Genomic DNA, 144179 nt, shown 5'->3' with positions numbered 1-144179 from the left:
TGTCAAAGTCCCTCAAATCCTTACGCTTGCCCATTTTTTTTTCCTGCTTCAGGGATAACTTGTTCACTTGCTGCGTAATATAACCCACCCACTTTTAGATGTCATTGTAACAGCGCTGGGTTTCTCAACCTGGGGTATGTGCAACCTATAATCAAGGGCAGTGGGTACGCCGAGTGCTGTCACTGCTCTCTCCCACCTCCTGCACAGTTGCCATCCTCGGTGGCTGTTTGCATGGTACTGTGCTAACAAAGGGGAAGCAGTCCGCCCCGTGCATGTGTGTGGTGGGTGGTGTCAGGCCGGCGGCAGCTGCCTGTCAATGTACTGGAGCCAATAATTGCGGCGCTCTGCCTGGAAGATGTTTCCACGGCCAAGGGGACTGACCGCCGTCGGTGGGAGGCTCCATGTTCTCCTGGCTTCTCCCCCTCTCTAGCGTGCCCAGAATGCAACGAATGCCTGCCATGTGAGAAGACAATGCCTCCTATGACCCTGATCTCCACTCCACTCTGCAATCCACATAGCCAGCTACTGCAGACAGGAAAAAGTCCTGCCTACACGGAAATTACACATGCCGGCATGCCCAGTCATCAGTGCCTATCAGTGACCCCTATCAGTACAGACTTATCATTGCCCATCAGTGCCGTGTGTGTGTGTGTGTGTGTGTGTGTGTGTGTATGTATGTATGTATGTATGTATGTGTGTATATATATATATATATATATATATAATATGTGTGTGCGTGTGTATATATATGTATGTGTGTGTGTGTGTATATATATATATATATATATATATATATATATATATATATATATATATATATATATATATATAAAATATATTTCTGTCATTGCAGCATGTACACACATATAATGATATCGCATGCAAACACACATAGAAATCATCACAAACACATACTGAATATATATATATATATATATAACACCCAAACAATATAAAGTACCTTTCCCGAGACGGGTGATTAGGAATTATTTTTTTTTTTTTTTTTTTTTTTTTTAGACCGTAAAAGGTTAAACACTGATCTAGCATATGTGGTTTGCTAAGTAAAAAATTTAGCTTAGCTTATATTTCTCTTCCTTTCCTGTATCAGTGGCACAAACCGGACATGAGGGGCTCAGTGGGGACAACCATGAAAACCTGACCATATCTTTCCAAAAAGCCTTTTGTTTCTGTTGCACTTTAAAGAGATCACTTATGAATGTTCATTTTGTGTGCTTTTTGTCTTTCAGTCAACAGCTCCAAGCCATTCAGTGGGAGCAAATGTGCAACATGTTCTGCATCTCATGAAACAGCACAATAAGGTCCTATGTAATGATCGTGTGGTCAGTGATCAGCCTATAGACAGGAAAATGTATGGAGTAAAATGGAAGAACGATACAGATTCCAGAGCCTATCAGGACCTCTCTGAACTTTTACTCACTCTGGAAGATGAGTTTGGTCAGATGAGTTTGTGAGTAAAAGATGATCTGGATAAATATGGCATTATAAACACTTCTGCCTAAAAATTTAATACAGGCATATAGTAAAAAAAAAAAAAAAAAAAAAAGCAATAAAAACACAATTTAGCCAAATTATGTATACACAAAAATAAAAGGGGAAAAAAATCAAAACCTTCTTTTGGATAGAATAGAGAATGGTTAAAAAGCCACAGAGTCCCATGGGGGGGGGGGGTTAGAGAGAGATTTCTAATATTGTCCTGTCCACACAGAAGGAAGTGAGGGAAATCCCCCTCTTAGGCTCAGTTCACAACTTTTTCAAAACATGGCCTGCAGGAAAATCACATGGGCATTTTAACCTAACCATTTTCCCTGCGGTTCCTGTACTTGCAGGCGCGCTGTGTCTTTTTTATATGCATGGGGTGCCATTCAGAATGAATGGCAGCCCTGTGTGTTTTCACTGCGAGTAGTTTGTGGGAATCGCAGCGATTCCTGCAGCCACCTGCATAGGTGTGAACCAAGCCTAGTATTTTTCCATCATACTTGCCTGTAAAATCCTTTTCTTTTAAGTACATCATGGGACACAGAATTAGGCTAATATTCATTACCTACTGGGTTATATCCAATCTCTATGGGCAATGGTAGACAAAGTCTTAGACCGGACGTGATACCCCATATAACCCCTCCCATACAGGAAGTACTTCAGTTTTTGTAGCTTTGCGAGGCTCTGAGTGCGCACAACGCCTATGGCGAGGTTGCGCGCACCATGGCCGCCAAACTAACTGCTGAGCACCGCAGCGCTCTTGTGAATGCACGCGCGCCATGGCGAACTAAGGCAAAATGGAGCGCCATTGTACAGGTAAAAAACAGCCAGACATAAGCAACAAAGGTACGCTTTGCCCCCACAGCTAGCCCAAAACTCCCTCGTATGGTCACCGCACACAAGTGTCCAGCCTATAGCTAGCTTGACTGATTGTTACAATTGCTAGGACACCCCACAATAAGTAAATAAGGGGGTTTCACTTACCCATCCAGGCGCAGGGCAGATTAGAAACTAAGAGCTCAAACTTCGCCCATCATGGCAGGTTCCTGTCCTTGAGGACCTTCAAGGACTGGGTACCCTTTTCTTGTTTAGGGTCCACTCCCTTGGATCTGTAGAGCACCCTGCAGGAATGCCTTGGTGCTGTGGTGTCCAGGATTCCACTTTGCGGGGTCCAGCGCCAGGGGGTCGCATTACAGGCAAAACCTCACAGGATCTTGTGTCGTCTTTGCGAGGCTCAGGTACCATTTATCTAAGCATATAGAGCCTGTATCAAATGGATCTGTCAATCCCTTGATTTGTTTAAGAACCGTTTGTGGGACTAGAGACCTGGAGCTCGGAGAGCTCAAACGTGCCCATATACCTTACAGATACTGGTAAAAAAAACTGAAGTACTTCCTATATGGGAGGGGTTATATAGGGGAACACTTCCTGCCTAAGACTGTCTACCAGTGTCCATTCACCTAGAGATGGCATATAACCCAGTAGGTAATGAATATTGGCCTAACTCTGTGTCCCAGCTGGTCCGATTTTCAGATCGTGTGTACGGGCCATTAGGCCTGGTTCATACCAATGCAGGTTACAGTCGATGTGTTTTGCATTTTTGGGAGGTGTCTGTTGCCTTGCAGGAGAAACCAGCACAAACGCAAACACTGCATTTTCATTGAAGCTAACAAAACACCCTACTGTGGGGGGAAAAAGTCCCTGACCCTTTCCAAAACAACGCAGTGTTGGAAAATGCACAGATGTGAACATGACAAATAGGAATGAAAACGCACTAAAAAACGCATTGATGTGAACCAGGCCCTAGACAGCTTTTACCATAAGCATCCCCATCATCTCTTCCTGTTCTGGGGACAGCTTTAAATGTATTAATTTCCCATCCTTTTTATCACTGCTCCCAATGTCCAGAAGAACAAATAGTGAGTCCACCAGCACAGACTCTGGGGGCAATAGAAAAAAAAAGTTTTCACTTTTTATATATGCTTTAGATCTGAACGGTAGAGTGGGGAAGTGTTGGAACCTCTGGCACTGTCTGTGTCCCTATTAGGTCAATACACTTTCCTCCAGAGCTACACCTGTCACATGGATAGGAAGTGAGGGGAAATCTCCTTTTAACCACTGCCCACCCTATAGGGAAATGACAGCTGGGGGGTGGTTCTGCTGTTCCATATGATGACGTCCCGCTCGCGGGCGTATGAGTGTCGCAATCGGCGGCGCATTGTGTCCCTGGGACATGGTGCATCCGTGATCTCGGTAAAGAGCCGATTACTCAGCTCTTTACACATGTGATCAGCTGTGTCCAATCACAGCTGATCACATGTAAACAAGGAAATACCGGTTATCAGCTTTTCTCTCCTCACACTAGCAGAGTTTGAAGTGAAGAGAACTGATCAGGGACATTTCCTCACGGGGGGGGGGGGGAGACTGTACAGATAATCAGGGCACTGATCAGCACTACATTCCCAACAGTGCCCATCAGTGATGTCAATCGGTACTGCCTTTCAATGTCTGCTCATCAGTGTCACCTATCAGTGCTGCAAATCAGTGAAGGAGAAAAATTACAAAATGTTCTACCAGAAACTACTTTTTTTTTTCAAAATATTTGAATTTTTTTTTTATTTATTTATTTGTCTTTTTAGCAAAAAATAAAAAACCCAGTGTCGATTGAATACCACCAAAAGAAAGCTCTCTGTTTAAAAAAAAAAAGACAAATTTTGTTTGGGTACAGTGTTGTATGACCGCGCAAATATAATTGAAAGTGTGACAGCGCTGAAAGGTGAAAATTGGCCTGGGCAGGAAGGGGGTAAAAGTGCCCGATTAGTGAAGCGATTAAAAAGACACTACTAAAGGAAGGATTTATTTTTGCCTATGTATGTTTTTGAATGTGGCATCAAAGCTTCCCCTTGCTTTTCATTTTGTTTGACACACTAACCAAATTTAAGGCGAAGCTTTGATGCTACCCGGTGCCCCTGATTTGTACAGCCTGTCATTTAGACAGAGCAGGTATGTGCACCTTTTAGGGCTCTGCTCTTCATATCTGCAGCTTGCAGGGTGAGTGTGTGTGTTTTCTCTTTCTTTGCTGTGTCCATTTAAATTGTTGATGTGCTGCTTGTTATTTGCAATAGGATTGTTTTCACTTTTGCTTTCTTTGTCTACACCAGTAGTTCTTGACCTCAAGTACCCCCAACATTAGGGGTGCAACGGATCAAAAAACTCATGAATCGGATCGTTCCTCGGATCAAAGTCACGGATCGGATCATTTTTCGGATCAGCAAATAATTGAATTTGCAAAAACCTGTGAAAATTCCACTACCATATAGTCCCCACTGTAATATCCACAATCTCCCCACTGTAGTATTGGCTGAGCATGGCTGGGTATTGGCAGAGTATGGAGGGATGGCTGGGACTAAAATTGTCAGAGTAGCGCTGTGGGCACTACAGATCCAACCCACAGTGCTGCTGCCATCCGATCTCTCCCCTCCGCTGTACAGATCTGTACACAGATGGGAGAGAGGAACCGGCGTCATGACATGACGCCAGGTGTATTTACAAGTGATCGTCATTTGACAGAGCAATAACATTGTAAAAGGCCGCCGGGTGTACCAAGATGGCCGCCGCTCTGGAGCTAGGCCAAAGCCGCGGCCTTTTCAGAGGCCGTGGATCGCGGTGCGTGGCGATCCGAACAGGGGGACCCGTTCGGATCATGGATCGATGACAATCCGTTGCACCCCTACCCAACAGGCCATGTTTGCAGGTTTTCCTTGATCTTGCACAGGTGCTTTAAATCCGAGTCAATGGCTTGTTATTTTGGACAACTATTATCTAAGAGAAATTCCCAAAACATGTCTTGTTGGGGGTATTTGAGGACAGGGTTGAAAACCACTAGTGTAGAGGATGCAGATAAGAACCATCTCTGTTTTTTATAAGATAAATGACATTGATTTTTTTTTTTTTTTTTTTCAGTGACCACCAGGAGCTGCTGAAGCAGATTCATAAAGCAAATTCCGACCACCTGAAAACGGATCTTGAATATGAATTGGCAGCTGTAGTGAGGAGAATGGAAGCAAAAGCTGACCAGATAACCAAAGTACGCAAACACCAAGCAAGGGTGGGTTACACTCTTTGTACAATCAATAACAAATTCTATATATACCTACTAAGGGTGGACCAAAAGACGGAACTATTCTGATGCAAAAAAAATGCTTTGAGGAGAATTTTAAAGTGTTCGATTCCCTCTCAGGTTAGTTCTCTAGATGATCCACTAGAGGGCCCTTCAGGCCAGTTTTATGTTGACAGCTGCTGTGCTTGGCTCCTGGACATTACTAAAGCCGTCCAACAGCACCAAACTTGCAAAACACTGATTATGCTTGTAAGCCTAAAAAGACCTAAATATACGCATGGTTAGAGCAACACTTTTCTGTCTTGATGGACAAATCTTGTCAGTGTTATGCTTTAGTGATTCTAAAGGCAAAAGTTTCACTTACCCGTCTGTGTGATCTTTGATCAGCTTCCACTTCATTTATAAAATTAATATTTGAAATGCTAGAAAAATTCGAAAGGTCAGCAGTTGTGTTCACATAGATATAATGCCACATCCAGTAATTGTGAACCAAAAGAATGGGTACCCCTAATGCCGCGTAACAATCGTATTGGCTTTGGCTGACTTTTTGTTCCCAAAAGTCCGGCGGATTTAGAACTCTTGACTCAAAATTGTCCGCCGGAGTAAAGTCTGTTAATTTTGAACGTGACTCCAGGTACACGGGACTAGCGAAGGAAGTTAATGTCACAGCCTCCATTGGCGAGATTGAAACCTTGCGAGCCCCGTCACCTGGTATGCATTTAAAGGGGAACCCCTACGCCCAAAAAACGGCGTGGGAGCCCCCCCCCAAGTCCATAGCAGACCCTTATCGGAGCACACAGCCCAGCTGATCAGGAAAGGCGGTGGAGACGAGTGAGCGCGCCCCCCCCCCCCCCCCCCGAGTCGTGCCAGGCCGTGTGCCCTCAACATGGGGGGTGCTTTGGGGAAGGTAAGGACCCCCCACCCCAAAGCACCTTGTCCCCATGTTGATGACCAGGGCCTCTTCCCGACAACCCTGGCCATTGGTTGTCGGGGTCTGCGGGGGGCTTATCGGAATCCGGGAGCCCCCTTTTAATAAGAGGGCCCACATATTCCGGCCCCTCACCCTATGTGAATGAGTATGGGGTACGATGTACCCCTACCCCTTCACCTGGGGGGAAAAAAGTGTTAATAAAAAAAACACAGATTTTTAAAATACTTTATTAGACAGCTCTGGGGGTCTTCTTTCCGGACTCCTCCTCTATCGTCTGCTCTTTTACCGCTAGCTCTTTTACTAGCGGAGGAGCCCGACTTTCTCCTTCGCCGCCATCCGGGGGTCTTCTTCTGATTTTTGGGGGTCTTGTCCCTCTCTTCGGTTCCTCTTGCCGGGCCTCCGCCATCTTCTTACAGCTCTTTTACTAGCGTTGGCCTGGTCTTGTCGCTATCATCTTCTTCCTTCTTCCGATGTTGACACTACGCGCTCTCTCCGGCCGTAATGGCAGGGACACATTGTGCAGCAACTTATATAGGGATAAGGGGCGGGGTCACTGGGTGATATATAAGTCGCCGCACAACGCGTCCCTGCCATTACGGCCGGAGAGAGCGTTGTGTCAAAAGAAGACCGGGCCAACGCTAGTAAGAGCTGTAAGAAGATGGCAGAGGCCTGGTAATAAGAACCGAAGAGCGGAACAAGACCCCCGGGCGGGGACTAAGGAGGAAGCCTGGCTCCTCTGCTAGTAAAAGAGCAGAAGATAGTGGAGGAGTCTGATAAGCCCCCCTGGCCGTTGGTTGTCGGGAAGAGGCCCTTGTCCTCATCAACATGGGGACAAGGTGCTTTGGGGTGGGAGGGCTGCGGGGCCCCCCTTCCCCAAAGCACCCCCCATGTTGAGGGCATGCGGCCTGGTATGGCTGGGGGGGGGGCACTCGCTCGTCCCCACCCCCTTTCCTGACCGGCAGGGATAAGGGTCTGGTATGGACTTTGGGGGGACCCCACGCCGTTTTTTCAGTGTAGGGGTTCCCCTTTAAATCCATACCAGGTGACGGGGCTAGCAAGGTGTCAATCTCGCCGATGGAGGCGGCGACATTGACTTCCTTTGCTAGTTCCGTCTACCTGGAGCCACGTTCAAAATGAATGGACTTTACTCCGTGTGTGGGTAAGTCCGTTCGATTCAAAAATCCGGCGGACCCCCACCATAGTACGGCGGATTGTCCTCTGGAAAAGTCTGGTCGTGTGTGGGCAAGTCCGCTCGTTCGGAAAGTCCGGTGGACCTCCACTGCAAAGTCCGGCGGGTTGTCTGCTGGACTAAGTTTGCCGGATAGTCTGATCGTGTGTACGCAGCATAAGTGGACTTTTAAGGCATTAATATCTAAACAAAAGTTTTGAGAAGTGTTTGAATGTTACAAATTGGAAATGCTGTTCACTCACACAAATTTACCCCTAAACAGCTTACAAAATTACTGAGGGAATCGAGACCAAAAAGAGAGCCATCGACTCAAGCCTTGAAGTCTCACCAGCAGGGAAAGGATAAACCGCCAGCAAAGATCCGTCAGGGCAGAGGCAGTCCAGGAGAGAAGAGCAAGAAGAACCTCCAGTTATTACGAGACATGCAGACTTTACAGAGTTCTCTACAACGGGAGGACCTGCACTGGAGCTAATTGACTCCCTCCAAACTGTTACATCTCAGGGACAGCTTTCTTCCAGAATATGCTCCCCACCCTACCGCATATGGCTGACTTTAATCCATACCTAGTGATTGATGTGAGGGTGCAGCTCACCAGGCATTCGCTCAGCCATTTTGTTTGGGTTTTAGGTAATTTCAGGGAGAGGACCAACTAAGCACCGATTTTCTATGAATGTATTTATTTTTACTTGTGCATACAAATACAGAATCCACTATCCGGTACTTTTATCTGCTCTTCATTAGGGAGGTATTTATGTGCTGAAACCATTCTCTGTTACACGTCTATTCATAATACTACAGTGAGGTGCGTTCAGTTTAAAAAAAAGTGCATTACAGCCATATCCTGGCACAACCGTGGAATCATGGAGCCGAAATAAAAATATCTCTATGGCAGCTTGTGAAGAAAAGTCTTCTGTTTCCCGGTGTGTCAGGGAGCATATCCACCACTTGGTGTTGTGGTTCCTCTTGCTGGCCACTACTGTGACACGTATGCCTCGTACATGGACAGGTGAGGCCATACAACAGGTGTATTTTTGCACCCGAGAGACATATTTGTAGCATGCAGCTGCCCATAATAATGCATTCTAGTTGTACGCAGGTATACACCATATTTACACACAAGTTATTTATACTCATTTGTGGGTTTTACTTAGGTACAGTGTATAGCCATTCATTACTATAGTTGTGTCCCTGGGATGGAAATACTCCCGTATTTTATGTTGTATGGCCTCACAGTAGTGATGTATTGGCCAGTGAGAGAACCCATCACGCCAAGTGGTAGATATGCTCACAGAGACACCTGGAAACATCCAATAACAGTGGATCATTAGGTGCATGAGGCTTAAAGTATATCTTCAACCAAAACGTTCACTTTAAGGGAGTAGGAAGGATTAAATATTGAATCATGCTTGCTGCATTTTTGGTGCGGTAAAAAAAAAGCGCACACACCAAAAACGCATCTCTCCCTTTAAAATAAATGGAAACCACATCAAAAATGCACTAGTGGTTGCGGGGTTTTTCTGGTGCGTTTTTTTTTTTTTTTTTTCCTCCCACAGGTGCAAAACGCTCTGGAAAGGTGGCAAAGATGCATATGCGTTTTTGCAGAGGGGAGAGAAATTAACTCATAAATCTGATGTTTTCGTCTCTCACTGTTCAGTCACAGGCTGGGGGAGGGACGATATGATGTTTAACTGCAGCGGAAAATGAATGTGTCCGTGCCCCCCCCAAACAGGGCAGTGTTGCGTGGCCGAGCTTTGTAAATCTCAGGACTGGATTGACAAACATCCTTGAGGTGGAGCCACTGCCTTATATGTATTTCTATTGTATATTTAGCTCTTCATGGAAGTCGGCTTTAAAGACCCCTCATCCACCTGAGTGTAGCTGGCCTTGTTAACTCCTTCTTGTCACTTCCTCCTGGCCCTTTAAGAGCTTCTAAATACCAGGAGGAAGGCATTGGGGTCATGTGACCGCTCTGATTGGCTGTCACAAGTGGTCACATAATCAGAAAGCTCCCAATCGCTAGTATGCATCGGGAGCGTTCCGTTCCCTGCTGGTGTCTGTGCTGAAAAGTGTTTGAGGGCCACATATATGCGTCCTCTCTGCGATAAAGCCCACTTGCCAAGAGGCCGCATATATGGGCCACGTTGGTGGGAAGAGGTTAAGTACTAATCTTTATCGTTCCAAACAAAATGTTTTTTGGTGTTAAAAAGATTTGTAAAGGATAATACCTTCTCTTTGATTTTTTTTTTTTTTTTTTTTTTTTTTTAATTGGTGTCTGTGTCCAAAAAGAAGAGGTAATGAGGAGAAACCCAAACTTTGACAACTGGCATGAGAATGGGTGACCCCAGCCAGAGATTTCTCATCTTTATTCTGTTTTGATGACAACTATAAAATATTTAAATTCTCATTTTCTTTCCAGATGAGGATGGTCAACAAGTCAAATGGAGGGCATTCTCTCCGATGGAGGCACAGGCAGCAATGAAAGTGTGATTGAAAATACTTGTAAAGTAGTGTGTGTGTGTGTGTGTGTGTGTGTGTGTGTGTGTGTGTGTGTGTGTGTGTGTGTGTGTGTGTGTGTGTTTGTTTTTATATATATATATATATATATATAATATACCACCTCTGAGCAGTGGTTTTGCACAGAGCAGCCCTGATCCTCCTCTTCTCGGGTACCTCTTCTGTACTCCTGGCCCTTCCGTCCTGTCAAGTGCCCCCACAGCAAGCAGTTTGCTATGGGGGCACCTGAGCCGAGTCGCATCTCTGTGTATCCATTTAGATACGGAGACCTGGCCCCGCCCTCTCTTCTGATTGGCTAATTGGCTTTGATAGCCACGGGAGCCAACTGTGCCACTTCTGTGTCTCAGCCAATCAGGAGGAGAGTCCCAGACAGCTAAGACACTCATAAACCTCGCTGGAGAGAGATGGGGCTCAGGTCAGTATTAGGGGGCTGAGGGAGGATGCTACACACAGAAAGTTTTTATCCTAATGCATAGAAAGATAAAAAACCTGACTGTACAACTCCTTGAAGTCGGAACCTTCCCAAATCCATCTACAGTTTCAGAGAAAAAGGATTGAGTTCCATTTGACCTTTTTATTAAATGGTGAAGGCTCTGATACCTGTAATTCCAAGTGATTTTATTCCTCTAGGAATGGCCTTTGAATGGTAGAATGTAAGAGTAAGTTAAAGCACTTTAAGTCACCCATACAAGGATCGCAATTCAGCAGACACATTCCGATCCATGTATGGACAGGCTGGTTGAACTATTGATCCACTTGTGTACAACCAGCCTGTTGGAAATTTTTCTCTTAATCAGTGTATTCTGACGGTTGGGGATTCTCTCCACTGTCAGAATACAAAGGCTCAATGGGAGGGATTCCTCCATCCACCAAGTGTGCGGATGGGGGAATCGAGAAATTTTCTTTCATTCAACCCACTGATTGGAAAAAATAAAATAAAACACGTATGGCTAAAAATTAGGATTTGTATCTAATTCATCCCCAGATTCCGAGGTCACTGGTGGCACAGAAGCAGTTTTTATAATAAAGCACAGCAGGTATGTCCTGAAACCTTGGAGCTGTGCTGGAAAGGACATCCACACTTATGTAAAAAATGAATGTATCTCACAAGAAGGGAATCATTAGATGGGTGACCAAAGGATTGTCATTCAGATACATATCAAAGTACACCTACCTGGACATAAGTCCATGTTTTGCCTTAAGATTTTCTGTGATTATTGCTGCATTTTCTGTGTTATGGTTTACATATTTTTATGCCTTCCAGTCCTATGAGAGGAATCATGTATATGTTGGGAAGGGCGGCTCTTATTTTAGCAATTTAAATGAATGGATTTAAACCGTATAGAGTAAAATATAAGTTCTGTTTATTCAGCACTATGGGGTTACTGCTGTTTATTGCTCTGTATGTTGTTTACAAAGTCTTTATGTATATGAAATATATTTTCTCACCATTTAACAGACATTGTTAATATATTGCTATTTATTTATTTAGATATTCACAGAACCTTCTGTTATGTAAGTTGCTTGGCTGTAAGATATAAAAAGCTATATGTTCTGCTAGCATCTACTGTGTAAAACGGACTCCTATTTTATAGATCCCCTATTCTTACCTTTCTAATAAATGTCAATGCTTTTCTCAGTTTATTGCTAAACTACTTAGAGAATCTTCACCCTGGGAACAAAAAATAATATAATAAAATTAAAGACAGCAGCTACGACTACATTAACTGCTGCCTTTTTAAAAAGGGACACTTGCCTGTCTAGGGATCCAGTGCTTTCCTATCCCGAGCCGGTTCTTCACCGGTCTTCGGGTCACTAGGGTCTGCCTTTTTAGTGTGGGAATCAGGCTGTGACTCCTTGTGGTTTCACAGCCAGCTTCCCACTGCACATGTGCGAGCCATGCTGCACTTAGTCAATGAGCCCGCAGCATTCTGGGACTTGTGATGTGACTCAGGAGGCTGCAGGCAATGGGGGGGGGGTTCCCTACTACTGCCCTTTGGATGAAGTTTCGTTTTAAGAGAAACCACCATCAAAAATATATAGAGGCTGTAATTGTTGATCCTTCCTTCTAAGGCCTCATGTACGCTGCTGCTGGTACACGGACGTTCAGAGGCAGTTGGACGCTTTTTTCAACTGCCCCTGAACTCATCCAATGTTATCCTATGTGTACATGTACACCGGTTCGTTTAATCACATAGTTACATAGTCAGGTTGAAAAAAGACACAAGTCCATCCAGTTCAACTACAAAAAAATGTAATAATATCATACAATCCCATATACCAATTCTATACCCACAGTTGATCCAGAGGAAGGTAAAAAAAACCCCAGCAGAGCATGATCCAATTTGCTAAAGCAGGGGAAAAAATTCCTTCCTGATCCCCCGAGAGGCAATCGAATTTTCCCCGGATCAACTTTACCTATAAATGTTACCCAGTTATATTATGTACACTTAGGAAGTAATCCAGGCCTTTCTTAAAGCAATCCACTGAGCTAACCAGAACCACCTCTGCAGGGAGACTATTCCACATTTTCACAGCTCTTACTGTGAAGAAACCTTTCCGTATTTGGAGATGAAATCTCTTTTCCTCTAGACGTAAAGAGTGCCCCCTTGTCCTCTGTGTTGACTGTAACGTGAATAACTCGACACCAAGTTCACTATATGGACCCCTTATATATATGCCTGGATAGGGGCTCTTCCATAAGAGAAATGCCATCATGGCCATCGAAACTCAGCAGCCTGGCAGAGCGAAATGTTCACAAGTCAGGACTCCCTTGTGAATGGACAAGGCCGGAGGCTGCTATTTTCTGTAACATTTCATCTGTTAAGTAAAATTTTAATATTTGTTCTTTTTAGGGGTTTTGCACTGGTACTGTGTTGAGACCTATATTGCATATTTATTACGTTTCCTTTGGTTCATTGAAGACACTTTTTAAGGTAAACGGAAGATCTTGGCAAGATCTGATCACTGAAAAAGAGTCCCGGGCAATACTGATGTTGAGGTGAGCGTTGATGAGCACCCAGTACAAAATGACAGTTCAGAAGTTTAGTCCAAATGTTTTGTTATTGGCAAAGATCATCAGGAGAATCCAACATGTTTTGTGAAGAATACCGCCCCACTTCTGTGCAGAAAAAGGAAACCATATTTAATACCTTACAAGTTTATGTGAAAATTACATCGGCATGATATAAGATTAAAAAAAAAAAATTGAAATAAACATAAAAATACTATTGCCTTTGGTGGTACATAATTAAAGAGTTTCTAAAGCCTAGACTACTTTTACTTTAATGCATTCCCTGCCTTAAAAAAAGTTCCAGTAGCTGTACCGCTCACTTGATCCATCGCTGTTCCCGTCTATTGGCTCCCGATGCTGTCAGTCAAATCCTGTGATGGAGAGTGGGGCCCGAGCCGCGCTGTCGTTATCTATGGACACATACAGAATCCTGTTCATGTGCCCCCTGATGACATCAGGTATGACAAAACTTTTAGGGCGGAGCTTAGCATACACTGACACCATCTTGGTTACAGGCTGGTACTAAGGATTGTATAGAGCAGTGGTTCTCAACTCCTGTCCTCAGGACCCACTAACAGGTCAGAGTTTATATATTTCCTTGGGAAGATGCAGACTAGAATACTGGAATCACTGAGCAGAAAATTATATCACCTGTGATGTATTTCAGTTATCTTGCAAACATGGCCTGTTAGTGGGCGCTGAGGACAGGAGTTGAGAACCACTGAGAGCAAGATTTCTTATTTGTTCTATAGAGCTCTTTTATTCATAATTCCATGTCAGCGTTTTTAAATAAAATTGACTATATTTTACTACACTACTGGTTTGTTTTCTGCGTTGTCCATACACTTGGCACACTACCTGGAAAGTGGAGGAGATCTCGTTTGGAGCGCTGGGCTGATTGTTTGGCATGACCTAGGTGCATGTCTTCCTTATCTTATTATTCCCAATTAACCACTCATAGCCCGAGGATCAACATTCCCTGGAAAGCTGCAGAGTGTTTTAATGTGGGTGTATAGCACAGGCGGTCATTTTCCTAGCTGAAGTCAAAAAAATTTCTTTCATTCCGCACAAATACCAACTGGAAAATCTTTTTCTCCTGAAATCTGATTACACCTTTTGCTGGATTCTTCTCCTGGAGAATTATGTTTGCATTTCTACTACAATATTTAACCCCTTGGCGCCAGCGTCTCCCCATCCTTTTAAAGATTTTCAGATGTTGGGAGGTGGGGTAGGGTTTATGATCATGTGACCACCATGATTGGCGGTCACATGATTGGAAAGCCACTGGTAACTGTGCCGGGGCGTATGCTCACGCCACAGCTGTGTTTGCAATGTGGTACGCAAATACAGTGGCACCTTGGATTACAAGCATAATCAGTTCCAGAAGAATGCTTGTGTAATCCAAAGCACTCGCATATGGGAGTTTCCCCATAGAAGTCAATGGAAAACTAAGATAATGTGTTCCACGTTGACTTCTATGGCATTCAATACTGCGTGTGGCCAGAGGTGGGGGGCACCGGAGAGACTCGGAATTACTCGGAGACCGCTCGGCTGCACTCGGGAATGGAGTATTTCTAAGTGTTTCCGAACAGCTCCGAGTGTCAGAGGCAGCCCCCGCACCTCTGGCTAAATGTGGTACTGCACACGGCAGAGGCTTGAATCCTACTCTTTTTGTGTGACAACATTCGCAAAGCGAGTCAGGATTAAAAAAATAAATAGTATTGCGAAATGCTTCTTAACCGCGTTACTCGCAATGCAAGGTTCCACTGTACGCAGTGGCTCACCGCCAAGGTCTAACCACTGAGAGGCTGCATATGTGCATGCCATCGGCCCCAAGAGTTTAACCTGCTATGGTCTGTCTGGGTGGTTGGTGCACATATGTTTTTTACATGATTAATTTTTTATATTGTGAGAGTATTACAGTGCATTTCCTTATGTACAGTATGTTTGTTGCAAATCATCACTGGATTGGGTGTTTCACAGTTTTTGTCTGAATTATTGCTACACTTTTTTTTATTTATTTATTTATTTTTTTTCCTTATCATGATGCGATTATAGATCTCTGCTTTGATATTTCTTATATGGATCCTATATTGTTTTTCTTTTCATAATAATACTACGATTATCTTTGTATAGGATATAAGAAGTACAATTTAGGGTTTATGTTACTTTCTTATAGATATTCTTTTTTTATTATTATTTTTTCATTATGTACCACCATAGGCATCAGGATTTTTTAAGTTCTTTTTATTTTATTTTAAATTTTTTATTCTTTATTTCATTCTGATGTAGATTTCACAAAACTTTGTAAGTTATTTATATTGTTTCATTTTTCTGCACATTAGCCCTGATGAAAGGGGATGCTGTTCCCCTAAAACACATTGGCTTCTGCTGATGCTTTTATTTTCCAATAACCAAATGGGCTAAACTTCTGAAGTGACATGAACCTTTGTTCTGGGCTCTCCTCAACACCCACCCCTATATGCCCCCTTGGAGTCTATGGGTGAATTCACTAACGTTTATGCAATAATGTAGTCACGTGGCATTTAATGCAAAATGAAAATTGTGCCCGTAAACATCATTTAAAAACCATGCGGTAAGCTCTTAAATCCAATTCACTAATGGAACAGAAAGTAAAAAAAAAGTGCGATATTTATCACCAGCATTTTACTGGGGGTATCACATACGCTGTTTGGCAAAAGAACCATACCAGGCCACATGTCCTCAACATGGGGCAGTGCTTTGGGGGGGGGGGGGGGGGGGGGGAGAGAATCTGCCTTAATGGTACGCATGGGGGGGGGCAGGGTAGGAACAACATTTATTTAAAGGGAATGAAGGACTGAGGGGTAGAAGCATCTGATATGGGTAAAGAATGGGGAAAACAGGAAAATTGTATCTTCTGCTGTCCCCCGCCCCTCCCCCCCCACTGCTCAAGTCTAGATAGATTTCAATGCTAGTGAGCCAACCCAGGGTTCCCCAGAACGCAGAGTGTAAGCTCTTGCATGCGTCTTCACCAGGGCCTCTGATTGTGAGGATGGACTTGCAGCAAGCTGGAACCAGGTCACGGCCCCCCTGAGCTGAACAATAAATAACTTGCATTGTGTACTGGGATTAAGTCCCCTTCCCCCCCATCTTCTCCGCCCTCTTCTTTCTGCATTCTTCTATGAGAGCTCCTCCATCTCCTTTCTGTGCACATCCACCAACTTCTTTCCGACTTCCTCAATCCTCTTGGAGTACTTCTCCATCTCCTTTCTGTGTTGCTCCTCTCTCTGCTTTATGTACTCCTCCATGCACTTTCTCTGCACCCCCTGTCCTTTGTTACTGCACTTCTCCATCATCGCTGAGTACTCCGCCATCTTCTGTGTTCCTCCTCCTTATTCTTTGTGTCCTCCTTCAGAACATGCCCTAGCTACAGAGGGAGGTAGGGACACAATTATTTTAAGGGGGCTAAGGATTGGGGAGTAGAAGCATCTGCTAGGGTTAAGGAATGGGGGAAACAGTGAAAACCCCCCTCTCACCATTCCTAACCCCCTCATCAGATGCTGTTGCCTCTCTCCTCTGTGATGGCTCAGTCCTTTGGACTCAGCTGATCACATATCAGGGTAAAGGGCCAATCACAGTGGCCCTTTACCACGTGTCCAATCACAGATGTAAACACAAGCCGGTTATCGGCTTTTCTTTCCTCACGCTGACACCACGAGGGAGAAGAGAGCTGACAACCCGCTTGTGTTAATGGGACATCAACACTGATAATCAGGACACCGATTATCAGTGTCCTGATTATCATTACAGTCCCAACAGTGTCCATCAGTGCAACCTCATCAGCACACATCAGTGAAGGAGAAAAATTACCTGTTTGCAATGATTTAAAACAATTTGAAAAATAAAAACCCAGTGGTGACTAAATACCGTCAATCAAACAGTTACATTCATGGCACGTGCAGGGAATGTCAGTATATTATATGGTCATAGATTTACGGTACCGTGACCCAATCTGAGAATTTTGTGGGCCGGTCAGTTGTGAGGGCCAAGTTTTCCTGCATGAGGACGCACAGATGTTCATGCATCCCCTCACAGGCAATTAGGATGCAGCGGCTCCACGCACACAGCCACTGCTCTCGAGTTGACAACCATGTAGGTGCCACACTGCTGTGCGATTGGGAGCAGGGACTGTGTCCCAACTGACATGAATGGGACTGCCTGCGTGGGAACGGAACATCTGTGCATCCCCGTGCGGGAGTACACTTTTTTTTTTTATGTATCACTTGCAGAGGCGGCTCTAGGCTTTGTGAGGCCTTAGGCAAAACCTAGGCATGAAGCCCAAACACGCCCATAATGGGAAAAATAATTCAAGCGATAAAAAAAGTTAACTGTATAAATTGCATTAATTAAGAACTTTAAAGTGCTGGTGTCTGTGAGGGAGGTATCAGCGGAGAAGCCAATCAGCAGGCAATGCCAGTGCAGGATGAATAGCACCCGGCCCACCATGGCTGAGGATCAGCACTGGGGTGGGGTGGGACATCCCGGCCCTGCAGTGGAGCCCTGCATAGGTGGGGGTAAGGGCAGGGTGGAGAGAGGGGTCAGGGGCTGTCAATCATAGGTTGGCACACTGGCACAGGACTGAGTTGCCTTGACTGTGGCACCGATTATCAGGAGGAGGGGATGGGACAGGGGTGGAAATAATGGCAAGTAGCTGTGGCTGAGGAATGCTGGAGGAGCGGGGATGAGGGATTGGCTCTCTCTGATGATAGTGGTGGCTGGCTGCAGAAGGGGTTGTGGCATGGTAGATGTGCCTCTCCTTGCAGCTGGAGCCCCAAATCCCGCTGTACTCCCGCACTGATTGACAGCCCCAGAGAGGGGCGGCCTGAACACCTCTTATCTCCTCCCTCCCCCTTCCATTGGCTCCAATACAGCCCTGGTGAGGCTTAATCCTCTCCCCCTCTGCTTACCAGTCAGGCGCTGGATGACTCCACCAGGTGTGCCGGCATAACTCAGTGGAGCACTGCAGTGGGGGGTGTCTCCCCCAAGACACAGCCACAGCTCCATCTTATCTCTCCACAGAGCTCACAGGCAGCTCTGCTGGCCGAGTGGCCGGAGCACAGCGCCACCACAGCGGCATTGTCAGCAGAGGTGGCTCTGTAATTAGGCGATTGCGAGGCCCCTGTGAGTGCGGGGCCCTAGGCCACTGCCTAATTTGCCTAAATAGAGAGCCGCCTCTGATCACTTGGGTATTAGTGATGCTAAAGTTAAGCCTAGTACACACTATCAGTTTTTATTGTTCAACCGGGCAGGTTGAATGAAAAAAACAAAAAACGGACAACTCAAGTCAGAGCCGCCTATAAACCAAGAAAGCTTTTACATGATGTGCATGAACAGTCAACAGCCTGGAAGGGGACATTTAGACAATCACAGGCCAATTCCCCGATTTTCCATCGGAAAAAACTTGGATGGTTTTTCTGATGGAATTCTGCTCAAGCTTGGCTTGCATACACACGGTCACACAAAAGTTCCCTGAACTTTCGACCATCAAGAACGTGGTGACGTACAACACTACGACGAACCGAGAAAATTAAGTTCAATGCTTCAGAGCATGTGTCGATTGGTTTCCGACCGTGCATCGGAATGTGTACAGACAGACAATCGGAATTTCCAATCTGAACTTTTTCCGAACGAAAAATAGAGAACCTGCTCTCAATCTTTTGCCGGCTGGAATTCTGCCAGCAAAAGTCCGATGGAGCGTACACACGGTCAGAATTTCTGACCAAAAGCTCACATATGACTTTTGCTGCCAGAATTTCTGATAGTGTGTATGGGGCTTAAGATGTAGATTTGGGTCAGTGATCAAAATTTGACCAGTTCAGCAGAGACTGCCTCTATTTCTATCAGTGTGTGGCCATCCCTGCTCAACAGAAGTCGATAGTTTGATCAACTCCTGTTGAAGGGACATGCTGGAAAACTTTTATCGATCAGCAGCAGCTGCTGATCGCTGTATTCTTATAACTAAGAAGTGTGTGTGTGTGTGTGTAACCAGTAACATGAACAGTGTATGGCCAGCTCCACACTACTGACTGTTCACCTTTCATCCACTGATCACTGCCCACAGCTAGTTTCATGATGATCATATATGTAAACATACATGCATACTGTACATACATACAAGCAAAAATGATTCAGTCAACACAGAAAGAAATATACTTTTTAGAAATAATCAGTTGTAAATGGTTTTATTCTGGTAGTTTTTCCATTTTAAAAATCAACATTTCTGCTATATTAAAAATATATCATTCGTACATTATAAAAGTAATTACAGTATTTTTAGTTAATGTAATTACTACAGTACATTGTACAGTGCTATTTCATAAACATTCACTTTAGTGCTTTTATAAATACAGAACAATTACCTTAAAGTCCAATTGAACATTTTTATTACTGTAATCCACCTGATCTTTTTTTTACTCTTTTGTATAACAGGTAGCCCGTTGTAGTACACCTATAGGAAGGCTGTGTTTACTCACAAGTGGATGCACAGGTGTTGCATGCAACGCATTGCAGGCGATCCCATTCAAGTCAATTAGGATGCAGCAGCAGGATGAACACACCGCTGCCTACAATATGACAGCCATGTGGGTTCAGGTGTATGGCCCCAAACACACATCTGCATTTAGGACCATGAACACACACAGATATTAAATTGGAAGCAGCGGATGCGTCTATGCAGCGGCTACACCCCAACTGATATGAATGGGACTGCCTGCTCAAGGATGCACGCAACATCCATGCATCTAGGTGTGGGAAAACACAGCTCTCACACGGGTCTACACTGTAGTATGCCCATGTTAATGAGGCCATAAATGCTGCAGTAATCTGGAGTCAGGCCGCCCAGCTCTCCTGCTATCCAATGTTCCCCACCCCCTCCCCGAATGGTGTACTATTTAACAACACTGATCAGGTAGTAAGAGGGGTTTGGTATGGGGCTTCTGTTGCATTGTAGGAACGCAGGGCTGTTGCTTTGTGTCAGAGAGCCGAGGTCTGACACTTAAAATAGCAGCACTTTCCAATTAAGTAAAGAGTAAAAAAAAAATAGTAACTGTATTTGCAGCTTGTCTGACTTACAGTAATAAATCGTGATCATTTCAATAGAGATTTACAGTGTACATATGGCCAAATATTTGAAAGTTTTGGATGGAGTAGGGAAGGGTTGTAAACCTAATTTTTTCTGTATTTTGGCAACAAATGTCACCAGTCATACCCAAAACAACGGTCCACATTGGAAGTTTTCCACTTAATTTTCATTATGTAATAACTCAAAATGTATTTTACTCCCAATGATAATGGGGACACAGACCACAATAAAAACCTGACCGAGGGTCCAACACTTCACTATTCCATCAATATATATATATATATATATATATATATATATATATACACACACGTCTCTAAATAAGTGTCATTTTTCTTGCAGTGTAAGGCACGTAGAGAATAAAAAACAAAGCATGCAGCTTTCTGTATCTTCTTTTAATTTGTTTTGAAAAACTTGCCACCACCCTCTGGCAGTTAAGTTTGAGCCCCTTTTCACACAGGCTTTCCGATCAGTTTTTCAGGCGGATCTGATTGGAGCCTCCATTCACTCCTATGGAGTGGCGCAAGTCAGCGGTGACATGCCCGCTGACACCTGCTGCTATCTGATCCTGTCTGTGAAATCCAGACAGATGGAGACCCTATTTTCAATCCGTGAGATCGAATAAAAACGGACAGGCGGTTCATATTCATCTGATCTCCCCATAGAGGAGAGAGGGACTCTGACAGGTCTGTCTCTGCACAGTGAGCGGAGACGGACCTGTCATCCACCTGCCCAGTGGGGGGGGGGGAATCATCGGAGTGATCCCATGCTGAGCAAGCGGAGTCTGCTGGACGGACCGCTCGTGTGAGAGGACCCTAACTGAACAAAGCTCATACTTCCTATAAGGCATAAAGATTCTGAAAGAACTGTCAAACCTCTTAACAACAAATCAGCTTCCAATGCTTCTGACAAATGTGAATGGAATCCAATTTGTTGATTAGTCCAGCACTGACAGTTGTTCTTTCATACACTGATAAATAAGGCCTATAACGGGTACCTCCCTGCATATTCATTCTTATATCAAACATACCATACCACTGTACATACTGGCAATTATAAGACATCTAACATTAAAGGATAAGTGCAATTTAATACAAAATGCATTTATCCTTTTTGCCCTGAATTAACCAACCCTCCCCATCCGCAGATGCATACTAACCTGACAGCCATAATGCCGCTGTTTGTTTACAACCAACGTCACAAGTTTTCAGTGTCCTGGCCTCGCATTACAGCCCCATTGACTTCTATAGGACTGTGAGGATGGAGATGAAGGGAGATGGAAGGAAACAGCCCTGAAGAAGTCTATGGGGCTGTAATGCATAGGTGTGGCCAGGATGTAAACAAACACCAGCAACCAAGGCTGTCAGATCCAAGTATGAAGAAGAGTTCGTTTACGTCAGGGCAAAGAGGAGGGGGTGCTCATAAAAGGTTTTAAATGCAGAAAATGCATTAAGGCAAAATAAATACCTTTAGCCTTTACAACCACTTAAGGATAGCCCCATGCAGATATATTGTGGCAGGGCGGCCCTCCTGCGTGAAATCACGTACGATCAGGTCCGGTGACCTGCTCCCCCTGTGATTGGACACGGTGGGTGCCAATCAGCGGGCCACCCACAAACGTTCACAGAAGAGGCAGAACAGTGATCTGTGAGGGAGAAAGAGATCTTGTATTTCTGCTAAGCAAAGACACGGATCTCTGTTCCTCCAGTCAAACTCCCCCCCCCCCCCAGTTAAATGCACTCCCTAGGAGCACACTTAACCCTTTGATTGCCCCTGATGTTAACCCCTTCCCTACCAGTGTCATTACTACAGTTACAGTGCATATTATTTAGCACTGATCACTGTATTAGTGTCACTGGTCTCCAAAAAGTGTCAGTTAGGTGTCCGTTCTGTCCGCCACAATCCCGCTTAAAAAAAAAAAAAAAAAAAAAGGGACGATCTCTGCCATTACTAGTAATAAATAAAATGAAAATTCCACAAACATATCCTATAGTTTGCAGACGCTATAAACTTTGCGCAAACCAATCAATATACGCTTATTGGGATTTGTTTTTTTGTTTTGTTTTTTACCAAAAATATGTAGCAGAATACATATTGGCCTAAACTAATGAAGAAATTAGATTTTTTACATTTATTTTTGGACATGTTTTATAGCAGAAAGTAAAAAATATAATTTTTTTTTTCCCAAAATTGTCGGTCTTTTTTTTTGTTTATAGCGCAAAAAATAAAAACTGCAGAGGTGATCAAATACCACCAAAAGAAAGCTCTATTTGAGGGGAAAAAGGACATCGATTTTATTTGGGTACAGCGTCGCACCACTACGCAATTGTCAGTTAAAGTAACACAGTGCAGTGTTGCAAAAAATGGCCTGGTCATGAAGGTGGGTAAACCTTCTGGGGGGCTAAAGTGGTTCAGGTAAATGATTAATGTGTCTGAGATTATTTTTAGTCTCACGGATGGTTTCACATTCACTACAAGAAGTGAAGGCACAGGGAAACAGAATATAGACCGAGTTCACTAAAACCTGTTATTTCAGCTCTGGGAAGGCACTGGTAGGTTCAAATTTAATATTCCTTGCTATTGCACCTCAGTAGTTTACAGTTATGCATCTTTCCAAATGGCAGGAATCTCTTCTGCAGCTGGATTTCCCAACCGCTTTATTCTATGTAATGAGAATCCACCAGAGGACAGTAACACCCTCTTTTCACTTTGTTATAGTGTTGGAGTTAGGATTGTCTATTCATAAGAGTCCATGAAAGATGCACTAGAATGTCAAAAGTATGTGGACACCCTTTCAAATTATTGAGCCCAGGTGTTTAATGTGAACAGTACCTGATACGGCATACAAATACATTTTAGACAATCGTGCATTTCCAACCTTGTGATAACAATTGGGAGGAGGTCATTTTCTGTTCCAGCATGACTGTGCCCCTGTGCACAAAGCCAGATCCATAAAGACGTGGTCTGAGGAGCTTGGTGTGAAGGCACTTAAAGCGGTTGTATTTTTTTTTTTTTTACTTTTACCTACAGGTAAGCCTATAATAAGGCTTACCTGTAGGTAAAAAAAATGATCTCCTAAACCTGTACGGTTTAGGAGATATTCCCCTGGCAATGAGCCGCTGACTGCAGCGGCGCATGCGCACAGGGGATTTTTGTCTGAAAGCCCAGCAGACGCCAGACCCTGCCAGAAAGAAATCTCCCGTGAGCATGCGCGGAAGTGATGGTATCACGGCTCCGGCCACTCACAGCGCTGGAGCTGCGATACCCGGAAGAAACGCTGAAGAAACATGTCAACATGTCGGTGTGGATCGTCAGAGATGTCGGGGCCTCGTTCTAAGGTAAGTATTTCATAATGAGCTAGTATGTGGTGCATACTAGCTCATTATGCCTTTTCCCTTGCAGGTCTGAAAAAAAAAATATTTTGGCCTAAAGCAGAGCCCTGATGAGCAGGAACACCAATTCTGAGGAAATTAGTACCAAATTGAATGAATTCACACAGACACACTATAAAAGCATGGAGTGGAGGCTGTTACAGCCACAAAGGTAAAGTGCGGTATCTTCATATTAATGCCTATGGTAGAGTTTTGGAAGTGTTGGGGTTTAACAAGGTCATTAAAGTGGTTCTAAAGGCAGAAGGTTTTTTTTTTTTTTTATCTTAAAACATCCTATGCATTAGATAAAAAACATTATGTATGCAGCAATCCCCCCACAGCCTTCCTAATACTTACTTGAGCCTCCTCCAATCCAGCGATGTTGCACAAGAGACTTGGCTCTCCCTCCTGATTTGCTGAGACAGCAGCAGAGCGTTGTCAGTGAGCCAATGAGGAAAGAGTGGGAGCCGGGCTGCAGTTCTATGCCTAAATGGACACAGAGCAGCGGCTCAGCTCGGATGCCCCCATAGCCAGCTGCTTGCTGTGGGGGCACTCAGCAGGGGGGAGGTGCCAGATGTGCCAAAGAGGGACCCAAGAAGAAGAGGATCTGGGCTGCTCTGTGCAAAACCACTGCACAAAGCAGGTAAGTATTATTTAAAAAATGAAAACAAAAAATGTTACAAAACAAGACTTTAGTATCACTTTAAGTGTAATAGTAAGCTGTTCCCAAATGTGTGGCCATATAGGGAGCCAAGCCTATGGTTCAACTTGCCAGCAATCATTTAGAACTGAAACATGTTTTGTGGAAGTTGGTTTTTTTAAGTGTTACCCTTTACAATTACAAAGAAAATAATTTAAAACACACAGAAAATTAGCAAACATTTTGGTAACTTTAAACTAGTAACTTCAAGTAGTTCGAATATTTTAGTAATAAAATAAAACCACTCATTTGAGTCAAAGCAATTAAAGATAAAGCTCCAATAACCAAAAACACAATATGTAAGGAGCAGCAGTGCTAAACAATTATTGCTCTTGTGCTAAAATGAAGGCTTCTCTCAATATTACTGGTAAGTGATCCCAAGCAAGGTGACTGACAAAGCACCTTTGAACATTAAGACCTTTAGTGCTACTATGAAACAGTCTAGCTTGATATACATGTCAATGCAATGATAGCCTCAGCACATTACAGCTGTAATCAGAAAGGCACATTTAAAAGTAGGAAAGGTATAGAATACCAGCACAGGTACGGAGGTCTCCAATTTACACACAGTAACGTGGTTGCAGCAAAGGCCCAGTCTGGCCTTCTCACCTCCTGCTCATGTCAACTACACGCAATGATGTCAAAACATTTTAAAAGCACATTTAAACTCTGTTACTAAAATCTCATATAAGATTTTACTAGTGTACTTGGTGTAATTTAAAAAAATTGTCCATAATATAAAATGTATATCCTATCAAAAAGGGCCTTGTGCAGCCACTCCCTGTATAGGAGGGGCAACGTTCTGTCTCTCAGTTTTATTTCTCATTTGTCACATGCACATGCTGAATTAAAATAAATGCATGTAGACGAGAAGTTATTGAAAAAAGCTGCAGGAAATCTGCAGCGCTGAGATGCAAAAAATAAAAATAAAAAAATAAAAAGGAAGGATGGCAGTTGTTTAGGATATAGTGTACACTGAGCAAATTATATGGCATCTAGTTGTCTCCTTTAGCCTCCTCACACTACAGCAATGCAGGAACCAGATCGATTCCACTGCCATCTGCGAACCGCTGCGGGTGTCAATACAAAGCTAATGACACCCCCAGATTGGTTCAGAGATCGCAGTGCGAACTGTGGATTCGGACAGTAAATCAGATCAGATGGGGGTGAACACCCATGTCATCCGATACCAGTGGGGGAAAAAAAAAAGTCCCTGCACCATTTTTTGTGCGAAACCAATGCGAGTTCAGCTATACAAACTGTATGGCTGAACTCGCATTGTACAGACATCGCATGTGATCGGCACAGCAATGTGGGTGCGAATCGCATGTGATGTCTGTGTTCGCATATGTGTGAACCCGGGCTTAGGGATGAATAAATATAAGTACTCAACATAAAATCCTTTCCTTAAGAGTCTACTGAGGGACAGAGAAAGTCTTACATCTTTGGGTTATACTTCCACCCAAATAAAGATTAACTAAAAAACTGTAGCCAAGCCCAGGGTATTATCTCTTCTACTACTGGCGTGCCTTCGTTTTGTAGGAAAACAGTACATGATCTTAAAACACGGAGGGATAAAACCTGTGTCCCTTAATGGACTCAAAGAAATGGATTTTACACAGAAAGTTTTAAACCTTTGTGATGTCCGAAATCAGTCCAAATGTGGGCTGAGCAAAGACAAACAATCTCAGGCCCAACGTAATGATAAGAACTAGGGCCTATCTGCAACTCAAACAGTAAATGATGAGGCAGAAAGGCCCACCTGGTTGAACTTATGGAACGTGTGAACAGAAGACCAGGTGGCAGCCTTGCAGGTCTGGGAAACGGGCTTGAAAAGTCCAAAAGTGAGTGCTTATCCCACCAGTAGAATATTTAATGAGAACATCTACAACAAGAGGTGATGTCCTTGAAGGCCAGGCAGTTCAAATGCTTCTTACAAGGCAGTTCCACAGTCCAGAACTTTAGCCAAAGTGCCCTATGCATATGTACTGACATGAGACATATGCAAAAAATAAGCCAAGAGGCTTTCAGTAAGCCATCACAACTGAAATGAACTCCACAGTCATCTGCTCCATGCGTCGAACGAGCAGAGGATTCAGCAACCAATGAAAATGAAAAAATTCCTGGTGCTGAGCCCAACCAGTGTACTCACACAGGGCAAGCCCTGAGGCAAAGCCAGCAGCTCTGTGCCCGGAAAGCAGTCCACAGTTAAAGCGGACCTTTAGTCATTTTTTTCAACTTTCCATCTATTAAATCTTTTGCCCTTGTTGTTTTAACTTTGGATAGTAAAACATTTTTTTTTCTGCCAGTAAATCCCTTATGCAGCCCATTTCCTGTTTCTTGTCTGGTAAAAAGCCTAGGCTTATGACATCATGCACAGCTCTCTCTCTTACTCTCTGAGAGTATGAGTCATAAGAGGGCCAATGAGAGATGCATGGCTGCAGATCTGGAGCTGTGTCTGTGTAAATCCAGGAAGTGAACAGGCAGCAGCTTCAGTTGCCCACAGTTAAAATGGTTGCACAGCCAGACTTAGTGGAGGGAGATTTATGCAGCATATTTGGCAAGTACAGAATCACAGTATATATAAAATAATAGGCAAAGTGGTTGGAGGGAAGCTTCATAATGGCAAAGATGTTTTTATTACAAATTAGACTGCAGTGCCTCTTTAATTTAACTAGTCTGGAAAACACCCCACATGGAGCCCAGTGACTAAAAGTCATTTCTAGGCTAGCCCCACAACATCCAGTCCAATGTGGTCTGTATGCAGTATGGTCCAAAAGCCAGGCTGAGGACAACCATGTTGGAAAGCTGAAATTTGGAGGTAAAACCTCCAGCAGCAGTGAAAAAAAAAAAGCATACATTTGTAGAAAAATGACAAGTATTTAATACAACAGAGCTTATGAAAAGATGCCGGTCCTCCTAAGACACTAGCAAAAACGGAGGTGAACTGGCAGTTGAAGGGGTAATACTCTGGGCTAAACTAAATTTTTTTTGTTTGTCAGTGTCCAATCCTCCTGTAGGCGGCAGCATAATTCCAAAGTTAAAGAGGTTGTATAGTCAATTTTGGGACTTTTACCTACAGGTGAGCCTATAAAGGTAAAAAAAATATCTCCAAAACCTGTATGGTTTAGGAGATATTTCCCTAGCAATGTGCCACTGACTGCAGCGGCGCATGCACACAGGGGATTCTCTGCTGAAAGTCCAGCAGACGCTGGACCCTGCCTGGAAGAAATCTCCCGCGCGCATGCACGGGAGTGACGATATCGCGGCTCCGGCCACTCACAGCACCGGAGCCGCGATACCCGGAAGAAACGCAGAGGGAACATGTCAGCTCCCTCAGCATGGATTGGGCCAGATGTCGGGGCCTTGTTCCAAGGTAAGTATTTCATAATGAGCTAGTATGCAGTGAATACTAGCTCATTATGCCTTTTCCTTTGCAGGTGAGTAAAAAAAATAAAAAATTCAGCGGGTATACAACCGCTTTAAGACTTCTTATGTCCTTCAATGGACAAGAAAAAAAATGGTTGCATACCAACAGTGCTTTGAGAAGAAAGTGGTTGAGTGTTATATAGAGTGATTAGTGTAGAAATAACAGTACATTTATACATGTCTTCAAAAAGAGTAGAGCACAGGTAGGCTCCATTCCAAACAGTACATACAGCATCAACCTAATGCCTAGACATGTTTCATGCTGCTACACTTAGTCAAAAAAGCCTTGCAAAACTGGAGAGCGGGCAATCAAAATAGTGTAGTTGCATGTGGCAGCGATATTTGTGTCTCAGTTCTAGAAATAATAGTAACTTCTACCTTTAGGCATTCTATTAAAAGTGTTGGTGCTGAGTGAATGACATCCTCTGGCCAGCAGGAAGAGGTAAGCCATTTGCACAGAACCTGAGGATCTGGAAGACCACAGCTATCAATGTAGTAGCACCTACTAGTACAAATGATTTCCAGCTTCCCCGACTGTCCATCAGTTATGAGATTTGCATTTTTTACAATGTGCCAAGATGGACCAAAGTAAGTATGCAATACATATAATGGAGCTGAGCTTTAAGCAGCTTAGGTTCTCCTTCTTACCTGATATTTGCTGATGGGCACACTGTCTGAAAGAGAATAATCAGTAGGCAGTGGAAAGAAGCTGCAAAATCTCTCTTTAAGCAACGATTAACTGATTCCCTGCCTCAAGCCCAGCACACAGGTCAGTTATATTTTTTCAGTCTGCTGGGTTGAACGGAAAAAAAACCTGAGGAGCACGAGAGGATCTTGCTTTACTTACTATCCGATAGTAGTACAGAGATCTTCCCACTGAGTTATTGTATTCTGACATGGGGATTGCGCCCCCCCACCCCCCACCAGAACACCCCGGTCAGTGCTCAAAGCTATTGGCTGCCAGCACAGATTAGATGCCAATCGGATGCTGGTTTTCCAGCATGCCCGTTTATCTGGCTACTGTCGTACAGGCTGAGTGTCAGCCGGTTTCTTTTGAACCAGCCGATATTTGCCCCGTGTGTACCAGGCTTTAGGCTGCTACCTCCTGTTCCTGGAGATCTCTATCAGCCATTCTGTAGACTGGTCTGCAGATTGCCTGGTGCCAAACATACAGGAAATGGGCACAGGCTAGACTTGCACTTACTGTACTGCACTGAAGTCCCAAATTCAGTTTTCAGCACACACACACTATTAGCATTGTTTGCAAGTTTTCCCTATGTTTGTGAGGGTTTACTCTGGCTTCCTTCTGCAACCAAGGGAGAGAGGAGAGATAGACAGAGTACATTATTATAGGGACATTTGACTGTAAGCTCCTTTCAGAGAAGGCTGAAGTAAATGGTCCATGTACTCTGTAAATCAGGATATAAATACTGAAAGTGATAACATTAGTTAACTTGCAAATCATTTGCATTAGGAAGTTTCAAAACTAGCATTAATCTGATTGGAAAATTTAAGGATATCTAAAGTGATATCTTCTTTGTAGGTTCAGACAGGAGTAGGGAGGGGTAAAACCACTTATGTTTTTGTTTTTTTTCCTTTTTCTTGTGTCACATTGGGGAGATTCCCTTTCACTCCCATAGACACAACAGAAACAGCAAGACAGCTGTAACCACAACAAAATGTCCCAATTGAAAGACTCATCCCCCCCCTTCTTGTTCGGTTGACAACTTAAAATTTGGAATTTTCCCTCACTTTATGTCTCAATAACAGTGGCTATAGGGAAACATTGGGAGGGCGAGAATCCCCAGTGGGGACACAGACAGCAGTACAAATTTGGCAGAGGTTCTAACCCCTCTATCCAATTAAAAATAAGTTGAGGCTTTATATATACTTAAGTTTTTCAGAACATCTTGAAATATCATTTAGTGAAAGACAGCTGGAACTGCAGACTGTAAAGCTCACAACACATGTTACAATCTGACTATATAATCTCCTTTAAACCTACCAACAACTCTGTAGTGTAAGGGCCTGCCTGGCTGATACAAATTGAATAGTTTAGGTAGGTGCTCATATAACATGCTTCAGGTAAATATAAAAGGAAACTGTGCAGTCAGATTGTGACATGTATGAGAATAAAAATCAGAACCCCGGGTATGGATTTTATTGTATAGTTATATTGGTCCAGCTTGGACTAATGTAAGCATACATAGTCTACACCTGTGGGACTGCTGTTGCTGTGGAAGTTGGGAATCACTGTAGTAGTTGCCACTGTCTTCCAGATCCCATGCCGAGTGGCTGCCCTGCTGCGTAATAACCACAGGGGGTCACTTGCTTGGCACAGTCTCCATTCGCAACAGAGAAGACATTATACTAATTGATAAAAATGCAAGGCATTCTGTGAACAAACGAACGACCGCCTGTAGTTACTATGCAGCCACTCAGCACAGGACCCGGAAAACAGCGGTGATCACAGTAAAGCGGCTACTAGTGGTTTTCAGCTTTCACAGTGGTCCCGCAGGTATGGTAAATGGATACCTACATTAGTCAACAATGTACCAATGTAGCTATGCAATAAACTCTATACCCGGAGTTCAGCTGAAAGATTACCAGCTAATTCATACTTAAAGCCAACAGAACAACATATTTCCATTGAAGTCAATAGCTGATCATTAGTGTACACACAGTAATAATGGGGTGATCACCTCAAGATCTGAATTGCTACCCTTCATGTTAAACTGAAAAGATAAAGTCCACTGCAATTCCAGACATGCAGTCTAATCAGTGCATATAGAACTATTTTGGAGCACAGGTCCCTACAGACAATGGTGAGCCACCTAACCACCAAATGCATGAGGAGCTCTTAAGACACAAGGTTATTATTAGTTCCAGATGAATAGAACAGGTTAAACGACGGTCTGGGTGACAGAATGCACAGACCCTCCGCGGTCAGAGGACAGAGAGCGGTTACTCATCTCCTGCTTGAGCTCTTCCAATTTCTTCTGTAGCTCCGCTCGCTTGACAAGCAAGTCCTTACACTGACTCTTGACAGCATCCTACAAGAGATAACCAGGTGCTCAGTGGCTGGGCTTCCAAGAAATATAGTATAAGGTGATAACAAAACCTATATATACATGCAGTAAACCAACCAAAACAAAGGCTAATGCACCGTTATTATTTGGTGTATTTTATAGAATGGAAAAAATAATCCATATAAGAAGCATGTGTAATACTGTATTAAGGGCACCCTGTCTGCATTTAGCATTTTGACCTATTTGTAGAAAGTCGGCAACCAGTCTTTCTATTCTGACTCTAAAAGTGTTTTTCCTTTGCAGAATGTTCCTAGTTCAGAAATAGGGTCAGGATATCTAGCAAACACTACATTTCTGACATCTTTCTACACATGTTAAAAAACAAAAAAAAGTATATATATATATATATATATATATATATATATATATATATATATATATATATATATATATATATCTATATATATATATATATATCTATATCCACTTTTTTAATTTCCACCATGACTTCGCCAATGCACAAGGCCAGGTTCATAAAGATATGGTTTGGTGTGGAGGAACTCAAGTGGCCTACACAGATTCCAAATCTCAACCTTACTGAACACCTTTGGGATGCATTGGAATGGCTATCGTGAGTTAGGTCTTCATTAGTACCAAACCTCAACAAATAATTTTTTGGGCTGACCGCCATCACACACTAAAATCTTCTGGAATACATTCACAAAAAAGTGGAGGCTGCTGTAGGTACAAAAGGAGGCCAACTCCATATTAATGCCTGTAGCTTTAGAATGGGATGTTTAAAGAGGAAGTAAACCCCTTCAAACCACTTTGACCTACAGGTAAGCCTAGATTAAGGCTTACCTGTAGGCCCAAGCAATATCTCCTAAACCTATATGGTTTAGGAGATATTTGCCCGAAAATGGGCACCGTTGTCTACGGCGCATGCGCCGTAGACAGCGGCGCGCAGGCGCACTAAATGCGGCAAGTCCAAGAATGGATTTGCCTAATTTGTCGACTCCCGTGCGCATGCGCGGGAGTGACGACATCGCGGCTTCGCCGAATGGCAGCGGCGGAGCTGCGAGACGCGACTCCCGTGCGCATGCGCGGGAGTGACGTCATCGCGGCTTCGCCGCTGTCATTGGTCGGAGCTGCGAGACGCCACCAGCAAGATGGATGCGGCGGACTACAGGGATCAGCGGCGACTTCGCTGGCTCCTGTGTCAGGTAAGTGACACATAATGAGCTACTATGCGATGCATAGTAGTCCATTATGCTTTACCTTTGCAGGGAAAAAAAGAGGAAGTAAACCCATCAGGGTTTACTTCCTCTTTAATAAGTTCATAGGACCAGGCATCCACAAACTTTTAAGGAAAATCTGATTTTTTTTCATCATACTTACCTGTAAAATCCTTTTCTTTGAATAGATCACGGCACATGGTTAATATTTATTACCTACTGGGTTATATGCCATCTCTAGGTGAATGGACACTGGTAGACACTCTTAGACTGGAAGCCCCCCCCTATATAAAGCCCTCCCATACAGGAAGTACTTCAGTTTTGTAGCAAGCATTGAATCCTCAAAAGAGGGGAGGGACCTCTGTGTCCCGTGATGTATTCAAAGAAAAGGATTTTACAGGTAAGCATGATGAAAAAAAATACTATTTTCTTTATCATACATCACGGGACACTGAGTTAGGCTAATATTCATTACCTACTGGGACATGGCAGCGCAATAGCCTTGAGGGGAGGGAGACACCCTGCCAAACAAAAATAGCCATCGGATTTTAAACGGCAGCCTGTAGTACACTATGGCCAAAAGCCGAATCTTTGCCTGCTAACATCTACCTGATAAAATCTTGTGAATGTATGCACTGAAGACCAGGTAGCAGCCTTACTAATCTGAGCCACAGATACCCGATGCTGAAAAAGGCCCAGGAGATTCCTACACCCCCTGGTAGAATGAGCTCTCATCCTAAAGGGAAGATGTTTCAAAGGCCTGAATGACGAACTGGCGGACCCAATTGCCAATGGAAGTTTTGGAAGCTGCCTGTCCCTTCTTGGGTCCTTCTGGTAAAACAAAAAAAGGAGTCTGATCCTCGGATTTCTGCAGATCTAGATAATTAAACTCTGACTGTCCAAACAACGTCCAAGGAATGCAGTTGTCTCTCATCTGCTGAACGAGGCCGAGAGAAAAAAGGAAGGCAAAACAATGTCCCGATTTAAATAAAAGGCCGACACTACCTTTGGCAAGAAGGATGGAATAGGATGCAACACCACCTTGTCGTGGTGAAGAATTAGGTATGGTTTCCTACATGAAAGGGCCGTCAATTCCGACACCCTTCTAGCCGAGGTGATGGCCATCAGGAAGGCTAGCTTGCGTGACAGCAAGGCTAATGGAATTTCCTTGATAGGCTCAAATGGTTGTTTCTGTAACACAGAAAGCACCAAATTCAAGTCCCAAGGACACATAGGTGACCTAAGGGGGGAAAGAAAACAAGTTGCCCCCTGCATAAAGGTTCGGAGCAGTGAATGGGAGGCTAAAGGCCTTTGGAAAAATACTGACGGCCCAAATCTGACCTCTGATTGTACTCAAGGCCAATCTGATTTACACAGCCAACTGTAGAAAAGGGAATTCTCCCAATCACGTATTTCCGAGGATGCCATTTTCTGGCTTCACACTAAGCCTCCCAGACCTTATAATAGATCTTCCTAGTGACCACTTTGCTAGCATTCACTAGGGTAGACACCACTAGTCCCAAGATGCCCTGATCCTTCAGCACCCTGGTTTCAATAGCCATGCTGTCAAATTTAGAGACTGTAAATTGGGATGGAATATAGGACCTTGACACAGTAGATCAGGGCGGTGCGGAAGCGTCCATGGCCCAATTGTTGCCAATCTCACAATCTCCGGGAACAACTGGAACCCCCTCTCACTGAATCCTGCACAACAAAATGTGGAAGGAGAGGGATCAGGGGAAAGCAAAAACCAGGGAGTACTGGCTCCATTGAGCTACCAGAGCATCTTTTCCGATTGCCAGGGAATCCCATGTTGGGGACACAAACTGATGTAGCTTGTTGTTGAACCTAGATGCCAATAGATCGACATCTGGCCATCCCCAACACTGGCAAATTTCCTGGAACACCCTCCGGTGTAGGGACCATTCCCCCGGGCAGATCTGCTGGCGGCTGAGATAATCCGCCTTGCAGTTCTCTATCCCCGAGACACGAACCGCCGACAGAACCGGCACATGTCCCTCTGCCCAGGCTAGTATGTGATTTACCTCTTTCTGATCTGAACGATTCCCGATACCGCCATGGTGGTTTATATAGCCCACTGCAGTGGCATTGTCAGACTGAACCCTGATAGGGCAGTCCTGAAGCTCCAACATCCAGGACCATAGGGCCAGACATACTTCCCGCAACTCCAGGATGTCGGTGAGCAGGTTCTGTTCTTCCCTTAACCGTCTCCCATGAGCTGTGAGCCCCTCTAGGGTCGCTACCTTGCCCGAGAGACTGGCGTCTGTGGGCAGTACTCTCTAAGACACCAGGAGGAAGGATCTTCCCTTTCGCAGGTTCTGATCCTGCAACCACCAGCTTAGGCTTAAGCATGCCCGAGGAAATAAGAACATGGGGTAATCCAGGGCTTGTCCTCTCCTGTTTCAAGCCGACAAGATGTCTTTTTATATAGGCCTGGAATAGAACTGGGCATAGGGCACTGCCTCGAAGGAGGACACCATCCTTCCTAGAAGACTCATACAGAGCCCAATGGAGGGTTGTCTGGTGCCTCTTATCGTACACACCTGATCCTTCAGGGGACAGATCCTTACAGTTGTCAAAAATACCCTTGCCTGAACCGTATTTAGGATTAGAACTAAATACTTCATACTGGTCTCAAGGCTGATTTTCCAGTATTTATGACCCAGCCCAGGTTTTCTAAATGCTGCGCTGTGCAGGCTATGATCTGTTTTAGAGCCTCTAGTGAGTGATCTCTGAGCAGGTGGTCACCCAGGCATCCTAGCACCAAGATTCCCTGGGCCCTTAAAAGACCCAGTACTGGTGCTAGGACCTTTGTAAACACCCGGGGTGCTGTGGCAAGCCTGAAGGGCAGAGCCACAAACTGGAAATTATGGTCCTCTACTGCAGGGACCTCTGATGAGGTTGAAAGATAGGTATGTGTAAATACATGTCCTTGATATCGATGGAGGCTAGATAGCCTTCCATCTGGAGCGAGGCTACTACTGAACAGAGACAGGATGTTCCCAATCAGCATACACCAACTGTTCCAATAGTGGGTGCAAGGGGAAAGCCTGTGCAGCCTGAGGAGGCCTCAAGGACCCCAAAGAGGACCAGGGGGGCTCAGAAATCTCTGCAGGAGGCAACTTAAAGGCAGAACGAACCATCTCGGCAAGAGTCTGGATCAAAAGCCTCTGCGACTGAGAGGCTGATACCAACTGGACATCTTCTGGCCCAGATTGCTCAGAAGCAGACTCATCTGCCAGGGCCCTTCACCAAGATAGGAGGCTCAGGGAAGGGGATCTGTCATGCTTCTTACCACCCTGAGAGATAGAGACAATCATGACAGCAATCCTGTCCTCTAACCCAGCTATGGCTGAGGACAGATCATCCATGGTGATAAAGGCTGAATCTGCAACATTAACCGTAGGCACAATACCAGACAGGCGCATCGGCTCAGATTGCCCGAAAGCCTCTAGTCTTTCAGGGCATACAACACTAGGGTTTCGACTAGGCTCCTCAGGAGCTACTGACGACATAGATGTGCCCTTCCCTGTAGTGTTGGTCACACTCCTCTTTTTTGAAGACATTGCAAACCACAAAAAGAGGAGTATCTGGGTTTAGTATTTACACACCCCAGAAGGGAGACCCTTTAAAGCGGAGTTCCACCCAAAAATGGAACTTCTGCTTTTCGGATTCCTCCCCCTTTCCGGTGTCACATTTGGCACCTTTCAGGGGGGAGCATATACCTGTATAATACAGGTAATTGCTTCCACTTCCAGGCATAGATCACGGCAGGCTCCTTGGTGATCTACACCATGTCCGGCCCCTCCTCCGCTGTCTTCTGGGAGACACACAGGTCCCAGAAGACAGCAGTGCAGTACGGAACCAGGCTGTGAAGCTGCAAGGCTTCACTTCCTGGTTCCCTTAACAAAGATGGTGGCACCTCCACCGGAGAACCGAGAGACAGATCGACTTCGGGTGAGGACATCATAGGCACCCTGGACAGGTAAGTGTCCATGTTTTAAGTCAGAATCTGCAGTATTTGAGGCTGTTGACTTAAAAAAATAAAAATCCTGCGTAACTCTGCTTTAATGGGCTCACCAAGCCCCTAAGCAACAATCTCACTAAGCACCTTAGTCTTCCAAGCAACATCTGGTGACTCACATGACCCGGGTAAGGAGAAAATAACCACTGAAAAATGACTGGTTCAAAGCCTGCTCTGTGTCCCACAGCTGTCCCCTGGAAGTACCCCTTGTCTGCCATACTCAGCTTAAATAAGCTGGCTGTGCACCGGGACATTCTGCGCATATGTGCGTGGTCCTGGCAAACCGGCGCGGCAGTATTCGAATATGACGCAAATCTGAGCATCAATATTAGGCTAAATCGCTTGCGCAGCTTCATGTGCACACAACTAACTCTGTGTTCCATGATGTATGATAAAGAAATAGTATACACTGTGCTAATCTTATCAAGAAACACTACAAATGTTTTGTTAGATTGTTTGTTAAATGGTTTCAATGATAACAAAGCCACCTAAACATGCAATTTGACAGGCGTTTTCTAAACTTTACATAAGCCAAAAAACAAAACAAAAAAAACAATAGCACATACGTACATGCGGCTTAGTCCTTGGGTTCCATCTTATGTAATATTCTGCCCAGAGCTGCAGCTGCCTAGTGCTGGTCACCGGGTACAAGACGTGGTCAGAGTAATCCACAAACAGTGGATTAGTAAAGTCTTCAAGTTGGCTGTTAATGTATGACCACAAGGAGACGGTCTCTTCTAGAACGGACTAAATTCAGACACAACGAAAGAAAATCAAGATGAATAACTGAGGTCCACATTTTAAACTTTAACACTGAACTCTAGGCAAGCAGCTAAATACTTAACTAAAACCATTAAACTGTATGTATTTCAGCTAGAAAAGGATTTGTACAGGCAAGCACAGTGACTAAGTGGGTAGCACTTCTACTCCTAGTAGCAGTACTAGGGTTGTCAGTTCGAATCCCAACCATGTCACTACCTGCCTGGAGTTTGCATGTTTTCCCTCCGGGAACTCCAGTTTATTGGCTCCTGTCTAAATTAGCCCTAGTATGTGTATGTAAAGTATCTCACAAAAGTGATTACACCCCTCACATTTTTTAAAATATTTTATTATATCTTTTCATGTGACAACACTGAAGAAATTACACTTTGCTACGATGTAAAGTAGTGAATGTATAGCTTGTATAACAGTGTAAATTTGCTGCCCCCTCAAAATAACAACACACAGCCATTAATGTCTAAACCGCTGGCAACAAACGTGAGTACACTCCTAAGTGAAAATGTCCAAATTGAGCCCAATTAGCCATTTTCCCTCCCCGGTGTCATGTGACTCGTTAGTGTTACAAGGTCTTAGGTGTCAATGGGGAGCAGGTGTGTTAAATTTGGTGTCATCGATCTCACTCTCGTATTCTGGTTACTGGAAGTTCCACATGGCACCTCATGGCAAAGAACTCTCTGAGGATCTGAAAAAAAGAATTGTTACTCTACAGAAAGATGGTCTAGGCCAATGATGGCGAACCTTGGCACCCCAGATGTTTTGGAACTACATTTCCCATGATGCTCAACTACACAGCAGAGTGCATGAGCATCATGGGAAATGTAGTTCCAAAACATCTGGGGTGCCAAGGTTCACCATCACTGGTCTAGGCTATAAGAAGATTGCCAAGACCTTGAAACTGAGCTGCAGCACGGTGACCAAGATCATATAGCAGTTTAACATGACAGGTTCCACTCAGAACAGGCCCTGCCATTGTCACAAAAAGAAGTTGCGCGCATGTGCTCAGCGTCATATCCAAAGGTTGTCTTTGGAAATAGACATATGAGTGCTGCCAGCATTGCTGCAGAGGTTGAAGGGGTGGGGGGTCAGCCTATCAGTGCTCAGACCATACGCTGCACACTGCATCAAATTGGTCTGCATGGCTGTCCTCCCAGAAGGAAGCCTCTTTTAAAGTGGTTGTAAACCCTTACAACACACTTTGACCTACAGGTAAGCCTAGATTAACCACTTCCCGACCAGCGCACGACGATGTACGTCGACAGAATGGCACGGGCAGGCATATTGGCGCACAGGTACGTCCAATATTCAATGCCGCCCTGCCATCGGGAGCGTGCTGCCGGCGGCGCGCTCCCACGCTGGTCGGGACTCCCGTGAGTCCGGTCGCGGGACCAGCGTACTCGATCGCCGCGGGCATCCCCGCGATCGTCTCACGGAGCGGCCGAATGGAGGAAATGCCGAGTAAACAGCATTTCTCCATTCTGCCTAGCAACTAGTGACGCTGATCTCTGCTCCATGTGATTGGAGCAGAGATCAGTGTTCACTAAATGAAAGCCCAACCCCCCCACAGTTAGTAACACACCCCTAGGAACACTTAACCCCTACACTGCCACCCACTGGTTAACCCCTTCACTGCCAGTGTCATTTACACAGGAATCACTGCATTTATATAGCAGTGACTACTGTATAAAATGACAATGGTCCCAAAAATGTGTCAAAAATGTCCGATGGGTCCCCCACAATGTCGCAGTCACAATAAAAATCGCTGATCACCGCCATTACTGGTAAAAAAAATAATAATAAAAAATTATTAATAAAAATGCTATAAAACTATCCCTATTTTGTAAACGCTATAACTTTTGCGCAAACCAATCAATAATCGCTTATTGCGATTTTTTTTTACCAAAAATATGTAGAAGAATACGTATCGGCCTAAACTGAGGGAAAAATATGTTTTTTATATATTTTTGGGGGATATTTATTATAACAAAAAGTAAAAAATAATGTGTTTTTTTCAAAATTGTCGCTCTATTTTTGTTTATAGCGCAAAAAATAAAAACCGCAGGGGTGATCAAATACCACCAAAAGAAAGCTCTATTTGTGGGAAAAAAAGGACGTAAATTTTGTTTGGGAGCCACGTCGCACGACCGCGCAATTGTCAGTTAAAGCGACGCAGTGCCGAATCGCAAAAAGTGGTCTGGTCTTTGACCAGCAAAATGGTCCGGTCTGCAAGTGGTTAAGGAATTTCAAAAACCATCTATTGTCTAACATTTTTGACACTTTTTTGTGAAATGGGAGGGGTACATTTGTACCCCATTACCAATTCACACAGGGTTGTGAGGATGAGGCCATTCTGGGCAAGGTGCTTTGAGGGCATGTGGCCTGGTATGATTCAGGAGGGGGCACTCTCTCGCCCCCCCTCTTTTCCTGCGGCCTGCCAGGTTACGTGCTAGGATAAGGTCTGGTATGGCTTTTTGGGGGGTCCCCCACTCCATTTTTTTTTTAAAATTTGGCACAGGGTTCCCCTTAAAATCCATACTAGACCTGAAGGGCCTGGTATGGAATTTGGAGGGACCCCCACAATTTCTTTTTAAATTTTGGTTCGGGGTTCCCCTGTGGGAAAATCCTATGCCGTTTTTATCAATGAACTTTTATGTACATTGCTGGGACAGACAATTATAGCCACGAGTAGTTTTAAATTACTTTTTTTCCTTTAGAAATGTAATTTTGCTGTTCAAACTGTGTCAAACTGTTCTAAACACTGGAAATATGCGCCACTTTACAGGCATACTATAGACACCCCCCGGGTACGAAATTTAGAGGAATATTACACTTTTATTGTTTCACTAAAGGCATTATTAAAATCACTGCTCCCGTAAAAACAGGACCCAGGTCCCCAAACATTTTTATGACAATAACTTGCATATTAACCTTTAAAATTAGCACTTACAGCCCGGAAAAAATGTCAGGGTGAAGGGACCATTCCACTTGGAATAACCGCTGGCGACTCAAATATTCCTCCTGCAAATTCTCTACTCCCGGAATGAAGACTGCCAATAGGCACGGAACATTCCTCTCTGCCCAAGTTAGAATATGGTTCACCTCTCTCTGCGCTAAGAGACTCTTGGTGCCCCCTTAGTGATTAAAAGAGGCCACAGCTGTGGAATTGTCGGATTGGATCCTGACAGGACAATCCCATAACCTGAGTGTTCAGGCCTTCAAAAGCCAGATGCACTGCCTGAATCTCTAGGATGTTGATGGGCAAGGCTCTTTTGGTTCTTGACCACTGTCCCTGGACAGTTGTCTTTTCTAGCACTGCTCCCCAGCCTGAAAGGCTGGCATCTGTCGTTACCAACTTCCAGATAACTGGTCTGAAGAATTTTCCTTTCAGCAGATGCTGGGTTAGTAACCACCAACTGAGGCTTTGGGACACCCTTGGGGAGAGCCACATTGGCAAGTCTAAAACTTGAATCGTTTTGTTCCAAGCAGACAGCATACTGTTTTGCAACAGTCTCGAATGGAACTAGGCATAGGGGACCTCTTCAAATGAAGCCACCATCTTTTCTAACAACCTCATGCAAAGGCGAATGGAGGGGTCTCCTTTTGACCTGACCATCCGCACCAGCTCTCTTACGGAATTGATCTTTGCCTGAGGCAAGAACACCCTTTTCTGGGCTGTGTCTATGATCAGACCCAAGTATTCCCACCTTTTTAGCAGTTTTAAGGAAGACTTCTCTAGGTTGAGAATCCAACCTAGACTTTCCAGGTAACTGGTTGTAATGAGTACATTTTTCTCCAAGCGAGCCACCGACTGGTCTATATAGCAATAGATCGTCTAAGTAAACCAAGACTGTTATGCCCTGTGCCCTTAACCTGGCTAGAGGTGGGGCCAGGACTTTTGCAAAAACACCTGGGGTGCTGTAGCTAGCCCAAAGGGCAAGGCTACAAACTGGAAATGCTGCTGTTCTACCTCGAACTACAGAAATCTTTGGTGAGCGGGAAATATAGGAACATGCAGATATGCATCCCTGATGTTGATAGATGCCAGAAGTTCTCCTCCTTGTAGGATAGAAACCACTGACCTGATTGACTCCATGCAAAAGGAGCGGATCTTCAGGAACTGATTTAGATATAGAAAGGGTCTGACATCTCCATTTGGTTTTTGTCACGTAAAGAGGTTTGAATAAAACCCCAAACCTTGCTATTTTGTGGGGATTTGTATGATCACCCCCTGAGCCATTAATTGGTCTAGTGCCCAAAACAGAGATTGCCTTTTCCCAGGATCTTTGGAAACGTTTGACCTCAGGAAACGAGGTGGTGGAAAGTTCCAAAATTCCAGTTTGTACCGCAGAGTTACCGTGGAGATGGCCCATCTGTCCTGAATTTCCTTTTTCCAAAATTCCGAGGGGGGGGGGGGGGGCGACTCTTTATAATGAGGCTTTAGAATTCTGTTTTGCAGGTTTCCAGCCCCAGGACTTCTTTTGAGTGTGGGCCTGACCCTGAAGTTTTCCTCTAGAGTCTGACGGCGGAGGTCATCGCCACTGCCTAGAGGCGTAAGCCCCTGGCGCAGGAGAAAGGGCCCACTTAAATAAAGGGCGTTTATACTTTCTTTTGACTGGCAAGAGAGTACTTTTCCCACTAGAAATTGTTTGGATGTATTTGTCCAAAGCATCCCCAAATAGCCGATCCACATGAAAAGGAAAACCAGTCAGGAGCTTTTTGCATGGTGCTTCGGCTGACCAATTTCTTAACCACAGGATTCTACGCATGTGTACTAGCACAAGCGCAAGGCGGGATGCCTGGTGAATAGCATCTTTAATGGCGTCTATGGCAAAACAATGTTTTTGGTAGTTCGGCCAAATCTCTGGCTTGTTGTACAGGAACCTCTTAAAGGGCCTGTCTAAATTGGTCCTTTAGGGATTGACAGATGCCTATTACAGCGACTGCAGACTGAGTAACGGCACCTGCCAAAAAAAAAAGAAAAAAAAAAAGGAGGATTTTAACCGGAATTCCAACCTTTTATCTGTTGGATACTTAAGCATTTGTGCATTGTCTACTGGACAAGTTAGACTTTTATTCACACTGGAAATCACAGCGTCAACTGCTGGTAATTCCTTTTTTGGTGAATTTCTCCTCCATGGGATAGAGAACTAAAAATCTCTTTGGAGGGAGAAAATGCTTATCCGGGTGATCTAATTCAGCATAAATAAGCTTTTCTAGTAATGCATGGACAGGGAATGCATGCAAAGGCTGTGAAAGTTTTAAGGAACCCAAGGAAGAAATCAAACTTTCAGCAGACTCCGTTAGGGGTAGCGTGAAAGTAGAATGAACCATCTCCATAAGAGATTGTATCAGCAACTTCTCAGACTGAGGCTGAAAAGGGTTCATCTACCATTATTTCCTCCACAGAGAAGTCATCGGTTTGTCTTTCCTCCTTATCGCCTGAGGGTAACACCTCATCCTGTGCTCACTGTTCCCCTTGCAAAGGGTCTAAGGTGGGGCGCTTACTATCCATTCGGATGGAGGATGCGATTAAAGCCGCTGATCTTCCTTCTAGGCCCTGCATGGCGGAGGAAAAGGCAACTTCAGTCACGTATACAGGGGCTGAGATCAGAGAAGCAGCTGCACCACCAATTTGTTCCAATGACTCACCCTGGCTTGCCATATCTGGTATATCAGGCGAGCATGACAGTGTGGAGGCACGACTGGAGTTCCTAGCACCTGGGGGTGAAATCTTTGGTACCTTTTTTGTCTTTGTGGTGTCTATTTTGGTACACATAGTCGTAAGCACAAAAGCAGAGGCACCATTTAAATGCACTAATTGCTGAACATAGTCTGACAGTGTAATGCCGCCATACAAGTTCAGCCTAGTGCTGGGACACTTTCAGTAATATAGCATGACCTGGGTCCCGGAGTCCAGCCCTGCAAAGAGGCCTGGGTACCATCCACCTTGGCCTCAGTGGCACTTTGGATGGATCCAGTCTGTGAAGGCTATTTAAATCCAGCAAGGATCCATCCTGGAGCTCCTCAAAACACAACACCTTAGACACAGGCGAAAAAACTGATGTGCTCCTGGAAGGAGGAGGGGTTATAAAGGGAGTAAACTTCCTGTACTGGGTATACCAGCATCCATCACCTGAAGGTGCCTATATACCACATAGTGATTATTTGGTGCTGTGTGTCCCGTGACATACGATAAAGAAAATTCTATAGATTAAGAATGCTTAAATAGAAATAGAAGTGTTAATAGTTTATGTTCATGAATTCACAAAATGGAAAGTAAATTAACAGAAAAGAAATCCAAATCAAATCAATATTTGGTGTGACCACCCTTTGTCTTCAAAACAGCATAAATTCTTCTAGGTAAGATGCACCGCTGAAAATTATCAGCCGAAAATAGACTTATTAGCATTTTAACGAAAAAGGTGCTAATAGCACAGAAAACACACGCGATTTTTCAGCGATTTTACCGTGTTTATGGTGTGGTTTTCATAGGTTCACGCAACTCAAAAACTGCAACAAACGTAGCACAGGTGCGTTATTGATGCACTAATGTATTGATGCATTGGTGTGTTTTTTTTTTTTAACTGACCAAAAATGCAGCAAGCAAGATTTTTAACACCACAACAGAAGTGCAATGCGGACCAGTGTGAAGACATACATAGAATTTAGAGGGATGCATTTTTCTTGAGCTTGGATGGAAGGTGCAGATAATGACCATCAGTAAATTCATATTCATTTAAATTCATTATATTATTTAAAAAGTCAAAATATAATACAATTATATTATAAAAATATATATATATTTTAAAACTGTCATTTTTAGTTTCGGCCAAGTGAATCCTGAACTTTCATTTCGGTGCACCTTTACTTCTAGGTACACATACACAGTTTTTGAAGAAACTCGGCAAGGTAGGTTGTTCCAAAAATCTTGGAGAACTAACCAGAGATCTTCTGTGGATGTAGGCTGCCTCAGATCCTTCTATCTCTTAATGTAATTTCAGACAGGGCTCTGTGGGCGCCAAACCATCACTTCTAGGACTCCTTGTTCTTCTTTACACTGAAGATAGTTCTTAATGACATTAGCTGTACGTTTAGGGTCATTGTCCTGCTGCAGAATACATTTGGGCCAATTACATGCCTCTCCGATGGTATGGCATGATGGATAAGTATCTGCCTGTGTTTCTCATCATTGAGGACATCATTTATCCTGACCAAATCTCCAACTCCATTTGCAGAAATGAAGCCCCAAACTTGCAAGGTACCTTAACCATGCTTGACTGTTGCCTGCAGATACTCATTATTGTACCGCTCTCCAGCCCTTCTGCTAACAAAATGGCTCCTGCTACAGCCAAATATGTCAACATTTTTACTTATCAGTCCACAGCACCTGCTGCCATTTTTCTGCACCCCAGTTGCTATGTTTTCATGCATAGTTGAGTCACTTAGCCTTGTTTCCATGTCCGATGCATGAAAACATAGGAACTGGGGTGCAGAAAAATAGCAAAAAATGTTTCACACCTGCCTAAGACTTTTGCACAGTAGTGTATATTGGGGATAATTTCTGAGAAAAAACTTTATCTCCACTTGAGCACAACCAATCATCTGCTAAATGTTCATTTTCCAAGCTGTGTGTAAAAAAATTAAGATAGAAACTAATTGGGCACTATGGGTAATAAAATCAGTTGGGTTCAATTGAACCCCCCCCCCCCCCTTTCCATTATATGAGTATATCATTTCACTAATAAATCATACATAAAACCAACCAGAGGAAGTAATGTCTTAAGCATATCTTACAAAAAACAGAAATTCAATATTTGCTATCATTCGGCCTGTTAAATATGTAATTGAAAATGTTTTGTTATATCTGTTTGAAAAGTTTAAAGTTGATCCTGCCAGAAATGTTTTAAGCTGAGCGTTGGCTTGCTAGGACAGGGAGGGGGTTACTGCCAAGATCATCAGGTGAAATTTTTTTTTTTTTTAATCTGAATAGGAAACTATTGCAGCAACCACATTTAAGGACTGGTAAGCTGCAATATAGAACTTTTTTGTTTTTGGGTTTAGATACACTAACTACCTAAAAGCACAATGTATTTCCTAGAAAATAATAATATCCCAACCAGGACACTATCTGCATGTAGTATGCATGTTGTTTCTGTGCCTGCGCGAGTTTCCTCTGGGTACTCTGGTTTCCTCCTATACTTTAAAGATATACTTGTAAATTCATTTACTCCTGTCTAATTTGGCCCGATTATGTATAGGAGATAAGGACTATAGATTGTAAGCTCCTTGAGGGCAGGGACAGATGTGAATGTACAGAAAGTACAGCACAGAGTAAATTGTCAGGGCTATATAACTACCTGTTTTAAAGGTACATACATTTTAGCCATCATGAAATAATACCTACTTTAATAAAGTTAGGAAACAATTTCATCTATATAACTATAGTCAGAGAGGACAGTCTTAGGGGTTTTACCTCCTGTAGTCTTTGCTGCTCGCTGTCACACAGGAATGTTCCAAACAAGCAGCTGTAAAGGTGATCCAGAATAGTCAGCAGAAAATGTTCATTGAATTCAAATGCATGAGGAAACTGTGGAGAATATCAGCACAAATTACTTATAAATTTCACAAGGAAAAAGACCAAAGTGCAACAATCTAGAGGAATACGTTTAACGTTTTTACCCGTACAAAGAATTAAATGAACTTAGAACAATATATCACAAGCAATTTAACTTTTTCCTTTTTTTTTTTTTTATTGTGGCAGGAATATTGATTTCTGTCTTTTTTGCCCTTCTTTGTCCAAATTTTGGGGCATTCCAGTGGCAGTCGCTCCATACAGGGAGCAGGGGTCCCGCCCCCATGCGCCCGACCCCGAGAGCTGTTATTGCGCAGACCAAGACCTAACACCTAAAATAGAAAAATAAAAAATAAAAAAGTTGTTTGCCTCTTTCAACTACATCAGGCTGATATACAGCAGAATGCAGAAAGAGCCCGATCCATCATGGGAGTTTTTTCTAAAATAATATTGGGGATGTGTCATTATGCCATATAAGAAATACTGTACAATATATAGCATATTCTAACATTAATGTATTTTGCGTTTCTAATCCAAAACAAGCATACCTACAAAGGATGCTAACCTGTTGATTGTGGGGAACGTGAAGGAAGGATCACGTCCCATCCTTGCCGACCCCTGGGACCTAGACAGGAGCATTGGCATTTACTGGAACCAATTCCCTGTATTTTCCTTCTGCATAAAGGCGGCTTCTCCTGCTCTATCTTTCACCAGCATTCAGCTGCTGCAGGAGTAAATTACAGGGAACTGGTTCCAGTAAATGCTGCCCCCACCTCCCCTTCTGTCCGGGATCCCTCCCCCAAGTGATCCCCAGATCCCCTCCCCTCGCAGCACTACCAGTTGCCCCCCTTTTCCCTCTCGTCAGCTGTTGCGGGGGATCGAGGGAAGGGGCCATTACTGGCCCCCTCCTTTTCTGAATGAACACAGTAAATGGTCGGTAACAGTTACTGACACGATCCTCTGCCCTACAGACACCATCCACACACAGCTCACTGCCATACTGACACTGTCCATTGCTTTACTGACTGACACTACTCTTAGGTAGGATACGTTTATATTATTACAGTGACATTTGTTTTATTACGATTTTCTAAATTTTCCTTACTATTTAGTTAGGCCATGCCAATTTCCTAAATAAATAAAAAAAGTGCTGAACCCTCTTTGATCTCTTTAAAGTTGTTTATGTAGATCTCTCACAGGTTGCCTACACTGACCTAGAGTCTCTATCAGTTTCATCAAATGGACCCTAAAGCCATACAATATAGCATAGTTTTGTAAAAAGAAATGCCCCAAAAGAGGCCGCAGAGTATTTGTCCTACATGGACAAAAAGGCACAGGTAAAAGTGATTTGTTCCATAAAATAAACAGACCTTTTGGATCTCTCCACAAACACTGAATAAAAAGTCAGAACACTACTAACATTTCATATTACTGGAGCTCTAGAATGTAATTAAAAAAACTAAATTTTTTGGTTTGATAGAGTTCGGTTTTTAGTACTGTCTGTGTCCCCAATGTCCTAGTGACCATTGTTCTGATAGTGAAAGGAAAATAAAATAGTTTTAAAGCAGTAGTAAATCACAGTTTTGTTTTTTTAAATCCTGCAAGGTAAAGCCATAATTTGCTAATATGCATTGCATACTAGCACATTATGTGAAACTTGCCTTAGAACAAAGCCAGCCAGCCATCGGTGCACTGTCACCACTTCCAGCTTCACCCGCTCTTCCTTCTGGGTTCGCGGACTCCGGCTGTGTGAGTGGCCAAAGCCGCAATGACGTCACTACTGTGCATGCGTGGCGGGAGCTGCCGTTCATGGCACAGGACTCTGAAGGAATAGCACAGTATGCCGTTCCTTCAAAAGCGAATGTGTGGGTGATGTCACTGGCTAAAATAAAAATGAAATATCTCTTAAACAGTGCACATTTAGGAGATATTTACTGTACCTATATGTAAGGCTTACCTATAGATAAAAGTCATGCATGGGAATTTCCCCCTATTTTGAGAGATTCCCTTTCACTCCCTGCTGTGTCTACTGCACAAAAAAAAAAAAAAAAAGAGGGAATGCCCCAGTGGTGGCTGATGCTCAATATTTAGGTGGGGGGGGGGGGGGACGTTGAGCAAACCTGCCTCAACCTCACTCACACCACCATCAGTGACGCCACCTGCCGGTGTCCTATCATATAGCGTCCCCCATCGGATAGTGTCACATTCCGAAAATCTCCGAAGATGAACGGCGCCTGCGCCGTGAGTCCAGGTTCTATCCCCACCATCCAAGTGGGCATAGAGTTGGAATATAAAAGAGCCGAGCGCAGCGAGGCCGTGCCCGAAGCGTGGCGAGCAAAGCGAGCCCGCGAGGGGCCCTCTAATTTTCCCAGCCCTATGTCCGCTTGGATGGTGGGGCTACCACCTCCACTCACGGAGCAGGCGCCGTTCATCTTCGGAGATGTTCCGAAGCTTCGTCTGCTCCGTACTGCGCATGCGCAGTACGGGCGGACACTATATGATGGCAGGACACTATCTGCCAGAACACCGGGCTTCTGACTGGGAGGGCCCGTTCCAACAGGCGTTGCTTGTCTTTCCAGCTCAATGTCTGATTGGCCAGGAGAGAAGCAGGAAAACATCAGCGAATATTATTTTACTAATGTCACACAAGTGGGTGGGCTCGGGTGCAGTGCTCTGCACCCCAAGCCCACTCTTTTTTTTAAGCCAATTAGACTAAAGCCGCGTACACACGGGCGGACTGTCTGGCCAACTAAGTCCGTCAGACAATCCGACGGACAGTCCATCCTACTTTCGAATGAACGGACTTGACCACACACGATGAACAAACAGTCCGCTGAAAGCTTGCGCGATGACGTGTACAGCACGTACGACGGGACTAGAAATCGGAAGTCCAATACACAGCAATGCAACCTTTCGCCGTGTAAATCCTTTCTGAGCATGCGCCATACTTAGTCCGTCCAACTAGCCTACTCACGAGCGGACTGTCCGCTGAAACCAAAGTTGGACGGACAATATTACGGAAATTCCGAAAGACTTAGTCCGCCAGACTGTCCGCTGAAAAAGTCCGCTGAAGCCCACACACGAGCGGACTGTCCGCTGAAATGTGTTTCAGCGGACTAAGTTGGACTGACAGTCCGCCCGTGTGTACGCGGCCTAAGACTCCAATCATGTGCTTCAAAAAAATTAATTAAAAAAACATTGAAATCCAGAACCCTGTATGTAGATTAGGAGCTGGGTGCATGGGGGCAGGACCCCTGCTCCCCGTATGGAGCGACCACCACTGGAATGGCCCGAAATTTGAACAAAAAAAAACAAAAAAATGCATTTATTCCCTATATGAAAACCAAAACAACATACAGAAATCAATCCTTCTGTCACAATAAAAAAAAAAAAAAAAAAGGAAAAGTTAAATTGCTTGTGATATATTATTCTAAGCTCATTTAATTCTTTGTACGGGTAAGTAAATCGGAAGGACACCCAAACATCAGGGTACTATAATCCAGAACAAATTCCGTGCATGACCTGTCTGGTCATTGAATGCCAATTGTTGACACAGACAGACAGGGGCCCTTGACACTTCTTGAAAGATCTTTCAATCACAGCTTAAGCCCCATACACACTATCAGATTTTCTGCTGATTTTATCCTTCCGATTTAACAAAACCATATAATATGAGGTCAAACCTTAGGAGTTTCAATGTGTATGCAATCAGGCAGGCCCTTGCACTACATGGTTTTGGTAAATCTGAAGGAAAAAAAATCAGCAGAAAATCTGATAGTGTGTATGGGGCTTAAGTCTTTTTTCTTGTATCTCATTCATTCAGATCAATGTACACGTTGACATTCTTTGGCCCAGTCAATTTCCTGTTCCCACACTGCTAAAAAGGTACCCCTGTATACATCATCCAACATTACAGGTGGTACTCAACATGTAACCCTAAAACTTGAGCCTTCTGTTTTAGCAGAACAACTTACCTGCTTCGTCATTTGCCAAACACAGTCAATAAACTGCAGGAACACCGGGGACCTGTCAGCGTCTGCGTGGTTCTTGTTACCATGGCCAACTCTCTTCAGTGGGAAAAGGAAAAAAAAAAAAAAAAGTCTTTAGGATTGTGATGCAACTAATATCAATACTAAATAAAAAAAATTTATGGGTGCTGTACTGAAATTCTCTGAAATCAATCTTAAATGACCCACAGTGAAAAAAAAATGAAAAAATGAAATCTACACTGTATTCTGATCCGATCAATAATATGAATAATGTACCAAATCCATACCTGTAATGAAAAAAAAAAAAAAAAAAACGAAAATTCTCACCACTCCAATCAGCTGTGGATACTGCCACAGAACTAATACAGCTTTCTTCCAACTCCGGCAGGTCTGTTCCTAATCTAAATCCTACCTTTACCCTTAACATAAAAAATCTAAAAGATGTGGAATCTCTTCAGCAAGGAAAGGCATAAATGCTTTATTCAGGTGTAATTGCAGCCTGAAACATCTTCCTTCTGCTTTACTCACTTCTCATTCATGCCTTCGGAGCTCTCCCAGTTTGCTCGGTTTTGTCTGGGACTTCCTTCCACATGCCATTAGGTTTGTGCACACCATTTAAAGCATATTTAAAACCCCAAAACAGAAACTTCAACATAATGCAGCTTACAAATCCTTAGATGTGGTGGCTGCATTAGTTTTATTTTTTAAGCTTTTTTTCTCTTTATTTTCACCTTGTGATCAGTCCAGTAACACACATCATTTCCTAAGGTGGCTACACTAACTCTTTCACTGTATCTATGGAAGAGAAAAATAGCCGCATTGGCAAGCTATGGAAAAGGTAGTGTTAGATGGACTTGTAGATTTAGATATATGGTACATACGTGACTAACATACTAAAGCCCAACTCCACCTAATACTCTTTAAGCAGTTACAGAACATTTTTTTTTCTATTAAGGTTTTACGTATGTGAAGAAAAACCGACCATTGTAAGCCTAATTGGGCAAGTCCTTAATGTCCTTGGCTCTCAGAAAGTGGGTTAAACAATGCTGGGTGTCAGGGGCGGACTGACCATTAGGGCACTCGGGCATTGCCCGAGGCCAGTAGGGGACCCTATGAGAGTACCTCTGTTCCAAGGTATCTGTGTTTATCCCAGAGCCCAGTACTGGAACAAGTTCCAGCACTGAGCTCCGGTAACTGGCCGACAGGGGCACGCTAGTGTCGGACATTCAGAACACCTTCCCCGCATCTCCTGCGGGGTGCCCGGGCTGCCTCACACAGTGATTGCCCCTCTGTGGCAGCCGACACACTGGCTTCTCTCCCACATGAACCTGCACAGCACACAGATCTCACTGAGGATCCTCCTCCTCGGCTCCGATGTACACAGACAGGAGGAGGAAGAGCCAGGGAGGAAAGATCACACACTGCAAGAGCCACGCTGATCTCTCTGCTATCTGAGGTCTGCAAATAGTTAATGGATATCCCAGCCCCCCCTGTCCTCATCCCAGGGGTCCCCCCATCTGTCCTCATCCCAGGGGTCCCCCCATCTGTCCTCATCCCAGGGGTCCCCCCATCTGTCCTCATCCCAGGGGTCCCCCTCTCCTACTTAAATGGGTCGCAATCACCCACCAAAAGCAACAGGTCATATAATTCTTGCTGAAACAAATGTACATCCTCAACTGCTGTCTCTGCAGCTAAAGGGGTTAGGGACGAACATATGCAATGTGGGGAGTGTGGCAGGGACACATGAGGGCCCCCGTGATCTCCTATTGCCCAGGGGCCCCAAGAGTTGTCAGTCTGCCCCTGCTGGGTGTCATTCAATCTAGTAGAGGATTCGTCCTGACACCTGTAGCGTTGAATCTTCCCAGAGAAGGATGAGATTTGCAGTGAAAACTGCCTTTATTATTTTTATTATTTTATTTTTTTTAAATGTAGCAAACAGGTGGCGTCAGGCTTTAACAGACTATAGATCAAAATTAACACTCTTACTGCCACCAACATATGGCATACGACAGTGGCAGAAGAGGTGCTGTGGCAGCCTGGAGTGTATGTATCTCTTAGCTTTCAGATGTCAGCAACTAAGCAGCTATATAGCAGCCCTATCATTTTCACGAACGCCTGGAAGTGCGACAGCCACCTACCACTATTTTATTCTCCAGGGTCTCAGCTTTCAGAAAATTATTGTTTTGGGGTTTTAACTTATCTTCAGGCCTAAAATTATTTTTTAAACGTGTGTAAAAAAGCCACACACATGTCAGTGAAAGGGTTAAACCTTCATTATCCTAAGCTGGAAAGCACTTACATTATTCACATTTTATGCCAAGTCATGGGGGAACTATTGCACATATTTACAAATATCATTTGTCAAACTTTTATAAAAAAATAACATAATGGCTAGGATTACTGGCATGACTGAGCTTTGCTTGACAAGCTGGTTTCTAAATTTGCCACGTACTTAGTGAAATGTATGGTATCCTGGGCAATGACATAAACTTACAAGATAGAACCTGTGCCCAAAGCTGAGCCATTCTTTTTCTACAAGCACTTCAAAGCCGTGAATGGTGCGGTAGTAACCATCCAGCATCAGCATTGCAAGAGAGGTGAGCTGCGCAGTGCGGTCCCAGCCATCGCTGCAATGAACAACCGCTGAGGTCTTTCCAGATTCCACTTTGTCAGCAATCCGCAAGGCACCAGCCAGAATGGACTACAGGAAAAAGAAAAAGAGAAAAAAAAAAAAGAAAAAGAGTGTAATGATAATTTATGATTGGTACAGATGCCTGTTTAAAACATGCTGCTATCCTTTATTTAGTTTACTCTCTAAAAGGCGACATAGGAATTTAAAGTCAACCTCAAAATCAAAAAGTCAAGATTTTTCATGTTATAGGGCAAGGGTGGACAATTCATTTTTCCAAGGAACCGCGTGAGAAACTGGGACTGATGTGGAGGGCTCAACCTAAAGCGGACCTTAAGTCATTTTTTTCAACTTTTCGTCTATTAAATCTTTTGCCCTTGTTGTTTTAACTTTGGATAGTAAAAATTATTTTTTTTCTGTCAGTAAATACCTTATACAGCCCATTTCCTGTTTCTTGTCTGGTCATTAGCCTAGGCATCATACACAGCTTTCTCTCTCACTGATGAAATAGGTCATGAAATAGGTCTCCTTAAGACAAGCAGTTTGGAGGGGTGGTATAAAAGGGCAACTGAGCCTTTTGTCTAGAATTTCTCCTGAAAAATAGCAGTAAACTTCCCGGTATGCGAGGGTGGCTAGGCACTCCTGTGCCTACAGTCTTATAGCTGTATAATTGTGACGCGAGATCTAAGGGAGTCTGATACTTTTGCTCTTTGAAGCTACAATTTTTACTCTATGGAGTCTCAGTACTACCTACTGAAAGAGGTTTAATCACTTCAGCCCCGGACGTTTTTTTTTTTTTACTCCTTTCATGATCAGGCCATTTTTTGCGATACAACACTACGTTACTTTAACTGACAATTGCAGGCTGTACCCAAATAAAAAAATTGCACAAATCCCACAAATAGAGCTTTCTTTTGGTGGTATTTGATCACCTCTGCGTTTTTTATTTTTTGCACTATAAACAAAAAAAGAGTGACAATTTAGAAAAAATTATTATTTACTTTCTGCTATTAAACATATCCAATAAAAAATGAATCGCATACTAGCCCATTATGTGGCACATAACTGCAAGCGAAGCCCTCTTCCTTCCGGGGCTGCGGGCTCTGGCTCTGTGACTGGCCGGAGTCACGTGACATCATGCCTGCTATGTGCGCAGGAGCCGTCAGTCACGGCACTTGCTAGTAAAGAAATGGCACGGAGGGACGTTTATTCACAGTGCATGCGCCGATGACATCAGCACAACCGTATATATGGTAAATATCTCCTAAACTATGCAGGTTTATGAGATATTTACAGTACCTACAGGTAAGCCTTATTATAGGCTTACTTGTAGGTACAAGTGGTGTAACTAGGTTTACAACCACTTTAAGGGCAATTTTAATTCTGATGCGGCCCATAATGACATTGAGTTTGACACCCTTGGTCTACTGCCTGAACCCCACCTACTGTATGGTTGTCAACAGTTCATTTTTAATTCTGACCACATAAACACAAGCCACCTAACACCTGTGAGTCCAAAAAAACAAAACAAAACAGAAGATCCTTAAGCAGAGCTCAAACTCTGGCCACTTCTCCATTTCCTGTGAGCCCAGAGCATCAAGAATACAGATTGGACTCACAAGAGTGATGCATAGCACAGCATTCACTATATAAGCATCATTCTCTACATTGTTCAGGACTGTCCACAGTCGATGCAGAAAGAAGAGAAAGAGCACCCCAGAACATCACATGATGGGACCGAAGAGAACTCCAACAAAAGTAAACCTAGAATTGGGCTTTAGGCGAACTGAAAAACAAGATGAAGGTGATATATACTTACATGCATTCTGACATTTTCACAAACCATGTCTAGCATATAAAACTGACCTTAATGTGCTCCAGCCAGTGTGTGGACTCCAGATTAGACAGCCAGTGTGACTCCTGAATGATAGGATAGGAGATCTCCTTCAGTTTTCTTAGAGATTCCCTCATAACATGAATATTGTGGATGTCCAGAAAGATCAGCTCTGCGTTTTGGTATGCATCCTCACTTTCAAATCCTCCTCCTTTAGACTGTAACACCAAAAAGGAAATTGGTTAAATCGGTGACAGTGGATGACGTGAACACAGAAATCATCTGTGTAACAAACACCACTCTGAGTTCACACAGGACATTATCTGAATGGCAGGTAATGTATAGAGAAGCCAAACTAAAGACTACTACAAACTAATTTTCTATGACCAAACTGAAGATGAAAGTGATTGCATGGGTTTGAAAATTCATTATTTTGCCAATAAACATTTGATACTAAACATTAATATATTGATACTGCCTAATTGCCTTGCGTGGTACACAGAATGATCATTTAAAAACATTGATTACAAAAGAGGAATGGATCAAACAGTTCATTGTGTGAAAAATTGATCTGTGTATGGACAGCATCATTTTTTTTAAAGAAAAATTTAGCATAATATTGTTAAATGTTGCTAATAATAATTGGGGATTGGGGGGCGTGACCAGATGTGATCGCGGCTGGACGTGTCTTCCTAGAGTTCTGTCTCACTCCTGTAAAATATCCGTTCCTAGTGTGGTTATCTTTGCCCATTTCATCTCCTAAGCAGTGATCTGTGCTCCTAGCACCCTAGATATGCCCACTAGTTATTTCAAGCAGAAGGGGAAAGCGCAGTTAGATCAGTGACAGTCCCGCTATACACAAGCCATGAGCTTAGGCTCCGACTTCGCCATCTTGCTTCCTGTGACAACCTCTTCTCACGCCAAGGCATCAGCTGCAGTGATGGAGAGCGAGGGAGCAGCGGCGGCAAAACGCCCTGGTGTGCCATTCGTGGATCCTGGGGTGGATGAAAATGATGTGGGAGCTATAACTAAACCCATCCTGGAGGAGTTGGCTGCCTGCAAAACCGAATTGCTGGTCCACATAGGTCACCTCACAAGTGAGTGCACCGTCATCAGGCATGACTTGGATAAAATCCAGGGCAGATTAACAATGGCTGAGGGTCGTATATCTGAGGTGGAGGATGCTGCTCACACTCATGGCTCCCAGCTCTCTGAACTGCAGTATTGGGTAAGGTCGCTCCAAAATAGAGCTGATGACGCAGAGCATAGACAGCGGCGGAATAATGTGTGGGTGTTGGAGCTGCCAGCGGGATCTGAAAGCACCAAACCTGTTCTCTTTGCAGAGCAATTTTTTAAACAGCTCTTATCGCTTAGAAATTTGCCCCCAACTCATGTGGTTGAGAGAGCTCACCGTGTCCCCACAGGAAATTGCCCTCCAAGTGCTCCTCCCAGGCCCTTTCTTGTCTGGTTTCTAAATTATAAAGACAGGTATATGATCCTGGCTGAAGCAAGAAAACACCAAAGACCTTTGTAATGAAAATGCTAAAATAATGCTATTCCCTGATTTTTCGAGTGAAACTCAGATAAGACCCTGTTCCTTTAATGATATCAGAAAAGGGCTCAGGGACAAAAGATATCCAGTACAGCATGCTGTACAGCAGCAGACTCCGGGTTCAACACAACGGATCGGGCAAGTTCTTTGACACACCACAGGAGGCCTGTGATTGGCTGGATAGAGATCCCTGAAAGCTTCTCAACTGCATCTACAAGGCATTTACAAGGTGCCTTGTTCCACTCTGTTGTTGCGTGTATGGTTAGACCTGAAGTGCCTTTTTGACTGCTATGGGGCCCAATAGAAATGTTTTGATTCTGCCACATTTTGCCCTATCTTGGCTTTTCAGATCAGTTATGATACATTTTGATGATCGCATGACTCATTGGTTCATTAGTGGGTAGATTGGTACGGAACCTCACTGCTGTTACTCCTGCTTTGCAGAGTTTCTCGCAGTGACACAGAAGAGTCAACTTGAGATGCTGAACTTTCATGATCAGAGGTTGGACCTCATAAGTTTTCCTTTTTGGTTTGGGAATAAGCTGCCAGATTTTTTTTTTCAGTTTTTTTGTTCTAGGTTCTGGTATAATGGCAGGGTTATTTGTGCCACTAGCTCATTAACTCTCATATGATTATTGCATCATCTTCCATATCTTCAGAGTAAATGTGAGGTTTCTGAATCGTTCTGGACTGTATACTGCCTTCTGTTGGGTATTTTTTAATGGGATTATACAATGGCTAACGCAGTTAGAATAGTTTCATGGACTGTATGGGGGATGAATGACAAATATAAAAGGGCTGCTGTATTTCAGTATCTCAAGCTGCTAAAGCCACATATCGTCCTCCTGCAGGAAACACACTTGGATGGTAGCAGGGTGTTGGCGTTACGCAGGCCTTGGCTGCAGAGGGCTCTGCATGCTACCCACTCTACTTTTGCCAGAGGGGTCTCAAGCCTCATAAGTAAGAATGTCCCATGCTCCGTTTATCAGGTGATTTCTGATCCGGAGGGTCGGTATGTGGTTGTAGTGTTGGATATCTGTCAAAGTACCTACCTCCACCATTTCACCCCCACCTAATGTTTGATCTGCTAGTTAAACTGGCTCCTTTTGTACATCTTCCTATGGGGGATTTTAATACTATTCTTGATGCTGCCTTGGACACCTCCAACCCAAATAGGTTGGGTTCTACTGATCTTCTTTCCTGGGCCTCAACAGCTGGGCTTTCCGAGTTGTGGCACTGGGAACATCCAATGACTAAAAGTTACTCCCATCTCTCTAGAGTGCACCGCACAGCGGCCAGAATTTATCTTGCTTTTGGTAACGCTCCTCTATTAACATTATTGCAAGAGGCTGAATACTTAGCCGGGGGTCTGTCTGATCACAACCCGTTGGCCTTACATTAGCTTTCTCCTTAGAAACAAAGAGAGGATCCTGGAGGTCATCTTCAGGCTGGCTGCAAGTAGACCAGATATCCTCCCACCTCCAAACATCTATAGCCTTATATTGGTCAAATAACCCAGACTCTGAGCCTTCTGTAGGGTGGGATGCGTTCAAAGCAGGGGGGAATGAATTTCTTCAATCAAATCGGCCGTAAGGACCATAGATGAGCTGAGATGACTACACTACAAGCTAGGGAGGAGGATCGTGCTGAGAAACACGCTGAGACTCCCTCAGATGAGTAATTTACATCTTTATTGGAGGTGCAGCATCTTCTCTCTTTACACTACTCTGATCTGGCCCATACTGAATCTGGACATAGGGCAGAGTCTTTATTTTCCCAAGGAGATAAAAATGGCAAGCTTTTGGCCATGTTAGTGGCAGATCATGTACCTCCTCCAAATACTCCTACTATTAGAAAGTTAGGGGGTGAGTGTTACAGATCCTTCAGCTATAATGGCAGAATTTATCCAGTATTTTTCCCCTACTCTATGCACCTATCTAGCCCTACGATACAGCAGGCTTGGATCAGTTGCTGGGAGAATTGTCCCTCCCGATCCTCTCAGATGAGGATAGGGAAACCTTAGATGCTAGAAACACACATCTGGAGATTGAAGCAGCTATTTTTGCCCCCCCCCCATAAGGTCCCTGGGCCTGATGGCTTTTCCACAGATTTTTATAGGTCTTATGCTGAGCCATTGGTCCCTAGACTTTGTGCCTTGTTTGAGTATTGCTTAGATCAACAGATCCTCCCAAATTCTATGCACGAGGCTTATGTGATCCTCCTTCTCAAGAAGGGCAAGGATCCCATGGAATGCTCCTCTTATCATCCAATTACTTTATTAACGACTTCAGCCCCAGAAGGATTTGCCTCCTTAATGACCAGGCCATTTTTTGCAATACGGCACTGAGTCTCTTTAACTGACAATTGCGCAATGCTGTACCCAAACAAAATTGGCGTTCTTTTTTTCCCACTGATACTAAGCATCTACAAAATACGCGATAGATTTATGGCATTTTTATTTTATTTTTTACAAGTAATGGCAGCGATCTGTGATTTTTAGCGGTACTGCGACATTGCGGCAGACAGGTCGGACATTTTTTTGAAATCACTGACATTTATATAGGGATCAGTGCTATAAATAGCCAGTGAATACTGTGTAAATGTCACTGGCAGGGAAGGGGTTAACACTAGGGGACGATCAAGGGGTTAAGTGTGTTCTAACTGTAGGGGGGGAGGATGGGCTACCAGGGACATGACAGAGATCACTGTTCCCGATCACTGGGAACAGTAGATCCCGGTCATGTCCCCTGTCAGAACAGGGAATTGCCTAGTTTACAAAAGGCAGTTATGTGCAATACGCGATCGAGTCCACCCAACCCACGGGCGCGCTCTTGCAGCGTGCAGCAGGAGCGAGAGAGCACTGTGCGCCCGTCGTCTCGCCGACGTACAGCTACATCGTTTTGTGCAGGAGAGCCGACCGAAGTATAACGACGGCGGCTGGTCGGCAAGCGGTTAAACATGGACCTTCAAATCCTTATTATTTCCTCATTAGTGCATATAGACCAAATTAGTTTTTTGCCTGTTAAGTCAACTGATACAAATTTGCATAGAGTATTCACCCATCTCTAAATTCCTAATGCTGGCATGTCACCCAGGGTGATAGTGTCAATCGATATAGAAAAAGCCTTCGACTCAGTTGATTGGCAATTTATGTATAAGGTCCTGGAGCTAATGAGATTTGGGCCAAATTTTAGACGTTGCATTGCTTTATAGTACTCCCTGAGTGGCAATTAGATTGGATCTTGCTGGTTCTCCCTTTTTTAACATAGGAAGGGGCACCAGACAGGGCTGCCCATGGTCCCCCTTTCTTTTCGCTCTTATTATGGAGCCTTTGGCCCTTAGAGCATCAAAACCACCCAGGGCCATTTGAGTGGCATCCATTAGTGAATGTCTCACATTATATGCTGATGACTTAATTTTATTTTCTAAAAGACCCAGGACCATCACTTCAAATGTCATTAAAAATGTAAAACAAGTTTGCTTCCATTTCTGGCCTTAGGGTAAATTGGGGCAAGTCATCTATTTTACCCCTGGACGACAAGGCCAAGGAAGTGTCCAACCCTGACCTTCTGTTGCGCTGGGTCACGTCCCTCACTAACCTTGGCTTTCAGATCACAGCAAATGTTCATGACTATATGGCCCTAAATCTAGCCCCACTAGTGACACAATTTAAACAGAGTCCAGGCTTGGAAAAAGCTTCCGTTGTCATTAATAGGTGGCCAGGTAAGAGTCCTTATATTAAAAGTCAGCAGCTGCAGTATTTAGGAGCTGCTGATATTTAGTTTTTTTTTTTTTAGGCGGACCTCCAAAGCAAGACATGACCTCCCTATTTCCCATTTCTTGCATTTCCTTCAACTTCGCCATGTCTTTCAGGTTCAATTTCATAATGCGGTGGTAGAGACTCTGCCTTCTGATCTTGTCAACCGAATGGTCCCAATTTACAGAGCAACCTATCTTTACAGAGGGTGTGAATTTTTTTTATAACGTCTGGCATACCTGATTATCAACAACTTCCAATGCAGGATTAATTAGTGTGGCATGATATTGGGTGATCCGCGTGTTCAGGAATATATATCTATGCTCCTGAGCAAGTTCCGGGTCTAGGCATATTGTTCCTCTTAGTTTGAATATGAAGGTTTTATGTCTCAATGTCACTGCGTTAGTCCCGATGGTTGTACCATATTATAAGAAAGGTTATCACATTAAACAAGGATAGGTGAAGCACTCCTTATCCTACCACTCACGTCTTGGGTTGCCAGTTGAGCTAGTGTCTGGAAGGGGTGGGGGGTGTGAGACTATTGAGTTGTTGTATTATGTGTTAGAAGGTCTTTGTTAGATAGCAATCTTGTATGTGTTATGTTGGCCCTGTGCGGCCTCTTTGGTGGCACTGTCATAACACAGTGTCACTATGTTTTGTATTCCTTTATTGAAAATCGAAATAAAAAGAATTTATAAAAAAAAAAAAAAAAATGGGGATTTACTTGTAATATAATTAAGGGTGCCTAGCCATGCATCTCGGGCAGGGTAACTTTGTGTGTAAATAAATAATACTACCTTATTAGCCACAGCATTGGCACTAGCCCTAGCATCAAAAATGAAGATTTTGTGGGATTGCGCATTGGCATCCATGATGGATTGGAGGTACTTCTCATCTTCTTTACACCTCTTCCCAGTGACCCCTGGTGTGGGCTGACTGCACCGTATGATAGTAGCCTGAGTTTCAGGATGAATCCATGAGAGGACCTGTAAAAAAAATAAAAAATAAAAAAACAGTTTAGTGAACCAAATCATAACAAACAGCTCCAACACATTAGAATTGAATTGAATTTGGGGGTCCCTTCATATCTCAAGGAACTGTGGACAATGCAGCACCAGAGTTACACTGGGACAAAAGGACAAACCTTTTTATTTGAAAGGGAATGCGAGAATGCTAGTTTACTTGCTGTCATTCTGACGCTCTGACTCTGCCAGAGTCGCTGAATGAGGGAACAAGTATAGAATTAAGTATAGTGCCCTATACTCACAATCGGATTTTCAGACAAATGTTGGATGTGAACTTGTTGGCGGACAGTCAGACTGTGTGTACGCTCCATCGAACACTTGTGGTTGGACTTTCCGCCAACAAATGTTGGCTAGCAGGTTCTCAAATTTTCCACCAACAAATTTTTGTTGTTGGAATTTCCGATCGTGTGTACACAAGTCAGTCGGACAAATGTCCACGCATGCGCAGAAGCGGATGTGGCCGGTCTTGTAAACTAGCGTTCATAATGGAGAATTAACATTCGTAATGTGGCAAATTAGGAAATCTCAATGCAGCGCACAATTCTCTTCTTCTTTAATGGGATAATAATGAAGCTGCTTTGCTGGTAATACTGATGGAGTTATTGCAAACAAATTTTCAAAGACATTTTTTTTCAAGTGATATCAAGAATAATAATAATAGCGCTAAATGAAAAACGCAAAAAGAAAACTGCGAATCAACACTCACCAAACTAAAGAGCTGAAAAACCACGTAGTATGTCTAGTACGTCACTACGTTCGTAATTGTTGGCCAACATTTGTGTGACCGTGTGTATGCAAGACAAGTTGCAGCCAACAACTATCAAACAAAATTCCATGGTTTTGTTGTCGGAAAGTCCGATAGTGTGTATGGGGCATAACACTTTTCTAACTCCCATATACAGGATAGTTTGTCCAACTTCAGTATGTCTCAGGTATGTTTCCTGCAACGAATTCGACTCTCTCATGACAGAGTCACTTTAGGGCTCCTTCACATGGACGTGTCTGTGTATGGAGCCCACTCTGCTCAGCGGGGGATCGCTCCATCGATCCCCACTGAGCAGGCAGATGACAGGTCCGTCTCTGCACACTGTGCAACACTGTCAAATCGCCGCTCTCCGCTATTGGGGGATCAGATGAAGACGGACTGTAGAGTCCGTCCCCACCCGATCTGATGATTGATGGAAAAGTCGTTTTTTCCTCCGTCCCACTTTTTTGAATTGGAGCGGTTCAGATGTCAGCAGACACATCTCCGCTGACATCCGTTGTTCCATAGAGGTCTATGGAACGTCCATTCAGGTCCGCTTAAAAAACTGACAGGCGGACCTGAACGGATCGTCCGCGTGAAAGAGGCCTTAAAGTACAGCTCCAGGATATTAGCGACCACTCAACCTCCCCTTCCATCCCCTCTAACAGCTGGTATGAAGAAAAAAAAAGGGGGGGGGGGGGGGGGAGTATAGTGGCGCTCGGAGAGAGACGAATGGGTGAGAAACAAAACTATAGGTAAAAGTGATTATGATAAAATCCAGTGGTTGGGGGTAGCTAAGATCCTGGAAAATTCAGGCTAGAACGTGTTAGGAACAAATTTGATGGGTTAAAGATGTATATAGCGCTCTACAGCTGCAGCCAGCTGTGGAAGAGGAAGCAGCTCTGTAGATATATAATGTGGAGAACAGAAGCGCTCGAGTGCAGTATATTAAAATTATTAATGATGAATTTATTAAGATTTAAAATAAGAATTAACTTACAGGGTAAGGGTTAAAATGGCTAGTCACAAGGTGAGGCTCGCTGTGTAGTCCTGATCCAGATAGCCGGCAGTGTGGGGTACTGCTGCTGTCTCACTAGCTGCAGGGGTTTCCAAAGCTCCGAGTCAAGGTGGCAGTCGTCTCCCCGTCAATGGATGTGGGGCACAGGGCCAGCAGGTGCACGTTCGGAGTATGCGTGCTCCTTCTTCAGGCTAAAGAAGGAGCATGCATGCTCCGACCGGGTGCCTGCTGGCCATGTGCCCCACATCCAGTGACGCCACAGCCTGTGACTCACAGGCGGCTATCTGGGTCAGGAATACAGAGCGAGCCTCCCCTTGTGACTAGCCATTTTAACCCTTACCCTGTGAGTTCACTCTTATTTAAATTTTTTATTTTAATAAATTCATCATTAATCATTTTAATATACTGCACTCAGAAGAGCGCCGCTGTTCTCCACATTATATATGAAAAAAAAAACCTAACCAGATGCCCATTTTACCTATCTGAAGCCACTGTCTTACGATGATCCTTCTCTCTTCTTCTGTTTACTTCCTGAGTTGTCCACATCACATTACCTGCACAATGTGGACATCTCCTATTGATAGAGGTAACACTTGCTATGACCAGTTCCACTCTCATAGGCTCCAGAGGCAGGAAGGAAAACTCACACAGGCAGTGAGGGGACCAGTGCCCAACAAGATAATGAACAGGGAAAAATGTCTGGTACCCTGGGCAGGAAATTAGTTTGGATCACAGGGGAAGCTGGGGACTTGGATCTGTTACATTGCAGGATGGCTAAAACTAGTACACACCAGTAGTTTTTTTTCGTTCAACCCAGTAGGGTTGAATGGAAAAAAAACTGACACCTCTGAAGAAGCCGCTGTAATAACTATCTGATGTTAGTACAGCGATCTCCCCTGCTTTGCTATTGTGTTATGAGAGGAGGACGCCAACTCTGCCAGAAAACTCTGGTCAGAGCTGTCTGGCTCCCTATGTCCCCCCCCCCCAACCTTGCCAGGAGGGATTCCCCCAACACTGCGTTTATGGGGGAATTTGAACAGTACTGTATAATTAATCAGAAGAGACACTTGTCTTACTGGTATACGCCCATTTGCTCTGAATACGGCAATCCTCCTTAGTTCATCATCAGACATAGTTACTGGGACGACCAGAGTGGCTGGGTAGGTGTCACAAAGATCATATCGGTCGTTTACTCTTGTAATTCTCCAACTCTCATTAGGCACCCCCTAAAAAATATAACATTGAGGCATTGTTACAAACTGATTTAAAAAAAGGAAATGAAACAATAGTGATGTTCAACTCCTGAACGGATTTTCCGCACTTGTGTTTTAATATTGCCAGCTACTATATTAGCCATCATGTGAGATAAGAGGAACTATACAGGAGAACCAATACATTAAAAAGAGGTGAAGCATTCACTGTGACTTTACCTTGACAGCTGACACATCATCAAGAGAAGCAAATGTGTTACTGGACTCTTGTGAGGACAAAGTAATACTTCAGCCCTTCTATTTGGTATGGAAACCTATGAGGATCACCACCATAAAGGATCACCAGTGGCGGCTGGTATAATTTTTTTTGGGGGGGGCAAACTGTATGAGACCACAGTCCCCCCCCCCCCCGCCAGTCGGTAGCACTTACCCCATTACGGGAGGCTTCCCCTGCGGCCTCCCATTCTCCTGCTCTCCGTGGGTCATCACGGCGACGGCTTCCGTTTCCTCCCTCCTCCTCTGCGGCCAATCGGGAGTCTTCTCTTTTCGGACAATCGGAAAAACGGGTCTCACACCCACTTCTGATTGGCCGATTAAGGATCAGTGTTTCAACAGTGAATATTCATTTGCTGTTGTAACACACCTTGGTATGCTCTTCGCATTCTCTGCGACCCAAGCCCATCCTATTTTGAAGTCTATTACAACCTCTGGTTCTAATCAGGTCCTTAAAAAAAAAACCCTGGCCGCTGTAATTCAATTGCCCGGTGCCCTGTATTGTAATTATGATGAAGAAATAACCATCTCTCATAAGTTTAAGATGGGAACATATGGTTGCAAAGTCAGTTAGGCCTCAAAACAGAGGTCAAGCCCAGGGTGGTCGCATGAGAATTTTTTTGAAGTAGGACATGCTGTGTTCTTATCACTCAGTTATAAATCTGTACATAGATTGTCTGATCAAAAAGTATATTTTATGATCTCTAAACAAGATTCATTTGAGAAGCTTTGAAGCAACAATAAAGCTTGGGAAACCCAGCAAATGCCATCCCAGGTGAGACAAGCCACTATCAAACAATGTCTTACAAGAAAATTGTGGAGGATGTTTACCCAGTTGGACACTTCTAAGAATTGTAAATGAGACAAGAGTTAATAGATATCGGGCATGTCTACTTAAAATCCTAAACTATGTAGGAATCCACATATATCACCATATCTATAACATTCTATAATGAACATTCTATAATGAATATCATATAGTGCCTAATATGCCTAAAAGGAATTATTACATTTTGGTTATATGTTTAGAGCAATTGTTTTTATTGAAAATCATACCATCTATGCAGATATCTAATGGAACTCATTGTTTAGACCAGTGATGGCGAACTTTGGCACCCCAGATGTTTTGGAACTACATTTCCCATGATGCTCAACTACACTGCAGAGTACATGAGCATCGTGGGAAGTGTAATTCCAAAACATCTGGGGTGCCAAGGTTCGCCATCACTGGTTTAGACTCTAGGAATTCTTTATACAGCTAAAATTTATCTATCTATCTAAATATTCATTGAGTCTGAAAAAAGTTAATTTCAAACATTTTTGAGAGATATAATTCTGTCTATTTTAAAATACATATGATTATAAGTCATTCAAATTATATATTATATTCCAAGTCATAGATACAATTATGACTTTAGTGTCTACTGACCTAATGATTATTCTGTCATAAGGTAAAAATATAACATTTTGATGTAGAACAAATTAGAAGTGAGAATTGTTTAAACATACCAATCATTGTTATGAAAGACAAAAATCGTGACTACATCTGCATAAAAATTTACATATAGTATGTGTCGTTCCAAGATAAGTATTCATAGGATATACAAAAATTATACGTTTATCCAAATAGATAATCATTTTATGTGATATTGATTAATCAAAATGATACTGAGTGTATTGTAAATTGTACCGTTTACCAGAGTCCCTGAATATTATATATTTATTCTATTATATATTTATTCATCAGCACCAATATACAAATAGATACACATTATGAAAATAGAAATTATTATTTGGTTCAGAACACATTTTTCTGCCCTCAGACATGCCTAGTGGTTGAAGGTGATATTACCTGAATTCACAAAAAAGTTAATCATTAGATTTTTTTTCCAACCAATGGAAAAGTCATATCTTTTGAGCTTAGCCTATTATAATTTTTATGCTCCTATTGTCTAAACATGGTATTTAGAAGCAGGATAGATGCCATGAGAGGACACTCAATCACACGAGCAGACACACACTCCACTCATCAACTCATACTTCTACATTCATGAAGATTCCTGGAAACCTTAGGAGTTGAAACTTGGAGGTCACAAGAAGTAATTCCTCTTTAAGAATAGCCATCTTGAAAGCCACGGCAACCATTCTAAAAACTCTGGTAACCAGCAATTTAGACCAGTAGCTATTTCGCAACAAGTAATTTTGATTGTTGATTTTTACCTTATATACATTTGTGTTATCTTAAATATTTACTTATTGATTATTATACAGCTGAATGACTATTCCCCTCCAATTAGTAACCGCCTTGTAGATTTTTCTCTAAAAGATTAAATTTTCAATATTTTTAATTTGCACAGTTTCCATATTATTGACATAACAAATGTCTATTTTTTTTTCACGTTGTTAATAACTTACTGAAATTGTGAAAAACATACATTCTGTCTTATTGTCATTTTTACAAGGGTATTGATTCTACAGGGAAGTTTATCATTGCTGTGTCATTTCAAAAGGTACCACACTCCCATTTAGCAGGCGTTTCAATTGATATTCAAGCTTTTATGTAGCACAATTATTATTTAAATTTTATTTAAAATTTGTTTTGTCAACCAATCTATATATAACAAATTTTGGATGGTTATATGTCTGGGAGGTTTATCGTTGCTGTGTCATTTCAAAGGTACAACACCCCCCATTAGCAGGTGTTTCAATTGAGACTCTTAATTTTGTGTAGCACAATCAGTATTTTAATTTTATGAAACGTTTGTATTTTCAATATACTATACTATTTTGTACGATTACATGTCTGGTGAATAAATTTCATATTTTTAGACCGTGGTCATATTTGATTGTGCCTGTAGCTTAAAAATATTATCGTTTAAAAATGACTCAATCATAAATACCGTGCAAGAAAATTATCCTCATAAGCACGACACCTGAAAGGGGCTGGACGCATGAATAGGGGGTGGCCGCGGCTACCATGGATAGATTCATGCTATGCTATGCATCGATCTATCCACTGCATGTAGGGGGTGGCCTGGAGAGAGGGGGCTGTGCACGGGCGCCCCTAATGGATGGGCCGCCATTGAGTATCACTTACATACAGAGGACAATTTCCCTTTTTCATCAATACTAGCCTGAATTATAATCTGTTCATAGACTGCAATTAAAATCTGATCTAAATGTAGAAGTGTTGTCTCCCTGTGCACAGGGTTGCCCTAGGCCTTGGTCACACATGGCGTACACCTGTGCAGAGCAGTGTTTACCCACACAGGGAAGCACAGCTGTTCTGTGCATTCCTGCGCAGGCAGTCCCATTGATGTCAATTGGAATGCAGTGGCTGCACGGATGGAGGATGCACGTGGGTCCATGTATTTCAAATGCACGTTAAGTAAGAGACAAATTAAAGTTCAACTCCAGCTAAAAAATTTAAGCGGTTATAGCAACAGCTTTTATTTTTTTATTTTTTTTTAAAGTGGAACTTCAGTCAGAAAAGTCCTGCTAAAGACTAATTTTGCAGGTATAGCTATATAAAACGATAAAAATAAGTCCTATACTGTTTTACATCCAGTAATGCACTGTCTTGTCTCTTGTTCTGCTCATACTCAGTTGCTCTCTATTTTTTGGCACTGTGCAGAAGTTGCAGAGTACAATCTGCTGACAGCCTAAAGTTTTACTGCTGTTCGGGGGCTCTGGGCTTCAGCAAAATGGCAACCTCCAGCAAGAAGGAGGCAAAGGACTGCCAAAGACACTTAGGGGTCATTTACTAATTTACTAACACTGGAAAGAGAAAAATGTGAAAGTTAGAATCTGATTGGCTACCATGCACAATTGCACCAGATTTTGCCCTCTCCAGATTTAGTAAATCAACCCCTTAAAATTTCAGAAAAATCAGTCTGCTCCATGAAAGAGAAAGGAGAAAGTGTACAGTACAGTTCTCTACAATGACTGGAGCTGCCACTTTGGACACAAATCATGTTTAGGAGGTTTATTTTTTTATTTTTAGACAAGAATATTGTGGTTTATAAATATACTACGTACCTGTCTTCTGTACTCTAGTATGGGGTCATACACCTTCCACCCATTTTCCACAAAGGCTTCCTTGTATTCAAAGGCAAACATAGTCTGTGAAAGGCATAGAGTTACTATAATTAATGTATTTGAATAAGTCTACAAAATACAAAAGAACACTACACTAAACCTGACCATACATGGATTGAAATTGAGATGGTTCAACAGGAACCTTACACATTTCGATCCATCTATGGCTGTTCATGAGAAGTCAATCTATCTCTCACGAACCGGCTTGTTGGAAATTTTTGCTTTAATCAGTGCATGCAGCCAATCATCTGAAGCGCTGATCAATGTATTCTGATGGCAGGGGAGTCTGAGGATTCTTTCATCCACCTTCAATGTGTGGAGGGTAGAATTGGTTCAGTTTTTTTTCATTCAGCTGGCTGGTGGAAAAAAAAAAAAAATGGAACCCACGTTCGGCCAGCTTAAAGCGGGAGTCCGCCGGGACTCCGCGTTTTTTTTTTTTTTTTTTTAAGTCAGCAGCTACAAATACTGCAGCTGCTGATTTTTAAAATAGTGACACTTTCCTGTCCAGCGCGCCCGCGATGTCGGCACCCGAAGCCGATCTCTAGATCGTCACTCGAGTGCTGCCGCCGCCATCTTGGGTATGGGAATCAGGAAATGGAGCCTTTCGGCTTCATTTCCCGGTTCCCTACTGCGCATGCGCGAGCCGCGCTGCGCAATGAGGATGGTCCCCGCCGCCTCTGGGATCTGTGTGTTTCCCAGCAGGCAGCGGGGCACTTGCGGAAGGGGGCGGGCACTTGTGGAAAGGGGCGCAATCTACGCCCCTTTCCGCAGAGAGCTAGCCCGGAAGTGGGTGCAGTTACCTGGATTATCCAGGTAACTGCACCCCCCCCCCCTGAAAGGTGCCAATTGTGGTGCCGGAGGGGGGGAGGATTCCGATGAGCGGAAGGTCCATTTTAGGGTGGACCTCCGCTTTAAGATAGCTTTCCTTACAGATGTTAAGTAATTTGGGCTTTTCTGGAGTATATAAGCAGTAGCTAGGCTTACACCTCAAATAAAATGCATTTTTTTAAGTACAAAACTGGAGTTTTCCTTTAGGGAAAATAACAGCTTTAGCTGGAGCCTTTTGTATTAAGTTTTTGATAGAAAGGAGAAGGGTTGAATGTGTACATTTTTACCAGCATAGGACAGAAAATAGAAGCATACATATTCAGGGTATTCATAATAAGCATCAGTGAGATCAGTGCATGTCAACACATTCACCAAAGAAGTAGCACTAGGGGCTTCATCTGTCAAATTACTAGCATTATATTCTTAATGAACATCCAAAACCGTTTTTACATGTAGCTCATTATATATATATTTATATATAATGAGCTACATGTAAAAAAGGTTTTGGATGTTTGTTATGAATATATATAACCATACATATGCATATATTACCAAAAGTATTGGGACGCCTGCCTTTACACGTACATGAACTTTAATGGCATCCCAGTCTTGGTCCATAGGGTTCAATATTGGGTTGGCCCACCTTTTGGAGCTAGAACAGCTTCAACTCTTCTGGGAAGGCTGTCCACAAGTTTTAGGAGTGTGTCTATGGGAATGTTTGACCATTCTTCCAGAAATGCATTTGTGAGGCACTGATGTTGGATGAGAAAGCCTGGCTTGCAGTCCAATTCATCCCAAAGGTGTTCTACGGGGGGTTGAGGTCAGGACTCTGTGCAGGCCTGTCAAGTTCCTCCACCCCAAACTCACTCATCCATGCCTTTATGGACCTTGCTTTGTGCACTGGTGTGCAGTCATGTTAGAACAGAAAGGAGCCATCCCCAAATTGTTCCCATAAAGTTAGGAGCATGAAATTGTCCAAAATGGTATGGTGATGTCTTTAGAGTTCCTTCAATTCACTGGAAATAAGGGGCCAAGTCCAACCCCTGAAAAACAACCCCACACCATAATCCGCCCCCCACCCACCAAATGACTTGGCCCAGTGCACAAAGCAAGGTCAAGGTCAATAAAGACATGGCTGTCCACAACCTCACCCAAAAGGGGAAGTTCCGCTCTACCTCCTCCACCCCCCCCCTGCAAAATTTGCCACAATTTATATGGAGGCATGTAAACTGACCACAGTGTAAGGGCTCATCGGCTATGTTAAACCGTAGTCAGTTTATGGGGGGGGGGGATTCAGCCAGGTTTTTTACATGATACAGGGGACCAAATAACACAACACAAGCACTGTGCTTTTATTCATGCTTTAAGGGAACAGGATCAAGTTTTTAAACAAACGCTTTAAGATGCAGGCGCCGGTGACTAAAGAAAGACTGGTGAAAAAACTGGCTCAGGTGTGGACAGCGCTGGGTCCCTGGGAGAGTGTCCGTTCATTAAAAGTCAGCAGCTACAGGTTTTGTTGGCTGTTAAAATACAACAGGTACAATTGGAGATGCTTCCATTATGCTGTGGTCAGCTTGGAGCCAGCCACACACAGTGCGAATCTCTGGTTCTGCGGTAAAATCCGGCAGGCTGGTTGTACCTAAGTTGATCGATTGATCAACTTGGCACATTTATCCTGGCCATACATGGCTCGAATTGCGGCCGGTTCATGCTGAAGCGGCCGAAATTCGAACCGTCTATGGTTGCAGATATTACTTCCCAAGAGAGGCACACCAGTTAGCAAAGGTTTACATACAAATGTATACAGCAGAAATTTTCCACTTGTCCTCCGGAATATTTAACCCCCCTTCATGACCAGGCCATTTTTGGTTATACGGCACTGCGTTACTTTATCTGACAACTGCGCAGGCATGCGACGCTGTACCCAAATAAAATTGATATCCTTTTTTTCCCCACAAATAGAGCTTTCTCTTGGTGGTATTTGACCTCTGCATTTTTATATTTTTTGCACTATAAACAAAAAAAGAGCAACAATAAAAAAACAAACAAAAAACATTTTAGACTTTATGCTATAAAACATAAATTTAGGCCAATATATATTCGGCTACATATTTTTTGTAAAAAAAAAAAAAAAAAAAAAAAAATCCCAAGAATTGTATATTGATTGGTTTGCAAAAAAGCTATAGCGTCCACAAACTATGGGATATATCACTTCACCCCTGTCAGGGCAGAGCTCTGCCTTGTCTACATAGGCAGAGCTCCCTTCTGTTTGTTTTCCCAATGATCGACAGGTGCCAGCAGACATCCATTGTCTGGCACCCACTGATTGGCTTCTACTGTGACAAATTGCACCCTGCACCCGCTCTGTAGCAGTAAATCTGCTTTTGAGCGTTCGGTAAGCTGCTATACAGCAAATGAACAAGCATTGCATTTTTGACTCCTTTAATTGGGTTCTCAATATTATGTTTTAGAACTTAAAAACAGATCACACTGTCATATTCTTCAAGATATATTAAATATACAAGAGGGTCAGGAACTTTAAAGCACCACTGTATGTATACAGCACTTTGCAATCCCCTGGCAGGTCATACCAAATTGTGATTCAATGGGAAGGCATAGGACATGAGGCTCTCAAACACAGTTTTGCGAGGGTGTCCATCTTGCTTGCAGGCAAATCTCATGTTTCTCATGTCCTGGAAAATCAGCAGCAATGCAATTATTATTTTGAGAAGGAACATGAAAAACACAAAGCAAGTAGTACATCCAAACCACACATGGTTTTACCTTGCACACAATTTCTATCCCATATGAATTGTCTCCTCTACTTGCAGCTCCTCCGATTCTTTCAATTCGACTTATGATTCCCAGAGGAGCATCTAATATCAAGCGGTGATCCTGCCAAAAAGATAATATGATAATTCTGGGCTCTAGAACCATCATTATTTATAAACAAATAACAGCTCTTCTTAAAAGGCTACATCTACCCAGATCACAGTCTTACCATTCTCAGAGTACTACAATGAGAGGCTAGGATTTCACATAAAGGAAGCAATACAAAGAGGAGAACAGTATACTTCTTAACAGGCATACATGGTACATACAGACACATATCAGGTATGAAATGTTGAGGCAACAAACAATTTAAATATATCAGCTGAAAGAGGAATCTATTCACAAATACAAAAAAAAAATGAATCAAAAGAGACTCAGACTATCACTAAATGGTCTATCACTAAATGGTCTTACCCGCTCCAAACTTTTAAAGTACAGTCTGTAGTTGGTAACTGTGAAACTCCCCCGGATGGCCCCAGTAAATGGACAGATGTATGTGACATCTTTAGCTATAAAAGAAAACACAGAATGTCTGTGATACAAAACATAATGTTCAATATAAACTAATTTTATAATTAGCAACATCATTTCATAAGAAACTGACTGAACTTCATAAAACTCAGACCACCAATGTTGGCACACAGATTAATCCCTTCACACTGACATAACACATATGCAACCTCGCTGGACTGGCTTTTTGCCATGGGGCCGCATATCTGCGTATCTGTACTTTTTAAAAAAAAATTGTATCAGGCTCAGTTCACACTGCTGCGATGCGAGAACCCCTGCAAATCCAGTATGGGTTCCCGCATCGCATACAACGCGCAAGCAGTTCACACTGCCCTATGTGAACCACTGCAGGTTTCAGGTTAATGACACCCCCAGATCGTTTGCATATCGTAGTGTGAGCTGTTAATTAAGACAGGAGTCAGATCGCATGGGTGTGAACACCCATGCGATCCGATTCTGCCGCAGACCTAAAAAAAATTGTCCTGCATGACTTTTGTCTGAATGCAATGCAAATTCAGCCATACATTCTGTACGATAAAGAAAAAAAATATACAGCGCCTAGGGTATGAGTGGAAAGAGGAGAGAATATATAATGTAACAGATCGCTGCCCCTCCAATTTTGGTATTAACTAAAAAGCTAATTTGAATGAAGATAGATGGAGTGTAGAGCTGATCTCCGGTATTAAATTAAACTGAATAAATATTTGTGAATACCTAATAACTGTGCATAATAATCAATTATCAAATATCACAATGTTAATCAAACAATATAAAAATCGCTGAATAAAAAATTCATCATCATACAAAAGAATGTCTGAGCAATACATAAAAATAAAGTGCAAATGCAGAAAACTGTGCAAGTAATGGTAAAAAGTAAAAGTTCACAAATAGTGCAAAAAAACACTGTACCTATGTCATTTGTGACACTAATCAGCGTTAGGGCAGTTAGTAGTAGGCCTAGGTAGCTTTAGGGTGCCCCCAAACAAGGTTTATCCCCCGGTTAACCCTTTCACCCCCTGTCACCAGTGTCACTAATAGTGTGCAGATCTCTTTTCTGATCACTGTATTTAGTGTCACAGCTAAGGATAGTTAGCCAGTTAACCAGTTACTGTCACTGTCAGGTTTTTATAGCGTCAGGGTACCCGCCATATATTACCGAATAAGGGTTTAACTCCCTGATCGCCCATCCCGCCCACCCCCCCCCCCCCGTTCAGATTTTTGTGTCGGTTAGGGTGAGTGTCAATCCCAGGCAGCGTCACATTAGTGCCAGTAGCGCTAATACCCATGCACGTACCATACACCTCCCTTACTAGTACAGTGTTTAAACGGATCAATATCTTTGCTCTGATCAGATCTATACTAGCGTCCCCAATACTTTCCCAAAAACGCAGCGTTAACGGGATCAACCCAGACACCTGCTAGCACCTGTGTTTAGCCCCTCCGCCCTGCCCACTCAAGTGCAGTATCAATCGATCACTGTCACTTACAAAGCACAACACACATAACTGCAGCGTTTGCAGAGTCAGGCCTGATCCCTGCGAACACTTACAGTTTTTTTTTCGTAGCAATTGAATCAGTCGCTGACAACCAGTTGCTCTTTTTGCCTGTAAATTTAGAGGCCAAAATGTCCAAAACAGAGGTACAGTAGTGAAGAGGCCTACACGTTGCTTAGCATGACAGATGAAAACGAAGGGGGACCTGCCTCACTGGCAGATTCAGGCTCAGTATATGAACCAGTAGACAGCAGCGGCACCCTTACAGATAGCTCTATGTAGTGGTCCCTGCTAAGGTCAGGCGTTCCCCGACCCTGTTCTTCTGTTGTTGAGGTGCAAGAACCGCAGGGCTCTCGTATGGAACAGAGAGCTAGTACTAGTGCCGCTCATCCTTCTGGTAAACTGGCAAGCACCAGCGGCCTAGTACATCCTGGTCGTAGTCAAACCAGCACTGCAGTAACACCTGGTGACGTGGCAAGTCCCATGAGTGCAGTTCAAGCTGGCGGGGTGGCTAGCTCCTCTGTGTCCAGTAATACAACCTTAACATGGGAGGGGTGGACTTCAACGACCAGATGTTGGCGCCGTACTTAATTGCCCATAAGGCCAGATGCTGGTATAAAAAAGTGGCTATATTTATCCCAATTGGCTCTGCTGAATAATTATGTGCTATACAAAGCGTCATGACAAACTGGATCCTTCCTTAACCACTTGCTTACTGGGCACTTAAATCCCCCTCAGTCCCAGACCAATTTTCAGCTTTCAGCGCTGATGCACTTTGAATGACAATTGCGCGGGCATACAACATTGTACCCAAATGACATTTTTATCATTTTTTTCCCGCAAATAGAGCTTTCTTTTGGTGGTATTTAATTACAGCTCGGAGTTTTATTTTTTGCTAAACAAACCAAAAAAAGATGCAAAAAAATAAATAAAAAATCATGTTTTAATAGTTTGTTATAAAATTTTGCAAACGGGTCATTTTTCTCCTTCATTGAAGTGTGCTGATTAGGCGGCACTGATAGGCTGCACTGGTGGGCACTGATGGGCTGCATTGGTGGGCACTGATAGGCTGCACTGGTGGGCACTGATAGGCTGCACTGGTGGGCACTGATAGGCATAGTTAAGGCGGCATTAATAGGCACAGATAAGGCGGCACCGATGGGCACAGATAAGGTGGCACTGATGGGCAAAGATGGGCACAGATAAGATGGCACGGATGGGTGGCACGGATGGGCACTGATAGGTACCACTGATAGATGGGACTGATGGGCACTGATAGGTGGCACTGATAGGTGGCTCTGATAGGTGGCACTGCTGGGCACTGATGGGCGGCACTGCTGGGCACTGATGGGCGGCACTGGGGTGCAGCACCTTTGAGGCAGATTGTGGGCACTGCTGGGTGGCACTGTGGGTGGCACTGCTGGGTGGCACTGTGGGCACTGCTGGGTGGCACTGACGGGGGGCACTTACTTTTAATAAGTGGGGCACTGCAGGGGGCAGGTGGGCACTGGCAGGGGGCAGGTGGTCGCTAGCAGGGCTGGCCGTGATCGGGCCACCGGTGATCGGCTTTTTTTTTTCTCCTCGCGCTGTCAGCGCGAGGAGGAATAATAGCCGATTACCGGCTCCGTTATATCACATGATCAGCTGTCATTGGCTGACAGCTGATCACGTGATAAGGGGTCGGGATCGACCCCTTGCACGGATCGGTGATCAGGCGAGTCTCATGGACTCGCCGATCACAGAGCGCGCCGCGCGCGCCCCTCAGGGGGGCGCAGGCCGCTCGTACACGGGACTACGTCAATAGACGTAGTCCCGGAAAAGGAGATCCGCGCTGTAGCCGTCAATTGACTATAGCGCGGATCTCAAGTGGTTAAAATGGTGCTGTGCCGCCCCACCTTCCCAATGCAAATGCAGTGAGCCGGCTGCATGAGAGGCATTTTCCGTATGTCCTAGCCGGTACTCCTGCCCAAAGAACAACCCAAAGAACATGTTGTGTCTGTAGAAAAGATGGATATAGGCATAACTCCCGCTTTTATTGTGATCCCAGTTCTGTCTCTGCAGAGGAACGATCGTGGGCAGCTAGCAGACATCGAGTCAGCCGCACCTGCTGATTGGCTCTCCCGCTGGCCAATCGGAACATGCCCAAGAAAGCTAGTACATGGATTTTTGCAGCCGAGCCACCTTGCCGCAGTACATCTGCGGCGTGTGCTTGGCAAGTACTTAAGAGGTTTTTTTTTTGGCACTATTTTGCACTTTAATGCTGGCCATACACTACATGAAAAAAATTGGTCAAAATTCAGTCATTTAGACAGTTTGTTCATTTTCAGTCAGTTAACGGGCACATAAAATCGATAAAATGAAGGACAAGTTTAGAAATTTTATGCCGAGAGAACAATACATTGAAAGGTTAATGTGTTTACCCATCTGAACGGTCTGCAATAGGTATACGTAAAAAACTAACAAAAAATGCATTAATTTATGTCCACTGAACGATTTATCGGTCAATACATGATGACACTATCTTTTGTGCTTACAGCTGAATGTTAGTTTTTCAAAAATGGGTTGGCCCAATTTTTCATATAGTGTATGGCCACCATTACTTAGCTCTTTACCATTATAGTTTTTTGCATTTGCATTTTATTGCACAGACATCATTTTGTATGATGATGATTTTTTTATTCGATGATATATTGCTTGATTAACATTGTGATATGTGATAATTGATTATTATGCACAGTTATTATTAGGTATTCATTCACCAATATTTAGTTTAATTTAATACCGGAGATACAATCTGTATGGCTGAATTCACATCACACAAACATCGCATGTGATTTGCACAGCAGTGCGGTGTGAATCACATGCAATGTCAGACATCGCAGCAGTGTGAACCCGGCCTCAGTGTCAGTTAGTGTCGGTGTGTTTTAGGTAGGACAAAAAAAAAAAAAGAAGGAAGCAAACTGCACACTATTGTTTCTGGACTGTACTACAGGTATAAAACAACAACTAACATACACATATGTGGTAACGCTGCGATCGGCAGGAGCAGGAGAATTTATTTTAGGTTGTTTTTTGTTGGTAGGTTATGGTAGTAACAATAAACATACAGGTAAATGAAAAAAAAAAAAAAAAACAACTTTTTCTTTTACTATTTTGGGCCAGATTTCCTTTAATAGAAAAAAAAAAATCATTTACAACCAAATAAAAGCCCAATTTATCCTGAAAAAGTAGTTGTGATGATATAAACAGGTTTACTAACACATGTCAAAGTTGCAAAATCATGCTTAGGCATTAATATATTTTTTTTTTTTTAGGCATGAAGGGGTTAAAGGATATAGTTGGCGAACAAACCTAACCTCTAACTAAAAATGTCTAGCTGCCATGCCATTCCTCTAAATTTAAGGTGTACCTTCCATGGCAGTCAGCCCCCTACCCCATCTCAACACAAATGACCTTAACTGCCTCCCGGATTGTCAAGTGATGGTCGGGCGCTGGCTCTCTCGTTCTGGTAGGATGTCATACGACGTCCTCCCACTTTCGCAGCGTGGCGATCGGCGGTGCGCTCTGTCCATGGTACACGGTGCATCGCTAATCCAATTCAAGAGCTGATGATGAAACTCTTTACCCATGTGATCAGCTGTGTCCAATCACAGCTGATCACATGTAAACAAGAAAATGCCTGTTATCGGCTCTCCTCCCCTCACACGACAGTGTGTCAGGAGAGAAGAGCCAATCAGTGGCATTTCCTAACAGGGGAGATCTGCCCAGCTAATCAGTGCCCTGATCATCAGTGCAGCCCCAACAGTGCCCAGCAGTGATGCCAATCAGTGCCCATCAGTGATACCAGTCAGTGCTGCCTTTCAGTGCCACCCATCGGTGCCTATAAGTGCCGCCCATCAGTTCTGCATATCAGTGCCGCCTCATCAGCGCACATCAGTGCAGGAAAATAATTACTTTTCCTGCACTGATTTTATAACAGAAACTAAGAAAAATATTTATTTTTTCAACATTTTCAGTCTTTTTTAATATTTTATAGCAAAAAATAAACTCAGTGGTGATTAAATACCACCAAAAGAAAGCTCTGTCTAAAAAAAATTGCTAAAAATTGAGTTTGGGTAGAGCATTGCATGACCGCGCAATTGTCATTCAAAGGGTGACTGTGCTAAAAGCTGGAAATCGGCCTGGGCAGGGAATGGATAGAAGTGCCTGGTAGGCAAGTGGTTAAAACCCATTTGTAAACAAACTGTATGCCCAGAAAGAAGAAACTTGCTCCTGGGAGGCACAGGTGGCATTACCATGTGTCCCAGCAGAGGCAGGCGCTCAACAAGTCACAAGAATTCACTCTTGCAATGGACTGGAGTACATTCTTGCTGGATTTTGCGCCGTGGGGGTACAAAAATGCAGACCTTCTGTTCTCCACAGAAGATCCACATTAATGCTTTGAGACACCCACTCAGAACAAATGTGCAGGTTAGGAATTTTAATTGCAGCACATTTGTTCTGGGTCAGTGACTCAAAAATAAAGCCGCGTACACACGGGCAGACTGTCTGGCCAACTAAGTCCGTCAGACAATCCGACAGACAGTCCGTCCTACTTTCGAATGAACGGACTTGACCACACACGATGAACAAACAGTCCGCTGAAAGCTTGCGCGATGACGTGTACAGCACGTACGACGGGACTAGAAATACGACGTCCAATACACAGCAATGCAACCTTTCGCCGTGTAAATCCTTTCTGAGCATGCGCCATACTTAGTCCGTCCAACTAGCCTACTCACGAGCGGACTGTCCGCTGAAACCAAAGTTGGACGGACAATATTACGGAAATTCCGAAAGACTTAGGCCGCGTACACACGCGGGGACTGTCTGCCGAAACTAAGTTCGTCAAACAGTCCGCTCAAACTTTTGAATGAACGAACACGCCCACACACGGCACTTTTTGAGCGGACAAATACGGCAAACTAAGTTCGTCGTACTAAGTCCGCGCAACTTTTGAAATGAACGGACTCGCCCACACACGAGGCAACAGTCCGCTCATTTCGAGCGCGTGTCAAGGTGGGCGGGGCCCGCGAAGGAGACGTCGCGGACTCCGCCGCCTGGAATGGACTTAAAGGGGAACCCCAACGCCGAAAAAAATCGGCGTGGGGGTCCCCCCAAAGTCCACAACAGACCCTTGTCCGAGCACGCTACACGGCCGGCCAGGAAAGGGGGGCGAGCGAGCGCCCTCCCCCCCCCTCCTGAGCCGTACCAGGCCGCGTGCCCTCAACATGGGGGGTGCCTTGGGGAAGGGGGGGCCACGCGGCCCCCCCACCCCAAAGCACCTTGTCCCCATGTTGATGAGGACAAGGGCCTCTTCCCGACAACCCTGGCCGTTGGTTGTCGGGGTCTGCGGGCGGGGGGCTTATCGGAATCCAGGAGCCCCCTTTAATAAGGGGGCCCCCGGATACCGGCCCCCCACCCTATGTGAATGAGTATGGGGTACAATGTACCCCTACCCATTCACCTGTAAAATAAAAGTACCCAAAAAAAACACAACACACGAGATAAAATATTTTATTGCACAGCTCCGGGGGCCTTCCGTCTTCGGGGGTCTTCTCGCCGGACTCCTCCGCTATCTTCTTGTAGCTCTTTTGCCAGCGGAGGAGTCCGGCTTTCTTCCTCCCCGCCGCCGGCCTTTTCTCCCGACTTCGGGGGTATTGTCCCCCTCTTCGGTTCTTCTGCCGGGCCACCGCGTCTTCTTATAGCTCTTTTACAGGCGGTGGCCCGGTCTTCTGTCGCCGCTGTCGTCGCCACCGCCTTCCGTTCTTCTTCTTCATCTTCTTCTTCTCCAGGAGATGTTGACACGTCGCTCTCTCCGGCCGGAATGGCAGAGCCGCGCTGCGCGGCCACTTATATAGTGACAATGGGGCGGTGTCACATGGTATATGTCACATGGGTTGGTCACATGGTGACCCCGCCCCCTTACGATGTCATAGTCCCCATGTGACATCAACCCATGTGACATCAACCCATGTGACACCGCCCCATTGTCACTATATAAGTGGCCGCTCAGCGCGGCTCTGCCATTGCGGCCGGAAGAAGAAGAAAAAGAAGAAGAAGACGAAGACGAAGACGAAGAAGAACGGAAGGCGGCGGCGACGACAGCGGCGACAGAAGACCGGGCCACCGCCTGTAAAAGAGCTATAAGAAGGCGCGGTGGCCCGGCAGAAGAACCAAAGAGGGGGACAAGACCCCCGAAGTCGGGAGAAGAGGCCGGCGGCGGGGAGGAAGAAAGCCGGACTCCTCCGCTAGCAAAAGAGCTACAAGAAGATAGCGGAGGAGTCCGGCGAGAAGACCCCCGAAGACGGAAGACCCCTGGAGCTGTGCAATAAAATATTTTATCTCGTGTGTTGTGTTTTTTTTTGGGTACTTTTATTTTACAGGTGAATGGGTAGGGGTACATTGTACCCCATACTCATTCACATAGGGTGGGGGGCCGGTATCCGGGGGCCCCCTTATTAAAGGGGGCTCCTGGATTCCGATAAGCCCCCCGCCCGCAGACCCCGACAACCAACGGCCAGGGTTGTCGGGAAGAGGCCCTTGTCCTCATCAACATGGGGACAAGGTGCTTTGGGGTGGGGGGGCCGCGCGGCCCCCCCTTCCCCAAGGCACCCCCCATGTTGAGGGCACGCGGCCTGGTACGGCTCAGGAGGGGGGGGGCGCTCGCTCGCCCCCCTTTCCTGGCCGGCCGGGTAGCGTGCTCGGACAAGGGTCTGTTGTGGACTTTGGGGGAACCCCCACGCCGATTTTTTTCGGCGTTGGGGTTCCCCTTTAAGTCCATTCCAGGCGGCGGAGCCCGCGACGTCTCCGTCGCGGGCCCCGCCCACCTTGACACGCGCTCGAAATGAGCAGACTTTTCTCCGGGCGGGAACAGTCCGCTCATTTCGAAAGTACAGCGGACTGGCCCACACACGGGCGGACTGTCCGCTCAAACCAAGTTTCAGCGGACAGTTTTTCGGGATTTCCGAAAAACTTTGTTCGTCAAACTGTCCGCTGAAACTGTCCGCTGAAAGCCCACACACGAGCGGACTGTCCGCTGAAACACTGTTTAGCGGACAAAGTTGAGCGAACAGTCCCCGCGTGTGTACGCGGCCTTAGTCCGCCAGACTGTCTGCTGAAAAAGTCCGCTGAAGCCCACACACGAGCGGACTGTCCGCTGAAATGTGTTTCAGCGGACTAAGTTGGACAGACAGTCCGCCCATGTGTACGCGGCCTTACAATAGCAGTACAGCCAGGCAACAAGGATACTTTTAAGGAGGTAAATAATGGCAGGTCATGTACAGTATCTCACAAAAGTAAGTACACCCCTCACATTTTTGTAACTTTTTTATTATATCTTTTCATGTGACAACACTGAAGAAATGACACTTTGCTACAATGTAAAGTAGAGAGTGTACAGCTTGTATAACAGTGTAAATTTGCTGTCCCCTCAAAATAACTCAAAACACAGCCATTAATGTCAAAACCGCTGGCAACAAAAGTGAGTACACCCCTAAATGAAGATGTCCAAATTGGGCCCAAAGCGCCAATATTTTGTGTGGCCACCATTATTTTCCAGCACTGCCTTAACCCTCTTGGGCATGGAGTTCACCAGAGCTTCACAGATTGCCACTGGAGTTCTCTTCCACTCCTCCATGATGACTTCACGGAGCTGGTGGATGTTAGAGACCTTGCTCTTCTCCACCTTCAGTTTTGAGGATGCCGCACAGCTGCTTAATAGGGTTTAGGTCTGGAGACATGCTTGGCCAGTCCATCACCTTTACCCTCAGCTTCTTTAGAAAGGAAGTGGTCATCTTGGAGGTGTGTTTTGGGGTCATTATCATGTTGGAATACTGCCCTGCGGCCCAGTCTCCGAAGGGAGGGGATCATGCTCTACTTCAGTATGTCACAGTACATGTTGGCATTCATGGTTCCCTCAATGAACTGTAGCTCCTCAGTGCCAGCAGCACTCATGCAGCCCCAGACCATGACACTCCCACCACCATGCTTCACTGTAGGCAAGACACACTTGTCTTTGTATTCCTCACCTAGTTGCCGCTACACACGCTTGACACCATCTGAACCAAATACATTTATTTTGGTCTCATTAGACCACAGGACATGGTTCCAGTTACCATAGGGGAGAGATCTCAGGAGGTGTGGTGATGGCTAATCATTTAGGATGTATACCGCACATGGCTAATATGGATGGACTTTTAAACTTTGATTTTATTAATCCAATGTATGAGACTATATGGATGGACTTTAGACAATTATATTGAAATGGATGGATTTCTACATTTCAAATTACATTTAAATTAGAGCGCTGCTAATGTTGGATTTATTCAGCATATTTGTTTATTTTGTTTTGATTATAGTCGCTGCTAGTATTATCCTTTTGGCATTTTGGTTCATAAGCGCTGGGAATGGAGTGTGCTGTTTACAACTGTTCACTGATTATTTCATACGTTTTGAGTATATCCAAAAATATTGACTCTACATGCCCTCTATACATCTATCTTTCTATCCCTCAGTGCCGGTTCACACAGGGGCGACGCGGCTTGCAGCGCGACTCACAGAGGCGATCTGCACACGACTTCAGCGGCGACTTGCAAAACGACTTCTGTATAGAAGTCAATGCAAGTCGCCTGAAGTCACCCGAAAAATACAAGTACAAATACAAGAAAAAAAAAGTACAGGAACCTTTTTCTAAGTCGGAGCGACTTGAGTCACTCCTATTAGAACGGTTCCATTGTACAGAATGGAGCCTGACTTGCCATGCGGCTAAGTCGTCTGACAAGTTGCCCCCGTGTGAACCGGGACTTAATGACTGCACTACAGTGCAGGATCTCCTACTTGAAGTCAAGTTTCAGTTGTACGCAAGAGTATAGGAAGATATTATAGAGTCAAACTTCTAAAAGTTATGCTACAAGTATTTTTAAAGAGGAATTCTAGGTATGAATAGGTTTACATGATTGCATTGGTCCAGCATGTAATTATGCATAATAGTGTCATACCTGTGGAATCCCTCTAGAAGCTGGAAATCATTGTAGTAGGCATCCCTACTACCATGATTACCACTAGATTCTGGGTCTCATGCCAAGTGGCTGCTCTCTTGCAATGGGAACACAAGAAGTCAGCTGTTGGGCATGGGCACCATTCAGAGAATGCTTTGCAACTTCTCAGTAAATGCAAAGCATCCTCTGATTGGATGAGGTGGAGAGCGTGACATCACTGCCCTGCCTCTTATACCTTGCCCAATCAGAGCACACTGCATTCACTGAGAAATGCAAAGTGATCTCTGAATAGCACCCGTGCTGAGCGGCTGACCTCTGGCTTTGAGAAAGCAGCAGGTTAGCTGCTCAGCAGAGGACCCTGAAGTGAAGCAAGGGCAAGTGCAGATCACTGGGGTAGTGATGCCTACTACAGTGATTTTCAGATTTTATAGTAGACTTCCTCAACCTTTTTACCCTTTTTAGGGCTTGGGGAACCCCAGATAAAATGTAAACAATTGGGGTCATAGGAAAGAATGTCCCTTACAGTGCTGATCAGAATGCCACACTTACAGACAGCTAAAAATATAATTAGCATCATGCTGCATCATCTTGCCAAGTGGAGTTGGACTTGGAATGAATGCAGGCACCATCAGAAAGAGTCAATCAGCCACAGTTCAAGGAACCCCTAGTAACCTCTGGAGGTACCCTAGGGTTCCATAGAACCCCTGATTGAGAATAGCTGTTCTAAAGGGATCCCACAGATTTGGTATGTGCAAAGTTACATTGATCCAAGCTGGTCTAATGTAACCAACTATGTGAACATATCTATAACTAGAATTCTTCTTTAAAATGCTATCATATTCCTCCTAAAGTATAAAGTGTAGGTTCTAGCTACATTCCTTCTCTGGAAAATTTAATCTTAAATATATCTGAAGACAGCATGTTCAAGTAGTCTCAGCACACCCTTTAGTATATAGTTTGCCATTGTGTACTTGCTATTAACTACTTCAATACCGGACACTTACACCCCCTTCCTGCCCAAGCCAATTTTCAGCTTTCAGTGCTGTCGCTGTTTAAATGACAATTGCTCGGTCATGCTACACTGTACCCAACAGGATTTTTATCATTTTGTTCCCACAAATAGAGCTTTCTTTTGGTGTTATTTGATCATCTCTGCATTTTTTATTTTTTTTGCTAAACAAATAAAAAAAAGACCTAAAATAAAAAAAATTTAAAAAAAGTTTCTTTTGTTTCTGTTATAATATTTTGTAAACAAGTAAGTTTTCTCCTTCACTGATGGGCACTGATAAGGCGGCACCAATGAGGTGGCACTGATAGGCAGCACTGATAGATGGCATTAATAGGCATCACTGATGGCACTGGCATTGGGCACTGATAGGCAGCTGCCTGGACACTGATTGGCATTTCCCTGGTGGTCTAGGGTGGCATACCTGGTGGTCCGGTGTGGTGGCCATCCATGGTGGTCCTGGCAGCATCCTGATGGTCCTGGGTGGGCATCCAAGGGGGGACTGCGCTGATAAACAATCAGCACAGACCCCCCGTCAGGAGAGCAGCCGATTGGCTTGTCCTCACTCGTGTTTGACAGACGTAAGAAGAGAAGAGCTGATTAATGGCTCTTCCTGTTTACATCGTGATCAGCCGTGTGATTGGACACAAATCATGTGGTAAAGAGCCTCCATCAGAGGCTCTTTACCAAGATCGATGTGTCAGATTGACACACCGCACCACCGATCGTCGTGATGCGTGCCCCCACGGGCTCGCGAGAGCGGGCGTTCTGGGCACCATCATATGACGTCCACCCAGACTGAGCGCCGCTCTGCCCCGCTACATTTGACAGTGGGGCGGGCGGCAAGTGGTTAAAGAAACTGGGTGTAAGTTAACACGTTGATTCTGGCTTCACGATCCACTGATCTTCAACAAGTATGCAGGACAAGAATCACAACTTTGTAGAACTGCACGATTAATTGTTAAAGAATCAAAATCGCGATTCTACCCCCTCTTAATCTTAAAAAAGCATTTCCCTGATTTTAAGTAACAAGTGCAGAGTTCTCTTCTCACTTCTGACAACTGACAAAAAAATAAACAACCCAGGCAGCCTGCCAAGTTGATCTCAACATAGGAGATAATTATAAACAAAGTAACATTTCATTCTTAGATCAAGGGAATGAACTTCAGTCTGTAAATGAAGTTTAACCACTTAAAAGACTAAAGCTTTTTCTGACACTTATTGACTACAAATTTAAATCATTATTTTTTGCTAGAAAATTACATAGAACCCCTAAACATCATATATAAGCAGAGACCCTAGAGAATAAAATGGTGGTTGTTACACTATTTTATGTCACATTATATTTGCGCAGTGGTCTTTCAAACGCAATTTTTTGGGCAAAAATACACTTTAATAAATAAAAAAATAAAAAATAGGAAAGTTAACCACATTTTTTGGTATAATGTGAAAGATGATACCACCCTGCGAGAATCGTAATATTTATTCAAAGCAAAAAAATTGTGATTCTCATTTTAGCCAGAATTGTGCAGCTCTACAACTTTGTAGACTGTTCATACTTGCTGAAACAAGGTGTCTCACTAGCTGGGAAAGCCAGCATCAGCATGACGTGTTTGCAACACAAGCAACCACTTGCCTCCCAATTATCTACAGAGTGTTTTGGGACTGATAGAGAGATGATAATTGTGGGTCATTTTGTTTCTGTAAAGCAGCGTTTAGTTTTTATAATTAGCTGGGTGTTTTACAAAAGAACTACTACTATGTATACAGGCTTTACATGTGACAGTGGAAGCTCCCATTTGACCATCATTAGGATTATTCACTTTCGGCCCCTTTCACACAGGCAGACCAATCTGGTCCGCCTGTCAGTTTTTCAGGCAGACCCGATTGGACTCTCCATTATCCTCTATGGAGCAGCAGATGTAAGCGGACATGTGTCCATTTACACCCGCCAACATCAAAAATGATCCGATAAAAACAGACAAATGGGAATTTGTTCCCTATTCCTCTAACAGATCGGATCGGATGGCAGTCGGGTGTAAACGCCCATAGAGGTGAGCGGGCTGTGTCTGCTCTGCATAAGCATGGACCAGCCATCTGCTTGCTCAGCAGGGATCAGCAGACAGATTCCCTGCTGAGCAGGCAGACTCCTGGCAGAGTCCCCCCACCGTGTGGAAGGGGACTTATACGTTATATATTATCTAATTTAGTGCCTGATCCCCTCCGCTACTATGTGCAAAAAGTACAGAAAAAACAACTCAAAGTTGGAGTTTGCTGCTGTACACCTAGATGTGTTCCCACATAAACTCAAATAGTGAATAGTAAATGGTAAAGCGCACCCCTCAAATATGCCATGTTAAATAAAGTGCAAAATAAGCAAATAACCTTAGAAGTAAAAAAAATTAAAAATAAATGTGCAGGAATGGTACCTAAAAGGGATATGCAAAAATATTGCCTGCTGACAAGGAATAAAACCCTAATGCATAATATGTATCATAAACGTATTAAGTTAAAAAAACACAGTATTGAAGTAAAAACATCAAATATGAAAGCATCATCTAATATCAGTCTATATGATCAAACAAAAAAAAAAATAATAATAATATATAAATCTGCCGTGACCAAAAGTTAAATAAAAAAAAAAAAAATCACAAATCATCTCCAGTGCCTCGTCACCATCCAAACTATGCGCTCACCTCACATACAGACCACATGTCACTGAAAGCCTTCCCCTTTAAGGGGTATATAAATATATTCCAATGGCTGACAGCTGGGATCCTGTTCCAGGGACACTTGTTTCGGTATGCAGTAATCCTCATATATAAAGGTGTTCATAAAAATCAAACGAATTGACATAGTGCTGAATTGTTTAAAAAACATTTCTTTTATAAAAACTACAAAAAACAAACTCACATTTTAGGGTGTATTTCCTCTAGTGAACCAAGGCATTACACTTGAAACAATCAGGGTGTGTGAGCCCCTTATTCCTCACTTGGATATTGCAGTGTCCTGGCTCTGTGGAGACAGTGATTTCCTGTTCGTGCGCGATGACGTCACCAAGCCCCGCTCTGTTTCGTCACGTGACGTCAAGGATTTTTTTTTCACTTGATAGGTTTATGATCCATATTATGCATTAAGGTTTTTTTTTTCTAATGAACTTTTGGCCATGGCAGATTTATATATTATATATATATTTTTTTTAGTTTGACTGATATTATTAGATGATGCTTTCATATTTGGATGTTTTTACTTCAATGAATATGTTTATACTCCATATTATGCATTAAGGTATTCTATGTCAGCAGGATTTTTGCATACCCCTTTTAGGTACTATTCCTGCACATTTTTTGACTGACTTATTTTGCACTTTAACATCACATATGTCATGCCCCGATTTATAAACAGAAAGGTATTTTGCTTACCCATATCTTTTACCACCTCTCCAGGCAACAGGAGCAGCTCTTCCATTCCAGCAAGCATTGTGGGACCTAAAACCGCAGAAAGGTAAAAATCATAATAATGGAGCCTTCTGAATGCAGGACCGCAGCTGGCCTATAAAATCCCAGCTATTCGGGAGCAGATCCTTTGGACGTGAACAGAGCACCAAGTCATTCACCAATCACTGTTTTGCTGGCAGAATTCTGTATAATGCTTTCAGGCCACATTGCACAATACAAGAGAAATGATATGCAAATGCAAGGGGGTCTGTTTCCACAATAAACAAGATCAGACAAGACATCTGCAATATCAGTCTACTGAAAGCAAGAGATAAAAAAGGTAATCACAAAGTCCTAGAACTATCCAAATCCAGAGATTCTCAAAAATTCACATTATTTTTTGTGCAGTTATGAGTCTAGTTTGGTATTGCACATAATGCTAAATCATTATAGAAACCTTTGTGTTTCTGCACAGTTAAAACACTTCCTGAGTGAAGGCCTATTATTAATAGAGGTAACAGGGTCCCATAAAAAAAACAATAATAATAATAATAATGCTCTGTATGAATAAATATATCCAAGGTAATTAATTGGAATATTTTTAATCATGAAGGCACAATATCTGTGCTGTTCCTTTGCAGCACTGGGGCCCGGGGTTTGTTTGCAGCTATGGAGCTAAGCGTCAAAGTGTACTTCCACCTTTATAGCCAATTTGGGATAACACCTACATTATATTTGTCACATGATCCTATTCACATAAAAACTTTAAAAAAAAATATTACTGCTGCTTACCTTTTTAATTGCTGTTTTCTGAAAACTCCAAAATCCTACCTAGCTTTCCTCTTGTATGTAATAAGGAGGGGGCTGGGGAGTTAAGTTTACCATAATTAACCCTGTCTGTACTGTGCAGGCAGATCTTCATGATTGGTTATACACTAGATGTACACACTGGGGAAAAATTTACTAAAACTGGAGAGTGCAAAATCTGGTGCAGCTCTGCATAGAAACCAATCAGCTTTCAGGTTTTAGTGTCAAAGCTGACATTAGAAGCCGATTGGCTGACATATATAGCTCCATCTGATTCTAAGTGCTCCAGTTTAGTAAATCTCCTCCAGTGTGTTTCCTCACAAGTGTTAAGCCAACCATACATGGACTGAAATTTGACCGGTTCAGCAGGGACTGGTCAAATTTCCAACCATGTATGGGCAATTTGATTGTACCCAAGTGGATCCATCAAACAAATTGGGAAGATCCACTTGGGTACAACCAGCCTGTTGGATATTTGGCACGCAATTACTGCTGGCGGCAATAGCCGCTAGAAGTAAACATAGTATTCTGCCAGCCAGGAAAGCTTCCTGAGCGCCCCGCCAGCATAACACAATAGTGCTGCAGGAAGCATTCCCCCATCAACACGCACAGTGCGTGTTGATGGTGGAATTGAGTGATTTTCTTAACTTCCACTAAATTCCCCCATCAAGTCAAAATATTGAGTCATCTATATGCTTTAACCACTTGAGGATTTACCCCCCTTCATGTCCAGGCCATTTTTTGCAATACAGCACTGTGTTAATTTAGCTTACAATTGCACGGTCGTGCAACGCTGTACCCAGATAAAATCAATGTCCTTTTTTTTCCCCTTATAAACAGAGCTGTCTTTTGGTGGCATTTGATCACAGATGGGATTTTTATTTCTTGTGCTATAAACATAAAAAGACCGACAATTAAAAAAAATATATATTAATTATAATATGTATTCTGCTACATTTTTGGCAAAAAAATAAATAAATCCCAATAAGTGTATATTGATTGGTTTATGTAAACATTTTAGCATCAACATTTTATATTATAATATATATATATATATTTTTTTATGTATACTAGTAATGACGCCAATTGGTGACTGCGATATTGCGGCGAAACTATCAGACACTAACTGACACTTTTGAAAGTTTGCAGGAAGCAGTGACACTAATACAGTGATCAGTGCTACAAATATGCACTGTCCGAATGACACTGGCTGGGAAGGGGTAAAACATCCAGGGTTAACTGTGCACCGGTGTTTTTGTGTACACAGTGTGCTGCTTTCACTAAAGGAAGAGATCAATTCCATTCTCTACTTAGCAGGAACACAGGATCATCTCTTCCCCAGAACTGAGATAAGCCTTGTTTACAGGCATATATATATATATATACACGATCTTGCACACAGCTGCTGCCCTGTAGCAGTAAAAGTGCTACAAGATGGTCAACAAGGCTTGGGTGGTACATTGTAGGTTAAAGAGGAAGTAAACCCTGATGAGTTTCTTCCTCTTTCATTCCCTGCAAAGGTAAAGCATAATGGACTACTATGCATCGCATAGTAGCCCATTATGTGTCACTTACCTCACACAGGAGGCAGCGATGTCACCGCTGTCCCCTGTAGTCCGCCGCATCCATCTTCTCGGTGGGTATCGCGGCTCCGCTGCTGTCATTCGGTGAAGCCACGATGACGTCACTCCCGCGCATGCGCACGGGAGCCGCCACGCGCGGCATATCGCCGTTGACTGCGGCGCGCTCAGTGCCGTAGACAGCGGTGCCTGTCTTTCGGCAAATATCTCCTAAACCGTGTAGGTTTAGGAGATATTTCTTGGACCTACAGGTAAGCCTTAATCTAGGCTTACCTGTAGGTCAAAGTGTGTTATAAGGGTTTACAACCACTTTAATGCACTTTCAATCCAATCTGTCTATAAATATCGTAAGCATATTTTAAGTTACCGTAGTCAGAACAGAAGCTGCCTAAAGAGTAGAAAAGGTAAGAAATATTTTTTGCAGTTATCATTTGGTGTGCTGTGTGAATGAGAACACATAACAAACAAAGTGGCGTTTCTAACAATTGGCTGCAGAGGTGGAAATGTGCTTTAAAAAGGATTTCTGTATTGCTGCAGTTTTAAGGCCCCCTCACCTCCCTCAGCCCATTGTAAAGAACAGAAGGCTAGTGTTTACAATGCCATTGTATTTTATGGTTATGTTATAACACAAGATTTCAACAGCAGGTGGCGGGCAGGTGAACACTTATTGTGTCTCCAAATAACCATAAAAAAAACTTAGAGGAGCTCTGGAAGAGAATTAAAAAAAAAAAAAAAAAAAAAAAAGTGATTTTACCTTTTCTCATAAGCTTGGCCCAAACAAACTATTTAAAGTGATAGAAAATCAGGACTTAGGATTTATATATATATATATATATATATATATATATATATATATATATATAATTATTATTATACAGCACCAACAGTTTGCGCAGCGCTTTACAACATGAGGGCAGACATTACAGTTACATTACAATTTGGTACAAGAGGAATCAGAGGGCCCTGATTATATATATATATATATATATATATATATATATATATATATATATATATATATATATATATATATATATATACATATATATACACTCTTTAGATCCCTTTCACACTGGAGGCGTTTTTCAGGCGCTTTAGAGCTAAAACTAGCGCCTGAAAAAAGCTTCAGCTGCAATCCCAGTGTGAAAGCCCAAATGCTTTCTCACTGGGGCGCTGCGCTGGCAGGACTTCAAAAAAAGTCCTGCAAGCAGCTTCTTTGCAGCACTGTAGGAGCGGTGAATACACCGCTCCTAAAGCACCCTTGCCCATTGAAATCAATGGGCAGCGCCGCCGAACCAGCCCGCTTTCTGGGCAGTTTTAACCCTTTTTCGGCCACTAGCGGGGGTTAAAATCGCCCGCTAGCAGCCTAAAAACAACGGTAACGCGCCACTAAAAATAGCGGAGCTTTACCCACGACACCCAGGCGCTGGCAGTGTGAAAGTAATTGTAAACTTATTTTTGGTTAGTGGCCTAACATATGGAAGCCAGAAGGTTAGCATGAAGGCCAGGCAACCAGTATTTTCAGTAGGAGAGCTTAGCAAGGAATATTTCTCTCGTAACAGGAGGTCTAGTCACAACATGCTGCATCATACAGGAAATATAAATACCTTGGTAGTGTGTGTTGCTTTGCTTGCCTGCTCAGAAGATTGTCCCTGTGGGGTGTGGTCACATGATCATGACATCATCACAGCTGGGGAGACCGTGACCGTCCTGGCGATGCAGTTCCAGAAGTAACAAGGACAGCTCAGTTTCTCTCTTGTAATCCTCCACTCAGCATTTCTTCTGTTCATCTGACGTCTTCTCTCTGCACCAGATAGAGATCACACTGTTCTACATAAAGCAGAAGATGCTGAACAAGACAACATTTGCTCTTGAAAGTTATATTTAAAAAGGGTGTTGCCAGCTTCTTTTAATAATTATTATAATTATATATGCATCAAACATTTTTTGATTACCTGATCAATGAACTTACCAGAAGCCAGTAATTATATAAGACCTCTTTTGGTCTGTTAATACAGTGGGGGAAATAATTATTTGATCCCCTGCAGATTTTGTAAAATTTGCTCACCTACAAATAAATGAAGGGTCTAGAATTGTTATCATAGGTGTATTTTAAATGACAGAGACAGAATATCAACCAAAATCCAGAAAAAAAAACACAATACAAATGTTATAAATTGAGTTGCAGTTCAGTGAGTAAAATAAGTATTTGATCCCCCACCGACCAACAATAATTCTGGCTCCCACAGACTGGCTACAGAATGTGCTCAGGTGGTAGACAGATCAGTCCTGTCAATTTAAGAAGATGCTGCTAACAACTCGTTATGTGTATAAAAGACACCGGGGTCCACAGAATCTCTTTCTTTCATTCAAGCCTCACCATCATGACCAAAGAGCTGTCAGAAGACATCAGGGCCAAGATTGTAGACCTGCACAAGGCTGGAATGGGCTACAAGACCCTCAATAAAAATAAGATTCTTGGTGAGAAGGAGACAACTGTTGGAGCGATTATTCGCAAATGGAAGAAATACAAAATAACCATCAATCATCCTCGGTCTAGAGCTCCATGCAAGATTTTGCCTTGTGGGGGGTAAGGATGATCATGAGAAAAGTGAGGGATCAGCCCAGAACTACACGAGAGGAGCTTGTGAATGACCGCAAGGCAGTTGGGACCACAGTCACCAAACAAACAATTGCTAACACAATATGCCGCCATGGATTGAAATCCTGCATTACCCGCAAGGTCCCGCCCACCCCCTCCCCTTAAGAAGACATATGTACAGACCAATCTGAAGTTTGCCAATGAACATCTAAATGTTAGCCCTTGTACACAGGGTCGGAGATTCCGACGGAATGTGTCCTATCGGACCATTTTGTCAGATAATCCGACTGTGTGTGGTCTCCATCGGACTGTTTCCGTCGGAGTATCCGACGGACCAAGTTTTCCAACTTGTCGGTAAAATTTTTCGACAACATGATTAGATCGGACTTTGTGTAGAGAATTCCGATCGGACAAAGTGCCACACATGCTCAGATCAAATTCCTACACCAAAGCTATTGGCTACTAGCCTGAACGTAGTCCCTTTGTAACGAAATTACGTCATCACGTTCTGAACGATCGGATTTTCCGACAACTTTGTCCGACCGTGTGTATACAACAGTTTCGGACAAAATCTGACTGATTTGGTTGTCGGAATGTCTGACCGCGTGTACAAGGGCTTAGAGAGAAGGTTTGGGAGAAAGTGCTGTGGTCAGATGAGGCCAAAATTTAGCACTTTGGCATTAACTCGAGTCACCCGTTTGGAGGAATCAAAATGATGACTATGACCCTAAGAACACCATCCCTACAGTCAAGCACGGAGGTGGAAACATGATGGTTTGAGGCCGTTTCTCTGCTAAAGATACCGGACGATTTTGCTATATTGAGAGACCAATGGACGGGGCCATGTATTGTAAAATATTGGATGAGAACCTTCTTCCCTCAGCCAGACCAATGAAGATGGGTCATGGATGGGTCTTCCAGCATGACAATGACCTAAAACATACCACCAAGGCAACGAAGGAGTGGCTGAAGAAGCACATTATGGAGTGGCCTAGTCAGTCTCCAGACCTTGATCCTTTAGAAAATTTATAGGAGGGAGCTGAAACTTCGATTGCCAAGCGACAGCCAAGAAACCTTAAAGAGGAAGAAAACTCTGATGGGTTTTACTTCCTCTTTTGCTCCCTGCAAAGCCTGAAAATTAAAAGCATAATGGGCTAGTATGCATTGCATTCTAGCCTAATATGTGATACTTACCTGCAAACGAAGCCCACGCTTTCCCCCATGCAGGCCGCGTCAATCTTCACCCCTCTTCCTTCCGGGGCCACGGACTCCGGCTCTGTGACTGACCAGAGCCACGTGACGTCACTCCTGCGCATGGGAGCCGCCAGTCATTGCACACGCTGTGGAAGAAACGGCACGGAGGTCTGTTTCTTCAAAGTGCATGCGCCGATGGTGACATTGGCGCACTACAAGTGAAATATCTCCTGGCACGGTCAGGAGATATTTCCACTACCTATAAGTAAGTCTTATTCTAGGCTTACCTATAGTTAGAAGTCACACACAAGCATTTACAACCACTTTAACCACTCCAATACTGGGCACTTTCACCCCCTTCCTTCCCAGGCCAATTTTCAGCTTTCTGTGCTCTCACACTTTCAATGAGAATTGCGCGGTCATGTTACACCGTACCCACATTTTATTTTGATCATTTTGTTCACACAAAGAGAGCTTTCTTTTGTTGCTATTTATTCCCCACTTGGTTTTTAATATTTTGCGATATAAACGGAAAAAAAACGAGCGAAAATTTTGAAAAAAAAACGATATTTCTACTTTGTTCTAAAAGAAATCCAATAAAATCAAATTTTGTCATAAATTTAGGCCAAAATGTATTCTGCTCCATGTCTTCAGTAAAAAAAAATCCTGTTTTGCAAAGGCGACAAACTACGTCAATTTTAATATCCATAGTTGTCGCTCGAAAAACCTTTTAGGCTGAATTCACACCTGAGGATTTTGTTTTCAGGCAGAGAGTCGCGCGTTTTTACCAAGAGTTTGTACAGGTCATATGGTCACCAATGTAAAAAGAAGAAAAACGCCTGTATTCTGCCTAAAAAGAAGCTGCAGAACTTGTTTGAGCTTCTGGCATTTTGGAGCTTCTGGCTTCAGGCAATTTGGAGTGGAGATGTGAACCATCTCCATAGAGAATAATTGTTTTTTTTTCCCCCTCCCCTTACAGGTTATCACTTTCCATTTACAGAGAAGGTCTGGTGCTAGAATAGTAGCCCATGGTCTTGCATTCACAGGGATACTTCCTTTGTGCGACAATCACTGTTTGCATGCATATGGAACCGAGTTCACCTTTGCATGCAAGGACACTTTAAAAAAAAATTTTTTTTTTTTTTAAATTATTTCTTTTTTTATTTATATATTTATTCTTTTACACTGTTGCTTTACATTTTCTTTTTTTTTTATCAATTTTAATTGCTGTCACAAAGAATGTAAGCATCCTTGCAACAGCAATAGGCATGTGACAGGTACTCTTTATGGAGACATTTGGGGTCTATAAGACCCCAAACCCTTCCCATACCCTTAAAAGCATTCAAAAACGCCAAGATCAGTGTTTCTAAATGCTCTTGATTTAAAAAAAATGGTGCAGATGACATCCAGGTTACTATAGTGGAGAGCCGATCCCGCCTTTTTTCAGCTTCTCGACCAGCTGGCGGATGCCCTGGCTGGACACTTGGGTCTCCCCGGTGGGACAGAAGAACCTATGCAAGCGGTGGACGGTGGTGGAAAGGGGGGCGTCCCCTCCCGCTGCTTGTAAAAACAGTCCAGGAGTTATTTAGCCATTAGGATTGCTTTTACAAGAGAGCTGACCGCCGGTGTCTTGTCAGAATAGCGAGCCCATCAGATTAGGTAATGGAAGTGACACTCCTCAGCTGCACATGCATTCCAACACTACCAGGTTTGCTAATCTGACAGAACACCTGCTGTCAGAAGGCAGCAGAGGACATCTTAGTACACCCAGCTACGTCTTGAATTTCACAGTAATTTTAGCAATAAAGTGATATATATTTTATGCTGTTACTGATTAAAATTTTTGTGTTCGATTAATCAAAAATTTTTTTAATCGATTAATCAAAATTTTTTTTAATCGATTAATAATAATGCACATAATAAACTACTTTTAGTCATGGCAACAGCAGAAGCCTATCCACATGACAAAAATATCACAGCTTATCAGCCTCTAAGGACACCAATGTTAAGAAATGGAGGTTATGAAATTTGCCTACACTTGGCTCACTGAATGATCCCAGTTAACCACATCCATATTTACCATCACTGTCCAGGCTGTCCGGTGACGTCACGGACAGCGACGTCACCAGACTCCTCTCCCCTTCCCTTCGTTAGAAGATGGAGGCACTTGGGGAAGGGGGAGGAGTTCGGTGATGTCGATGTCTGTGACGTCACCGGCTCTCCGACAGAACTCTCTGAAGCTGGTGGAGAGGTGAGTACCGATCAAAAGAATTTTGATCGATCAAAAACAATTAATCGAGGAATTGATCGTTAATTTCTGCAGCCCTTATATAGTGACATCCCTGATGCTGTTTGCATGGTACATTTTGAAAGAAGCCGGACGCCAGCAGTAGGTAGGTGGTGAAGGCCATGTTGGTACACCCTGCACTGCTCACCGCTAAACCTTTAGCCTTTCAAACTTAAACATGCAAACGGCATCACAGATGTCAATATACTATATTTATTTATATACGCTCACTTTATTGCTAAAATTACTGTGAAATTCAAGCAGTAGCTGGGTGTAGTAAGATGTCCGCTGCCTTCTTCTGACTGCAAGTGTTCTATCAGATTATCAAACCTGGTAGCGGTGGAACGCATGCGCAGCTGACGGAACGTCACTTCTGTTACATTATCTAAAGGATTCACTAATCAGAAAGAACACCGGTGTTCTATGAGAATACCACTACCCATCAGAAAATGCAACCCAAGTGACGTTCTGTCGTGGCCAGCTTGGTACACCCCGCACTCGTCCGCAGTAAGCCTACAGTCAGACGGCAGCAAGCGGATATCTTTTTACACCCATCAAAGTCTTGCATTTTACACTTATTTTTACCTGTAAACTCGGCTTATGGTATATAGTGAAATGCAGTATTTAGAAATCAGTCAAACGGCTTTGATGTTGAATTTTAAAAGCAGCAGTGTTCTGTCAGATCAGCAAACCTGTGAGATCAGCAGGCTTGCCGATGCTTTTAAAATTCAACATCAAAACAGTGTCACAGCCTTCCAAATACTGTATTTCACTAAATAAGCTGGATTTACTAGTAAAAATAAGTGTGAAATGCAAGTCTTCGGTGGGTGTAAAAAGATGTCTGCTTTGCCGCCTTCTGACTGTAGGCTTACTGCGGACAAGTGCGGGGTGTTCCAAGATGGCTGCGATGAAAGGTCACTTGTGTTGCATTTTCTGACGGGTAGCGGTATTCTGATAGAACACCGGTTCTTAAAAAACAAAAAAAACAAACAACAAATGGTACCTGCATGCATCATCCCGCGATAACCAGCGAAAGTCCAGCGATGTACCAGAAGTGCTTAAACTTGGGCTAAAGAGTTTGCACCACCCGCCACACTCACCCATTGAGACCAATGGGGCCGCACCGTGACCAGACGCTGGGCTCCCAGTCGCGGTCCTCTGGATTGCTTTCACAGGGCAGTAAACACACCACCTATCTGAAAGGGACAATAAAGGGTAACTAAAAGCACTAGTTCCAGTGACAACCAGGGATTCCCTTCATTGTGCAGGGATTTCCTCTCACTTCCTGTTTTGGTTTTGGGACAGGAAGTGAATGTAAATCCCCAATGGGATACAAATGGCAAAAAATAAAAACCTGACAGGGGTTAAAACCCTCCCTTACACTATCCAAAATGATATATTAAAAAAAGTTTTGACCTTCAGTGCTACTTTAACCACTCATAGACCCCCCGCCGTCATTATACGGTGGCTGTTTAATAGCTGCCAGAACCGCTGTATATTTTTAAAAAGGGGGGGGCAGTCGGCTTTCAGATAAAAGTGGTCTCTTCCGGCGGATTCGCCGCAAGATCACTTTTATCGGCGGGGGGAGAGCAGAGCCCCCCCCCCCGGTGGTTTCTCACGCTTACCAGAGCTGCCGGTAGCGGTGGAGACGATCGGGTCCTCTCCCCTCAGAGTCGGGGGAGGAAAAGATGGCCCCCGCTCGGCTCCATAACATTGGATGACGGGAGCGATGTCGAACCTCACTTCCGCCCAATACTCTTAAACAGGCACATTTTTTTTATTGAAAAAAAAAAAAAAACATGCTTTTAAGTGTAAATATGAGATGTGAGGTCTTTTTGACCCCCAGAGCTCACATTAAAGAGGTCCTGTCATGCTTATTCCTATTACACGGGATGTTTACATTCCTTGTAATAGGAATAAAAGTGAATCAACATTCTTTTTTTTTTTTTAACCACTTGCCTACCGGGCACGTACACCCCCTTTCTGTCCAGGCCACTTTTCAGCTTTAAGCGCTGTCGCACTCTGAATGACAATTGCGCGGTCATGCTGCACTGTACCCACAACATTTTTTAACATTTTCTTCACACAGAGCTTTCTGTTGGTGGTATTTAATCACTGCTGCGATTTTTATTTTTTACAAAAAAAAAAGACCAAAAAAAAAAAAAAAAGCTTTTTTACTTTTTTTCTGTCAGTAACTTTGTAACTAAGTAATTTTTCTCCTTCACTAATGTGCCCTGATGAGGTGCCACTGATAGGCACTGATGAGGAGGCACTAATACATGGCACTGATGGGCACTAATAGGCGGCAGTGGCGGGCACTGATTGCCAGCACTGACTAGCATGGCTAATAGGCACTGATTTGTGGCACCTGTGGGCACTGATTGCTGACACTGGTGGGCATTTATTGTTACACTTTATTTATTGTAATCAGGACACTGGTGATCAGTGCCATGATTGCATCCCTAGATGTCCCCCTGTGAGGAGATGCCGCTGATCGGCTCTTCTCTCCTCACACTTTGTTAGTGTGAGGCGAGGAGAGCCGATTACCGTCATCTCCTTCTTTACATGTGACCAGCTGTGATTGGACACAGCCGATCACATGGTTAAAGCGAATGTGCCTCTTTACACAGATCAGGGTCATGCCGCTCTGCGCCGCCCTCATATGACGACGTCCCAGAACAAGAGCTGCACCGCCCCGCCGTCATGTGACAGTGGGCGGGTGGCACGCAGTAAAAAAAAAAGTGTAAAAATAAAAAATAAATAAGAAAAAAAAATTTAAAAATTTAAACCACCCCGTCCCGCATGCAGAAGCGAACGCATACGTAAGTCGCGGCCACATATGAAAACCACACATGTGAGGTATTGCCACGATCAGTGGAGTGAGTGCAATAATTCTAGCCCAAGACCTCCTCTGTAACTCTAAACTGGTAGAAAATTTTAGAATGTCGCCTATGGAGATTTTTAAGGGTAAAAGTTTGTAACCATGCCACAAGCGGGCGCAATTTTGAAGCATGACATGTTGGGTATCAATTTACTCGGCGTAACATCATCTTTCACAATAAAAAAAAAAAAATGGGCTACCTTTACTGTTGTCTTTTTTTCTTAATGAAAGAAACAGCGTTTTTTTTTTTTTTTTTTATTGCGCTTGTGAGACCACTGCTCAAATACGGTGTGACAAAGTATTGCAACGACCGCCATTTTATTCTCTAGGGTGTATGAAAAAAAAAAGTGTGTATATATATATTTATATTGTAAAGCGCTGTGTAAACTGTTGGCGCTATATAAATCCTGTATAATAATAAAATATTTTATATATATATATATACACAGACACACACATATACACACACACACAAAATATATTATTATACAGGATTTATATAGCACCAACAGTTTACACAGCGCTTTACAATTTTGGGTGTTCTAAGTAATTTTCTAGCAAAAAAATAAAAAATTATTTTGACTTGTAAACAAGTTTGAAAAATAGGCCTAGTTAATGTTGTCATGAGAGTGACCAATGGGGACACCACCAGTCTAAGGGGGGGGGACCCCCACGCTCTGGGAGACTTCCTGTGGTGTCTCTGGGACAGGAAGTGAAGGGAAATCCCTCTGCGGGTCACAGGCAGTACACAACACCCTGGCAGAAACTTAAACCTTTAAATACTCCATCCAAATCTATGAAATACAGGTGTTTGTCTCTTCATACAGTTTACTCCGCCCCTGCACCTGTCACCTCCTACTGCACTACAAGTCCCAGCAATGCTGCCAGCCCTGAGTGGTGTCTGTGATCAGTGACGTCACGGACAAGTCTATAAGAGGGACCCGAGTATCTCTGACACCCCCACCCCCTCCTCCCGCTTCCTCCTCACCTCTCCCGGAGTCCTCCGACACTTCTCGCGAGAACTCGGCCCCCCGGCGCGCTCACACACACAAGTGATTCAATGTAGGGGGCGCGCGATAACGCACGGAGACGCGCCTCGCTTGCTGGAGCGCGTGCACGTAGTTGGAGGGAGGAGGAGGGGGAGGGACTGAGGTTTTCACCTGTAGCACAGTCATGTTCACCTCTCCAATGTATTCCTAACCAGACCCCGCCGCCCGCCGCGCCAGCATTTCCATTGGTCGCAAATCACACCTTTCTACTGATTGCTCTTACAAGGTCATGTGACCACTCCGCTTTGGTTTCTGAAGTTTTCTCCCAAATCCTGGGAACAGCCCCGGATGTGACCAGCAGGGGGCGCTTTATGCCAGGGAGGATGAAGTGTGGGGGTATTGGGGGTGCAGAGTGAGCTGTAATGAGGGTGATGTGGGGTGGAGGGACACAGGCTGAGTACAGAGAGAGCATGATGGGGAATTCTGGGTGTGATGTGTATTAGGAGGTGTGGGGTGTTGTATTGTGGATGCAGAGAGGTTGGGGAAATATGAGTGCAGAGTTTTAGAGTTCAGAGTGTTGAGGGGGGAAATAGGGGATGCAAAGAGGTGGTGGGCAGGAAGTTGGGGTATTGGGGATGCAGAGAGGTTAGGGAAATGGGGTTGGACAGGGAGTTGGGGTGCAGAGTAATGGGGTATTGGGGTGGCGAATTTTGGGGTATTTGAGGTACGGGGTAATGGGGGTTTCAGAGTGGTGGGGTATTGGAGATACAGAGAGGTGGGGTAATAGTGGAGCAGTATTGGGGGGAGAAGGAAGTTGGGGGTGCAGAAAGGATGGGTAATGGGGGTGCAAATTATTGGGGATGCAGAGAGGTTAGGGAAATGAGGGGGGCAGGGAGTTGGGGTGCAGAGTGGTGGGGTATTGGGGGTGCTGAGTTATGGGGTATTGGGGGTGCTGAGTATTGGGGGTGCTGAGTGTTGGGGTATTGGAAATACAGAGGGGGTTATTGGGGGAGCAGAGTGTTGGGGGAAGGAAGTTGGGGTATTGGGGGGTGCAGAAAGGTTGGGTAATGGGGGTGCAGAGTATTGGGGATGCAGAGAGGTTAGGGAAATGGGGGGGGGCAGGGAGTTGGGATGCAGAGTGATGGGGTAATGGGGGTGCAGAGTGTTAGGGTATGATGGGTGCAGAGTTTTAAAGTATAGGGGATGCAAAGTGTTGGGGTATAGGGTGTGCAGAGTGTTGGGGTATAGGGGGTGCAAAGTGTTGGGGATGCAGAGTGTTGGGGAGAAAAGAAAGTAGGGTTATTGGGGATACAGAGTGTTGGGGTATAGGGGATGCAAAGAGGTGCGGTAATGGGCATGCAAAGTGTTGGGGGAAGGAAGTTGGGTTATTGGGGGTGCATATTGTTTGGGTATAGGGGATGCAGGGAGGTTGGATAATGGGGCTGCAGAGGGGTTGGGGAAATGGGGCAGGGAGTTGGGGTGCAGAGTGGTGGGCTATTGGAGATATGGGGTATTGGGGGTGCAGAGTGTTGGGGTATTGGAGATACAGAGAGGTGGGGTGTTGGGGGGAAGGAAGTTGGGGTATTGGGGTGCAGAAAGGTTGGGTAATGGGGGTGCAGAGTATTGGGGATGCAGAGAGGTTAGGGAAATGGGGGGCGGGGAGTTGGGGTGCAGAGTGGTGGGGTAATGGGGGTGCAGAGTGTTAGGGTATGATGGGTGCAGAGTTATAGGGGATGCAGAGTGTTGGAGTATATGGGTTGTAGAGTGTTGGGGTATTGGGGATGCAGAGGTGGGGTAATGGGGGTGCAGAGTGTTGGGGGGAAAGAAAGTAGGGGTATTGGGAATGCAGAGTGTTGGGGTATAGGGGATGCAAATAGGTGGGGTAATGGGTGTGCAAAGTGTTGGGGAAAGGAAGTTGGGTTATTGGGGGTGCATAGTGTTGGGGTATAGGGGATGCAGAGAGGTTGGGGAAATGGGGGGCAGGGAGTTGGGTTATTGGGGATGCAGAGAGGTGGGGTAATGGGGGTGCAGAGTGTTAGAGTATGATGGGTGCAAAGTTTTAGTTTATAGGGGATGCAGAGTGTCAGGGATTCAGAGAGTTGGGGTATAGGGGGTGCAGAAAGTTGGGTATTGGGGATGCAGAGAGGTGGGGTAATAGGAGTGCTGAGTATTGGGGTATAGAGGGGAACACAGTTCTGGGGTTTTTGGGGGTGCAGAAAAGTTGGGTATTGGGGATGCAGAGAGGTTGGGGAAATGGGGGGGGGGGGGTTCAGGGAGTTGGGATGCAGAGTGTTGGGGTATTGGGGGTGCAGAGTGTTGGGGTATTGGGGGTGCAGGGTGGTGGGGTATTGGGGGTGCAGAGAGGTGGGGTTGCGGGGGGTGCAGTATTTTGGAGTATTGGGAGTGAAGAGTGTTGGGGTAAAAGGGCAGGGCTGCTGACAAGGCAGTACAGCCAGCCCTCCTGTACCAGGCCCACGTCCCAGCAGTTCAAAAGGGGGGCCCAGGCACCTTATGAGCGGGAGGGCCGGCTGTACTGCCTTATTGCAGACACTGATCCTCTTGTGCCTCCCCCTGCACTGCTGTCGGCTCTTCTTCATTCTCCCTCTGGCTGCACAGCAATCAGTTCTAGTATTTGTTTTAGTGTGTTTTTAGCAAAAATATACTTTGATATATTTGAGGGGGGGCATATGTACAGCCATGGCCATAAGATTTGAGAATGACACAAATATTATTTTTCACAAAGTCTGCTGCTTTGGTGTTTTTAGATCTTCTTGTCAGAAGTTAGTATGGTATACTAAAATATAATTACAAGCATTTCAAGTGTCAAAGGCTTTATTGACAATGCCATGAAGTTTATGCAAAGAGTCCATATTTGAAGTGTTGACTTTTCTTTTTCAACACCTCTGCAATTCTTCCTGGCATGCGGTCAATCAACTTCCGGGCCACATCCTGACTGATGGCAGATCATACTTGTATAATCAATGCTTGAAGTTTGTCAGAATTTTTTTTTTTTTTTTTTGTTCATCTGCCTCCTAAAGTTTGGCAATGGGATTAAGGTCTGGGGAGTTTCCTGGCCATGGACCCAAAATTTTGATGTTTTGTTCCCCTAACTAGTTGGTTATCACTTTTGCCGTATGACAAGTTGCTCCATCATGCTGGAAAAGGTATTGTTTGTCACCAAACTGTTCCTGGATGGTTGGGAGAAGTTGCTCTCGGAGGATGTTTTTGTACAATTTTGTATTCATGGCTGTGATCTTAGGCAAAATTGTGAGTGAGCCCACTCCTTTGGCTGAGAAGCAACCCCACACATGAATGGTCTCAGGATGCCCTACTGTTGGCATGACACAGGACTGATGGTAGCGCTCACCTTTTCTTCTCTGGACAAGGTTTTTTCTGGATGCCCCAAACAATCAGAAAGGGGAATCATCAGAGAAAATGACTTTACCCCAGTCCTCAGCAGTCCAATCCCTGTAGCTTTTGCAGAATGTCAGTCTGTCCTTCCTGATGTTTTTCCTGGAAAGAAGTGGCTTCTGTGCTGCCCTTCTTGACACCAGGCCATCCTCCAAAAGTCTTCTCCTCACTGTGCATGCAGATGCCCTCACACCTGCCCGCTGCCATTCCTCAGCAAACTCTGCACTAGTGGTGCCCCGATCCCGCAGCTGAATCAACTGTAGGAGAAGGTCCTGGTGCTTGCTGGACTTTCTTGGGCTCCCTGAAGCCTTCTTCACAAATGCAGTGAAAATGTTTTTTATGGAATTAAGTTCATTTTCATGGCAAAGAGGGACTTTGCAATTAATCTGATCACGCTTCATAGCATTCTGGAGTATATGCAAATTGACATCATAAAAACTGTGGTAGCAGACTTTGTGAAAATGAATATTTGTGTCATTCTTGTGTCAAAACTTTTGGCTGTAAACGGTAATTGCACCGCCCACGTGAGTGTGAGGTATCACCACAAACCTCAGAGCGAGAGCAATAGTTCTGGAACCAGACCTCCTCTGTAAGGCCACTTTCACACTAAGACGGGAGCTGCGTCGGTGGTAAAATGGCGCTATTTTTAGTGCAGCTTTACCGTCGTTTTAGCGGCAGTATCGGCTAGCAGGGGTAAAACTGCCCTGCTAGCGGCCAGAAAATGGTTAAAACCGCACGCAAAGCCGTCGGTATAGTTGCGCTGCCCTATTGATTTCAATGGGCAGGAGCGGTGTTTACACCACTCCAAAGATGCTGCTTGCAGGAGTTTTATTAAGGTCCTGCCAGCACACCGCTCCAGAGTGAAAGCTCTCTAGGCTTACACACTGGAGACACAGCAGCGGCTGTTTCAGGGCGATTTGCAGGCGCTACTTTTAGCGCTGTAGCGCCTGCAAAGCACCCCAGTGTGAAAGGGGCCTAACTGTAATCTGGTAACCTGTAAAGACTTTGAAAGTGGTTCTAAAGCCTCAAGGTTTTTTTTTTGTTTTTTTTTTACCTTAATGCAGTCTATGCATCAAGCCCAAAGAAAAAGGTAGAGAAAGAACAAGAAAGACGGATAGAGACAAAAGATAAAGATAGAAGGAGAAATGGGGAAAAAAACATAAATAGGGATAGAGAGAGATAAACTGGAAAGAAAGTAGAAAAGAGTGAGAGAGATCAATTCAAAGAGGAATAGAATGTGAGAGAGAAAAAAAAAGATAGAATACATGGGAAAGAAGGGGAAGAAGAGAGAAACAAAGAAAGAGAGAGAGAAAGAAATATAACAAGAGAGTACTAGAGAAAGGAAAGTAAAACAGAGGAGAGAGAGAAACAAAAAGAAAAAAGGGACAAAAAGAAAAAATAGAGGGCAGAAGGAAAGGAGAGAGAAAAAGGGGAAAAGAGAATAAATAAATGGGTTGAGAAGAAGTAATGGACTGAAAAAGAAAGAGGGATAGAGAGAGATAGGAAAGGGAAAGAAAAGATGGGAGAGCAGGGCAGCCATCAGAAAATTTCGGGCTCCTTAAACGACTTTAGGCCTGGGCCCCCCCACCCCGGGCCCTCCCACTGAGTCCTTTAGAGCACCCACCTTTTTTTTTTAACACTCTTACAACTTAATATATGAAAATGAATCCAATCCATATACCGTATATACTCGAGTATAGGCCGACCCGAATATAAGCCGAGGCCCCCAATTTACCCCCAAAAAAACTGGCAAACTTATTGACTCGTGTATAAGCCGAGGGTAAGACATGCCTGTCCATCCCTGTGTGTGTGTCCGTCCATCCCTGTGTGTCCGTCCATCCCTGTGTGTCCGTCCATCCCTGTGTGTCCGTCCATCCATCCCTGTGTGTGTGTGTGTCCATCCATCCATCCATCCCTGTGTGTGTGTGTCTCCATCCATCCATCCATCCATCCCTGTGTGTGTGTGTCTCCATCCATCCATCCATCCCTGTGTGTGTGTGTATCCATCCGTGTGTGTGTGTGTGTGTGTGTGTGTGTGTGTGTGTGTGTGTGTGTGTGTGTGTGTGTGTGTCCAGCCTACCTGTGTCCCGAGCCTTTGTCCCGAGCCTCCGTCCCGTGCCTTGCCTCCTTGCCTCCGTGCCTCGCCGCCGTGCCTTGCCTCCGTCCCGTCCCGTCCCGTCCCGTGCCGTGCCTTGCCTTGCCTCCGTCCCGTGCCCTCTTCGTCGGCGCCTCGGCGGCCATTGTAAAATTCAAAAGCTGCGCCGCCGCCTTCGCCTGTGATAGGCGGAACACTGAATTTCCCAGCAGCCTGTGTTCCGCCTATCACGTACATCGTATCATCCTCGTCCGTAGTACGAGGATGATACGATGTCCGTGATAGGCGGAACACAGGCTGCTGGGAAATTCAGTGTTCCGCCTATCACAGGCGAAGGCGGAGCCGGAGGCGCGGCTTTTGAATTATAGAATGGCCGCTGTCTGTCTGCTCGACACGCTGATCGAGCGGGCAGACAGCGATGACTCGAGTATAAGCCGAGGGGGGCACTTTCAGCCTCAAAAAAGAGGCTGAAAATCTCGGCTTATACTCGAGTATATACGGTATTCAGCAAAGAGACAGTCACAGCACAGGCCAACATCTTAAATTTACCATTGTGATGTCAAACAGCTTGTCTCCAGACCAGTCCACAGTGAGCACTGAGCAGTCCTGCAGGTTACACTTGGCGCAGCTCTTTCACAAGACTGAGCTGCGACTGGCGTGACGCCCAAACCAGCATCCGGTCTACAGGGATAGGCAGAGTGCAAATGATATCACTCCACCTTCCCCCAGCAGCCTGAACTAAGTGATCTGCATCAGCTCACTCCGCAGCCGCCCTGCTTTAGCAATTGCTACCGGTAGTTACTACAGCAGCATCAACTTGGTCTTGTTGGTTGGGGCCTGGGGGTCTGGTCCCCCTACATGTGTATGGGCTGCCCCCCTGATGGCTGCCCTGTGGGAGAGGGAGAAAGAGAGGGCTAAATATAACTAAAAGACAAAGAAACTGGTAATTGTCATTATTTGTGATTTGGTTAAGAAAAAAAAAATGGGCTGCTCAGTCTAAAGTGTCCAGGCCTATTTTTTGTCCCAATCCAGGCCTGCTATGCATTAAGGCAGGGGTCTCCAAACTTTTTAGCCCAATGGCTACATTGTAGATTTTACAAATATTTGCGGGCCGAAAAAATTTGCTCATTATAAATAAATGAATACAATTTAAATAATCACATCATAACCTTTGCATGCGTCTTTGTCCCCATCAGAGCCTTTCCACACGTCTGTGTCCCCATCGGGGTCTCCTTGCACATTGTGTCCCCATCAGAGCCTTTCCACACATCTGTGTCCCCATCAGAGTCTCCTTGCACATTGTGTCCCCATAAGAGCCTTTCTACGCATCTGTGTCCCCATCAGAGCTGTTCCGCACCTCTGTGTCTCCCATCAGAGTCTCCCCATCATCAGTGTCTCTATCATCGTGTTCCCAGCAGTGTCCTCTCATCAGTGTGTCCCCAGCAGTGTTCCCATCATCAAGTTCCCCAGCAGTGTCCTCATCATCAAGTTCCCCAGCAGTGTCCCCAGCATCAAGGTCCCCAGCATCAGGTTCCTCAGAGGTGTCCCATCAGTGTCCCCAGCATCAAGTTCCCCAGCAGTGTCCCCAGCATCAATGTCCCCATTTGCCTCTTGCAGACTTCAGCTCTCCTGCACCTCCCGACTACCGCCCGCTGCTACATACGCGGAATGATTTCTAATACAAACAGCAGGCAGGAATACGGGAGGTGCAAAGCTGATGATGTCACTGGTTGCTAGGACATCGGCGCTCCCAGCAGCCAATCCACAGCACAGCGTGGAAGCATGGGAGGGTGTATGGGGAGTGTTTTTTTTTTTGCAGGACCTGCCAGACATACTACCGATAACAGCAGTTGCTTTTAAAATGCAGAAGATCGTCAATGCTATGTTGGTAGAGTCTGAGCTGTGGGCCAGAGAAAACCCACAAGCGGGCCGGATGTGGTCCGCGGGCCGGGGTTTGGAGACCCCTGCATTAAGGTAAAATACAGGTACTATGACATGCAGGTACCGCTGCACACTGCTTTGAACTCCAATGTAAGATAAATATAAGACAGGCTTCAGTTCAGATTCCAGACCATCAGTCGTGCCCTTCTGGCATGTTTCACCCACCTTAAAGCGGGAGTCCGCCGGGAGTTCTGTCGTTTTTTTTTTTTTTAAAGCCAGCAGCTACAAATACTGCAGCTGCTGACTTTTAAAATAAGGACACTTACCCGCCCAGCGCGCCCGCAATGTCGGCACCCGAAGCCGCCACCATCTTGGGTATGGGAATCAGGAAGTGGAGCCTTTCGGCTTCATTTCCCGGTTCCCTACTACGCATGCGCGAGTCGCGCTGCGCAATAAGGATGGTCCCGCTGTCTCTGGGATCCGTGTGTTTCCCAGCAGGCAGCGGGGGACTTTCGGAAAGGGGCGTCGATTCTGCAGAATCTACGCCGGAAGTGGGTGCAGATACCTGTACTGTACAGGTTCCTGCACCCCCCTCCCCCCTGAAAGGTGCCAATTGTGGTGCCGGAGGGGGGGGAGGATTCCAATGAGCGGAACGTCCACTTTAGGGTGGACCTCCGCTTTAATCGTAGAGGTATTTTGTAGAGAGATGTACTCTATCTCTGCAAACACCTGAATACAGAGTGTAAACCTGGGAGACTGATACTGCAGGCTTGGAAGGGTGCTGACCTGTTATGGTATGTTTGGTCTCTATTTACTTGGCATAACATCATCTTTCACAATTTACCAAAAGATTGGGTATTATATTGTGTTTGTGCTCACTAAGATTCATTAATGTGTTTTTTTGCATTTGATAAACAGGTGCACAAGATCATGTGGCATAAAACAATGCACAAACAACCATTTTATTCTCCAGGGCATACACAATATCTAATGTTTGGGGGTTTTAGGTAAATTTTCTAGAAAACAATTGTTGATGATTTTTACATATATGACTGAATTGTTAGAATTGACCTGGTTTTGAAATGGATAATACAGGCTGATAAAATTAAGATCTCATCTGGAATATGCAGTTCAGTTTTGGGCACCAGTTCTCAAAAAGGATATCGGGGAACTGGAGAAAGTGCAGAGAAGGGCAACCAAACTGATAAGAGGCATGGAGGAGCTCAGCTATGAGGAAAGATTAGAGGAACTGAATTTATTCTCTCTTGATAAGAGGAGATTAAGGGGGGATATGATCAACATGTACAAATTTATAAGGGGTCCATATAGTGAACTCAGTGTTGAGTTTTTCACTTTACAGTCAACAAAGAGGACAAGGGGGCACTCTTTACGTCTCCTAAACATACATAATATAACTGGGTACTAACATTTATAAAGTTGATCCAGGGAAAATCCGATTGCTTCTCGGGGGATCAGGAAGGAATTTTTTTCCCCTGCTTTAGCAAATTGGATCATGCTCTGCTGAGTTTTTTTTCACCTTCCTCTGGATCAACTGTGGGTATAGCGTTGGGTATATGGGATTGAATGATATTATTTATTTTTTCGTGGTTGAACTGGATGGACTTGTGTCTTTTTTTAAATCTGACTAACTATGTAAGATAAAGGGTAAACGTAGTGCCAGCTGTGTTATCCTAGAATTGGTTTCTGCTTGGAGAAACTTCTAAAGACTGCCGTGTTCTTTTTTTTTTCTGTAGGCAATTCTGAGCATATTTTAAATCTGTATATAAACATCATTAATAATCCGAGGTCTTCTTCCAAATGTACTTGGCTCTGATTTTATTATATTAAAACAAACGTAATTTTGAAAATAATCACAGATGACGCAGGAGAGTTTGGACAGAAGTGAAGCCACTTTTCTTGCATCTTAATTTCTGTGCAACTAAAAATAAAAATTATTTTTCTACTACCTTCACTCCTTACACCTGATTTCCATTATAGGTCAGGTCAACCCCATGATGCAAAAGGAGTACCCAGCTTGCAATGTCTCAGTGTAAGTATTAGGTTGGGGCTCCTTTGCCTGCACCCCATTGCCTTGCTGCCCCCTTCACACTCCACCTACTTTTATTGCCCAGTGGAAAGGTTCACCCCTCACTGCCTGACCCCGTATCAGGTGTTTTAATGTTTGGGTAAATCTGTTCTGTCCTATGCAGTGGCAGCTGATGCTCCAAAATTTTGGGGGGTGTAAACAAACTGAAAAATTCTGAAAAAAAAACCCCATCATTTGCAGCCTCACTGTACCATCAATCACAGCCACTGTGCCCATCAAATGCCACCACTGTACCATCAAATGCAGCCACTGTGCCATCAAACGCAACCACAGTGCCCATCAATTGCTGCCACTGTACCATCAAACACAGCCATTCTGCCATATCAAATGCTCCCACTGTGCCTCATCAAATACAGCTATTGTGCCCATCTTGTGCAGCCACTGTGCCCCATCAAATGCAGCCACTGTGCAGCATCAAATGGAGCAACTCTGGCCATTATATGTAGCCTCACTGTGCCCCATCAAATGCAGCCTCACTGTGCCCCAGTGGTGGCCTGCTGGGTGGGGGGGAGGGGGCGCCTGTGCACCCCTATGGACGGGCTGCCACTGTGCACTGGACACATAGTGAAGTCTCAGGGGGCCCCTGCGCCATCCATCAGCAGCTTCCTAAACATTTCTGTTGTACACACCACATAGGGTTGCCACCTGTCTGGTTTTGACTGGGACAGTGATATGCCGATTGTTTTTAAACATGAAATTTAAGAAAAACCACTGCACCAGCGGCTACCTGGCATCTCTCTCTCCTTTCCAGTTTGTCTCCTCTGTAATTGTCCCCTGCCCCACCATACGATCCCTCTGCTGTCCGGGTCCCCCCGAGTGTTGGGGCCCCCTACAAGAGGCCCGGTGGTACCCCCTGTCAGCGGTATTTGGGGGAAGGAGGATTTCTGCTGGTAAGGGAAGAAGATGATTTGTAATAGGAGAGGGTGAGGATAAGCGCTGGGATGTGGAAGAAGGGGGGGGGATTGTGTTGGGATTGGGGATTTAGGGGATAGTGGAGGGGGATTTGTGCTGTGGAAGGGGGAGAAGATTTGTTGTGGGGGGGGGTTGTTCTGGGAGAATTGACATTTTCTGGTGGGGGGTGGAGGGTGAGCATAAAGAATAATGCTGGATTTTTTTTTAGCAGGAGAGGGAGTGGGGCTTTTTGAAGAAAGGGTAAATAAAGTGAGGCAGAGAATTGGGAATTGTGCACTCTTCTTAGCCCCACACTGTACATTACACACTCCTGACTCCTGCACTCTTTTTGTTTTGTACTCAGGACTTCTAATATGCATTATACACTCCTGTCCCCTGCTTTCTGTGCCTAAAGCCGCGTACACACGGGCGGACTGTCTGGCCAACTAAGTCCGTCAGACAATCCGACGGACAGTCCGTCCTACTTTTGAATGAACGGACTTGACCACACACGATGAACAGACAGTCCGCTGAAAGCTTGCGCGATGACGTGTACAGCACGTACGACGGGACTAGAAATACGACGTCCAATACACTGCAATGCAACCTTCGGCCGTGTAAATCCTTTCTGAGCATGCGCCATACTTAGTCCGTCCAACTTGCCTACTCACGAGCGGACTGTCCGCTGAAACCAAAGTTGGACGGACTGTATTACGGAAATTCCGAAAGACTTAGTCCGCCAGACTGTCCGCTGAAAAAGTCAGCTGAAGCCCACACACGAGCGGACTGTCCGCTGAAATGTGTTTCAGCGGACTAAGTTGGACAGACAGTCCGCCCGTGTGTACGCGGCTTAAGACAGGCTCTATTCACACCTACAGAGACTTGAAAAAGTATTCATGCCCCTTGAAATTTTCCACATTTTGTCATGTTACAACCAAAACGTAAATATATTTTATTGGGATTTTATGTGTTAGGCCAACACAAAGTGGCCCATAAATGTGAATTGGAAGGAAAATGATAAATGGTTTTCAATTTTTTTTTTTACAAATAAATATGTGAAAAGTGTGGTGTGCCTTTGTATTCATCCCCCCTGAGAATACTTTGTAGAACCTTCATTTGGCTGAAATTAGAGCTGCAAGTCTTTTGCAGACTGTAATGTCGCATACACACGACCATTTTTTCTGTCAGAATAAACTCTGATGGTTTTTCCGACGGAGTTCCGTTGAAATGGACTTGCCTACACACGATCACACCAAAGTCCGATCGTTTAGAATGCGGTGACATACAACACGTACGACGGGACTAGAAAAAGGAAGTTCAATAGCCAATAGCTGCCCAATGCGTTGTTTTTGGTCGGAACAGCATACAGACAAACGGTTTTCCCGATAGAAATGTATTCCGTCGGAAAGATTTAAAACATGTTCTATTTCTAGGTCCATCAGAATTTTCGAAAAAAAAAAAGTCAGCTGAAGCCCACACACGATCGGAATATCCGATGAAATGATTCCGTCTGACTTCTTCTGCCGGAAAGTCCAACCGTGTGTACACGGCATAACGGGTTTTCTTCTAAGATTGCCCTGTATTTAGTTCCATCCATCTTCCCATCAACTCTGATCAGCTTCCCTGTCCCTGCTGAAGAAAAGCATCCCCACAACATGATGCTGCCGCCACCATGTTTCACAGTGGTGATGGTACATTTAGGGTGATGTGCAGTGTTAGTTTTCCACCACACATAGGGGATCATTTACTATAGTGCCACTAATTAGAGATATAACTACAAATTAGTGCTAACTAGCTCTAAAACGGTATTCACTATAGCGCTGGTAAAAAATACTCCCAAAATCGAATTTACTATAGTTCCCTGAAAACAAATAGAGCTCAAACCCTTACTTTGCTAAAACCTGGAGAATTGCACAAGGAAATAATGTTTAGAGCATGATATAATTGCCTAAATGGTACTGAAATGTACAGTATATTGTTTAACCACTTGCCTACTGGGCACTTAAACACCCCTCCTGCCCAGACCAATTTTCAGCTTTCAGTGCACTCACATTTTGAATGACAATTACTCAGTCATGCAACACTGTACCCAAATGAATTTTTTGTCCTTTTTTCCCCACAAATAGAGCTTTCTTTTGGTGGTATTTGATCACCTCTGAGTTTTTTATTTTTTGCGCTATAAATGAAAAAAGACTGAAAATTTGGAAAAAAAAACAAATTTTTCTTTGTTTCTGTGATAAAATTATGCAAATTATTAATTTTTCTTCATAAATTTTGGCCACAATTTATACTGCTACATATCTTTGGTAAAAATAACCCAAATTAGTGGATATTATTTGGTCTTTGTGAAAGTTAGAGAGTCTACAAGCTGTGGTGCGAATCATACAAAATTGATCACATCCGATGTACTGGTGGCCTATCTCGCTTCTTGTGACCCGAACAAGTCAGGAAAGTACAAATACCCCCCAAATGACCCCTTTTTTGAAAGTAGACATTCCAAGGTATTTAGTAAGAGGCATTGTGAGGTTTTTGGTGTTGTAATTTTTTCCCACAATTCTTTGCAAAATGAAGATTTTTATTTTTTTTCCACAAAATTGTCATTGTAATAGGTTATTTCTCACACATGGCATGTGTATACCACAAATGACACCCCAAAATAAATTCTACTACTCCTCCTGAGTATTACAATACCACATGTGTGGAACTTTTTCACAGCCTGGTCACATAGAGAGGCCCAACATGCAGGGAGCACCGTCACGTGTTCTAGGAGCATAAATTACACATCTAACTTGTTGACTACCTATTACACCTTTGAAGGCCCTGGAGCACCAGGACAATGACACGTGGCACTGATGACAGATGGCACTGATACATGGTACTGATGACACTGATGTGGCACTTATGACAGATGGCACTAATACGTGGCACTGATGACAGATGGCACTTATACGTGGCAGTGATGTCATGTGACACTGATGACAGATGGCACTGATACATGGCACCGATGACACGTGCCACTGATGACAGATGGCACTGATACGTGGCATTGATGACACTGATAACAGATGGCATGTGACACTGACAGGTGGCACTGATGACAAATTACACTGATACGTGGCACTGATGACAGATGGCACTAATATGTGGCACTGATGACACCTGACACTGATATGGCACTGATGACAGATGGCACTATGTGGCACTGATGACACGTGGCACTGGGGACAGATGGCACTTATACGTGGCACTGGGGACAGGTGGCACTGGGGACAGATGGCACTAACAGGTGGCACTGGGGACAGGTGGCACTGGGGGCAGATGGCAGTTTATTTAACTTTTTTTTTTTGTAACTTACGGCCGCTGCAGCCGTTCATCTCTCCCTCCTCATACGCTGTCTGTGTGAGGAGGGAGAGCGGCGCTGAGTGATACGAGATCATCTCTCATTGGACACGCCGATCGCGCTGTAAAAGGCTGCTATGATTGGCCGTTTACAGCGATCTGTGTTTGGCTGTGTCCAAGGGACACGGCCAGCACAGAATTTCCCTGATGCGCGCTCTCAGGAGTAAATAGGAGGACATCCAGGGACGCCCTCCCGGCAGGTAATGTCCGCGCTGTAGCCATCTTTCGGCTATAGGGCGGGTGGGAAGTGGTTAAAGATAATCTGCTTTATAAATGTGTGAAAAAGTGATTTCTACACTGCAATATATTTAAAAGTCTGAGAAGCGATAAATTCCCTGTTTTTGTACAACTAGGTGCCAACACATCTGAGCATGCTCAGACCTGCAAATTGCTCTCATTTTAGTCCAGTGTCTTTTTTACAGGGCTATAGTAAATACCAAAATGAACGCTGTGTTAAAGAGCATTTTTTGGGAGTGAAAATTGGCCAATGCAAGTTTCAGCCATTGACTCTAATGGTACAATTGTAACTTTCCTAAATAAATCCTTTTATTGCTGAGATGAAATCTTTCTTTCTCTGAAATACATTTTCCTTTGCAACATTGTTGCTTCTACTTAAACTATTTTGTTTTTAAAGCGGAGTTCCACCAATATAAAAGTCAGCAGGATACTGACCTGTCCCACGGTCCAGCGATGCAGGGAATGAAGCCCCGCTCCTCTCCCCCTCCTCTCTGCGGTGCCGGCATTGTCGATGTGGGTGCCCAGCTGTGGGTTCTAAGCCGGGCATGCACTGCGTATGCGCGAGCTGCGCTGTGCACTGTGACTGGCCGAGCAATCATCTGGGACCTGTGCCATGTCCCAGATTGCCGAGAGGGACGGCATGTCAGGGGGACACCCTCACTTAAAGCGGAAGTTCCATTTTTGGGTGGAATTCTGCTTTAAGAATGCTAGAACGGGGTAGGTAACCTGCGGCACGCACTCGATTTTCTCCTCAACAGCAGAGCAGCGCAGGGAAGTGTCAGTGAGACACAAATGTATTCCAATTTCAGAATTCCCCCACCGTACCTGCACTGAGGGGGAGGCACTGTGCCCCCACACATTGTAAAAGATGGGAAACATTGATTGGTTCTCTAACTTTGCTGTAACTGCGATCGTCAGCTTTTGTGATGGGGAAAGAGATTGGGTGCAGTTTTGCTGGGGGGGGGGGGGCGTTCCCTGTTTCCAGGAGGAAGGGGACTGTCATTGGCCACTTCTAAAGCCAATCACAGTCCTGCTAGCCCCGCCCACCATCTGGGAGGAAGATGACCCGATCGGTTGCCACTACCAATCTCAGAAAGAAGGGATTTCACTGTGATTGAGAAAACACCATTCAGGTGACAGTTTGTGGAATTACTGTTGAGCTTCTGGGAACTTTGTTGAAATTATTCTTGAACCTTTGTGTCACTTACTACTGAACCCCCCCCCCTCCCCCGAGACTCTGTGTCCCTTTAAGACACAGCCAGTCACTGATCACTGTAATGCCCTGTACACACAGTCGGACATTCCGACAACAAAATCGCCCAAACTTCTCTAGCATACACATGGTCGCACAAAGGCGTCGGAAAATACGATCGTTCAGAACGAGGTGACGTAAAACACGTACGACGGGACTTTAAAGAGGCCAGTAGCTTTCGTCTCGTAATTTATTCTGAGCATGCGTGGCACTTTGTACGTTGGATTTGTCTACACACGATCGGAATTAAAACGATCGGATTTTGTTGTCGGAAAATTTTAGATAAAGATCTTAAACTTTGTGTGTCGGAAATTCTGATGGAAAAAGTCCGATGGAGCCCACACACGATCGGAATTTCCGACAACACAATCCGATTGCACATTTTCTGTCCTGTGCACAGGGCAATATAATGTCACAGGTTCCCAAAAAAGCATCAAAAATGTCAGTTAGATGTCCAATCTGTCCGCCGCAGTGTTGCAGTCCAGCTAAAAATCACTGATCACCGCCATTACTAGTAAAAAAAAAAAAAATGCCATAAATCTATCCCCTATTTTGTAGACACAATAACATTTGTGCAAACCAATCAATATACGCTTAATGCAATTTTTTTTTTTACCAAAAATATGTAGAAGAATACGTATTGGCCTAAACTGATGAAGAAATTTGTTTTTGTTGCTTTTTTTTTGGGGGGGGGGGGATAGTCATTGAAGAAAAAAGTAAAAAATATTGTTTTTGTTTTTTTTCAAAATTGTCGCTCTCTTTTTTTGTTTATAGCGCAAAAAATAAAAAACGCAGAGGTGATCAAATACCACCAAAGGAAAGCTCTATTTGTGGGGAAAAAAGGACATCAATTATGTTGGGGTACAGAATTGCACAACCGTGCAACTGTCAGTTAAATTGACGCAGTGCCGTATCGCAAAAAAATGGCCTGGTCATTAAGGGGGAAAATCTCCTGGTCCTTAAGTAGTTAAATAAAAAGAAAAACCCATACATCTCTTTTGTGATGAGTATCATCTTATATCACTATGGGGGATATTTACGAAAGGAAAATCCACTTTGCACTGCAAGTGCACTTGAAAGTAAAGTCGCTGTAGATCCGAGGGGGGCATGCAAGGAAAAAAAAAAAAAGCATTTTAGCTTCCACATGATTGGATGACAGTGGTGGCCCATCCATAGGGGACGCCCGGGCGCCGCCCCCCCCCCCGGCAGTCAAAAAATAATAATTATTTAAACTTATCCCTTTAAAAAAAAAAAAAAAAGTCCTTTTGTGCACTGTGTCCCGGCACCAGGCGCAGTGCAATATTGGAAACGAGATTGCAGACGATGCGCTTCATTTGCTCCAAAAAAACTTGCTCTGTGGTGCGGTCGATCACGCCACAGGCTTCCGGCGCGATGGACTGGCCGGTTGAGTCTCAGTTAGGACCTCAGCGGAGCTTCCGACATAATTTTGGTCGGACGGCAATCCCCCCCCCGTTTATCATCTATGCACGGCCGGCTTTGTGGTAAACGAACGGCAGCACATTATCGAAGTTTTGGTGGTTGGACGGCAGCAGCCCCCTCTCCCCTCCCCCCTAAACTTTAGTTTAATGTATGGTATGGTGCAGGTTGCAACACCTGCACCATACATGACGTGTAAAAATGAACTTCTACACATCTAGAGTACCCGAGTACCTGTCACCAGGCCATCAGAGTACTCAAGTACCTGTCACCAGCCCATCAGAGTACCAGAGTACCTATCTGCAGCCCATCAGAGTACCCGAGTACCTATTTGCAGCCCATGCCTCATAGAATATACGTTGGGGTGTTTGCTTTCCAAAATGGGGTCATTTTGTGGGTAATTCCACTGTCCTGGTGGTCCAGGACCTTCAAAAGTGTGATAGGTAGGAATGAAATGAGATGTGTCATTTATGCTCCTAGAACGCCTGAAGGTACTACTTCAATGTTCGGACTCGCTATATGACCAGGCTGTGTAAAAGTCCTACACCTGTGGTATCGCCATGCTCAGGAGGAGTAGCAGAATGTTTTGTTGGGGTGTAATTTATGCTATATACATGCTATGTGTTAGAAATATCTTATAAATTGACAACTTTGTGTAAAAAAAGAATGCGTTTTCATTTTTTCCACATGTTCCAAAAACGTCTGGAAAAAAGTTAACTCATTATGCCTCACAGATTATACGTTGGGGTGTTTGCTTTCCAAAATGGGGTAATTTTATGGAAAATGCCATTGTCCTGGTACTCCAGGACCTTCAAAAGTGTAATAGGTGGCTGTGAAATGAGATGCGTCATTTTTTCTCGTAGAACGTCTGAAGGTACTACATCAATGTTGGTTCTCTGTATGTGGCCAGGCTGTGTAAAAGTCTCACACATGTGGTATCGCCGTACTCGGGAAGAGTAGCAGAATGTATTTTGGGGTGTAATTTGTTGTATGCATATTCTGTGTGTGAGAAATAACCTGATAATATGACAATTTTGTAAAAAAAGAAAATAATAATAAAAAAAAAAAATCTTCATTTTGCAAAGAATTGTGTGAAAAAATAACAACTTAAAAAAACTCACCATGCTACTTACTTAATACCTTGGAATGTCTACTTTGTAAAAAGGGGTCATTTGGGGGGTATTTGTACTTTCCTGACTTGCTAGGCCCCTTTCACACGGGACGGATCAGTAATGATCCACCCCGTGATGATCTGCTTGCTCAGCGGGGATCGCTCCGTTGTCCCCGCTGAGCCGGCGGCGGACAGGGCGATCTCTGCACACTGTGCAGGGACTGCCCTGTCAGCTCTCCATTCTCCTCTATGGGGGATCAGATGAGCACGGACCGTCTGTCCGTGTTCATCCGATCCACTCTGCAGACGGATAGAAAAATAGGATTTTCCTCCGTCTGCAAAATCGGACAATAGCGGAGGCGGACGATAGCGGGTGTCTGCGGATGTTTATCCGCAGACACCCGCTATCCCATAGGAATGCATGTATGTCCGTATTTCATCCGCAAACGGATGGATGAAATACGGACATACGGTCCGCATGTGTGAAAGGGGCCTTAGTGTCTCAAGAAATGAGATACACCTGATGTACTGAAGGCCTGATCAGATGTGATCAATTTTCCCGTGATTGGCACCATAGTTTGTAGACTCTTTAACTTTCACAAAGACCAAATAATATACACTTATTTGGGTTATTTTTACCAAAGATATGTAGCAGTATAAATTTTGGTCAAAATTTATGAAGAAAAATGACTAATTAGCAAAAATGTATGACAGAAACAAAGAAAAAGGCATTTTTTCACAAAATTTACATTTTATTTATAGCACAAAAAATAAAAAAACCCACTAGTGATTAAATACCACTAAAAGAAAGCTCTATTTGTGTGTAAAAAAGGACGCAAGTTTCATATGGGTACAGTGTTGCATGACTGAGTAATTGTCATTCAAACTGTGAGAGCGCTGAAAACTGAATATTGGTCTGATCAGGAAGGGGGTGTAAGTGCACTGTACTGAGGTGGTTAAACATGTCCCTTTAAGAATTTTTTTTTTTTTAAAGTCCTTATGTGCACTGTGTCCCGGCGCCAGATTCCAAGACAAGATTGCAGACGAGGCGCTTCATTTGCCCCAAAACTCGCTCTGTGGCACGGTCGATTGCAATCTTGTGATTGCATAGATGTGGGGCTTGCAATATTGCACTGTGCCCGGCGGCGGGACACAATGCACATAAGGACCTTTTTTAAAAAAAATGAAAATTCTTAAAGGGACATGTGGCACTGTCAATGGCGAATGCAGATATGTATCATTTACAGGTTGCAGAATGCAGATATTTGCAATTTACAGGTTGCTTTAGTAGAGACCGGTGTATAATGTGCAGCCTGGTATAGGATGTGGATTCTAATAGGGGTGGGGCTTATGAGAAGTGGGAGGCCCAAACATGGAGGGGCGGGGTAATGCGCCCCCCCATCCTAAAACTTCACCAGCCACCACTGTTGGATGATAAATTGAGCAGAGCTTCCACTCATTTCAGATCTACCTCTTAGCCCCTGTACACACGGTTGGAAATTCCGACGGAAAATGTCCGATCGGACCATGTTGTCAGATAATCCGACCGTGTGTGGGCTACACCTGACTTTTTCCGTCGGAATGTCCGACCAACAAAGTTTGAGAGCTGGAGATAAAATTTTCCAATAACATGATCCGATCGGACTTTGTCTGATTGTTTGTAGAGAATTCCGATCGGACAAAGTGCCACGCATGTTTAGATCAAATTACGAGACCAAAGCTATTGGCTACTAGCCTGAACGTGGTCCCGTCGTAACGAACGAATGTCAGCACGTTCCAAACGATTGGATTTTCCGTCGACTTTGTCCGACTGTGTGTATGCAACACCAGTTTCGGACAAAATCCGTCTGAAAAAATCAGACGGATTTTGTTGTCGGAATGTCCGACCATGTGTACAAGGGCTTAGATTTAGGGCGACTGCACTTCCAAGTGCACTTTCAGTGCAAAGTGGATTTGCCTTTCGTAAATAACCCCCTATGCGTCCTTTTTGCCATAATGTTCTTGTTGGAGCTTCTCTTCTTCTATAGCTCCATACACACTATCAGATTTTCTGCTGAGCTTTTCCTTCAGATTTACCAAAACCATATAATATGAGATCAAACCTTAGGCATTTCAATTTGTATGTAATCAGGCAGACCCTTGCACTACATGGTTTTGGTAAATCTGAAGGAAAAACTCAGCAGAAAATCTGATAGTGTGTATGTCTGTAAATTTTCAAGTGAAATGTTCATTAAACTTTTATGCCCATACACACGATTGGATTTTCCGATGGGAAATGTTGGATGTGAGCTTGTTGGCGGAAAGTCTGACCATGTATATGCTCCATCAGACAATTGTTGTCGGACTTTCCGGCCAACAAATGTTGGCTAGCAGGTTCTCCAATTTTCCACCAAAAAATGTGTGTTGTCGGACTTTCCGATCGTGTGTACACAACTCCGTCACACAAAAGTCCAAAGTACAAACACACATGCTCGGAATCGAGGACGAGCCGGAAACGCTCGGACTTGTAAAACAAGCGTTCGTAATGGAGATATCACAGACTACTGACCTTCCTTTTTATTGGCTCGCAGTACGTCTTGTACCACACTACGTTCGTAATTGTTGGCCAACATTTGTGTGACCAAGACAAGTTTGAGCCAACGCCCTTCGAACAAAATTCCACGGTTTTGTTGTCGGAAAGTCCGATCGTGTGTACGGGGATTTTTTCTTTAAAAAAAAAAGTCTAGTGATGTATAAGAAGCGGTCAGAATTCTCCTAACTGAAGTTAGTGTCATTAAATAAGGAGCTCTACCATGACCGGGATAAAGGAAAACCTTTCCCAGGCGTCCACCAGCTCCGTTATTACAGAGACTTTGGCTCGCCGAGCTGAAGCAGGTGCTCGGTAAACTTTTCCTACACAAATGACGGATACATGATGGAATTTAACATTTGACAACAAGACACAATAAACTCCAGAAAATATATGAGGAACAAGTACAAAGCTTAATGGGAACCATACCTGGCTGTGTGTTGCTGAGAGACAATGTTCTGCAGAGAGCGGGATTGTATAAACAGATAGCGTGTGACGTCCCGCTCATTGAACAGATGCATACGGATCCCTGACAAGTGTTTCATGGAAGTGATAAGTTACGTGTGCTTCAGATAGAGCTCTGATCACAGTACAAAGCATTGGGTAATAATAGTCACATGCAATGCAGCCTGCCAGAAAAAGGAAATCATTATTCGTCAATTTACAAAATGTTTCCAGTTAGTTTTAAGGGAATTTCCAGTCTAAGTTCTGCATGCAAAACTCCCAACTGCCCCATTTCGAAGGACTGTCCCTGGTTTGGAACAAAGTCCCTCTCTTCTCATTTTTTCTTAATTTTTGGTCTGATCTTTATACAGTAAAACCTTGGTTTGAGAGCGTTTTGCAGGACAAGCAAAATCTTTTAATAAATTTTGACTTGATATACAAGCGATGTCTTGATATACAAGTAACGTCATGTCACAACTGAGTATAAAACAGAAGAGAGGCGCCTCTAAGTGTAGTAATATAGTAACATTTAATGAAGGTACATTTAGAAACTTACATGGTTGATGATTAAAAGAGGCACATCCAAGTATGAAGGCATCCAGGGTAAAGCTGTCCACATAGACCAGGGGTAGGGAACCTATGGCTCTCGAGCCAGATGTGGCTCTTTTGATGGCTGCATCTGGCTCTCACCTCTCAATCCTTGGATTGCGTGGTGTGCCGATCCGTGGATTGAGCCCATAGGAAAGGCCGCAGCTTCGGCCTAGCTCCGGAGCTGCGACCATCTTGGTACACCCGGCGGCGGCGGCCTAGGTGAGCGGCGCGCTGACGTCATCATCACCCGCCTTAACTGCTCGTGGATCTGCCTGTCTGTGTAGTGGTAAGCAAGCAGACAATCGTAGGGGAGATGTGGATCTTACAGTGGGGGGTGATGACGTTGATATTACAGTTATGATTGAAATTAGTCGATTAATCAATAAAAAAAAAAATATATAAATTGTTTTAAACATATTGTATGGCTCTTGCGGAATTACATTTTAAAATATGTGGCGTTCATGGCTCTCTCAGCCAAAAAGGTTCCCTACCCCTGAAATAGACCATCCTCCGCACCACCATCGACGTCATCCCTTCCACGCTGCGCTCCACGAGTGCTTCAAGCCTTTCAGTTCGCTCTAGTGCAGGGTAGTCTTCCCGGTCATCATTGCAGACTGACAGCGGTGAGAGCAGACGGTGCGGAGGATGGTCTACGTGGACAACTTTACCCCGGATGCCTGCATACTTAGATGTGCCTCATTTAATCATCAACCATGTGAGTTGCTAAATGTTGTACCTTCATTAAATGTAACCATATTGCTACACTTATTCTCTGTACACTCTGTCGGACTTTCCAACGGAAAATGTGCGATTGGATCGTGTTGTCAGAAAATCCGATCGTGTGTGGGCTCCATCGGAATTTCCAACACACAAAATCCGATCGTTTAAATTCCGATTGTGTGTAGACAATTCCGATGGATAAAGTGCCACGCATGCTCTGAATAAATTACGAGAGGAAAGCTATTGGCTACTGGCGCTTTATAGTCCCGTCGTATGTGTTTTATGTCACCTCGTTCTGAACGATCGGATTTTCCGACAACTTTGTGCGACCGTGTGTATGCAAGATAAGTTTGGGCCAAAATCCGTCAGAAAAAATCCAAGAGATTCTGTCGTCGGAATGTCCGACCGTGTGTACAGGGCATTAGAGGCGCCTCTCTTCTTATTAATACTCTGTAGCTCCTGCTGGATTTTGCTTCTAATCCCCTTGTGGAGGTTTCCATTTGTGGATGGACATTTTATGGTTACACAACCTATCACATTGCTATAATCTTTTTATATGGACTATAAACTGAAGGATGTATGAATAACTAGATGCGGAACGAATCATTTGAGTTTGCATTATTTTTTATGGGGAAATTTGCTTTGATATACAAGTGCTTGGATTACAAGCATGTTTCTGGTACGAATTATGCTCACAATCCGAGGTTTTACTGTAGTTGTACAGCATATGTAATCCTCTACTTATTTATCAAAAAGCGTTTTCCAGCGCTAAACCTTTCATCCAATTTCTTATAAATCTTTTTATTACATTTCTTAATAGACAAACAAAACAAAACACAACAAGACATCATACACATTGAACCTAAAATATAATAAATACGGTTTTAAAATCCAATAAAACAATTATTAATCCAAAGGGGAAGAAAAAAAAAAGGGGAAAGAGCGGGAAAAAGGGGAAAATAAAATAAACATTAATTCCTTATTTCCCCAGTTTCATCCAATTTGTAAATTCCAAAAGCCAGTATAAAGGGATAGTAGTGGTAAAAAAAGCACTTGTGATCTGACACTTCCGGGTCTGGGGCGCGCATGCGGCCCGCTCCTGCTGTGATCACACACAGTGGGACTCGGAGCCCAGTGGTGGGTACCACTGATTTTATGTCTGTCGATCAATAGGCAGAGAGCCAGAACAGCAATTTGCCTATGTAAACAAGGCAGATCGCCATTCTGTCACTAGGGAAGGCATGGATCCTGTGTTCCTGCAAAGCAGGGAAATGGATCTTTGCCTTCCCTTAGTAAAAGCACCTCCCTCACAGTGCAAAAGCACTGGCTAAGAACATATTTTGCCCCGGATGGTAACCCCTTCCCTGCCAGTGTCATTAGTACAGTGACAGTAAATATTTTTTTTAGCACTGGTCACTTTTTTTTAGTGTCACTGGTCCCCAAAAAGTGTCAGTTAGTGTCTGATTTGTCCGATGCAATATCGCAGTCCTGCTATAAGTCGCTGATTGCCGCCATTACTAGTAAAAAATATATAAAATAAATTTAAATATATCCCATCGTTTGCAGACACTATCACTTTTGCGCAAACCAATCAATATACGCTTATTGGGATTTTTTTTTGTAGCAGAATACATATTGGCCTAAATTGATGAAAAATTAAATTTTTTCATTTTTTATTTTGGATATGTTTTATAGCAGAAAATAAAACATTTAGTTTTTTTTCAAAATTGTCAGTCTTTTTTTGTTTATAGTGCAAAAAATAAAAACCGCAGAGGTGATCAAATACCACTAAAAGAAAGCTCTTTTGGTGGTATGTTAAAAGAAAAGGATATCAATTTTATTTTGATACAGTGTTGCACAACTTTTTAATTGTCAGTTAAAGTAATGAAGTGCAGTAGCGCAAAAAATGGCCTGGTCATGAAGGGGGTAAATCTTCTGGAGGTCAAGTGGTTAACCAACCTTTTTTTTTTTTTGCTTGTACAGTTCCCCCTTAAGGGGGTGTGGCAGGGTGTGTGTCCTAGTCCTATATACTTTTGCTAATAGGTGTCCCTCATTCCCTTCTCAGAAAGATATGTGTATCATCTTCTGACTTCTCTGTGTAGTAATGTTGAGAGGTGCATCTCCTTCAGCCAATCAGCTCATGGGTTTTATTGGGACAGGAGAAATTACATAGTTACATAGTAGGTGAGGTTGAAAAAAGACACAAGTCCATCAAGTCCAACCTATGTGTGTGATTATATGTCAGTATTACATTGTATATCCCTGTATGTTGTGGTCGTTCAGGTGCTTATCTAATAGTTTTTTTTAAACTATCACTGCTCCCTGCTGAGACCACCGCCTGTGGAAGGGAATTCCACATCCTTGCCGCTCTTACAGTAAAGAACCCTCTATGTAGTTTAAGGTTAATCCGATTTCTTCTAATTTTAATGAGTGGCCACGAGTCTTGTTAAACTCTCTTCCGCAAAAAAAGTTTTATCCCTATTGTGGGGTCACCAGTATGGTATTTGTATATTGAAATCATATCCCCTCTCAAGAGTCTCTTCTCCATAGAGAATAAGTTCAGTGCTCTCAACTTTTCCTCATAACTAATATCCTCCAGACCCTTTATCAGCTTTGTTGCCCTTCTTTGTACTCGCTCCATTTCCAGTACATCCCTCCTGAGGACTGGTGCCCAGAACTAGACAGCATATTCTAGGTGCGGCCGGACCAGAGTCTTGTAGAGCGGGAGAATTATTGTTTTATCCCTGGAGTTGATCCCCTTTTTAATGCATGCCAATATTCTGTTTGCTTTGTTAGCAGCAGCTTGGCATTGAATGCCATTACTGAGCCTATCATCTACTAGGACCCCCAGATCCTTTTCCATCCTAGATTCCCCCAGAGGTTGACCCCCCCCCCCCCCCCGAGAGTAGATTGCCTTCATATTTTTGTCACCCAAATGCATTATTTTAAATTTTTCTACATTGAACATCATTTGCCATGTAGTTGCCCACCCCATTAATTTGTTCAGATCTTTTTGCAAGGTTTCCACATCCTGCGGAAAATTTATTGCCCTGCTTAGCTTACCATCTTCCGCAAATACAGAGATTGAACTGTTTACCCCATCCTCCAGGTCATTTATGAACAAATTAAATAGGATTGGTCCCAGCACAGAACCCTACTCACCCGTGACCATTCCGAGTACTCCCCATTTATAACCACCCTCTGAACATGCCATTGTATCCAGTTTTCAATCCGTGTACTCACCCTATGGTCCATGCCAACGGACCTTATTTTGTACAGTAAATGTTTATGGGGAACTGTGTCAAATGCTTTTGCAAAATCCAGATACACCACGTCTACGGGCCTTCCTTTACCTAGCTGGCAACTCACCTCCTCATAGAAGGTTAGTAGATTGGTTTGGCAAGAACGATTCTTCATGAATCCATGCTGATTACTGCTAATGATACCGTTGTCATTACTAAAATCTTGTATATAGTCCCTTATCATGCCCTCCAAGAGCTTGCATACTATTGATGTTAGGCTAACAGGTCTGTAATTCCCAGGGATGTATTTTGGGCCCTTTTTAAATATTGGTGCTACATTGGCTTTTCTCCAATCAGCTGGTACCATTCCAGTCAGTAGACTGTCAGTAAAAATTAGGAACAATGGTCTGGCAATTACTTGACTGAGTTCCCTAAGTACCCTCGGGTGCAAGCCATCTGGTCCCGTTGATTTATTAATGTAAAGTTTCCCAAGTCGAATTTTAATTCTGTCCTCTGTTAACCATGGAGCCGATTCCTGTAATGAGGATAAACACTGCAGTTTTGGTTACTGAAGCCCCCCGGATTCCCTCGTGAAGACTGAGGAGAAGAATAAATTCAATACCGTTGCCATCTCCCCATCCTTTGTAACCAGATGTCCTTCCTCATTCTTTATGGGGCCGATATGGTCTGTCCTCCCTTTTTTAAGGTTTACATACTTAAAGAATTTCTTGGGATTTTTTTTTGTTTTAAATGCTGATGATGATCCCTCAACCTTGTATTTTTTGAAGGCCTTCTCCTTTGCTTTTATGTACATTTTTACATTGGAGTTAAGCCATCCATGACTTTTGTTCGCTCTTTTAAATGTATTACCCAATGGGATGCATTGGCTATGGCCCATATTTAATGTGCTCTTAAAGCAAACCCATCTCTCCTCCATGTTCTTTGTTCCTAAGATTGTATCCTAATTCATGCCTTCTAGCAAGGTTCATAGTTTAGGGAAGTTGTTTTTTTTTAAATTCATTGTCTTTGTGTTGCCCTTATGTTTCCTATTTGTGTGATTTATACTGAAGCCAATTGGCCTGTGATTGCTGTTTCCTAAATTGCCCCATATTTCCACATCCATGATCAGGTCTGTATTGTTGGTAATCATTAGAACCAGTAACGCTTTATTTCTAGTTGGTGCATAAATCGGGGGGGAGGGGGGGGGGAATATGCACTGTCACTGTACTAATGACACTGGCAGCAAAGGGGTTAACATCAGGTGCAATCAAAGGGTTAACTGTGTGCCTAACCAGTGTTTTACTACACTGTGGGAGGTGTTTTTACTAGAGGAAGATATTAAATGTATTCCTTGCCACCTTCAACCAATGAATAGGAATTTGCAATCGTGAATGTCATTTTTATTTCCTTGATAGACGTTCTAGCCCCATGGCATCCTCCTACCTGTGGGTGCCAGCCTGCTGAGACCATTGTGGGGTCTTGAGCTCACTGCTGTATTGCTTGCAATTGTTTGCCTCATCTCATGTTTTTGTAGGTGCCAAAGCCCACTCTTGTCATGACCAATGTATGTTGTTTTTTTGTTAAATGTTTCAAAACAAAAAAAATGTATTCCTTGCCTTGCAGGGACACACATTTTGTGCTAAAAACAAAAAAAGGCTGACAATTTTCCTATAATAAATATATAAATATCCCCCAAAAAAATGAAAAAAAAAATGTCTTCATTCGTTTAGGACAATATTTATTCTTCTACATATTTTTGGTAAAATTTTTGCAATAAGCGTATATTGATTGGTTTGCACAAATGTTAAAGTGTCTGCAAAATAGGGAATAGATTCATGCCATTTTTATTATTATTTTTTTTTTACTAGTAATGGCGGTGATCAGCAATTTTTTTGGCGGGACTGCGACATTGCGGTGGACAGATCGGACACTTTTGACACTTTTTTGGGACCACTGACATTTATACAGCGATTGGTGCTATAAGAATGCACTGATTACTCTATAAATGTCACTGGCAGGGAAGGGGTTAACACTAGGGGGCGATCAAGGGGTTATATGTGTTCCCTAGGGAGGTCGGATTGGTCTAAGTTGAGTGACACCTATAAAACATCTGTCATATCATCTAAAGACAGAATTATACAATTTAAAACATTCCATCACTCCCATCTTACTCCTGCTAGATTGCATAAAATGGGCCTACGCTCCTCAGCAGAGTGTTTTAGGTGTTGTGGCCAGATGGCTAACTTTTTACACTGCTTCTGGTCCTATCTAGTAGTCCAGGGATTCTGGTCCAATGTAGGATCTTTTATTTCCTCTGCATTGGGCCTCCTGGGAATTTTTGGAGACCTGACTATCCCTTCTCATGCCAAGAGATTGTTGCGTATCTTGTACTTTTATGCTAAGAAATCTCTTTTGTTATCTTAGAAGGGATCGGTATCACCCACACTTTCACATTGGTTGAAACTAGTTAATGACTCCCTGCCTCTATATAAACTCACCTTTGAGCTAAGAAAGCATAAAATTTGGGGCAAATGGCTTGCGAGCTCCTTGACTTTGGCCTCGGTATCGTAGGAATTCAATTACTATCCATCTATATTCACAATTGCTGAGCATTTTGTTCTGACAAATGGTATGTCTGCTTGCCGTCATCGACGATGCCCCGCTCAGTGCGCCTGCGCGCCGCTGTCTACAGCGCATGCGCCGTAGATAGCGGTGCCAGTCTTCGGGCAAATATCTCCTAAACCGTATAGGTTTGGGAGATATTTATTGGACCTATAGGTAAGCCTTAATCTAGGCTTACCTGTAGGTCAAAGTGGTTTGTAAGGGTTTACAACCACTTTAAGACAATTTTATTGTTTGGTTATTGTACACTGTTATTTTTTGATCTGCACAAATGTATGGTGTTTGTTGTTGTTTTTTTTTTTTTTTTTTTGCAACTTTATAAACTCAATAAAAATATCTTAAAAAATATATAAAGTGTGGAGGATCCTGGAGTTCAGCTAAAGGCTGGGTTCACACTATGGTGAATTGGATGCGGCTTTCCCCACATCCAATTCGCATGTCAGGAGATTGTGACCGGCTCTCTATGGACCCGGTTCACATAGCTCCTGGATGGCTGCGGAGCAAATTGCACAGGAGTCTTGTGTGTCTTCTGGTTTGTTTCAGGTCCACATTCAACCAAAAATTCGGACTGAAATTGGACCTGAACCAGTGAGCGGGATGCACCGGACACCTGCTGTGAGCCGCTCCATGTGGCAGTGTGAACCCAGCTTTAGACACCATTTAGATGGACTTTTCAATCAGACACGCATGTCAGATTTTCAGGTGGACCTGATCGGAAGCTCCATGCTGGTCTGCGGGCTACCAGGTGTAAATGGACTTGTGGCTGGTTACATCCGCTTTCTTCTAAGTATGTCCAGGTCTGGAAAAAAAAAAAGGAAAAAAGAAGGATGGTGCTCTTTTCTGTTTTTTCAGTCTTGAATGTGACAGATTGGAGGTAGCACAAGTCCATGACACAAGTCCATTTACACCCGGTAGCCATTGATCGAACATGGGACCACCACAGTCTGCTGTCAAAATGTAGCCAAAAAAACAGAATTTGGATGGATGTCATAAAACTGGCACCCGTCTCCTTTGGCTCCAATTCAGCAAGGGATCTGCTCACGGATCTGCTGAAAGGAGAGGCTCCATGTGAAAGGACCCTTAGACAAAACTAAAAGCCTTGACAGAGGTTCTAACTATTCCAAACTCTGCAAAGCAAAACAAAAAAATGGTGGAGGCCCTTAGAGGATGTTCAACATTCGTATAAAAGTAAAAGATATAAAGAACCAAAATGGTATGCAAGTTTCTAAATGAAACAGGTTTCCTTTGCCATTTTACACAACACGTGTAATAGATCCATCTGCTGCTGTACCTTCTGCTGCTGTAGATCCAGTTGCTTTAAATAATCAGTTTATTCTACTTCAGTCAACACTTACATCTAATTACTTTATTCCAGATAAAGCCTGGAATGTGAACAAAGCAGTCTTGAGTGTCAAAGAAATAGGGATTTTTTTTTTACTAAACTAGAATGGAAAAACACATTGGCGCTTGCTTAAATACTTCTGCCGTTACGTGTATTTAACCCTTACCCCTCCAGAACATTGCCTTGACAAGTGTTGGGAGCCTTTATAGCAGAGATGCTACGTGTGAGGTTACCAAGAACTGTCCTTCTATTAACAGTAGGTTGAGTTGGAATGAATTTGTGGTGGGGACTTCCACCGCTAGAAACAAACTTTTGTGTCCACTTCTGGACCAGCGAAGTACCCATCACTGGAATTTCGGGTGGTTGTATCGGGATAATGCTTGCAGCTGCAGGAATCATTCCAGTACCGGAAGGAGGTACTGGAGGTTGGCTCTCTTGCAAAAGCAATTTTAGCAGCTATCTAGCCGCTGGACTGCTTTTACAAGCAGCGGGAGGGGGACCTCACACGACTTGCTTGGGCTCTCCTGTCCACCACGAGACTCGAGCGACCAACCAGCATGTCCGCCGGCTGGCCGGACAGCTGAATAAAGCCGGGATTGGCTTTGACTCTCTTTGTTATGGTAACCCGGAAGCGATGACCTGACATCACGTCCGGGTTACCCAGATGTCAACAACGCCATATTTAAAAATTGAAAGCATTTAAAAACGCAGCTTTTGGTGTTTTGAATGCTTTTAAGGGCAGAGGTCTTACCCCAGATCCCTCCATAAAGAGTACGTGTTACATGCCTACTGTCCCAAGGATGTGAACATTCCTTGTGACAGCAATAAAAGTGATTACATTTTTTTTTTTTATGAAACAGTGTAAAAATAAAAAAATGAATAATAATAAAAAATATATATATAAGTGCGCCCGCACAAAGGCGAACGCATACGTCAGTACGCATACGCAAACAGCGATCATCCCACACATGTGAGGTATCGCCGCGAACATCAGATCATGGGCAGTAATTCCAGCACTAGACCTCACATGTAAATCTAAATTGGTAACCTGTTTAAAGAGTCGCCTATGGATAGTAAAATTTACGTTGTTATTTTACAAAACTGGGTTATGTATTATGTTTTTGTGCAAAAAAATGCAAAAAAGTGTATTTTTTCCCAAAATATTATGTTTTGACCCCATCACGTATAGCTATGTTTAGTTCCAAGTACCCTGACACATGTTGGAGATGCAAATCGGATAGAGGTGATTTATACCATATAATGTGGAACTGCCCACTCGTTCATGGATACTGGCGTCACATATCCCGAATATTGTCACATATAGCCTCTATAAGGTTTGTAACAACACACATTTTGTTGACAGCTAGACTGTCAATTACAAGGCTGTGGAAAACAACCAAAATACCAACCATTGAAGAAACACTCGAACTAGTGGGCCTCCATAGTAGCTATGAAATAACAATGGCATCCAGTGATGGTTGCCCTGACAAAATCAAGAAGAGGTGGTCACCATGGAAACTATGGTCAGGAGCTGCGAAGTTCCTTGCATAAACTGTGATAATAGTCAGTTCAGTCGTGAGTCAGCAACAAGTTAGATCCTTATTTACTCCGTAAGAGAGCCTATGAGCTATCCCAAGATGACACATCATGGGCCTCCCCCGGACAACAAAAGAGATCCCACTGGGGTTGTCTGGGGAGAAGGACATCAATACTACTTAATGGCTCATAGCTATAGTCAAAAATGAATATGTTGTATTTTCTGTTGGTACTTTAATTTACGTTAAGTTCTACATGTTTCAGCACTTACGTTGAAGTTCTATCGATGCACATTGTATACAATGTCTGTATTTCCTATTATTCAAAATCAATAAAAAACTATTGAAAGAAAAACCACTGCGCAAATACCATGTGACATAAAAAATTGCATAATCCACCAATTTATTCTCTAGGACCTCTGCTTTAAAAGAATGTATAATGTTTGGTGGTTCTAAGTAATTTTCTAGCAAAAATTACTGATTGTTAGACATGTGCACACTGAAATATTTTGTTTCGGAATTTAGTTTTCTTCTGAAAAATACATTTATTTAGTTACTCCCGAAATTCGTTTTTATTTATTTAGTTTCGTTAAAAAGTGCATTCATCTGAAAATCCGAATTAAGGTCGAATCTGTCAATTGAAGGCTTATGGCAGGGGTGTCCAAACTTTTTTCAAAGAGGGCCAGATTTGAAGAAGTGAACATGCACGAGGGCCGACCATTTTGCCTGACATTCTTTGAACCATTAAAAATCGGTCTAAGTGTGTTTGTTCGAACACTAATACACGGCCCAACAAGAATTCTCTTGCCTTTGTGGCTGTGTGTGTTGAAGAGATGAGCTCGGGCGTGTTATTTGGATATACCGTATTTATTGGCGAATAAGAGGGAAGTTTCAGGAAAAAAAAAACGTACAATTTTAAATAAAAAACTCTGAAGCAAAATAAGGGTCAGTGCCCATCTGCGCTCCCACCATTGCCAGGAATGCACCCACCATTGCCAGGAATGCACCCACCATTAGCCAGGAATGCAGCCATCATTAGCCAGGATTTCAGCCACCATTAGCCAGGAATGCAGCCAACATTAGCCAGGAATGCAGCCACCATTAGCCAGGATTTCAGCCACCATTAGCCAGGATTTCAGCCACCATTAGCCAGGAATGCAGCCACCATTGCCAGGATTTCAGCCACCATTAGCCAGGATTTCAGCCACCATTAGCCAGGAATGCAGCCAACATTGCCAGGATTTCACTCACTATTAGCCAGGAATGCAGCCACCATTAGCCAGGAATGCAGCCACCATTAGCCAGGAATGCAGCCACCATTAGCCAGGAATGCAGCCACCATTAGCCAGGAATGCAGCCACCATTAGCCAGGAATGCAGCCACCATTAGCCAGGAATGCAGCCACCATTAGCCAGGATTTCACTCACTATTGCCAGTAATGCAGCCACCATTGCCAGGATTTCACTCACTATTAGCCAGGAATGCAGCCACCATTGCCAGGATTTCACTCAGTATTAGCCAGGAATGCAGCCACCATTGTCAGGATTTCACATACTATTGCCAGGAATGCAGCCACCATTGCCAGGATTTCACTCACTATTGCCAGGAATGCAGCCACCATTGCCAGGATTTCACATACTATTGCCAGAAATGCAGCCACCATTGCCAGGATTTCACATACTATTGCCAGGAATGCAGCCACCATTGCCAGGATTTCACATACTATTGCCAGGAATGCAGCCACCATTGCCAGGATTTCACTCACTATTGCCAGGAATGCAGCCACCATTGCCAGGATTTCACATACTATTGCCAGGAATGCAGCCACCATTGCCAGGATTTCACTTACTATTGCCAGGAATGCACTCACCATTGCCAGGATTTCACTCACTATTGCCAGGAATGCAGCCACCATAGCCAGGATTTCACATACTATTGCCAGGAATGCAGCCACCATTGCCAGGATTTCACTCACTATTGCCAGGAATGCAGCCACCATTGCCAGGATTTCACTTACTATTGCCAGGAATGCACTCACCATTGCCAGGATTTCACTCACTATTGCCAGAAATGCAGCCACCATTGCCAGGATTTCACTCACTATTGCCAGGAATGCAGCCACCATTGCCAGGATTTCACTCACTATTGCCAGGAATGCAGCCACCATTAGCCAGGATTTCACATACTATTGCCAGAAATGCAGCCACCATTGCCAGGATTTCACATACTATTGCCAGGAATGCAGCCACCATTGCCAGGATTTCACTTACTATTGCCAGGAATGCACTCACCATTGCCAGGATTTCACTCACTATTGCCAGGAATGCAGCCACCATTGCCAGGATTTCACTTACTATTGCCAGGAATGCAGCCACTATTGCCAGGATTTCACTCACTATTGCCAGGAATGCAGCCAACATTGCCAGGATTTCACTCACTATTGCCAGGAATGCAGCCACCATTGCCAGGATTTCCTATACTATTGCCAGGAATGCAGCCACCATTAGCCAGGATTTCACATACTATTGCCAGAAATGCAGCCACCATTGCCAGGATTTCACTTACTATTGCCAGGAATGCAGCCACCATTGCCAGGATTTCACTCACTATTAGCCAGGAATGTACTTACCATTGCCATCAGTGCAGCCTTGGAGGGGACATGGAGGGGGCTGGACGAGCGCCAAAGAACAGGAGAATCTCCTGTTTTCACAGCGGCCTCTTTAAGAGAAAGTCCCGCCTCCTTTGATGGACAGAACAGTCGTCCAATGGCGGAGATGGGACTTCTTATTACAGAGGCTGCAGTGTAAACAGGAAATACTCCTGTGTGCACAGCGCTCGTACAGCCTCCTATCTCCCATGCAGCCAGACTATATATCTTTTGTGGCCCCGGCGCTGGGAGATCGTCGGGGGCCACAAAAGATATATATGTTTAGATTACCAGGCGGGCCGTTCAAAACCGGACCGCGGGCCGCGATTGGCCCGCAGGCCGGACTTTGGACATGCCTGGCTTATGGTGTCCGTCGAATGTTCTAAGAAGATTTGACGAAGCAGCTAAACTGTATGACGCCGCAATCAATATTCCTGTTTGAAGGCTCCGCCCACAAGCTATAGTAGAATTCTAATGTTGTATGACTAGTAATAATTATATTTATTAATTATTATTGTTAGTCAACCAACATTAGAATTCTTCTATAGCCTATGGGTGGAGCATTGTACCATAAATGTCCACTCGTATCGATCGTCTTTATTTTTTAGCTGCTTCTTCGAATCTTCATGTCTCTATAATGTTGAATCTTCTTGGACTAATAGAGTTAGGTTAGGCACATTTGACCGCAGGTTCGATGGACACAGATCGCTATTGTCACCGTTGGTCGAATCTGGATTTGAGGGACTGTCCCTGATTTGGAGCAATGTCCCTCTGTCCCTCATTCCTCCTCATTTGTCCCTCATTTTGGTCTGTTCTATAGTTGTATATAAAATGCACTTTTTATCTTTCAAAAAGTGTTCCCAGTGCTAAACCTTTCATCTGATTTCTAAATTGCTGTATTTGTAAATTACAAAAGCCAATATAAAAGAATAGTAGTGGTAAAAAAAAGCACTTGTGGGTTTAACCAATCTTGTTTTTTGCACAATTCTCCTTTAAGGGGGGCGTGGCAAGGGGTGTGTCCTATGCCTGCATACTTTTGCTGATAGGCGTCCCTCATTCCCATTTCAAAAAGTTGGGAGGTATGGGTTAGAAACAAACTTTGTATTTTACATAAGTGTGCAAACATTTATAATAACATCCAGGTAACCTAGTGGTGCACAAACTACCTGCAGCCTGTACTATGAATAACTGTCGTCAATTCAAAATGACAAAACGGATAAGGTTCAGACTACTGGATAACACATGATCTGCCTGCAGATTTGACACTTTTTTTCTGAGTATATAACTTGCCTTGAACACGAGGAAACATTCGGAATGCCAATGTTCCCTATCCAACCCCTCCCTCCCTCCCTACTCTATCCCCCTCTCATAATTCCCCTTGCCTCTCTACCTATGCTCACTAGTTTGAACTCTGGGAGCGGTGACCAAAAAATGGCAAAGGCATAGGGCAAAAAACTAGTCAGCAGTATTGCCTATGGTCTCCCTGCAGATCACCTTTCCTCGTTACTTACTTACCATGCTTTGTTTGCACGGTCTCTTTGTGTAGAGGCGGCCATCTTGGTAGTGGCAGAGTTTTGCTTCCTCAATTCAGGGCCTCTAGCAAGGAGAACATTGAGCAACACAGAAATGACATCACCAAATCTTCTGAAATTAGCAGATGGAGCATAATATAACCAAAAATCAAATAAAGTCTTACTAGTCTATAAATATTAATGTAAAAAACAGGGGATAATCCAGTATCCATTCCAAGTAAAAGGCAGGCTGAGTTCAGGGAATGGTCCAGTATCCAATCCGGATCATACACAGGAGATCCAATAGCAAGCAAGGCAGACTAATGAGAGGCTTGATCTAGAACAATATCTCTATCACAAGCAAGGATAGAGTGTTTGGTTTGCTTATATCAGGTGACTGACCAGATCACTATGGTGGTGGACGGTGTAGAGTGACATCAGAATTCAACGCATCATATCACTTGTGGACTATTATTCTTCATTTCAATGTTTCATTGATTAGCGCAACCTATATGTTTTTTATGTTTTTATTGTATATATATCTCACAAGAGGTTTGCTGCTTATATACCTTTGTTTGATCACTTAGAGTGTTTTTTTTACACGATGACACACTGAATATGTGAAACATCATAAAGTGCAATAAATAAATAAATAAATATTGAAAACGCTTCAAAGTCTAAGTGAGTCCTTACATTTGATGAAGTAAGTAAGACCGAAAAAATGGATATTCCACCACCAAGTGACTTGATGCAGAGTTTTCTGTGGCACCCAACACACAGTAGTCGGGGACTCTTACCAGATCACCGGGACCACCTATCTCTAGGATGGTCAAACAGACAGACAGAATGACCTCTGTGGGGTAGCAATAACCAAGCCACTAAGGCAATGAGATGGTAGAAGGATCCTTCACCATAATCTCCCCACACCGCAGGACATCCCAATCATCCAGGAACAGGAGATGAATTCTGAATCTCAAAACCAGATGACGTCGTCTTTCACTATTCCATATATTTTCAGCCAATGGAGTCCTGACTGAACTTGTATGAGATGCACTGAAGTCCTTACAATGTAGCACCTTTTGTTTCCCATTTATGGTCTCGAGTAAGGAGGATGGTGGGTCTAGCAGTGGAAAATGGATTGCTTTAACCCCTTTGTGCCTGGAAAAGAGTTGCGTTGGACATATGATTTTTCGGATAAAGCTTCATGTTAATTGCTCTCTGGTGAGTAGTTTGTGTGGATGGTGGAGGAAGACACAGAGAGAACGCTTACACCCCAGCTCTGCAGAAGCACATTCACACAAGGTTTATAACTGGATACTAATATTTATAGGTGAAGTTGATTCAGGGAATATCCGATTGCCTCTTGGGGGATCAGGAAGGATTTTTTTTCCCCTACTGGAGCAAATTGGATCATGTTTTGCTGTTTTTTTTTGCCTTCCTCTGGATCAATTGTGGATCAATTGTGGATATAGTATTGTGTATAATCCCCTTGTGAGTCCCCTCCCCCCACAGTTAGAATCACTCCCAGGGAACATAATTAACCCCTGCAGCACCCCCTGGTGTTAACCCCTTCCCTGCCAGTCACATTTACACAGTAATCAGTGCAATTTTATAGCACCGATCGCTGTGTAAATGTGAATGGTCCCAAAAATGTGTCAAAAGTGTCCGATATGTCCGTCGCAATGTCGCAGTCACGAAAAAAAAAAATCGCAGATCGCCTCCTTTACTAGTAAAAAAAATAATTTAAAAAAATGCCATAAATCTATCCCCTACTTTGTAAACGCTATAACTTTCACGCAAACCAATCAATATATGCTTATTGTGATTTTTTTACCAAAAATATATAGAAGAATACGTATCGGCCTAAACTGAGGGAAGAATTTGTTTTTGCTTTTTTAAAAATTGGATATTTATTATAGCAAAAAGTACAAAATATTGTGTTTTTTTCAAAATTGACGCTTTTCTTTTCTTTATAGCGCAAAAAATAAAAACCGCAGGGGTGATCAAATACCACCAAAAGAAAGCTCTATTTGTGGGGGAAAAAATAATGTTTGGGTGCAACATCGCACGACCGCGCAATTGTCAGTTAAAGCGACACAGTGCCTAATTGCAAAAAGTGCTCTGGTAAGGAAGGGGGTAAAATCGTCCGGGACTGAAGTGGTTAAAATAAAAAATTAAATAAAAAAATGACACTGAACCCTGATGATCTTTGATCTCTTTCATGTTATTCAGCTAGCTCTCCACCTCTCAAAAGTTGGTCTATCCAATCTAATATACTGAAAACCACTGAAAATGTACCAAAAAGCAAAATGACGAACAAATAACACTTGAAAGATTTTAACTATAAAATTGCATTATTTATTATAATTATTATTATGCGTGTGTTAATGTAAAATAAGTCAGGCACTTGATATTTATTGTGGAAAACATTATTTACACAAATACAAAATAAAAAAAATAAAAAAAAAGCATAAAAATCATTTAAACATGCAGAATACAATATTATATATAGAGACACAAATTAAATATGGTACATTATATTTTCTTAATGGCTCCCTTCATATGAAGTAATGTAAAAAACAAAACAAAAAAAAACAAGATGCTTCTATGGATGCTGTACCATGTTCAAATGGCTGTTTATAGTACATTTAGTATAGCCTATGCATATTTCCTTTTTTTTTATTATCGCTTTTGATCATACGTATAAGTAGGGCTATAAAGTCCTTATTTTTGTGAGTTCTCAAAATACACAAATAGCAAAGGAAATATATTTTCGTTTCAGTAAAAAAAAAAAGTTTGCAAATAGTAACAAAGAAACTTGTTGGTATGCATAAAACCATGACTTTGCTTGTTAAAGGGCTAATAAATATACAATGAATTGGTTTATGTAGGAGTTCATACAATATTAGTAAATATATATATATATATATATATATATATATATATATATATATATATATATATATATATATATATATACATAAAATAATTAATGTGGCATACAGTATATGGTAAGTGGTGTAAGTTTCAGGAGATGCTATTTTTCTGCTGCCATTCAGGCCTCATGCACACTGGATGTTAAAATAACGTTATAAAAAATGCCAGTAGCTTTGCAGTGAGTTTTTCAACCTTTTTACAATAGTGTTTTTCCACGTTAGCATCTTTTAGTGTTTTTTTTCTTTTTTTTTTAATAATTATTATTATTTTTTTCAATGGATCAAAAACTTTAACCGCTGTTGAGCTGCGTTTTTTAGTGTTTATCAGCATTTTTTGTTTTTTTTTAAAGCCAAAAAATGCCCCAGCCAAAAACTGCTGATAACATCCTATGTGTGAATGGACACATAGGACAACATGGTGAGGAGTTTATTGACTGTAGAATAAAAACATCTGAAGCCAAAAACAGCTGCTGTAAAAAATGTCCAAAAACGTCCAGTGTGCATGAGGTCTTTTTTTTTTTTTTGATGAAACAGAATTTCCTATTTTGCCCACTTCATTATTAATGTCTAATTTTGATAAATTCTTGAACGGTTTTTCACACTTAAAAAGTATATGTATAGCCAAGACTACACTATATTACCAAAAGTATTGGGACACCTGCCTTTACACGCATATGAACTTTAATGGCATCCCAGTCTTAGTCCATTGGGTTCAATATTGCATTGGCCCAACCTTTGCAGCTATAACAGCTTCAACTCCTCTGGGAAGGCTGTCCATAAAGTGTAGGAGTGTCTATGGGAATGTTTGACCATTCTTCCAGATGCACATTTGTGAGGTCAGGCATTGATGTTGGACGAAAAGGCCTGGCTTGCAGTCTCCGCTCTAATTCATCCTAAAGGTGTTCTAGGTTAGGACTCTGTGCAGGCCAGTTAAGTTCCTCCACCCCAAATTCACTCATCCATGTCTTTATGGACTTTGCTTTGTGCACTGGTCCAAATCATTTGGTGGCGAGGGGGGGGGGATTATGTGGGGTTGTATTTCAGGGGTTAGGTTTGGCTCCTTAGTTCCAGCGAAGGGAACTCTTAAGGCATCACCATACCAAGACATTTTGGACAATTTCATGGTCCCCCTGGAGTGGCTCTGTGACATCAGCTGACAGCAGGCTTAAGTCCGCTGTCAGCTTATTTGGGGTCACTGGAGAGCAAAAGTTACACTCCTGTAACCCATAAGATAAGCATGGCCAGAAAAGCTTTGGCCACACGTCTCTTTTAAAGTATATTGATACAATCGTGAACATTTTATCTGAGCATGATGATCAAAATGCATAATTAGAGAGTGTCTTCACATGTCAAAAAGATTACTATATTCAGATTTAAGAAGGTAAAATTATATTCAAACACAGATTTCGTTCTGTATAAGGAAAGATTTGCACCGATCCCTCCCAAGCCTTCCACTTAGGGGGGCTCTGGGGGCCGGGTAAAGAATGACTATTACAGATATTATTTCCACTAAAGGGTGACCTATGCTTATAGATTTTTTTCACCATATGCTCAGCTTGAATGCCCAGATGTGTGATCCGCTCACTTTACATATACTGTACATAGTATAGAAACTCCTATATAAACCAACCAATATTACAGTATGTCTAGTGACTCCATAAGGTGATAAAATATTAACATGGCATTCCAGGCTTATCTTTAAAAAAGGCTTTGACGGAGGGTTTTTGGTCAAGCTTTTTTTTTATTTTTTATTACTATGTCCCCACTGTGAAGATTCATTTCACTTCCTGATTTGGTGAGAACCCCCCGGAAATGAGAGGAATCTCCTTTAGTAGATTTCATCTACGCAAATTGCTTACCTTTTTAGATGCAGCCTCCCCAATGCTCTCTGTTTGTCTGTATACATTTTAGCATGAATCGCAAAGTAAATACTTTTTTCTTTTCATGTTTTTCTATGTGGTCATGTGACTATAAAGCTCTGTCTCCTCTGTGTAATGTGCGGCTGGTGGGAGGGAACTCACTCCCCGCTTCTGATAACGCCTAGAGCAGTGGCAAATGCTGTTCCTAATTAAAGATATTTATTATTAATACTATTATTATTATAATACAGAATACAGTAGAACCTTGGATTATGAAAATAATCTGTTCCAGGAGAATGCTTGTAATCCAAAGCACTCGCATATCAAAGCGAGTTTCCCCATAGAAGTCAATGGAAACAAAGATAATTTGTTCCGCATTGACTTCTATTACATGCAATACCACATGTGGCCAGAGGTGGGGGGCGCCAGAGAGCCTCAGAAATACTCGACAGCTTGGCTGAACTCGGAAAGCCTCGTAAACACTCAAACAAATGAGTATTTCTGAGTATTTCCGAATGGCTCCGAACCATTCCGAGTGTCCCTGGCGCCCCCGCACCTCTGGCCAAATGCGGTACTGCACCACCCATTAGCTTGAATTCTGCTCGTTTTGCAAGACAACACTCGCAAACCATGTCAGAATTTAAAATAAAAAGTTGCTCGTCTTTCAAAATGCTTGTTAACCGCGTTACTCGTAAACCAAGGTTATACTGTATAGGGCAGTGATGGCAAACCTTGGCACCCCAGATGTTTTGGAACTACATTTCCCATGATGCTCATGCACTCTGCAGTGTAGTTAAGCATTATGGGAAATGTAGTTCCAAAACATCTGGGGTGCCAAGGTTCGCCATCACTGGTATAGGGTGTCAACAGTTTTTGAAGCACTTTACAATATAAAGAAGGACAGTACTGTTATAATACAATTCAATGCATGAGGGTTCTGCTCGAGGAAGCTTACAATTGAATAGGGCAGGGAAAGTGGTACAAAAGGTAATAACAATGAGGGATGAGCTGATGAAGAAAGTAAAAGTTCAGTTGTTAGGTAGGGGTGGGATAGGCTTTCCAGAAGAGCTGAGTTTTCAGGGATCATCTAAAGGTGGACAGAGTTGAAGATAGCTGGACAGATTGGGGTAGGGAGTTCCAGAGGATGGGTTAGGCTCTGGAGAAGTCCTGGAGGCGAGTATGGGAGGAGGAGATGAGGGAGCTACTTGGGAGGAGCAGAGAACACAGTTTGGATGATATATTGAGACAAAATTAGTGCTGTAGACGAGATGCACGATTCTGGCCAAAATGAGAATCATATTTTTTTGCATAGAATAAAAAGATCACGATTCTGGCGGCATAAAATCTTTCACATTATACAAAAAAATTGGGCTAACTTTACTGGTTAGTTGTTTTTTTTAAATTCATTAAAGTGAATTTTTTTCCCAGAAAATTGCATTTGAGCGACTGCTGCACAAATACAGTGTGACATAAAATATTGATATATATATATATATATATATATATATATAACAACCACCATTTTATTCTCTAGGGCCTCTACAGATTTTTTTTATATATTTTATATATATATATATATATATATATATATATATATATATAAATGTTTGGGGGATCGAAGTAATTTTCTAGCGAAACAAAAAATTATTTTAACTTGAAACCAACAAATGTCAGAAAAAGGTTTAATGTTTAAGTGGTTAAATTTGGTTAAATTTCCCTCATTTACACACCAAGTGTATTCCTTTGATCTGAAGGACAAATTGTTACAATGTTTATATTTAAGTTCCACTGCTGAAGAATGTTGTGATTCTTGGCAGACTGCCTGTTTTTTTTTCCCCCTTTCTTTTGACTGCTGTTGGCTTGAGCAGAGCAGAGAGAATTCTCTGCATAGAAAGAATCAGGAAATACTTTGTCAAGATTGCAAAAGGAAAAAAAAGATTGCGTTAACAATTCTTAACGATTAATCGTGCAGCTCTACTGTAGACCAGGGCAGAGATATGAATGGCTTTGGAGGTTGTTGTAGTGTTTTGAATGTTTTCTGTTTTGCAATCAGATGCCAGTGAAGGGACTGGCAGAGTGGCATGGGAAATTTACTTTGCGATTTATGCTAAAATGTACGCGGAGCAATGGGAAGCACTGGGGAGGCAGCATTGTACAAACAAACGATTGTATAGCCAAAACTTCTACTTTGATAAGTAAACAGAAAGCAATACAAGAAAAAAAAACTAACCAAAGTTGGAAATTATAATGAAATGTCAGTGCAGCTCCATTAGTTCTCACTGTCCCTGAAAGCAGCACAAAAAAATAAAATAAAAATAGGTTGGTCTCATAACTATACTTGAAGAGGTCAACAGATTACCCCCAACATGGCTTTCAGCCTCTCTTTACATCCTCCATCATGGCCTGCAACCTCCCAGCCTCTCTTTACATCTTATGCCCCGTACACACGGTCGGACATTCCGACAACAAAATCCATCTGATTTTTTCCAACGGATTTTGTGCCAAACTTGTTTTGCATACACACGGTCGCACAAAGTTGTTGGAAAATCCGATTGTTCTTATCAAGGTGACATACAACTCATACGATGGGACTATAAACAGGCCAGTAGCCAATAGCTGTGGTCTCTTAAAGCGGAGGTCCACCCTAAAATGGACCTTCCGCTCATCGGAATCCTCCCCCCCTCAGGCGCCACAATTGGCACCTTTCAGGGGGGAGGGGGGTGCAGTTACCTGGATAATCCAGGTAACTGCACCCACTTCCGGGATAGCTCTCTGCGGAAAGGGGCGTATATTACGCCCCTTTCCGCAAGTGCCCGCCCCCTTCCGCAAGTGCCCCGCTGCCTGCTGGGAAACACACAGATCCCAGAGGCAGCGGGGACCGTCCTTATTGCGCAGCGCGACTCGCGCATGCGCAGTAGGGAACCGGGAAATGAAGCCGAAAGGCTCCATTTCCTGATTCCCATACCCAAGATGGCGGCGGCAGCATCCGAGTGACGATCTAGAGATCGGCTTCGGGTGCCGACATCGCGGGCGCGCTGGACAGGTAAGTGTCACTATTTTAAAAGTCAGCAGCTGCAGTATTTGTAGCTGCTGGCTTTTAAAAAAAAAAAAAAAAAACGTGGAGTCCCGGCGGACTCCCGCTTTAATTTATTCTGAGCATGCGTGGCACTTTATCCGTCGGAATTGTCTACACACGATCGGAATTTAAACGATTGGATTTTGTTGTTGGAAAATTTTAGATCCTGTTCCCAAACTTTGTGCGTCAGAAATTCCGACAGAAAAAGTCCGATGGAGCCCAAACACGATCGGATTTTCCGACAACATGATCCGATGGCACATTTTCCGTCGGAAATTCCGACCGTGTGTACAGGGCATAAGTGTGCTACTAAGGCCCCTTTCCTACTACTGCGACTTAAAAGTCCCGCGATTTGACCACAAATTCAGGGAATGCCTGTGTAAACTTGAGGTATATGGACCTCAAGTCGCATGAAAGTCGGACCAAAGCAGTACAGGGGCTACTCTGAAGTCGGTACAACTTGAAGTCACACATATATGAATGGTTATCATTGGGAACAACTTATCATGCAACTTTGCAGTCCCAAGTCGCAGGACGAGTCACACAAGTGTGAAAGGGGGCTAAAGAAGTTGTCCCAAGCTTCCATTTCACCAGTCCTTCATCAGGCTGAATAGGTATCCCACCAGCCAAGTGCTCCCTCTAGTGGTAGCAGGTTCCTTAGTAGCACAGCAGGATGTAAACAGCAGCAGGGAGGCTGCAGGCCATAATAGAGAATCTTACATAGATCTTTGTTCATACGGCTGACAATGACAGCTAAAGAATCTGCACTGAAACTGCAGTTTAATATTCCTCTGGTCCCCAACCTGTGTGAACTACAAGATGATGGCCCAGGCAGAAACAAGCAAAGTAACATACATGGAAGGGGAACAATGCTAATCATGTTTAATTGCAGTAAGGGTAATTGATAATACTGGCATTTTAAACAGTATCTTTAGTAAAGTTGTAAAAATCATAATGCAGATAAATACTTGTATTACCAGGATTACCGCACTTACACACTGTATTTATAGTTCACAGTGACTACGGAACAATCTTACAATAATTCAATCCCTTTAGAATTACGCAATCATAATAATAAAAAATATATATAAATATATGTACATATATTACACTCACTATAAGGCGTATTTAGTAAGACAATTGAAAGAGAAAAAAAAAAAAGAAGTACAAAGTGCAATAATTCTAAATGACAGTAGACTGGAGATTAAAGTGACCCTGCTGGGAGAAAAAGGTCAGCCAAAATCTTCCTAAAAACACCAGAAGAGAGTTTGGGTGGAATTTAAGAGAGGAGCGAGCACAAGCTTGTAGCACTCTTCTAAACATACAAAAATTAAGCAGGTGCTGTTCCTAATTAACAAAAAAGGGGCGCAAGCCACATTCTTAAAGCCAGGGCTTTTATTCTCAGAGAATAGGTGCAGGAACTCAACCATGCCCGCCACACTCACATGCCTGCCAAGTGGCATCAAATAGTAGCTGTTCCCTCTGCATACAACCCCCTCCCTCCACTGCATCATTTTCTCCCCCCTCCTTAAAAGCTCCACCATCTGTCATATATCTTTCCTTTGGTGCAATATGAAGCTGAAACACCTATCCGGCTGTAGTACCTCCCAGCATACTATACTATACTACAGTCAATTGCAGGGGAGATCATGCAGTAGGAGCATCAACAACTGGTCACCAGGGAAAAAATGGAGACCACAGATGGTGCAGCCTACCATGCACCCTCTCCTGCCCAGGACTGCACTGAACCCTGGGCACCTGTTCTGTACCTCCCTTGTCCCTGTCCGGCACTCAGTGGGATCTGCACAGGAGATCTGACCTGTTGGAGCTACTGGGAGATAAGCTATCACTTGTAAACGCAGAAGCTGGACTTCAGTGTTACCAAGTGACAGTGGTGAGCAGGGAGCAGAAGACCCAAGCCAGAGGCGGTGGAACGGAGTTCCCCCTAGTTCCTGCTGAAAAAAAGAAAAGCCCTGCTTAAAGCAGTAGTAAACCCTGGAATGTTATTTTTACCTACAAGTAAGCTTATAATAAGGCTTACCTGTAGGTAAAATTAATATCTCCTAAACGTGCACCACATCGGAGATATTCTTGCGAGCAGCTT

At 43.5% G+C, this 144179-nt stretch overlaps 2 protein-coding genes across 4 annotated transcripts in view; one reads left to right on the top strand and one right to left on the bottom strand.

Moving 5' to 3' along the window:
- Window positions 1-11890, top strand: part of CEP57 (centrosomal protein 57) — a 72013-nt gene extending 60123 nt beyond the window's left edge. For 2 of the 3 annotated variants that reach the window (XM_077484939.1, XM_077484937.1), the window contains 3 exons: window positions 1248-1468; window positions 5461-5605; window positions 8000-11890. In XM_077484939.1, the coding sequence (XP_077341065.1) occupies window positions 1248-1468; window positions 5461-5605; window positions 8000-8209 (576 nt within the window). In that variant the 3' untranslated portion in view covers window positions 8210-11890. The remainder of the gene's footprint in view (window positions 1-1247; window positions 1469-5460; window positions 5606-7999) is intronic. The other variant, XM_077484938.1, reaches the window with a different exon arrangement.
- A 17859-nt stretch (window positions 11891-29749) lies between these two features.
- Window positions 29750-99249, bottom strand: MTMR2 (myotubularin related protein 2). The gene is made up of 15 exons (XM_077484936.1): window positions 99160-99249; window positions 90815-91011; window positions 86806-86871; window positions 71751-71845; window positions 71289-71399; window positions 71096-71197; window positions 67617-67700; window positions 63171-63320; window positions 60104-60292; window positions 54030-54215; window positions 52029-52235; window positions 49520-49612; window positions 45447-45560; window positions 36767-36943; window positions 29750-30940 (listed from the first exon to the last, which is right to left on the bottom strand). The coding sequence occupies exons 3-15, from the start codon at window positions 86861-86863 to the stop codon at window positions 30791-30793; spliced, it is 1716 nt and encodes a 571-aa protein (XP_077341062.1). The 5' UTR covers window positions 86864-86871; window positions 90815-91011; window positions 99160-99249; the 3' UTR covers window positions 29750-30790.
- Window positions 99250-144179: the final 44930 nt, after the last annotated feature.

Source organism: Lithobates pipiens, unplaced genomic scaffold (genome assembly GCF_037356315.1).
Source record: "Lithobates pipiens isolate NorthernLeopardFrog02 unplaced genomic scaffold, aLitPip1_a1.2 Scaffold_17, whole genome shotgun sequence".
NCBI lineage: Eukaryota > Metazoa > Chordata > Amphibia > Anura > Ranidae > Lithobates > Lithobates pipiens.
Note: the sequence above shows the minus strand (reverse complement) of the source record. Positions and strands in the feature narration are given on the sequence as shown.

Bases quoted from the DNA above. Each gene is read 5' to 3' on its own strand.
- MTMR2 (XM_077484936.1), bottom strand. From the start codon at position 86,863: ATGCTTGCTGGAATGGAAGAGCTGCTCCTGTTGCCTGGAGAGGTGGTA. The intron at 71,400-71,750 runs GTAAGACCATTT...TCTTTTTGGCAG, and splicing joins ACTTTAAAAGTTTGGAGCGG to GATCACCGCTTGATATTAGA. The intron at 60,293-63,170 runs GTAAGACAAGTG...TTTTTTTTACAG, and splicing joins GAGCAAATGGGCGTATACCA to GTCCTCTCATGGATTCATCC.